The sequence below is a fragment of the Pelophylax lessonae genome, assembly GCF_965119305.1.
Source record: "Pelophylax lessonae genome assembly, chromosome: 2".
Classification (NCBI taxonomy): Eukaryota; Metazoa; Chordata; class Amphibia; order Anura; family Ranidae; genus Pelophylax; species Pelophylax lessonae.
The window spans coordinates 97,645,305-97,767,200 of NC_138769.1; the positions used below are offsets into that span (position 1 = coordinate 97,645,305).

The window sequence follows — 121,896 nt, forward strand, 5'->3', positions numbered from 1 at the left end:
GACAAAGCACAGCGGTGCGAAACATGTCATCACGGCAACCCTGATGCTTTCCAGGCCGGGTCCTGACGCTTGCTGACGCCCATTCCGAGTAGCGGCCTCCGCTGTGGATACCTCTGGTTGGCGGCTCCGTGGCACGTCTACACTGCTTCGGTGCGAGCAGCAACACTATCGGGTGGGAGGAAGCCACACCACCCTACCGGCTGGTCTGGTCTGCTTTTGGCACATAAGATCCTTCTCCCTCCTGCCTGGTTCCCTGTTGTGATCATCTACTCAGTTCCGGCTCACCCAGCGGCTCGGTCATCCTGTGACCCCCGGCAACGCCACAGATCTGGTTTGGAACACATTCTATGTTTTAATCATCACTATATATATTTTTTATAAATAAACTTTTCAAGGTTTTCCATCAAGCCTGCCTGAGTTACATTGTAGACTATGTACCGTGGGATAGCGCTGCTGCCCCTCCCCCCCATTCACTGACTTATGCTGAATCAGCATTAATTAGCAGCAGCACCACACGGTAATTTGACTTTATTCATTCCTGAGAGTGAAAGATATCACAGTTAGCGCCGGAAGTCCCTTTGTTGTTCGATCTGCCTGACCTTGGGACACACTCTACACTGCTATGGGTCCTTCAAAACCAGTGTTGAAGGTGGGGGCCAAGTTGAAACAATTTCAGAAAGAGGATCAAGATGGCTCCATGAACCTCAAGGCCAGGTCAGTCCCTCCTTCGGACCATGCAGAGGCCTCACTGGACACTTCTCCACCTCTGGAAAGAAAGTATTACAAACATTCTAGAGGCAATTTGTAAATGGCAAGCCAATTTAACAACTCAAATTGAAGAGGTGAAGCTGGAAGTCTTGTTGCTGCAACAGGACTTTCAAACCCTGTGGACGAGTAGGCGAAGTGAAGTTTCGGGTCAGTTATCTGGAAGATGTTCCAACAACCTGGAGGTCAACCCAGAAAAGGCACTAGCCCGGAGGCCTTCGCAGAGTCTCTGCTCATACAGTTTTTCAAAACAGATGCGTTCATTCTTCATTGTGATCTCATCGAGTTGCATGATCTCATGGGATCTCACAAAGAGCTCTACTGCCTGGAGCTCCATTATGAAGCTATTGAACGACAAAGAATGTAGCTTATTCTGTGGGAACCTGAAAGGCATACTAACTTACTCAGGTTTGCTTGTTTTCACTACACTGCCTTTTCCATCTTGTGAACCTATGGCGTTTTTATTTTTCTGATGCCGCATCTCTCCTTCAAGGCTCCAACATTACTGCTTCTCCCTACTAAAGCTATCCTATGGCTAACCTATGATACCCTACAAATCCTGGGAGTGGCCACCTGGGCTCCTTGCCTTAGGTATTTTGGAAGCTATCCTTGCTGTCTCTAAGATTGTGACAATGTGGGTACTGTTTGATTTCTTTCAGTTTCCTTAACATTAATTGACTTTCTATGTGCATCCTCTGAGCATTGCCTGCGGCTCTCTGTAACAAAGCAACTGCTCCAGATTGACGTATGTAAGGGTTTACGGTACAAAATCTTTGTAGGTAGTCCACAACGAAAGGTTATAGTGGTTTGTTTCTTTGTCTTTAAATTTACTTTTTCTTTTCTCAGTATGTCTTGCACTAATGCGTGTTATATACAGTATCTCACAAAAGTGAGTACACCATTCACATTTTTGTAACTATTTTATTATACCTTTTCATGTGACAACACTGAAGAGATGGCCGTTTGCTACAATGTAAAGTAGTGAGTGTACAGCTTGTATAACAGTGTGAATTTGCTGTCCCCTCAAAATAACTCAACAAACAGCCATTAATGTCTAAACCGCTGACAACAAAAGTGAGTACACCCCTAAGTAAAAATGTCCATATTTGGCTCAATTAGCCATTTTCCCTCCCCAGATTTATGTGACTCGTTAGTGTTACAAGGTCTCAGGTGTAAATGGGGAGCAGGTGTATTAAATTTGGTGTTATCGCTCTCACTCTCTGGTCACTGGAAGTTCAACATGGCACCTCATGGCAAAGAACTCTCTAAAGATCTGAAAAAAAGAAATGTTGGTCTACATAAAGATGGCCTAGGCTATAGGAAGTTTGCCAAGACACTGAAACTGAGCTGCATCACGGTGGCCAAGACCATACAGCGGTTTAACAGGACAGGTTCCACACAGAACAGGCCTCGCCATGGTCCACCAAAGAAGTTGAGTGCATGTGCTCAGCGTCATATCCAGAGGTTGTCTTTGGGAAATAGACGTTTGAGTGCTGCCAGCATTGCTGCAGATGTGGAAGGGGTGGGGGGGTCAGCCTGTCTTAGAATCCAAAAACGTCAGTGCAGCACTGGATGAGAGATGCAAGGGCCTGTCAGTAGTCCAGAAACTCATTGACCTTTTATATACATACACTAATTACAAGCAAACAGATCACAGGTGAGGTTAACTTTAATAGTCATTTAAACCCCTTTGTGTCAACTTTTGTGCATGTTTTCAGGTCAAAATCAAAACTTTTGATCAGGGTCCTTGGGGTAATTTCTGTTGTCATTATGATTTAAAAAGAGTAAACACAGTTGATTGATAATAAATGGCTTCAACCAAACACTAACCATGAGTGAAAGAAAAGTTTTTGTGCTATCATTCATATTCTCGGAAAAATGGCCAAGAAATCATAAATTGGGCCAGGGTATGTAAACTTATGAGCACAACTGTACATCATCTTTTATATTTGTATTGTATTTTTGTGCATTAAAATTCATTTAATTGTATTTTTCCTAACAATTTGCGTTTGAAAAACAGCTGCACAAATATTGTGTGACATAAAAATATGTCCACCGTTTTATGCTCTAGGGCCTCGTCTAAAAAAAAAAAAAAAAAAAAAAAATCTGTTTGGGGGTTTAAGTAGATTTCTAGCAAAAAAAAATATTATTTTTTTTACAGGAGGAGAGGGATGCCAGAATTGGCCTGGACTGGAAGGGGACAAGCTGACAGTAGGAGAGAGTTTACCTGGCCAGGCTGTTTCTGGTCTTTCATTGTCCAGTCAGAAGTTGAAGCTGAATATACAGTAACTATAAGCCTCGGTTCACATTTATGCGATGCGGGAAGGCTGCGAATCCGCAGCCTGTTCCCACATCGCACACGCACCCCCGGCAGTTCACACTGCCATATGCGATACGCTGGGGGTGTCAATGTAATGTTAACGACACCCCCAGTTTGATCGCATATCGCAGTGCGATTGTGCAGTTCGCACAGGATCGGATCGCACAAGTGTGAACCGCTGTGCGATCCGATCCTGATGCGGCTGCCAAAAAGGGTCCCTGTGCGTATTTGCTGCGGTGCGAATTTAGCCATACAAACTTTATGGCTAAACTCTCACCGCACAGCCGATCGCATGTAATGTCGGAGCAGTGCGCTCCGACATTACATGCGAACCCCGCACACGCACAAGTGTGAACCGGGGCTAATAGTTTGGGAAACCGGTAGTTGTTATCTGTAATTTGCAGGACGGCCCGAGCTGCGCAGGATCACGCGTATATATATATATAGTGTATATATACACGTGATTCTGCACTTCCAGGTATCGGGCACAAGTGCATACCACTGGCGCCTCACTCCTGCTGTTATTTTAAACAGTGGAAGCTGATCCATGGGTCCTATGGATCCGATGTCTGCCGGCATCTTCTGATCATTCTGTTTACAGGCAGAATGTTGATCTACCTATGTAAAAACAAGGCAGATCGCTGTTTTGTCAGTACAGAAGGCATGGGTCCTGTGTCTTTGCAAAGCAGAGACATGGATCTATACCTTCTCTTAGTAAAAGCTCCTCCCACACAGTAAAAAAACACCAGCTAGGCACACAGTTAACCCTTTGATCGCCCCTGATGTTAACCCCTTCCCTGCCAGTGTCATCAGTACAATGATAGTGCATATGTTTAGCACTGATCACTGTATTAGTGTCACTGATCTCCAACAAGTGTCAAAACTGTCCAACTAGTCCGTCGCATTATCGCAGTCCCGCTATAAGCCGATGATTGCCGCCATTACAAGTAAAAAAAATTAAATAAATAAAAATTCTATAAATATATCCTATATTTAGTAGACTCCATAACTTTTGCGCAAACCAATTAATATACACTTATTGGCATTTTTTTTACCAAAAATATGTAGTAAAATACATACTTGCCTAAATTGATGAAGAAATTAGATTTTTTAAATTTTTTATCGGATGTGTTTTATAGCAGAATGTGAGGAAAATATATATTTTTTTTAAAGTTTATCGGTCTTTTTTTGTTTATATCGCAAATAATAAAAACTGCAGAGGTGATCAAATACCACCATAAAAAGCTCTATTTGTGGGGGAAAAGGACAAAGGTTTTATTTGGGTACAGTGTCGCATGACTGCGCAATTGTCAGTTAAAGTAACACAGTGCTGTTTTGCAAAAAATGGCCTGGTCATGAAGGGGCGGGGGGTAAATCTTTCGGGGGTGAGTGGTTAACAAAATGGGCTGCTCAGTCTAAGATGCCCGGGCCTATTTTTTGTCCCAGTCTGGGCCTGCTTGTAAGTAAGAATGTAGTTAGTTGGTATCTGATGCATCTATACCAGTACAGACAATGAAACTGGAGCAGCTTCTCTTTTCTCAAACTATTCCTATCCCTATTGATTTTAATCAATATGATTGGGTGCAAAGCTGCTTCCTCGCCTAGGGCCCCATTCTGCTCTAATCTGTCCCTGATCTTTATCTGACATTTACCTTATATCTCTCATTAGTGTAATTAATACAGTCACATGCCTTAAGGATAAACATTTAAAACCCTCAACTGGAGGTCCTTTGTAATCCTTGTAAATGATAGCTAGCCTCTATACTGGAATTGACATAAAAGTCTATTGCCCATTAAAATTCCGCTGTCCCGATCTTGACTTTACTTTTAAGTAGAGCTTGCTGAGCCCATCCCATCCTCCCTCCACGTTGCTCTGTATTTTATCAGCATTTTATATTTATATGACAGAGTCACTTAAAGAGGTTGTAAACCCCCCCCCCCCCCCCCCCCAAAAAAAAAAAAAAAAAACCCTGTAAGACAAAGGCATAATAAGCTAGTATGCATCGAATACTAGCTCGTTATGAAATACTTACCTTAGAATGAAGCCCCCGCAGTGCTGCCCGCTCAGCAGGGACACAGCCACCGTTCACTGCACAGGGCTCTCAGGGCTCTGAAGGAACAGCACGGGTGGCCGCTCCTTCAGAGCGCATGTGCCGATGACATCATCGGCCGACTTAAAAGTAAATATCTCCTAAACGGTGCAAGTTTAGGAGATATTTACAGTGCCTATAGGTAAGCCTTATTAAAGGCTTACCTAGAGGTACAAGTTATAAGAGAGGGTTTACAACCTTTAATAGCATCAGATTTTAAAGAAATGCAAGATCATAGTTCTCTGCAATGGAAGAATTGTCATACTCTCCAGTGACCCATGTCTTCTACCTTCCTTCCATTTTCACTGAAGCTGTGGTAAGGCTCTTTAGCATTCAACATTTCTGGGAGTGACAGTTGCCAGGAGAAAATAGTGATTATTGCTAGTGGTTTAGCAGCTGATAGTGATAATTGCAGGTAAAACCCGGCATGCTGGTTGTACCCATGTTGGGTGATTGGTCAACCTCAAACATTCAACCTGCCCATAAACGGTTAGAATCTCGGCCGGTTCAGCAGGAACCATGGATTCGAATTGGAACCTTGTATGGCCTGCCTTACAGGTGTGTCAGATAGTGTGCCCCCTGCTGCTTGCGGATGTTTATTCTTGTAATGAAGTAGGGAGCTGGCAGAAAGTACCATAGTGAGTGGCAGGGGACCTGTTATTGGATGTGTTATTGGACACACCCAGAAGATAGCAACAGCACCAGAAATGCAACATTTCACTTGTCATTAAATATACATCTTCTTCTGTTAAAGGCTGGCTATCATTCCCTTGGTTTAAAGCTGAAATTCGGGCACAAAATCCATTATTTAAATATATTTCTCAATAGCCACAAAGGATATACAGCAAGTCTACTTCATGTGATGTGAACGTGCAATGTATATGTAAAGCACTGCGTAAATTGACAGCGCTATATAAGTACCTGAAATAAATAAATAAATAAATGTGCCTTTGCAAACTGTGATTAAACCTTGTCTAGCACCCTCCTAGATAGGGCTAGGTAGGTAAAGCCTAGTTGCTCCTTCTGCTTATCAGGGGAGCCTGATCGTTAGTTAGGCCTGCTCATGTGTTCCATGTGTGATTCATGTGGGCTGTGGGAGTGTCCCCACTGTATCCAATGGAGAGGTACGTTGGACAGTGAAGGAAACCCACACAGGCTTAGATACCGTCCAATGGGTTTGGCACAGGAAGTGGTGCATCATGGGATAGGGTATAAAAGCCAGGAGCACATGAGGCAAGAGGTTTTTGGGTGGGAAGGAGGGTGACGGCTGTCTCTCCTTCTGTAGTTATGGATGGTGATCACAGGCAGTCGGCCTGGTGAACCAGACAGTGTGGCTGAACCCAGAGGTCCGGGAGATGCTGACTAAAGGAGTTGGGGCTGAAGTAAATCTGGAAAAACAGTGTCCTGTTTGGTCCTGAATAACTATTCGGACAAACTTTTAATTTTTCGGAGATTCAGATATGTCCGAATATCCAAATTAAAGTATAAACTAAGTTTACCGAAAAGCTCCAAATAACCAAACGAAATTCGAATTGAAATTCAAATCAAATTTTACATCGAATTCAAACTGTAAACCTATTTCTGAAATTAAATACTGTGTTTGTAATTAGAGTACTATTTGGAAATAATGCTGTTTTTGTTAACCCAACGATAATTTAAAGAGTCATTGTAATCATTTGATAAAGATTTTTCTGATGTTTGTCCACTTTGCCGCATTCGAATAAAAATAAATAAATAACATTTTCGATTCAACTGATTCAAAATTTATCGATTTGAACGTTTCAAATTGAAAAAATCAGTAACTTCAAGGAAAACTCTTAAAAGACATAAAACAAATTCCGAATATGAATTCCAAATAAGAATCCTGAATATGAACTGAATGAATCAACCAAATTTAACTAAACTAAATAACTAGATTAACAAATCTAATCGAAATGAAACAATTTTTTTCGTCATGCACATGTCTAACAATTCACATAACACAGACATGCTATCCCAGGGTCACTTGGCATTCTTTGCCAATCACATAGAGTGGATGTACCATAGGAGTTATGATGTGAAAGCAGCGCAATATACATTATAATCAAGCCATCTTCCCTTCCCATAGTCTCTCTCTCCCAGGGTCATCAGTACTCACTCAGAGTACTCTGACTTGCCAAAGGCTCTATTATTCAGCTTACAACTCCCATACCTCCCAACTTTTAAACTTGAGAATCAGGGATATTTCATGGGGCAACAGAAAGTGGGTGTGGCCTATCATGATAGTAGGAGGGGCTCAAGGGCTGTGGTTAAACAAAACCTGGGCTTCCTTGCACCTGTAAAATATGCTTTGATTGCTGTGCCACAAGCTGGAGTCTCAGGGATACATATAAACCTCAACACAATTATTTAGACAATTACTTCCAATACATCTGGTTTTGTATACACTGAAAATAGACAGAGAGCTTCAAAATGGGGAATTACCTTATTATGATTAAGATTATATGATTATGATTAAGACCTGAGGAACCCTGGGATGCAGCACATAGTAGCAAATGAAGGTCATGGTTAAGTTGCGCCTAACAGTGGGAGTGGCTTAAAGAGGGACTGCTATGAATGCTCCTCAAATTCCTGTAAACTTATCCCAGGACCTCCAAGAGTTAGCACCTACTGCAGAGAACGCATGGCCGAGCCTACAAAGCCTTTTGCAACCTGCCCTTAGCCTCCTCCAACCATAAAGAGACAGGAGACTTCAGCCAGCTCTTCTAGGTCTATCTCACCCTGTCCTTCTTTTTTTTTTTTTTACTTTGTCTTTTATTTGCATATAAAATTTCAATATATAACAGTATTCCACCAATTTGATTTAGATTCACAAATTACATAATAAAATTATGCAAAAAAAAAAAAAAAGAAAAAAGGAAATACAGTAATTCATACACTAAATATCATACATTTTTCCCTTCCCACCCTCCCCCCCCTCCCAGGATTCCTCCCCTTCTTGCCAGCAGTTTCCATTCTACAGTGCCTCCCCATGGTAGATATGCTTAACTATTTAATTTGATATATTTAGTTGATTTTTTAAATTCTATCCATTTCCCCCATTTTCTTTTCATATTTCTTGGGATCTCCTCTTGTGTATTACATACATATTCCATATTATAGTTATTATTTATCTTTTTACACCATTCCTTTATCTTCAGGCTCTCCTTTTCTCTCCACTTTTTTGGTATGGTTCCTTTTGCTATATTCAGCATGGTTGGGACCAGAGTCATATTATATTTTTTTAAAGGTATTGTTGTTTTATGAAATAGGCAGGCCCATGGATCGTCCGGCACTTTTATTTCGGTGATATCTTCAATCAGTTGTCTTACCTCTAGCCAGAAATCTTTTATCTTGGGACAATCCCAAAATAAATGATATATTGTACCTATGTTACCACAATCCCGCCAGCATTTGTCTGTCTTGCCTGGTTGGTATTTATTTATCACTTCTGGGGTGATATACCACCTAAATAGACATTTATAGTTTAATTCTGTAGTACTTACGTCTATGGCTGTGGATCCAACCATCCCTAGTACAGTCCCAAGTTCCTGTCCTTGCAAATGTGTCCCTATTTCTTTCTCCCATTTTACTATATATGGAGGTTTTTCCAGACTGTGCCATTCCGTCAGCATTTTGTAAATCTGAGACACTCCATGCCTTTGCATGGGAGAGTAGCTCAGTTTCTCGATATTGTTAAGATTTTTTTCAGACCTAATCGGCTGTGGTAATGAGCTGACAAAATGTTTCAGCTGGAGATATCTCCAATCGTCTATTTTTATATTATTATTTTCTTGTTTTAATTTCTGAAGTGTTTTTATGTGACCTTTGTGTAAGATATCTTTTAACTGAGTGTTCCCTATCCAATTTCCACCCTGTTCTTCTTCCCCGGGTGGGAAGTATTTAGTGCCATTTAATGCTATCATTGGTGAATTGTATTCCCATTTCAGTTGTTTGTTTATCCCATCCCATATTTTATAGACTACCTTTGTCAGTTCATGTGCTCCCTGTGTTTCCCTATATTTTGGTGGGATCCATATTGTTTTGTGTAGGTGATTATTATTTTGTGTACATTCTATCTCTACCCATCTTTTTTCCCTCCTTTCTGTTTTTGTCCAATCCACCATTCGTGTAATAATTACCGCCTTGTAATACCTTTCTATATCTGGAGTGGCTAATCCTCCTTGTGTTTTGCTTCTTGTAAGGATCTTGTACTGTACTCTGGGTTTTTTCCACTGCCATATATACTTTGTCAGTAAGGTTCTGATTACCCTAAAAAAAGTTGCGGGGATGTTTATTGGCAACAGAGAGAAGGTGTATAAGATTTTTGGCAAGATAAACATCTTAACAACATTGTTTCTTCCGATCCATGAGATTTGACCATTTGATTTCTTTCTTATTTCTGTTTTTATTTCGTTCAATAACGGTATATAATTAGCTTGGTATAATTTTTCAGTTTGAGATGTTAAGTATATCCCTAAGTATTTTAATTTTTCTTTTGTCCACGTATATGGGAAGTATGTTTTTATTATTTGTTCTTCCTGAGTATTTAACCCTATATTCAAAATCTCTGATTTTATTGGATTTATTTTAAAGTTTGACAACTTTCCATAATCTTTTAACTCCTTTTGAATGTTTGGGAGGGTAATCCTTGGATTTGTGACGATGAATAACAAGTCGTCAGCATATGCTGCGACTTTGTGTTCATCTTGGTTTACCATCACTCCTTTTATGTCTACATTTTGTCTAATTTTTGCCAATAATGGTTCCAGGGTTAACACGAACAATAGGGGTGACAGGGGGCATCCCTGTCTCGTCCCATTACTCATTCCAAATTTCTCTGATAGACTTCCGTTTATTTTGATTTTTGCCGTGGGGTTGTTATATAATGCCTCTATCCATTGCCTCATTCTTAACCCAATCCCTAAATTTTTTATGGTTTCTTTCATGAAGTCCCAGTCCACCCTATCAAAAGCCTTTTCGGCATCAATTGATAATAGGATGGAGGGGGTCTCATGTTTTTTTGTTTTTTGTAGAAGAAGCAGAGTGCGTATCACATTATCCTTCCCTTCTCTACCTGGAACGAATCCGGTCTGGTCCGGATGGATCCACGTTTTTAGTAATTCTTTTAATCTCGTTGCCAAGATTTTCGCAAATAATTTTGTGTCTGCGTTTAACAACGCAATTGGCCTGTAACTAGAGCAAAGGGTTTGATCTTTCCCTTCTTTCGGTATGACCGTTATATATGCCATTAGAGATTCTTCTCTTAGTTCTTCCTTCCCTATTTTATTCAGGTATTCTTGCATTTTTGGTATTAATATTTCTTTAAATCTTTTATAATACTTTATTGTGTATCCATCCGGACCCGGACTCCTTCCATTTTGAGTGGTTTTTAATGCTTCTCTTATTTCATTTTCAGTAATTGGAGCTTCGAGAAGTTCCAATTTATCTTCTGGGATTTTGGGCAGGTTTGCTTCCTCAATATATTTTTGGATTTTTATTATTCTTTCCTGTCTTATCTTTGAGGTTTCTTCCTTCCGGACGTTATATAAAGCACTATAAAAGGCATGAAACGCTTTAGCTATTCCTGTGGTTGGATTGACTGTTTCGTTTTTACTGTTTTTAATTTTTTCTATGTAATTTTTTGATTTTTTCTTCCTCAGTAATCTTGCTAGGGATTTCCCTGGCTTATTTCCAAATTTGTATCTGTATCTAGCTATCTTATTGAAATGATTTCTAGATTCTTCTTCCAATAGATCTTTTAATTCGTCTCTTTTAATTATAAGGTTTTTCTCTATTTCTTTTTTAAATTCTTTTTTATGTTTTTGTTCTAGATCGTGTATTTCTCTTATAAGTGTATTGATTTGATTGGACCTCTCTTTCTTTTTTCTTGATGCACTGGATATTAATATTCCTCGAATATACGCTTTGTGTGCTTCCCAGAGTGTAGCGGATGATATTTCTGGCGTGTCATTCTTTTGAAAATATAACTCTAGTTCTTTTTCTAGTCTATTTCCTATTTCTTCCTCTAGAATTAGTTCTTCGTTTAACCTCCATATTCCCATACTTTTGTGGTGGGTCGGTGTCTTAATTGTTAAGGCTAGGGGAGCATGGTCTGACAATGTGGTTGTACCTATTTCTGTAGTTTCTATAAATTCCAATAGGCGATGGTCAATAAAAAAGTAGTCCAGTCTTGAGTACATCGAGTGTACTGAGGAATAGTAAGTATAATCTCTTTTTTTTGGATGTTGAACCCTCCATGCATCCACTAATTGACTCTGGTGTAACTTTACCCTTATTTTCCTTAGTTTTTGTTCTCCCAGCATCCTTACACCCGATGTACTGTCGACACTTGGGTCTATACAAAAATTTATATCTCCTGCCATTATCAGATAGCCTTTTTTAAAGCTCTCTAGGTCATACAGGATTCTCCCTAGATATTCACTTGGTTTTTTGTTTGGGTTATAGATATTGGCTAATGTCAGCTCCATCCCCCTTATTTGTCCCTTAAGAAAAATGTATCGACCATTCGGATCTGTTTTCATTTCTTCTAGGGAGAATTCTATATTTCCAGCTATTCCTATTGCTACTCCTCTTGCACGTTCTATTGGTGAGTCCCCGTAATACCATTTAGGAAAGTGTTTAGAAAAAAGTTTTATATTCGAGTGGAGAGAGATGTGCGTTTCCTGCAGAAAAGCGATATTTGCTGCTTCTCTCCTCAACTCTTCCAATATTTTATACCTTTTTATATGGGAATTTAATCCTCTTACATTGTATGTTATTATTTTTAGTTGTTCATCTTTCATTTTTATTTTTTCTGCTCGGTCCAGCTCCTCCTCGAACACGGAGGCGCTGGATCGATTTAAATTCTGCTGACAGCATACTACCAATGTTGTTGGTCTGGCAAACTTTTAAAATTTCTTTTCCTTTTAGGCAATGGAGAGTTTCCCTGTCCCTTCCCTTCTTCCCATCTCTCTCCCTCCCCCCCCCGCCCCCCCCCCACCTCCATCCCTCTCCGTCTCATATTGATATTCTTTTGATCAGCTTTTGATCTTAGGGTATTTAGTTGTTTCTTTGGGTCATTCTCCCTGATACCCATTTCCTTTGGGGTGGTGCTCTAGTGGGTTAGCACGATATATCTCCTTCCTCAATTGGAAGGACATTCCGGCTTTGGGGGGGCTATCCTACTTCCGTTGTATAGCTTATCTCCCTTCCCCTTCCTCCCCCTCCCTCCTTCCCCCCTCCCCGACCCCCCTTCCCTCAGTCCCCCTACACAGTTCACATCAATATGAGGGTAGGAGAGAGCCCCTCAGCGTATGGCAGGAGAGAGAAAAAAAAAAAAAAAAGGTTCTCTCCCGGTTTGCATTATTTAGACAGTATTTCCACATATTTTATCTTTTGTTTTTTCTAGCTAATGTCCATTGCTGTTCTTCCGTCTGTGAGTTTCTTCCTGGTTCATCTTCCCTGTCACCTTCATACCATCCGGGCAGGTTTGGCTCCTGTATATCAAGTTTTTTGCAAAATTCTTGAGTTTCCTCTGGAAAAGTGAGTTTTGCTGATCGTCCATCTCTTTTTCCTATTAAACTAGCTGGGAAACCCCAGTTATATCTGATTCCTTGTTTTTGCATCTCTTCTGTCAAGGGCTTTAAAATTCTTCTCCTCCTCAATGTTTCCGGTGCCAAATCTGTAAATATCTGTATCTTGTCATTTTCTGTATTTACTGCATTTAGTAATGATTTATTCTTCTTTAGGTTTTCCCATATTTGTGCTTTATCTGTATAGTTTTGAAACCTGATTATCACATCTCTAGGTGATTCTGCTGGAACTCCTGTCGGTTTTCTTATGCGATGGGCTCTTTCAATCAGTAATTGGTCTTCTTCCCCTCTACCTAATACTGGGTTTAAGATTTTTTGAAGTTTTTCTCCTAAATTTTCTTCCTGTGCTGTATCCCTTAATCCTCGGATCCTCAAATTTTTTCGTCTTGCTCTGTTCTCTTGATCCTCTAGTTTATAAGCTAGATCTCTGGCTTTTTTCTTGGTCTCATTTATTTCTTTTCTCATTCCCTGTATTATTTTTGTTTGGTCCTCTTGTTTTTTCTCTAGTTCTTCTACCCGTCCCAGGGCGTGTCCCAGATCCATCTGGACACGTCCTAGGTCGGTCTGGATTTTAACCAATTCGATTTTTAATGATTTTTCCAATCCTGCGAACATTTCTCGCATTTCACCTTTTGTGGGGGCATGTTCTTTTGTTTCTCCCTGCTCTTCCTCTTCTTCCTCATCATTTTCAGTCCTTAGGCTTAACTCTGAGTTTGCTGAACTGATTGGTGATTTGGCTACTTCAGCTTTTTGACTTTTCTCCGCTTTCTTCTTGTCTGTTCCTTGTTGTTTTTCCTGAGATATTTTTTCTGAGGCGTTTTCTTGTGTCATAAATTTCCTTATTGTGTTAGGGCTTGAGGTCACCCTTTCACCCTGTCCTTCTAACCTAAGTAGGTTCTTAGCTGTGCTGACTACATCTGCATAGGTGTGAAGTGTCTGGCTCTCATGCCTTGTCTGTCTAAGGCTCTTCCTCTCCTAGCCTTTAAATATGGGCACTGACTACACCGATTACATTACTACAGGAAGGACTTCTCTAAAAGGGGAGCTTTCACCTTTACCATACTATAATGAGAACAAAGCCATCTAGTGGCCAGTCAGCTAACTGCACCTGCTTACAGGCTGCCTGCAGAAAAATACAGGAGGGGGCGGAGACAAGACCAGTCACCCTGCACAAGGAGAGAGAGCAGCAGTGACTGGTCTTAATTACAGGAAGATGCACAGAGATAAAGTTTCACACGGGATTATATACAGATCTGGAAGAAGCACACAAAGCACACCAAGATTCCAGTAAGAATATACAAGCCTCTTGTATTTAGACAATATTTACTCATCCCGGAGCTCAGTTTTACCATTACTTATCCCATGGGGTTCAGTTTTACCATAGTGACAGAGTCACTTTAAAAAAGACAAAAATATTAGTAAGAAGAATTAAAAAATAATTAAAAAGGAAAAAAACAACAACCTGCATGTTGATGCAACTCCACAGCTGAGTACCCTTATTCTATAGAACATTCCTGATTAACAGACATTAATTGCACACAATCAGCAGCACTATGCACCGAAGCTGTCGTGATTCAGAGCGCTGTGTGTAGGAGAGATTGTTTCAGGGTCTTTATTCCAAATGACAGCGTATATACTTATCCCATAACACAACATGAAGATGTTTGCTGCACAAATAGTGCTGGAGAACCCTACAGACGTAAAAGCTTTCTTTTTTTTCTCTCTATAGAATTGTTTGCCACTATATTTTGCAGTTGGGCTTCACCATTGTTATTACTACTGCGTCACAGTTCTATTTAATTCCATTATGGCCACAGATCCATGGATGCTTCAATGTATTTTAACTCCAAACATGAAATTATTGCATCATTCTGTATTTTTACCAATCGGCGTGTAATGTCACGGACATTAAATATGACATTATAGTGGAACTATTAATAACAGTGTTATTTTGTAGCTAAAAGTATGTTTTTGTCTTGTTTTGTGAGATCCCGTAGGCTTAAAGTGGCACTAAACAATATCTTTATTCCCAAAAATAATCTGTAAACTCGCATTACCTAATAGCAGTGTAATCTATTTTTCATGCAATTGTTTCCTACGTTTCCTCCTAATGTTCTTAGTGGGCTCCCATATTGAATGAAAAACTTCTCCACAAGAGTCTTGGCAACTGTACTAGCTTGCTGATCTCGGGTCGGGAAAGCTTGAGCACATCTAGTAAAATGATCAGTCACAACCAGGACATTACTACGCCCACCCAGGTCAGATTCAAGACACAATCAATGCACACCAACTCCATTGGTCCCTGACTTCTTAGGTGGCCATTGGGGCAGCTTTGCTTGGCAGTGTTTTCCTCTAAATACATTGGATACAGGAATGACAATAGCTATCAATTTCCGTTCTCATGAAGGGCCAATAAAACCGATCCCTGTCCAATCTAAAGGTCCTATATGGCCCTAAATGTCCATGATCATCAACAAAAATTTAAATAGAAAAAGATGGGGCTTTGCGGGCCAGTGGGAGTAGAAGGATCAGACACAAAACCAATTTATAAAACCATATAATATTTTATTAGTTGCGAAGGTAAAAAGGCATGGATTACCATGCACATGTTACAAGAACAGACTAACATGAAGCAATTGTTAAAATCAATCAGAGTGAGTCATTAACAGTATAGAAATACATCCCATAAAGGGACCAAAAACCAAAAAAGCCTGTGTAGGATGGAGGATAGGTCTCAGGGTGGAATGCGGTCAATGTAGGTCCCCAGCAAGCCGACGCGTTTCACTCAAGGCTTCCTTAGGGCCTGAGAGACCATGATAGACCGGTATTTCCTTATTGGTAATGACTCGAGAGGTGACAACGTTGTGGCGATACAGATACTGATAACTGTCACTGTTTCAGTACTAGGAATACAATCTCCATATTATATCTGCATTTATATGTTCATTAAGCGGATTCAAATGTTTAGACCCTCGTCTACCATAGGAGCAAAGCTTTAGATATATGCTAATGGCAATTTTTGGGAGCTTGAATGCCCAATTCCCTTTGATGTACTTGAATTTTTTGAAGATATAGATACTCAGTGTTAGATACAAAGGGTCTACAGAGCTGCACTTCACGTGTCAGCCTATAATCTCCTCTTTCTTTAGGTACACCCAGGGGGATAATAGCTTGAAATATCCTTAACGATATATGGAGGAGGTTGAGAACCTATTTATGGTGCAGAAGTGACTTGAGGCAGGAGGAGATATGTATTACTCATACAGGTAGAAAGGACAATATGTCCCGGACTCCACAGGTCCTATTTATGATGCAGGGGTGACTTCAGGCAGGAAAAAATATCTATTTCATACAGGTAGAAAGGACAATATGTCCAGGACTCCACAGGTCCTCTGTGTTGATCACCGGGACATATTGTCCTTTCTACCTGTATGAGTAATACATATCTCCTCCTGCCTCAAGTCACTTCTGCACCATAAATAGGTTCTCAACCTCCTCCATATATCGTTAAGGATATTTCAAGCTATTATCCCCCTGGGTGGACCTAAAGAAAGAGGAGACTATAGGTTGACACGTGAAGTGCAGCTCTGTAGATCTTTTATATCTAACGCTGAGTATCTATATCTTCAAATAATTCAAGTACAACAAAGGGAATTGGGCATTCAAGCTCCCAAAAATTGCCATCAGCATATATCTAAAGCTTTGCTCCTATGGTAGACGAGTGTCTAAACATTTGAATCCGATTAATGAACATGTAAATGCAGATATAATATGGAGATTGTATTTCTAGTACTGAAGCAGTGACGGTTATCAGTATCTGTATCGCCACAACGTTGTCACCTCTCGAGTCATTACCAATAAGGAAATACCGGTCTGTCATGGTCTCTCAGGCCCTGAGGAAGCCTTGAGCGAAACGCGTCGGCTTGCTGGGGACCTACATTGACCGCATTCCACCCTGAGACCTATCCTCCATCCTACACAGGCTTTTTTGGTTTTGTTCCCTTTATGGGATGTATTTCTATACTGTTAATGACTCACTTTGATTGATTTTAACAATTGCTTCATGTTAGTCTGTTCTTGTAACATGTGCATGGTAATCCATGCCTTTTTACCTTCGCAACTAATAAAATATTATATGGTTTTATAAATTGGTTTTGTGTCTGATCCTTCTACTCCCACTGGTCCGCAAAGCCCCATCTTTTTCTATTTAAATTTTTGTTGGCATTCAATAGGGGTAAGGGCCCAAACTGCACGGCAACCTTTTGTGTCCATGATCATCGTGAAGGGCTGTGAACACAGTCAGTCAATGCTTTTCTGGTAAGAACAACTGTTGGGCTCCCTCAGGTTCTTCAACGAGACACATCCAATACACAAGTCCGTCTTCCAACTTCAGCCGATCCCAATCCTTATGAACCACCTTAGCACCTCCAACCAGACTGCTCAGCAGTATCTTGGGGTCCCCTGCAGTTAAGGCCTTCCTTACCAAAGCACACAGAGGATCCTCCCTCTGATCCTTCCTCAAATCTTCTTTTGTCAAATGAGGAAGTTCCAAGCTTCGTACTTGACTCAGATAGCAATAAGTAGCGTGAACCCCTTCAGGAGTTAAATGTATCCACTCCCGAGTACCACCATTTAAGGCATAAGGTCTTCTGGATAAAGCATCTGCATTCAAATTCCCTTTTTATGGCCAGTACTTCAGACTGAATTGAAAATCGGACAAGGCAGCCTACCCCCGATGCCCAGTAGCATCCAACTTAGCAGTAGACAGCAGATAGGTCAAAGGGTTATTGTCCGTCTTCACCACAAAGTAGGCCCCATAAAAGTAATCTCGCAGCTTGTCTACTACTGCCCACTTAAGGGCCAAGAACTACAGTTTATGTATTGGGTAATTCTTCTCAGAAGGTGTCAGACTGCGACTCACATAAGCCACAGGGCGAAGCTTCCCAGCAGTTTCTTGATATAGCACACCACCAAGACCGTCCCGGCTAGCATCTACATGCAACTCCTATGGCTTGGAAGGATCAGCATATGCCAGAACTGGAGCTTGCGTAAGACTTTCTTTCAGACATTTAAAAGCTTGCTCACACTTCGGGGTCCACTGATCTTAAATGGATTCCCACAATCCTCTGGGCCCCATAGGACGCCGTTCCTTTTGCAGCAACTCCTTCAAGGGTTTTGCTATCTGTGCAAAGTTCTTCACAAATCTCCGGTAATAAGAACAAAACCCAAGGAAGGAATACAGCTCAGTTACGGTTCTTGGCCTAGGCCAAGTGGTGACAGCCTCCAACTTCTGGGGATCAGTGGCCACTCCATTGGCTGAGACCACATGCCCCAAGTAAGTAACTGGCGTTTGATAGAACTGACACTTCTCTAAGGACAGCTTCAATTCTTCTGCATGCAACCTCTGAAAAACTTTCTCAAGTCGAGCTTCATGCTCTTCCAGTGTCTTGCCAAACAGGATAATGTCATCTAAATACACAAGAACCTCAATCAGGTTCTTATCACCTACTATATTCTCTATCAACCTCTGGAAAGTGGCAGGAGCTCCCGCCAGTCCCTGGGGCATACGATCAATTTCGAAGAAACCCAGTGGGCTGATAAAAGCGGTCATCAGGATGCATGGGTATCTGATAATACCCACTCTTCAAATCCAGTACATTGAACCTCTTGGCTCCAGACAAACATTGCAATGCATCTTCAATCTGAGGAGTTGTGTACTGGTCAGGGTCCGGTAGTCACCACAATGGCGGAGGCATATGGGCTTCTAGACTCTCTTATGACCCCGGACTTCTTCAGTTCAGCTAATTGTTCCTGAAGATCTTCCAGGTCACCCAAAGGAATCCGCTGAGCTCTCTCTTGAAAGGGCTTAGCTTCACTCAACCGAATTTGATGTTGAGCACTCTTTGCACAATCCACGTCAAAGTCATTCTTCGAGAAGATCTCATCCCATCTGGCTAACTGTTCCTTTATCCGCTCCCCCCACTTGAAAGGTACAGCAGGGTGTTGGACTCCAGATTTGTCACTTTGGCCTTCCTCCTCATTCTTCTGGACCAAATCCTTCAGTGTCACTGGGGCGGCAACACTCACTCGCCCCAACACCATCCGAGGTCCCGTATCTTCCCCCAAAGGGTCTCCTTCCAGCATCACAAATGGACCTGGCTGGTCCCAGGACAACTTAACAGTAGCCTTCATGCCCGTTCTCTCTCCAGGCTGCAATACCAGCTCCCGAGTATCCTGTCGCCACCGTTTTCCCACCCCTTTGACTGGGGCCTTCTGTTCCTGAATTACCCATTGAAAGGCTTTCCTCAACTGTGGGTGCACTTCTTCAACAGCTGAACCCCTGACGACAATTGGAGTAAGCATTCTTCACACCAGATCAATATTAGTCCCTATCAGTAGTGATGGACGAACATCGGCCGGGGCGGTTCGCGAACACCAGCCGCGAATTTTCTCAAAAGTCCACGAACCACGAGTTCACGGCGGGCCCCATTGATTTTAATGGGAGGCGAAAACCTTTCGGTCATATTTGCAGCCACAAAAGACGTACTAGCTGTGCACAAATAGACCCAGCACATGGACAATGTCATAAGAGAAGTATTGCAATTGAAAAAGTTGCAATAATTTTTTTTTTTTTTTTACAGCAAAAAATATATATTTTATTTTCATAAATCAGCCAGAACTGAAAGCAGCCGGTAAATACATTGTCTAATACATATAGGGTCCATTCACATCGACAGAGCGATTTTGTGTGTGACTGCAGCCGATCTCTAACTGCCCCTAAAGCAACCACAGGATACCTCTCCCTATAGTAAAGAGACTGTAATAGACACTAAAACGACAGTGTTCAGGACACCGGGAGCTATTGCCTGCATACACCATGATGCTTTTATGATGCTTCTTTTTACATACATCCTTGTGAGTACCTTTCTATCGGTTTACTCTTAATAAATCTCAATATACTGCACTTAGAGTGGCGCCTGTGTTCTCCTTTCGATTAATCAACTAACAACTGATCTGCGAGTGTCTATGGGTATAGTAAGGATGTGCCGCTAGCACCAATCATCCCCTTAAGGTGAGTGTGTAAGCAATAAAATTAAAATTGAATAAAGTGCTGCGCAAAATATAACATTCAAAATAATATTTCTAAATCCACAGTGTACAAAATATTATTATCCTTTTAGCATGTGCATGAACTTCCCATCGATTCTAATGAATAATACTGGTGCATTACAATGATGGGAAGTTCATGCACATGCTAAAAGGATAATAATATTTTGTACACTGTGGATTTAGAAATATTATTTTGAATGTTATATTTTGCACAGCACTTTATTCAACTTTAATTACACAGCCATTAATGTCTAAACTGCAGGCAACAAAAGTGTGTACACCTCTAAGTGGAAATGTCCAAATTGGGCCCAAAGTGTCAATATTTTGTGTGGCCACCATTGTTTTCCAGCACTGTCTTAACCCTCTTGGGCATGGAGTTCACCAGAGCTTCACAGGTTGCCACTGAAGTCCTCTTCCACTCCTCTATGACGACATCAGGAAGCTGGTGGATGTTAGAGACCTTGCACTCCTCCACCTTCAGTTTGAGGAAGCCCCACAGATGCTCAATAGAGTTTAGGTCTGGAGACATGCTTGGCCAGTCCATCACCTTTACACTCAGCTTCTTTAGCAAGGCAGTGGTCGTCTTGGAGGTGTGTTTGGGGTCGTTATCATGTTGGAATACTGCCCTGTGGCCCAGTCCCTGAAGGGAGGGGATCATGCTCTGCTTCAGTATGTCACAGTACATGTTGGCATTCATGTTTCCCTCAATGGACTGTAGCTCCCCAGTGCTGACAGCACTCATGCAGCCCCAGACGATGACACTCCCACCACCATGCTTAACTGTAGGAAAGACACACTTGTCTTTGTACTCCTCACCTGGTTGCCGCCACACACGCTTGACACCATCTGAACCAAATACGTTTATCTTGGTCTCATCAGACCACAGGAGATGGTTCCAGTAATCCATGTCCTTTGTCTGCTTGTCTTCAGCAAACTGTTTGCATGCTTTTTTGTGCATCATCTTTAGAAGAGGCTTCCTTCTGGGACGACAGCCATGCAGAGCAATGCATTGATGCAGTGTGCGGCGTATGGTCTGAGCACAGACAGGCTGACCCCCCCACCTCTTCAACCTCTGCAGCAATGCTGACAGCATTCATATGTCTATTTCCCAAAGACAACCTCTGGATATAACGCTGAGCACGTGCACGCAACTTCTTTGGTCAACCATGCCGAGGCCTGTTCTGAATGGAACCTGTCCTGTTAAACCACTCTATGGTCTTGGCCACCGTGCTGCAGTTAAGTTTAAGGGTCCTGGCAATCTTCTTAGAGCCTAGGCCAATGATGGCGAACCTTGGCACCCCAGATGTTTTGGAACTACATTTCCCATGATGCTCATGCACTCTGCAGTGTAGTCGAGCATCATCAGAAATGTAGTTTCAAAACATCTGGGGTGCCAAGGTTCGCCATCACTGGCCTAGGCCATCTTTATGTAGAGCAGCAATTCTTTTTTTTAGATCCTCAGAGAGTTCTTTGCCATGAGGTGCCAAATTTAAACACCAAATTTAACACAACTGCTCCCCAGTCACACCTGAGACCTTGTAACTCTAATGAGTCACATGACACCGGGGAGGGAAAATGGCTAATTGGGCCCAATTTGGACATTTTCACTTAGGGGTGTACTCACTTTTGTTGCCAGCGGTTTAGACATTAATGGCTGTGTGTTGAGTTATTTTGAGGGAACAGCAAATTTACACTGTTATACAAGCTGTACACTCACTACTTTACATTGTAGCAAAGTGTCATTTCTTCAGTCCCGGTTCAGACTTGTGCGATGCGGGAAGGCTGCGAATTTGCAGCCTGTTCCCGCATCGCAAATGCACCCCTGGCAGTTCACACATGCGATACGCAGGGGGTGTCAATGAAATGTTAACGACACCCCCAGTTTGATCGCATATCGCAGTGCGATCTGACAGTTCGCACAGGATCGGATCGCACAAGTGTGAACCACTGTGCGATCCGATCCTGATGCGGCTGGAAAAAAGGGTCCTGTGCGTGTTTGGTGCGGATACAGTGCGAATTCAGCCATACAAAGTGTATGACTGAATTCGCATTCGCACCTCCGATCGCATGTAATGAAGGAGCAGTGCGCTCCGAATTACATGCGATCGGCGCACTCGCAGGAATGTGAACCGGCCCTCAGTGTTGTCACATGAAAAGATATAGTAAAATATTTACAAAAATGTGAGGGGTGTACTCACTTTTGTGAGATACTGTGTATAACACACATTAGTGCAAGACATACTGAGAAAAGAAAAAGTACATTTAAAGACAATGAGCACCGTGAGACACAAAGAAACAAACCACTATAACCTTTTGTGAGATACTGTATATATAATATTTGGGGGTTCTAAGTAATTCTCTAGCAAAAATTACTGATTTTAAATTGTAAGCAACAAGTGTCAGAAACTAAGGTGAGGTGGATGGCGCTGCCAGTAATGAGTGTCTGAGATTGAACACTGACTGAGGGTGTAGTGTAGTACCTGAGCATCTGTCCTGTGGTCATATTATCTCTTATTGGAGTCCAGAGCTGAGAGGAGCCCCCATTATACCCTGAGATATACAACGCTGTTTACCCCTGTAGGGGGACGGAGTTCCGGTGAGTGCGAGCATAATTATAGGGAAGTCACACTTTACCCCTCACCTGCACCCCACGAAGCGGACCACCCTAGGACTCACCGTGTATCTCTGGAATAATACCCCTGGAGCACCAATTGTGGACTCTTCATAATAATTTTTTAGTCACAAATATTGCTCATTTGAGCTTACAGCACTGGTCACTTTATTATAATTCCTTGATCACTAGTTATGCGTTACTAATTAAATATTATCTTTAATCACGTCTTTTTCCCAATTGTGGCACTTTATCATTATTATTGGAGCATCCATTCACTCCATTTGCTTATGATTTTTATTCATTTATTTTTTGGATTTCTAAACCATTCACTCATCCCTTATTAATATTCTAGCTTCACCTGTGCACTTTGTTTATTGTTTCACTTTATTTAAGCCTGTGTTTTGGCAAATATTGTTTTTTGCCAACTATTTATTATCTTCACTCTTGCACTGATATTTGACACATTTTCCACCTAATTTGCACCGTACCACATTTTTTATACTAATGCATTTTATTTATTCATTGTAAGAGTTGTATTGTCTGCATTTTTTTAGGATTTTACTATTTACACACCTGATTCTTTATATATTTATTTGCTTTAAGTATTTATTTTATATCATATATTCTTATATTTATTCACTTATTTATTACTGGCAGCGCCATCTACCTCACCTTTGTTTATTGCCTTTTGTATACCCCTCAGGGGGTTTACTTCCGAGGTGGGCAGCAGCCTGACTTTATATTTTATCCTAAGCGCGGATTTCTACTCCTTCCTTTAAGTGTCAGAAACTGGCTTAGGCATGAAGGGGTTAAAGTAATATCAGGTTGCAACATTACAAAATTGAAAAAAGTGAAAGCAGGGCCGGCCCTACTATTGGTCCCGCTGGGTCCATTGGACCCAGGCAGCACTTGGAGAGGGGCAGCAAATTGACTCCTAAGATTTTCTTTTCCAGCAGTTTTGTGTGTCATCAGTTTGCGGCGCGTTACGGGCGGCATTTCCCCATCTCATACTGCCGCACATAGTGCAAACTGATGAGTATGAGGAGGCAGAGCCTCTCCTCCGGGGAACGTAATTGACGTGATCGTGGTGTGCCCAATGACGTCAGACATCAGCGCACTCCATCTCTCGCAGGGCAGGTTGGATCTTCAGGGCGGTGGGCGTGGCAGACACAGGAGTGACAGGAGGACAGACACCGGGTGTTTGGTCGACCGGTCCGGTGCCGAGTTATGGAAGAAGATAACAGTATGTTGTATAATATTTTCTAAATGTTATATTTATATAAAATAATGGATGTGGGGGGACTTTTGTTGAGCTTTTTTTTTTTTTTTTGGGGAGGGGGGGGGGCAGCAATTTATTCTTGGACACAGGCAGCCCTGAGTGAAAGGGGTTTTTAGAGACTGGAAAAAAAAATCAAACATCTGTAAAAGTGACATTTTTTACGACTTGTGTGCATAAGGCCTTATTCTGTGTTTTATACATTTTGTTAATAAAGGGCTCATGTTTGTGTCATGTTTTGTTACTTAGGTATGGATGAGTGGTGGAGTGGTGGAGTGGTGATCAAGCAGCAAGAGGCAAATTCTTATTCAATACCCTAGTCAAGCTCCGCTGAATATGTCTATGCCATATAAAAGATCAAAATATTCTGAGCACAATAAAGGCACCCTATACCAGAAACAAACACACAAGCATTACTGCCAAGAATGCAAAACAGTGGACTGTAAGAAATATCCATCATATGGTAATAGTCTGATCATAAACACATTAGTCATTCCTGGTCCTAGACTGATTAATAATGGAAGACACGGTGTGATTGTTTCCTGACTGTCTAATTTACACTTAGTGAAAATGATCCTATCCTGTTTCTGCGTCCTGTTTTTCTGTCAGTTTCATTAAAGCCCCGTACACACGTACCGATCGTCGGCCGACGGAACGTCCTACAAATGTTCGCGGCTGGTGTGTTTGTTGTTTGTCTGTTGAAAAGTGCTCCAAACTTGCCCAGGACATTTGTCTTCCGACAGAAAATGACGTCACTACGTTCCACGCACGTTCGCCGCTACAAAAGAGGAAGTGAGTGTTTGGCCGTGACCCTTCTGGGCATCTCGCGCTGATTTCGGTAGCATTTGTTTGGTTGACGACATTTCGCTATTTTCCGAGACATCGTTCGAGAATTTATTATGGCGACCGTGAATTCGTCCGTTGCTGTCGTTAGTGTTGGAGTTTTGGCTCTGAGACGACGTACGAGCAATAGGAAGAAGAAGCGGACCTCCTGGACGAAAAATTGGTTGCTTAACCGTGATCAATTTTCTCATATGTCCTTGCTGAGGGAGCTCCAGGAAAATAATCCTGATGACTTCAGGAATTATTTGAGGATGACGGATCCCATCTTTTACCGTCTTCTTGCCCTGGTGTCCCCCTATATTCTGAAGCAGGATACTTGTATGCGGCTTGCAATTACTCCTGAGCAAAGGTTAATTGCGACGTTGAGGTATCTTGCAACAGGGAGAAGCCTGCAGGATCTGAAGTTCACCACAGGCATCTCCCCCCAAGCTCTTGGAGTCATCATCCCTGAGACCTGCTCTGCCATCATCAAGGTCTTGCAGAAGGACTATATCAAGGTATGTTTGATTTTTTACATTACATTACATGTATTACTAGTTTCACCCGAATTATGATGTTTTTGGATGTACAGCAATTGACACAGGCCATTATTTGTAAACTACCCTCTGTCCGCATGCACATAGTAGTAAAGATGTAGATTATCTTTAACCATTTGTAAAATTACCCACTAACCACCCCACCATTCTCTCCTATGTGTCCCTAAACGCATTGCCTGTTAACAGTATTTTGAATTTGGGTCATTTTATTGCTTTCCCTCAAACAATTATTCCTTGGCCAATGTTTTAGTACCTAGTTAATGATTTATCTAAAATACATCAGTCCATCCATTCCCACCTATGATTCTGTATGTTTATGTAATGATGTTAAAACCTTCACTGACCACAAGCCCTAATTGATGTATAAATGCCCAGTTTTACTTACCCATCCCCCCACCCACATGCTAAATCTCAAAGTCAGCATATACCAAAGCTCAAGTTCAGAGGTCTTCAAACTATGGCCCACCAGTTGTTCACGAACTTCAATTTCCATCATGCCTAGTCATGTCTGTGAATGTCAGAGAATTACAAGGCCTCATGGGATGTGTAGTTCTGCAACAGCTGGAGGGCCGTAGTTTGTAAATCTCAGCTCTAGCTGGTGAGTATAATGGGCCATACACACTAGAAGATTGTCAGAACAATTTATCCTTCCGATTTACCAAAACCAAATAATATGAGGTCCAACAAACACTTTCAAATCCTATGCAATCTGGTAGGCCCTTGCACTACATAGAAAAGTTAAATCTGCACGAAAAAGTCTTCAGAGAATCTTCTAGTGTGTATGGCCCTTTACAATATAAGAACAATAGGAGGTTGAAAAGAAATGTATGTAGATGTTACATCCCCATATCCAAACCTTTGCCTTCCTGTTGTATATTTTTTTAGCAAGTTGCATAAGCATTTAACAGACAACTGTGTGTGTAATTAATAATGTGATGTGCTCAAGCACTAATTTTATTTTTTTTTTTTTTTTTTATTTTTTCCCCACAGTTTCCTTCAAACGCAGAGCAATGGCTGGAGATTTCTGATCAATTTCTGGAGAAGTGGAATTTTCCCAATTGTGGGGGTGCTATTGATGGGAAGCACGTCCGCATTGTCCCCCCTCCGAATTCCGGCACATTTTATTATAATTATAAAGGTTTTTTTAGTATAGTCATGCTAGCCATAGTTAATGCAAACTATGAGTTTATTTTTTTGGATATTGGCAAAAATGGCCGCAATTCGGATGGGGGAGTTATTGATCAGACGGAGTTCGCTCGTCGTCTAAAGAACGGCACTCTGAACCTGCCATCCAGGGAGCAAACTGTTGAGGGTATGAGCTTTGTGTTTATCGCAGATGAGGCTTTTGCGCTTGGGGAGCATCTCATGAAGCCCTACCCTCAGAGGAACCTCACCCCAGACCAAAGGATTTACAACTACCGGTTGTCCAGAGCTCGCAGAGTTGTGGAGAATGCCTTCGGGATAATGGCCAACCGGTTCCGGATATTCCTGACGTCCATAAACCTGGCACTGTACAAAGTGGATAATGTGGTCTTGTGTTGCTGCATTTTGCACAACTTCCTACGCAGGAATGCACAAAATTATGTCTTGCAGCAACTGGATACTGACCCTGCTATGCCAGGTACAAGTGGAGAGGCCCAACCTTCTAACCAAGTGGAGTCCATGACGTCAATGGAAGTTGGACGGTCAGCATTGGCATCACACAGGGCCCGTCAGATCCGCCAGGAATATCTGGACTATTTCGTGGGGAGAGGAGCTGTGTCCTGGCAGCAATCACTGTCACACACCCATTAATCTTGTTAAAGATTGGACACACAAGATAAATGTCAGAGATATATTATTTTTCAACACATTAAACAAAAATTGCAATGATTCTGTATTGTGGATTATAATCATTTGGGCACATATGCCAAACACAATTATTTGGGTTAATCATGTGTTATATATGTGTGACTTTGGAAGGGTTAATACATTCATCAGTGTGTTTCTTGACTGTAGTCTCTCACCAGCTGATCCAAAGTGATGATGGCCATGTGTTATTTTTTAGCCAGTGGTGTAAATACAAGGGCCTTCTGCACCCCACAAAATGTACACAAACCCTGTCACATTGAGAACTAGGTCACACCCAAGGTTCATCTAATGTCACCTTACATTGGTGTTCATTGTCCAGAAGTTGCCCATACTATATATTTCATATAATACATTAGGGTATTAACAAAGTACCTACACCTGTTATGTTGTGTTCATTTATGACATCCTTCTCACTGCCCACCAATGTTAGGATATGTCAGTGTTATGTGAAACTTGATCATTGTTCATCTCAAAGTGTTATATATATAGGTAATGGAAAGTGAACTAGAGCAACGAACAAGCAATACACTATAGATTACACTGATCTCCCTACACTGATTGCTACTGGCAATATCAATGCCATATTGAATCCTAGGACTGCTAGTACCTTGAGTGTTGAGTCACACTTATGCGATGCGGGAAGTCTGCGACTTTGCAGCCTTCCAGCATTGCATAAGGGTGACCCGCCACTTACTTTTTGCACAGGATTGTATTCCACAAGTGTTAAGCACTGTGCGATCCAATCCAGATACATCAGAAATAAAGGGTCATGTGCGACTTGTATGCGTGTTCAGTGCGAATGTAGCCATACAAAGTGTATGTCTCAATTCACACTGCACATCTGATGGCATGTAATATCGTAGCGCACTGCTCCTTTATTACATGCGATCAGATGTTCATGCGAAAATCAGCTATACAGTTTGTATGGCTCAATTCGCACTGCACTCGCACAAAAGTCGCACATGATGCATTTATTCAGCCGCATCGGGATAGGATCGCACAATCGTTCAAACTTGTGTGATCCGATCCTGTGTGAAATGTCAGATCGCACTGTGATATGCGTTAAAACTGGGGGTATCTTTAACATTTCATTGACACCTCCAGCAACTCGCATATGGCAGTGACCAAAATGCTTTCATTAACATGTAAATATGGGAATAGGACAGCCATCATACATTTAGTGCTTCTTTACACAGCTTTAGACCTCGACCCCCCAACTAAAGTCTAATAAAGAATTGAACACACATTGTTGAATGTAAAAACGTTTTAGTATCAAACATTCACAGGGTTAGGGTTAGGGTTAGGGTTAGGGTTAGGGTTAGGGTGTTGTAAAGTGCTTTTCCCAAACTTGGGTACACTCTTTAACATCTGAGTGTAATTAAAATGCCCTAAAACATTCTAAAAAAATTGTAACATCAGGAACATCCCAATACAAACATTAAAAACCTAGTAAAATTGTGGCTTAAAATTTGCCAATCATGTCCACAAAATTGCGCATTTTGATTTGTAATGCCGTTGCAGTCTCCTTTATTTGTTCCAGGTCTGCGCAGCATTGGAGAGCCTCACGGGTCAATTTGGCTAATGTGCAACTATGTAAAACATGGTCTGTAAAAATTAAAAAAAAATGAGTCAATGTGAATCACCTACATGAGGTCATAATAATAGAGAAACATTTGGTGTCCAGGTAATCTTAAATTCCTCTCGAGTTAATACCTACCCTGTTCTTATGCTCTTTTGCCCTAGGCTCTTCTTCTTCCTCCTGTCCTCCTCCGATGCTGTTGCTGATGATTCTGCCGGTCTCCTGAGCTTACTATATATTCATTAGGGGTGTGAACGCATGATGACGTCATTGTGAGGGCATGGTTGTAATGTATATATATTAAGATGCAGAGACCAGAGACGGGCAGAATGCACGGCAACAGCATTGGAGGAGGACAGGAGGAAGAAGAAGAGCCTAGGGCAAAAGAGCAGACAACATAAGAGCAGAAGATTGGACAGCAGAAGAGTGGAGAGGAGAAGATCCAAAGAGCAGAGTGGAGAAGACCGGATGAAGATATTTAAGAACATTTCATAAACGTCTCCTGTCGTTATTCACATACACTTCCATTTATGTGGTTAATGTGTAGGGGTACTATGTACCCCATACCCATTCACATAGTGATTGGGGTCTGGGATCTGGGGGCCACCCTTTGTTAAAGGTTGCTTCCAAAGTCCTAGGAACCCCCTGGCCGCATGACCCCCCAAAACCACCAGACAGGGTTGTGGGGATGAGGCTCTTGTCCTCCTCTACATGGGAGTAAGGTGCTTTTGGGTGTGCGGTGCAGAGGCCCCCTGGCCCAAAGCAACAAAACCCCCCCATGTTGAGGGCATGTGTCCTGCTGTGGTCCAGGGGGTGTTTGGTCCGCTTGCTCGTTCTCTTTCCTGGCCTGACAAGCTGCATGCTTGTATAAGGGTCTGGTAGGGGTTTTGGGGGTAACCCACGCTGTCTTTTTGTTGTGGGCATACCCTCAAACTCAATACCACACACAAAAGGCCTGGTTGTGAACTTGGGGGGACACCCACGGTGGGTTGTTCAATTTTTGGGTGTAGTTCCCCCTCAAAAATCTTCACAACGCAAGTGGCCCCGCAAGTCAGAGCATCCTGATCCGACTTACGGTGCGACTTCCATTCAAATAAAGAGGCTCCCATAGGGAACTAGTGTTGTAAATTGGAGGCTAAAAATAACACTGATAAAAATCATTCTGCAAAAACCTACGTGGGCACACAATTGGCTCTTGGACACTTGGTCCTGGTTCCTCCACAGTTTCTGAAGTGGCTTCCATGCTGCTTGGCAAGTTGCCAGGAGATATTGGTTCAGACCTGGCTGGGGATGCCACATCCTGGCATGACGCAACATCTGCAATGTAAATTTGTAAGGGAATACAAGAATATAAGGTTAAACAATCATTGCAAATACACATATTTCTATGATCCCACTACACAAAAATCTGTGACTACCAACCTTCTTGTTGCTCTGGTGTCTGGTCACTTGTAGGCTCCACCAGAATCACCTCAGGCATAATGTCTTCATCTACATAATACAAAACATTGGCCATATCATAAAAGTCACAAGAGGTACATTTGTTAGGACATGGTGCCCTGCTTGATAGCTCTTTTAGTAACAAATATGAAGACATGTACATGGTTATCTACGAAAAATATGGTACATTAATGTTTGACAGTGCATAGGAACCAATTACCTTTAGTGGAATCTGTGCCACCATCTGGGCCCATGTCCTCCTCTTCTTCCACAACTGCCGATGGAGCTGCCAAACCTCTCCTCCTCCTTTCCCATTGTTTGGCACGGAGTTTACGTTTTTCTCCTATTTAAAGGTTTGAATAATAATCTGTGATTAATAGGAATGTTTGCTGAGAAGATTCGTGCAGGAAAGAACGTTCGTTGCAACACAATACATATATTTTTAACTATGGCTTCCTGACTTTTAATGTCATATACTAAAACATCAACAATAGATCGATCAAATCACGACATGACAACTAAAATGAGTAATCTAACTTTTTACATAGACATTATAATCTAGACATGTTAATACAACATACACCAAATTATAAAAAACATATTGCATGATTAAAAAAAAAAAAAAAATAAAACTTACTTTTTTTCAAAATCCGATGGATTTGGGAAAGCTGATCCTGCTCACGGTGTTTGAGGTCAGACCACCGTTTCCGAATCTGATCTTTCGATCGCTCGACACCGAATTTTTTGACCAAACAGGCCACCACCTTGTCCATGATGCCATCTTTCCTGGCATTGGGCCGATCGTAATTTGCCAACTTTCCATCGTAATCCATTTTTTCTAAAATGGAGACCATCTCCACCATTTCTGGCTTTGACATGGGTGTAGCCCTTGATTTTCGGGTGGCCCAATCACTTCGGCCCCCACTAATTGAGCTCCCAGATTGTTGAGACATGGTTCGTAATTAAACAATGATTATTCCACTGCCTCAGGTGTGAGTGCCGCATGTAGGCCTGATCTTCGGCACGTACACACCCCTGCACAAGCCCGCCACTGGAGGAGGAGTTGACGCCTGCGCTGTATTTAAAGGACGCCAGATCGTTCGGCCGACGATTCGCTAGCGGACATATCGAGAGTTGGAGCACGATCGAGCGGCGAATCACGACTTTTCCACACAAACAAAGGTACGACTCTTTTAATAGAAAGTGTGTGTTTTGGGCCCTATACAGCTTTTATTAGGAATATCTTTATTATGTGCCAAAATACATGCTATTTTAATATGTTTTGTGTTGTTTTGTGTCTTGCAGGCATATACTGTCCTGCAATATGGTGGACAATTTCACCACCCACAACTTTTTAATAAGTTTTATTGATGAGTTCAGGCAACTGCCCTGTTTGTGGCAAGTCAAGTCCGCAGATTATAAAAATCGAAAACTCAGAAAACAGGCCATGGAACATTTGGTGGCCTTCTACAAGCCCGTCTGTCCTGGGGCAAATTTTGATTATATCCGCAAAAAAATAAACAGTATTCGCACTGCCTACAGGCGGGAGTTAAAAAAAATAGAAGATTCCACCCAGTCTGGAGCAGGGGCACGGAATGTATATGTACCACGGCTGTGGTACTATGATAACATGCGGTTCCTGGCAGACACCATGGAATCCAGGCCGTCAATTTCTACACTGCCTTCTACTTCGGCAGAGGGCTCAGTGTCGGTAGATCCAAGCCAGGATGAGGATTTCCTGGAGGAGAGTTTTACTCAGGTATGGCATTTCACAATATATTGTCTGCTAAAATGTAATCATGTAACAAAATTATAAGCTAAACCATAATTGACCCTTTATGTAAACGGGCATAGCAAGGGGTTGGCATGACAGGCAACCGCCAGGGGCGCAGGCCAAGGGGGGTGGGTCACAAAAACATTGGCATTGTTTTATTGTTTATTTTAACAATCCACTCAGCCTGCACACCCCAGAACCCCCAGTTTGCAGGCGGATTCATGCAGGTGTAAAACATTGAGAGCAGCTTCATGCAGGTGTAAAACATTGAGAGCAGCTTCATGCAGGTGTAAAACATTGAGAGCTGCTTCATGCAGGTGTAAAACATTGAGAGCAGCTTCATGCAGGTGTAAAACATTGAGAGCTGCTTCATGCAGGTGTAAAACATTGAGAGCAGCTGAGCCAAAAGACCAGGAGACTGAGACTGCCTCTCACTGCATCCCCAGCACACCTCTGGTCTTACAAACACTGCTGCATCCCCAGCACACCTCTGGTCCTAAGAAACACTGCTGTAGCCTCAGCATTCCTCTGGCTCAACCTTTTTTAATACAAAACTAACAGCTCCTGCAAATGATCCATCCATCCTTGCTTCCATGTCTCTGGTCTCTCACTCTGGGTCAGCAAGGCAGGTGGCTTCCTTATTCATGTTTCCCTGCACTGCTTCACCCTCAATGCCCTACATCAAGTCCTCTGCAAGTTCAGGCCCCTCTCTCTCTGCAACCCCCTCCTCTCTCTCTCACACCCCCTCTTTCTCTCCCTCTCTCTAGCTCTCAACCCTCTCTTTCTTTTTCACACCTGAGACAATGATTGCCCACTAGAGAGCTCTACACTGGGCAAACAAGGGGCAAATTAGAAACTTTTAATGCCCTTTAATTTTTTTTTGGGGGGGTGGGTTACAGTTTTACATTGATCTTGGGGGGGGGGGGGTTGTTGCCAAATACAGCTCCTCAACAAGGGCACTGGAGACCCTAGATATGCCACTGTATGTAAAGTCTGCTATTTGTTCACAATAATATAACAAACATGCATTTTTATATACACTATAACATTCTAATCAATTGTTCATTTCATCAACAGGGAAGTGTCACTGAGGAGGAGCCAGGTTGCAGCCAGGAGCCTGGGGAGCCTGTGGAGCCTGAGGAGCCTGCGGAACTCTTTCCACCACCACCTCCTCCTGCCAAACGGAGGCAAAAGAGGAAGCACGTGGATGACATCACCGACGAGTTTATCCAGGAGGCCACCATAGCCCTACGTCGGAAACCGGAGGCCAATGAGTCCTTCGGGAATATGACTGCCAAAATCCTGGATAAGGTGGACCTCAGGCAGTGTCAGTATGCCAGAAAAATTATTCTGGATGTGCTGCAAAACGCTGAAAACGGCATACTTACTGAGTACAGCCACGCATGCCAGGAGCACCCGTGCCCTCCACCTCCACCTCCACCTCCACAACACCCACCACCTCGCCAAATGCCACATGGCCAGTGGCAATATGGCCAGCAGGATCCAAACCTGCCCTCATGGCAACCTGATTACAGTTACCAGCAACTTTAATTTGTGTAACCCCCTATTATTTATTTTACCCCTGTTTGCCAGTTTCTAGTTTAATTTTGTCCAAATGGAACTTTTTTATGTTTAGTTTATTATACGGAAAGTATTGATGTTTGCTTTGTTTTTTTTTTGCTGAGATCCAAAAAATAAAGAAAATTGAAAATAAAAAATGGCCTATCTGAATTTGTTAACATGTTTAATATTGTGCATAACCTGAAAAATATGTTTTAGACATTAATTCATAAAAGAATAAAGGGTCATATCAATAGTTAGATCTTTGGTGTGAAAATACAAAAATAATGGTGAAGAGTTCAAATTATTTAATTCTAAAATTTGATAGAACAGATAGAATAGACAAACATTATCTTCATCATAACAGAACACATGCCTTTTTATTAGAAAAGTATGGCATTATGAGCAGCATCTTCCTTCTTCTCACATTTATCAAGATGAGCATGTGCTCCGCATTTCACCTATTTCTTGGACTTCCGCGAGCCGAAAGTTCTTTCTGAATAAAATGTTGAGTTTACTAGAGAAAATTCTTCCGGGAACTCATTTGGTTTGATCATGCGTGTTGGGATTTGTAGCTGTGTGTCGGCAGAATTGTGTACTGACAGGCGAACAATCGTCCGTTCTGGTGTCGGCATACAAATATTTTCATGTTTGCAAGAAATACTTTTGTCCGCGGATTGTGCGCAGACATCTGTCGGAGGCACCATACTAACACGCGTACAATCGGCAGATCCTTCGTCCACCGACGTTTGTATGCCGACGATCGGTACGTGTGTACGGGCCTTTACAGTTGATATTAGATGAACACATAGTTACATAGTAGGTGAGGTTGAATAAAGACAATAGTCCATCCAGTTCAACCTGTGTAGGTGTGTGTGACTGTAATCATCTAACATAGCCCTTAATCTCCTGATCCTTGAGATGTACGTCTAAGAGTCTTTTGAAAGCCACCATACTTCCCGCAGAAACCACCTCTTGTGGTAGAAAATTCCACAATCTTGTAGCCCTAACAGTAAAGAACCCCCCACGTTGCCTGAGGTTAAAACGCTTCTCCTCCAATCGCATTGTATGTCCTCGAGTCCTCATGCAATTCCTTCGCATGAACAGCTTTTTTTCTAAGCTGAGATCCCCATTAAGATATTTATAAATTGCTATCATGTCCCCCCTCAGACGTCTCTTCTCCAGGGAAAATAAATCGAGCGATTGCAGACGCTCTTTATAATTAAGGTCCTCCAACCCCCTAATCAGTTTAGTTGCCCTTCTCTGGACTCTCTCTGGCTCCAACACATCCCTCCTGAGGACTGGCGACCAGAACTGGACAGAATACTCCAGATGCGGTCGGACCAGAGTTTTATAAAGTGGAAGGATTATAGTCTTATCTCTGGAATGCATCCCTTTCTTTATGCATGCTAATATTCTGTTGGCACGGAGATAGTAAGAGGATAATTAAAGTTTATCTAAAGCTAAACTTCTTTTTCCATTCTAGATAGAGTTCTGGATGGTTACAATAATGGGGTCAGGGTTTTTTTTTTTTTTGCCATCTGTGTTCTTGTTGATGACTTGTCATCACTTCCTGTCCATGAGACTCCACAGGAAGTGAGAGGAATGAGGATATCTTTCTAATTTAAAGAAAATCACCTATTAGCACTGGTTAGCATACAGTAGGTGTGCGCAGTCTATTGCAATTGGGTGTGCACCCCAAAGCTCAAACACACGTGCCTTTCCCTGCAGACTCAGCTGCACTGGACAGTGAATGAATGGGAAGTGCTCTGTGCTGAGCGGCTTCCTGTTCATTCACAAACTGAAGCATAGTAAACACATAGCTCCCAACTGTCCCTGATTTCGAGAGACTGTCCCTGATTTGGAACAAAGTCCCTCTGTCCCTCATTCCTCCTCATTTGTCCCTCATTTTGGTCTGATCTATATCTTTTTATATATAATGCACTATTTATCTTTCAAAAAGTGTTTCCCAGTGCTAAACCTTTCATCCAATTTCTAAATTGCTGCATTTGTAAATTTAAAAAGCCAAAATAAAGAAATAGTAGTGGTAAAATAAAGTACTTGTGGGTTAAACTAATCATTATTTTTTGTATAATTCTCCTTTAAGGGGGCGTAACTGGGGGGGGGGGTGTCCTATGCCTACCTACTGTTACTAATAGGTGTCCCTCATTCTGTCACGATTACTGGGTCAGGCTCAGAGTCCAGTCGCAGGAAGCAGCAGCACAACCGTGGTCAACAAGCAGGGTCTGGTACACAAGAGATCAGCCGGAGTGAGGGAGCAAGCAGAAGAGTAGTCGTAGTCTTTAGCCGAAGGTCGGTACACAAGCAGTGAAGGGCAAAATGGCAGCAGGCAGAGGCGTAGTCCTGGAACGTAGCTGGGGGTCGGTACACAAGTGGAAGATTCAGGAGGATGAAGCACACAAAGCTAGATCTTGGCAAAGCACAATAATCTGGCATCAGGAAGTTTCCAGATCAGGCTTAAATAGGAAGTACAAAGGAGTGGCCAAAGGTTCAGAGTTCACAGGAGGCTGGGCAAGGAACTAGGCAGGAAACTGGACAAGGTCTAGGTCACCACATAGATCTAGTATGCATAGATATCAGCTGCTGGATAGCTCAGCAAGAAGAAGCACTGTCAGAAGCAACTGAGGACCTGGGTTCGAATCTGGGCCCTGACAGTATGCCCCTCCTTCTAGGATGACCACAGGGCATCTCAGGACCAGGCTTAAGCGGAAACCTTTGATGGAACTCCCGAACCAGTCTAGGAGCATGGACATGCTCAGCAGGTTCCCAAGAATTTTCTTCAGGTCCGTATCCTTCCCATTTCACCAGGTACTGCAACTTGTTCCTGTGGATCCTGGAGTCAATTATTCCTTCTACAATAAATTCCTCTTCACCCTCAACAACCACAGGCAGGGGAGGAGGAAGGACTCTCCCAGGGAAGGAATTTTCATGGAAAGGTTTAAGTAAAGAAACATGAAAAACAGGATGGACTCTCATACTGTCAGGAAGTTTCAAGCGGAAAGTAACTGCATTAACTTGTGCCAAGATTTGAAAAGGTCCTATATACTTTGGCCCCAACTTAACAGATGGTACCTGAGTCCTGAGATTCTTTGTGGATAACCAGACCTTGTCTCCAACACGGAAAGACGGTATTTCTCTTCGACGTCTATCAGATGCTTTCTTGTAAGCCTCCTGTGCCACCTTCAATGTTTCAAGCAATTTTCTTCGAGTTTCCTGTAAAAGAGATAACCTCTCATTAACAGCAGGAATTGGTGTAGCAATAGGGAGGTCAGGAATGCAAACTGGATGGTACCCTGTATTCACATAAAAAGGACTAAGAGATGTGGAGCTGTGCTTAGAATTATTGTAGGAAAATTCTGCTGTTGGCAGATAATCTACCCAATCATCCTGCAAATAGCTAACAAAACAGCGAAGATATTGTTCCAAAGTCTGATTTGTTCTTTCTGTTTGGCCATTGGATTGAGGATGAAATGCAGAGGAAAGATTGACTGTGACACCCAGGGACAGGCAGAAACTTCTCCAGAATTTGGAAGTAAATTGAACCCCCCTATCTGAGACCACATCATCCGGGATTCCATGTAGTTTAAATACTTCCCGGATCATTAATTCAGCAGTTAGTTCTGCATTGGGTACCCCCTTAGTTGGGATGAAGTGAGCCATCTTGGTGAAGCGGTCGACCACTACCAAGATGGTGGTCATTTCCTTCGAAGGAGGGAGTTCAACCACAAAATCCATAGAGATTGATCCCCAAGGCCGTGATGGAATTGGCAGAGGTTGAAGCAGTCCGACAGGGGAAGATCGGGGTGTCTTATGACGTGCACAAGTTGGACAAGAAGCAACATAGTTCTTAACATCTTTCTTGTAACTAGGCCACCAGAATGAACGAGACAACAGTTCAGCAGTTTTAAAGGCCCCAAAATGTCCTGCAAGCTTAGAGTCATGAACCAGTCTGAGGACTTCTAGCCGCGCACTTTGAGGGACATAGAGGCAATGGTTCTGAATCCAAAAGCCATTCCTGAAGGTGAGACTCAGGTCCTTGGGTGGATGTTTAAGGAGGGGATCCGAAGAGTAGCCATCTTTAAGCAAGGTCAAAAATTCTTTGGGATTAGTGGCTCCTAAAAAGTTCTTTTGAGAAAGAATGGTGCAGTCGGAGTTGCTTTCTTGAGGGGATTCAGACAAACTCCGTGACAGGGCATCAGCCTTGCCATTTCTTGAGCCAGGTCTATAAGAAACAATGAAATTTAACCTGGAGAAGAATAAAGACCAGCGTGCTTGTCGGGAGGACAGTCTCTTTACAGAACGGATGAACTCTAAGTTCCGATGATCGGTAAGAACAGTCACTAAATGCTCAGCCCCTTCCAACAGATGCCTCCATTCAGAGAAAGCTTCCTTTATCGCCAGCAGTTCTTTATTACCAATGTCATAGTTCCTTTCAGCAGAGGACATCAACCGGGAAAAGTAAGCACAGGGATGAAGCTGCATCTTTTCACCTGTACGCTGAGAAAGGATAGCTCCAACAGCAGAATCTGAGGCATCAACTTCTACAACAAAGGGCAGTTCAGGGTCAGGATGTACTAGAATTGGTGCAGAGGTAAAGAGTGTCTTTAGTTTACAGAAAGCAGCTTGTGCCTCTGGTCCCCATGTGAAGGGACATCCCTTCTTGGTTAACTGGGTAATTGGTGCAACCACCTTGGAAAAGTCCCTTATAAACTTTCTGTAAAAGTTGGCAAATCCCAGAAATCGTTGAATTTCTTTAACATTCCTAGGGGCAGGCCACTCCACCACTGCTTTAATCTTATCAGGGTCCATGCTCAACCCTTCAGGGGAGATTATGTACCCCAGGAACTGAATCTTGGTCTGTTCAAATTCGCATTTCTCCAATTTGATGTACAGCTGATTCTTCCTCAGGCGGTCGAAAATAATGGATACGTGTTTGCGATGTTCCTGTAGAGAATCTGAAAAGATAAGAATATCATCTAAATAAGCAATCACAAATTGATCCAATAGATCTCGCAGCACATCATTTATAAAGTGTTGAAAGGTTGCTGGAGCATTGCAAAGACCGAAAGGCATGACCAAAGACTCAAAATGTCCATATCTGGTTCTGAATGCAGTCTTCCATTCATCACCCTTACGAATGCGAATGAGGTTATATGCACCCCGTAAAACCAATTTAGTAAAGATCTTTGCAGAACAAAGTCTTTCCAAAAGCTCGGGGATTAGTGGGAGGGGATAGCGATTTTTGATTGTGATTTTATTTAATTCCCTATAATCAACACATGGTCTCAATGTCTTATCCTTCTTTTCAACAAAGAAGAGACCTGCCCCAGCAGGAGAGGTTGAGTGTCTTATGAACCCCTTTGCCAGGTTTTCATCCAACCACTCCCTTAACACCTTTAATTCAGGTTCAGACATAGAATAGAGGCGGCCAAAAAGGAATCTCTGCCCCAGGTAAAAGTTCAATAGGACAGTCATAAGGGCGATGTGGGGGTAGCTGATCAGCATTCTTCTTATCACACACATCATGAAATTTCCTGTATTGAGGTGGCAGGCCTTCATATCCAGGAACCATGTGTTCCTCTACCCGGAGATTCTCGATATGGGAGGAATCAGGTTGACAATGTCCTTTACAGTACTCTGAGGGCAAAGTTAAAACACGTGTTTCCCAATTGACAGAGGGGTTATGAATCGAGAACCAGGGGATACCTAGAATGATAGGAAACTTTGGTGATGAAATTAACTGAAAACATATGGTCTCCTGGTGATCAGGCTCAAAAAACAGACTAAGAGGAGCAGTCTCATGGGTAACTGGCCCGGAGGATAGAGGGGAACCATCAACAGTCTCCATATCTACAGGTAAGGATTTATTCCTTAATTCAATATGATGGTCTTGAGCAAATCCAATATCCATAAAATTTCCCCCCGCTCCAGAGTCCAACATGGCAGAGCAGGAGATGTCATTAGCCCCATCAGAGAGTCGAATGGGAATTATAAAGTGAGTGGGCGGAGCTTGTATAGGATTGCTTTCTTCAAGTATTGGAGAAACTGACTGAGCGATGGAACTAATTTGTTCAATGTCTTTCACATCAGTTGCAGCAACTGTTCTCCTTAGCTTATTTGGACAGTTAATAGCATAATGTCCAGAGTCCCCACAATAAAGGCATAAATTTTCACTCAGACGTCTTTCCTTTTCCTGAATAGTGATACCCCTTTTAACGGAATCAATCTGCATAGGTTCAGGGTTACTGGCATCATGAAAAACCTGAGAACTCTTCCGAGGAGGTTGACTAAAAGAAAAACGCATACCCTCAGTATTTCCCAGTATTCCCAGTCTTTCTTTTCTCCTTTCAGAGAGTCTCTGGTCAATACGGATGCACAATTGGATAAAGTTCTCCAGATCATCAGGGGTATCACCTCTAGCCAGTTCATCCTTTATTTGCTCAGAAAGCCCCTGACGAAATTGGCTTCTTTGTGCTGCTGGATTCCAGGTTGTATCTGCGATCCAGCGCCTGAATTCAGTAGTGTATTCAGCCACGGAGCGTCGTCCTTGACGCAAATTATGCAGTTTGGCCTCAGCAGTAGCACATCGATTTGGATCGTCAAAAACTTGGTCCATAGCTTTAGTAAAGGTGTGGAGGTTATTTAAAATTATGTCATCCTTTTCCACATAGGGAGAGGCCCAAGATAAAGCTTCCTCTGTCAGGAGATTGATAATAAACAGTACCTTCTTTTTTTCAGGAAAAAATGCAGCAGGCTGCATTTGAAAATAAATGCGACACTGATTAAGGAATCCTCTGTAAAGCCTTCGGTCTCCATTGAATTTTTGTGGAAGAGGCATTCGAACACTGGGCTCAGGACTTGCGCCATTTAGGGAACTAAGATCCAACACCTGTTTCTCTAAGTCCTGAATTGCCTCTTGTTGATCTTTCACCACATTTTGCAGTTCTTTAAATTTTGCCTGATAAGTGACACCAAACTCTTGTAATTCAGAAATTTGCTGAGTGACAGTGGCAAGGGTAGCTGCTACTGCGGACTCCATTGTGGCCAGATTATTCTGTCACGATTACTGGGTCAGGCTCAGAGTCCAGTCGCAGGAAGCAGCAGCACAACCGTGGTCAACAAGCAGGGTCTGGTACACAAGAGATCAGCCGGAGTGAGGGAGCAAGCAGAAGAGTAGTCGTAGTCTTTAGCCGAAGGTCGGTACACAAGCAGTGAAGGGCAAAATGGCAGCAGGCAGAGGCGTAGTCCTGGAACGTAGCTGGAGGTCGGTACACAAGTGGAAGATTCAGGAGGATGAAGCACACAAAGCTAGATCTTGGCAAAGCACAATAATCTGGCATCAGGAAGTTTCCAGATCAGGCTTAAATAGGGAGTACAAAGGAGTGGCCAAAGGTTCAGAGTTCACAGGAGGCTGGGCAAGGAACTAGGCAGGAAACTGGACAAGGTCTAGGTCACCACATAGATCTAGTATGCAAAGATATCAGCTGCTGGATAGCTCAGCAAGAAGAAGCACTGTCAGAAGCAACTGAGGACCTGGGTTCGAATCTGGGCCCTGACACATTCCCATCTAAAAAAGTTGGGAGGTATGTAAAGACAGTGTACTATGCTTCAGACATGAGATGAATGGACACAGTGAGCGAGTGTGTTCACTGTGTTCATTTAGGCTACATTCACACCTGAGCGTAGCGTTTTCACACTATTTTTACCGCGTTTTACAGGCGTTTTTTGTGCAGGCGTTTTTAGATTGAAAAGAGACCAATGAAAAACGCCTGTAATCTGCCCAAAAAGAAGCTCATTTACTTTTTTGAGCGTTGGGCGTTTTGCTCACAGCGTCAAAACGCTCAGATGTGAACAGGGGCCATTGAAATGAATAGGATTTGTCTTGTTGGACTTTTTGAGAACTGATCCTAGAGCAGAAAAACTCCCCAAAAACGCCCCAAAATGCCTACATGTGAACGTAGCCTAATGCCCTGTACACACTATCAGATTATCTGAAGACTTTTGTCTTCAGATTTACCTTTTCTATGTAGTGCAAGGGCCTGCCGGATTGCATACAAATTGAAAGTGTTTAGGTTTGACCTCATATTATATGGTTTTGGTAAGTCTGCAGACAAAAGTCTTCAGATAATCTGATAGTGTGTACAGGGCATAAGAAAAGGAAGGGTCGGTAAATTACATATTTAGTAACCCCTTCCCCCGCTATCCATCCTGAAACATCCTCCACAGCAGTCGGGAGGAGAGAAGCCAACAGCGCTGAAGAATGAGATGAATGGACACAGTGAGCGAGTGTGTTCACTGTGTTAATTTAGAAAAGGAAGGGTCGGTAAATTACACATTTAGTAATCCCTTCCCCCGCTTTCCATCCTGAAACATCCTCCACAGCAGTTGGGAGGGGAGGAGAGGAGGGAAGCCAACAGCGCTGAAGAACAAAGGGGCCAACGGGGGGCGGGCAGTAGGGGAAATCAGCACCACACATAGTGATTAGAGTGTGCCCAGACACACCTGGCACACCCCCTGCGAAAACCTATGCCAGTTAGACAGTTTTCGGGAGAACAAGCATCTATATTTGAAGATTTCCCCTCTATTCCTGTTCTCAAAATCTTGGATTTACCCTCATTTTAAATTCTAGTGACACTGGTGATCAGGACAATTAGAGAGAGTGAATCCCCCCAATGGGGACATGGGCAGCAGTAAAAACCTGACAGGGGTTCTATCTCCTCACCACTAATCTAAATCTTAGAAACGTTTTGGCTTGTGCCTTCATTTACACTAGCATAGCACAAAAACACATGTTGTGTTTGGTACCATTCATTGGTATTAAAGTAAGTATAAGAAGTAAACCCTCCTCTGACACTTTTACCTATAGGTAAGCCTATAATAAGGCTTACCTATAGGTACTGTAAATATATCCTAAACATGTACTGTTTAGGAGATATTTACCTTACATGCAGCCAGTGACGTCACTGGCGCATGCGCTCTGAAGGAACGGCCGCTGGTGCCAATTCGCGTGTGCGCGGGAGTGACGTCACCACGGCTCCGGCCAATCAGATGGCCGGATGCCGCGATCCTGGAAGACGGGCGACTGGACATGTCGCCCGTCATATAAGTAAGCGGGCGGCATGGCGGGGGCTCGTTCTAAGGTAAGTATTTCATAATGAGCTAGTATGCGATACATACTAGCTCATTATGTGTTTCTCTTACAGGTTGCAAAAAAAAAAAAGTTGTATGGGTTTACAACCTCTTTAACACCCCAAATGCACCAAGCAGGAACTACACATGCGAGAGTGCACCAAAAAAAAACACAAAAAAGTTTGGTTAAAAAAACACAGGAAGCTCAAAGCTCAGAAAGGTGCATGAGCTTCTATGCTGTGTTTGTTGCATGTATGGCAGCCTATTAAAGTGAATGTATCTTGGTTGGCTCAAAGAATTGGAGCACCACACTGAAATGATAAAATTTTAATGCATCTCGGGGGGTCTCACTTCACCCCCTTCATCAGGACTTAAAGTGGTTGTAAACCTTTGGCTTTTTTTTATAAAAATAACAAACATGCCTATACTTACCTGCTCTGTGTAATAGCTTTGCACAGAGCAGCCCAGATCCTCTTCTTCTGGGATCCCCCCTGCCGGCAGGCCAAGCCCCTCTTCTTCATCAGGTGCCCCCACGGAAAGCCGCTTTACATGGGGGCACCCGTGTGTGCATGCTCCCGAGTCTCGCTGCTGCGTCCATTGACACAGACAGCTGGACTCGGCCCCGCCCCCCCACTCCCGTGTCACAGGATTTGATTGGTAGCAGCTGGAGACAATGGCTCTTGCTCCTATCAATCTGTCCAATGAGGAGAGAGACAGCGGCTGGAGTCGCTGTGCTTGTGCACATCGACTGGATCGGATCGGGCTCAGGTAAGAAAAAGGGGGGAGGGGTGGTGCAGGTGAGGTGGAGAGGAGGAAACTTATTTTAAAGGGTTAAGATCTGCTTTAGGCATTAGGTGATCATTACCATACACTGCCAATTTCTACATACACTCAAACATCCCAACAATTTATTTTTATTTCTAAAGCTGGACACCCTCAGACGATTAGATCAGGCACCCCTACGGCTAGGAATACTCTATAGATCATTTTAAATTTCCCTGCTCCCAGTTCAATATTAGGAAATTATAATCTGAGACTGTAAAATGTGATTCTACAGCACCCTCTGCTGGACAGTTATGTGTTACAGCCAAATGTCTGTCGGAGTCCTGCCATAGCATGGTAATTCCATTATAGATAATTAACCACTTCAGCCCCAGAAGGATTTGCCCCTTTAACCACTTTACCACTAGAGGATTTTGCTGTCTTACGTCTGGGCCACTTTTTGCGATTCGGCACTGTGCGACTTTAACTGACAATTGCGCGGTCGTGCGACGCCATACCCAAACGAAATTTACATCCTTTTTTCCCCACAAACAGAGCTTTCTTTTGGTGATATTTGATCACCTGTGCGATTTTTACTTTTTGCGCTATAAACAAAAAAATAGCGACAATTCTCAGAAAAAAAAAAACAATGTCTCTGTCTCTGCTCATCCACCTGCTCAGTGGGGATCAACGGAGCGATCCCCGGTGAGCTAGCAGAGACCGCCGAGCGGATTCGCCCCATGTAAAAGAAGCCTTATACATTTGACACTGTAGGAACGCTTTATTATAGGATTGCTTAGTCTTTTATTAGGCATTTTTGTTTCTATCCAGATCTGGTTCATAGCACAGGTGGCAAGCAGAAAACTAGCTGCCAGGAGCATGTGAAGAAATGTAAATGCATCTTTATATTACCACCCCATGTGCTACTCAGCATGATACCACTGAGCAGCTCTAAATCAGTGAGGAATTGACAACAAAACTAAAGCCCCGTACACACGTACCGATGGTCGGCTTACAAATGTTCCTCTTTTCTCCCCGGGATGTCGGTGTCTGCTGAAAAGTGCAAAGACAGCACAAGGACAGCACAAGAATTTTGTCCGCCGACTGCAGAAGTGATGTCATGTAATGGTTAACTTTCCCTGTGTTTTCTATTTTCTGAGCATGCCCAGTCTTGCAAATCTGCGGTCTGTCGGCCGAATTGTGTACTGACAGGCGAACAATCGTCCGTTCTGGTGTCGGCATACAAAAATTTTCATGTTTGCAAGAAAGACTTTTGTCCGCGGATTGTGCGCAGACATCTGTCGGAGGCACCATACTAACACGCGTACAATCGGCAGATCCTTCGTCCACCGACGTTTGTATGCCGACGATCGGTACGTGTGTACGGGCCTTAAAGGTGAAGTTTAATATGCTTATGTTTATCCTTCCCTGCCCCCCCCCCCCTCCCCATTTTCATGCTGATGATATTTTCAAACAAAACTTGCCTTGTTTTTTGACACATTGACATCATCCCTGTGGGGTCTCTGTGCTTCTCTATACCAGCCTTTTTCAACCAGGGTGCCCATGCATCCTGGTGTGCCTTGAGGCTTCGTCAGGGGTACCTTGGCAAAATGCCTAAAAATTTATCAAAAACGGCATATATACAAGCCAGCTGATGAATGAAGCCTGCCTTTTAGTTACACAAAGCCACAGGTTTTCTTGGGCACCATTACGACTTTCTGGACACTGGCATCCTAAAAACCAATGATGTCACCAGTTGATAAGGAGGATGTCAGTCGCCTCCACAGTATCCTTGTTTCACCCTCCTCTGCCTCTCTCCCTCAGCACTGGGTCACATTAGCTTACTGATGGAGAGAAATTGAGGGAGAAGAGAAACATTGGAATACTAGTCAGTACCAGTGTGCAAAAGTGTATTTGCTTTGGAAGAAAATAAAATCACCTCTAATGTTGGGTGTCCTACTTGTGTAGATGATGCTGCATTATGTAAAACAATTAGAATCTTTTTTACATTTTAGAATGGGGTTCCTCAAGAGTGCCACTGCCTATAATTTTAAAGGGTGCCTTGACTGACAAAAGGTTGAAAAACACTTCTCTATACAATGCAGGCAGATGATGGCTGGTGGGAGGGGCTGGCAGTGCATAGCTTCCTGAAATAATCACAGCACCCTCCCTCTGTACTCCTCTCAAGTGAAATTAGCGCTGATGTAACCATAGCTCCCAACTGTCCCTGATTTGGACATTTGTCCCTCATTTTGGTCTAATCTATATAGGTGTATATAAAATGCACTATTTACTTTCAGAAAGTGTTTCCCAGTGCAATTCACTTCCAAATTGCTGCATTTGTAAATGTCAAAAGCCAATATAAATAGTGGTAAAAAAAAGCACTTGAGGGTTTAACCAATCTTTTTTTGTACAATTCTCCTTTAACCGCTTGCCGACCGCCACACGACTATTTACGGCGGCGGTCAACCCCGTACAGGCAAAGTGACGTAGGACTACGTGACTAGCCTGTGAGCCTCTAGGGGGCTCCCGCGCTCCCGCTCGTTCAGTAAGAAGTCCGCGCGTCGTGTGACCGGCGGACCCGATGTCTGCCGGTCACTCGCGATCTCCCCGTGGAGAGGGAGAAAGGTAGGCGGCTGATGTAAACAAAGCCGCCTGTCATTCTCCCTGGTGTAACTGCAGAGATTATACGATCCTGCTATATAGGATCGTATGTCTCTGTGCTTACATCACTAGCCACACCCCTTTACAGTTAGAAGCACGCCCCTAGGGACACACTTAACCCCTGCATCACCAATAAAGGTAACCCCTTCCCTGTCAGTGTCATTTTTACAGTAACAGTGCATATGTATAGCACTGATTACTTTAGTAATGTCACTGGTAACCCCAAAAATGTCATTCAAGGGTCCGATCTGTCCGTCGCAATGTCGCAGTCCCGCAAAATAAAAATGGCAGATCGCCGCCATTACTCGTTAAAAAAAAAAAAACACCAAAAATTACAGAAATCTTTCCCTTAGTTAGTAAATGCAATAACTTTTGCGCAAACCAATCAAAATACGCTTATTGCGGGGTTTTTTTTAGCAAACATATGTAGCAGAAAACAAATTGGCCAAAAATGTTAAAAAATTTAGATTTTTACATTTTTTTGGGGGGAATTTCATATAAAAAAATGTGAAAAATATTGTTATTTTTTCAAAATTTACGCTCTTTTTTTGTTTATAGCGCAAAAAGTAAAAATCGCACAGGTGATCAAATACCACCAAAAGAAAGCTCGGTTTGTGGGAAAAAAAGGACGTCGATTTCATTTGGGTACAGCGTCGTACGGCCGCGCAATTGTCTGTTAAAATCACGCAGTGCCGAATCGCAAAATAAGGCCTGGCCAGGAAGGGGGTAAAATCTTCCGGGGCTTAAGTGGTTAAGGGGGCCTGGCAGGGGGTGTGCCCTATGCCGATATACGTTTGCTAATAGTTGTCCCTCATTCCTATCTCAGAAATTTGGGAGGTATGTGTAAGCAGTGGACTGGCTCTTGGAAGGGGTTATGCAAATATAAAAATGCCTTGGTGGGTGGATGTCAGTCTGCAGGAGCGCATGGTCCTAGCTAGACTGTATTTGCATGCAGACCACCCTAGCCACTTTAGCCCCAAGCCCATTTTTGACACACTTTGTTCACAAGTTAAAATCAGTATTTTTTGCTAGAAAACTACTTAGAATCCCCAAACATTATTATATTTTTTTTTAGCAAAGACTCTGGAGAATAAAATGGCCGTCATTACAATATTTTTTGTCACACTGTATTTGCGCAGAGGTCTTTGCCATTTTTTTTTTTTTGTAAAACTACGAAAAATTATATTTCACTACAATTAAAAAAACTAAACAGTAAAGTTAGTAAATTTTTTTGTATATTGTGAAAGATGATGTCACGCCGAGTAAATAGATACCCAACATGTTACGGTTTAAAATTGCACACACCCGCGGAATGGTGACAAACTACGGTCAATAAAAATCTCCAAAGGCGAGGCTTTAAAAATGTTAACGTATTTTAAAAATTTAGAGTGTAGCTTTTTTTTTTCTTAATTATTGCTCTCTCTCCGGCAATCGCGGCAATACCTCACATGTGTGGTTTGAACAGCGATTTAATTTGCGGCGCGACTTCCATTTACGTTTTCTTTCGTGCGTGAGCTCACGGCGACGGGGGCAGCTAAAAATTATTTTTTTTTCCTATTTATTTTATTTTTTCTTAAATTTTAGCACAGGTTTTAAAAAAAAAAAAAATCTGATCACTTTTATTGCTGTCACAAGCAATGTAAACATCCCTTGTGACAGCAATATGCAGTGACCAGTACTCTTTATGGAAGGATCGAGGGTCTAAAAGACCCTAGACCCCTCCACTACACTTCCATGTATTCAAAACGCCAAAAACTGAATTTTTGAATACATTCACTTTTTAAATCCGGCGCCTTTAGCAGCCGAGTAACCCGGACATGACGCCATGGATGCCGCTTCCGGGTTAAGTCATCGGAGACCCGATCGAAGCCGCATCCGGCTTTGATCGGGACTCCAACCAGACAGTGGGACGTGAGACCCGGGTAGAGCTGCGGAAGGCGGCGGGAGGGGGAGCGTCCCTTCCCGCTCGTTGTGGTAATGAATGAATGGCTCGCGAGCCGCATCGGTCATTGCCGCCGGAAAACTGACCGCCGGCTCTAAAAAACAGTACTGGGGTGATGCCTCTAGCTAGAGGCATCACCCCGGTACAACCACTTAAAGTCAGCCGACGTAGGTCTACGTGGCTGGTTGTTTAGTGGCTAGGTAATGCCCACCTGTGATGCTGAGCTTCCATGTAGGGTTGTTACCCATCTGGGATTCACCAGGTCATCCTGGGCTTTGAATCATGTGTTTGATTTTCAGACTGCCTGAAACCCGGACACATTATTCAGACTCGATGGTGGCTTCCCAACCATGGGGATGCCTGGGCACACCCTAATAACCCCTAGCAGTGCAAATTCTCCCTGCTGCCCAGGCCTTCCCCAGCACTACTAGCTTCCCTCCTCTCCTGCCGGCTGCTGAGGGAGATGTTTCAGGATGGAGAGGGGGGAAAGGGGCTGGTAAATATGTGGGCACATTCTTTTATGAACGAACATGGTACCGATCGCTCCTGTGTCCATTCAAAACAGAAGCATAGTAAACTGTGCTTACTATGTTTCCGTTTGTGGATGAACAGAAAGCCGCTCATTTACCATTCTTTCAACGTCCAGTGTGGCTAAGGCTGCAGAGAAATGGACTGGGTAATTTCTGTCCTCTTTCTTTCCCTTTCTCTGTCTCAAAAGTGAAACATTAGACATCTGTTAGGACCCCTGATATTTCAAAGCCCCTATACGGATCTCCTAAAAAAAATTGTAAAAAATAATAAATAAATGATAAAAAAAAACAAATACTACAGACACATCCACCACCCTAGTGAAGGACACCATCCACTGTCCTACTGACATCGTCCATCTATTAATACATTTTAAAATATTTGTTTACATTTATTCATAAGAGTGTGTGTATGTATATATATATATAATTATACACACATATATACTTACTCTATATTGTCAAAAGTATTGGGACAGCTGCCTTTACACGCACATGAACTTTAATAGCATCCCAGTCTTAGTCCGTAGGGTTCAATATTGAGTTGGCCCACTCCTTGCAGCTATTACAGCTTTAACTCTTCTAGGAAGGCTGTCCACAAGGTTAAGGAGTGTGTCTATGGGAGTGTTTAACCATTCTTCCAGAAGGGCATTTGTGAGGTCAGGCACCAATGTTGGACGAGGAGGCCTGGCTTGCAGGCTCTAATTCATCCCAAAGGTGTTCTGTCGGGTTGCGGTGAGGAGTCTGTGCAGGCCAGTCAAGTTCCTCCACCCCAAACTAACTCATCTATGTCTTTATGGACCTTGTTTTGTGCAATAGGCCAAATCATTTGGTGGAGGGAGGATTACAGTGCCTTCTGAAAGTATTCTGCCCCCTTGAACTTTTCAACCTTTTGCCACATTTCAGGCTTCAAACATAAAGATATAAAACTGTAATTTTTTGTGAAGAATCAACAACAAGTGGGACACAATCATGAAGTGGAACGAAATTTATTAGATATTTCAAACTTTTTTAACAAATAAAAAACTGAAAAATTGGGAGTGCAAAATGATTTAGCCCCTTTACTTTCAGTGCAGCAAACTTTCTCCAGAAGTTCAGTGAGGATCTCTGAATGATCCAATGTTGACCTAAATGACTAATGATGATAAATAGAATTCACCTGTGTGTAATCAAGTCTCCATATAAAAGCGCCTGCACTGTGATAGTCTCAGAGGTTCGTTTAAAGCGCAGAGAGCATCATGAGGAACAAGGAACACACCAGGCAGGTCCAAGATACTGTTGTGGAGAAATTTAAAGCTGGATTTGGATACAAAAAGATTTCCAAAGCTTTAAACATCCCAAGGAGCACTGTGCAAGCGATAATCTTGAAATGGAAGGAGTATCAGACCACTGCAAATCTACGAAGACCTGTTCGTCCCTCTAAACTTTCAGCTCATACAAGGAGAAGACTGATCAGAGATGCAGCCAAGAGGCCCATGATCACTCTGGATGAACTGCAGAGATCTACAGCTGAGGTGGGAGACTCTGTCCATAGGACAACAATCAGTCGTATACTGCACAAATCTGGCCTTTATGGAAGAGTGGCAAGAAGAAAGCCATTTCTTAAAGATATCCATAAAAAGTGTCGTTTTAAAGTTTGCCACAAGCCACCTGGGAGACACGCCAAACATGTGGAAGAAGGTGCTCTGGTCAGATGAAACCAAAATCAAACTTTTTGGCAACAATGCAAAACTTTATGTTTGGCGTAAAAGCAACACAGCTCATCACCCTGAACACACCATCCCCACTGTCAAACATGGTGGTGGTAGCATCATGGTTTGGGCCTGCTTTTCTTCAGAAGGTACAGGGAAGATGGTTAAAATTGATGGGAAGATGGATGGAGCCAAATACAGGACCATTCTGGAAGAAAACCTGATGTAGTCTGCAAAAGACCTGAGACTGGGACGGAGATTTGTCTTCCAACAAGACAATGATCCAAAACATAAAGCAAAATCTACAATGGAATGGTTCACAAATAAACATATCCAGGTGTTAGAATGGCCAAGTCAAAGTCCAGACCTGAATCCAATCGAGAATCTGTGGAAAGAACTGAAAACTGTTGTTCACAAACGCTCTCCATCCAACCTCACTGAGCTCGAGCTGTTTTGCAAGGAGGAATGGGCAAACATTTCAGTCTCTTGATGTGCAAAACTGATAGAGACATACCCCAAGCGACTTACAGCTGTAATCGCAGCAAAAGGTAGAGCTACAAAGTATTAACTTAAGGGGGCTGAATAATTTTGCACGCCCAATTTTTCAGTTTTTTATTTATTAGAAAAGTTTGAAATATCCAATAAATTTCGTTCCACTTCATGAATTACAGTTTTATATCTTTATGTTTGAAGCCTGAAATGTGGCAAAAGGTCGAAAAGTTCAAGGGGACCGAATATTTTCACAAGGCACTGTATGTTGTGGGGTTGTTTTTTAGGGTTTGGACTTGGCCCCTGAGCTCTAGTGAAGGAAACATATAAAAAAAATGTTGGACAATTTCATGGTGGGAACAGTTTGGGGGTGGCCCCTACCTGTTCCAACATGATTGCACACCAGTTCACAAAGCAAGGTCCATAAAGAGATGGATGAGCAAGTTTGGGGTGGAGGAACTTGACTGCCTTCACAAAGTCCTGACCTCAACCTGACAGAACACCTTTGGGATGAAATAGAACAGAGACTGCAAGCCAGGCCTTCTCGGCAATAACAGTGCCTGACCTCACAAATGCACTTCTGGAAGAATGGTCAAACATTCCCACAGACACACTCCTAAACCTTGTGGACAGCCTTCCCAGAAGAAATTAAGCTGTTATAGCTTCCATGGGTGGGCCAACTCAATATTGAGCCCTACGGACTAGGACTGGGATGCTATTAAAGTTCATGTGTGTGTAAAGGCAGGTTTCCCAATACTTTTGACAATGTAGTGTATACAGTATGCACACACACACAGGTTTGAGATTTGATCAAATGCACATATTCACCAGCACGCCACGGATCGTCAATTACGTCAAAATTTTTATTGAAGAAAGATCACATTACAGAAGACATAGTGGAACATTTTGGAGCCGTGCAGGACCCCTTTGTCCTTGACGAAGGGGTCCTGGGCAGCCCTAAAACATTGCACTATCTCTTCTGTGATGTGATGATAATTTGTCAATAAAGATTTGGACGTAATTGACGATCCGTAGTGTGCTGGCGAATATGTGCATTTGATCTGCGATGTCTCCAGTTCCAGCTAGTTGCTGCTGCAGCACTTGCTACTCCTAAAGCCTTATCCAGGACAGTGTGCAATGGGAATATTAATACTACTTTGTGATTTGGGTACACACATTAATGTAATAGGCTGTGCACACCTTGTCCCCAAGTAACCGAGTGCATAGGTGCGCGTGCATGAAAGGGGCTGATGCCTGAGCCTCCATCCTCAGATGAGTGAACTAACCATCCACTGTCTGGGACTCCCTTCCTTCTCTCTCCTGCTTCTGAGCAAGTGAATATATTAAGGTAGGGTGGACTCAGATGTAAGGGGTGCTCTGCAGATTCTGATGTAAGGAGGCTTGTTTAAGGGGAATGCTGGAAACTTTGATGTAAGTGGGACTTTGGTAAGCTGAAAACCCCTTACATTGGGGTTCCCCTTTACACCAGAGTCCACAGCATTCCCTCTTAAAAAAAAAAAAATTGACGTGCACCACTAAAGTGTTGGGGAGGGGCTTGAAGAAAAGCTAGCAACCCTACTACCATGATTGAAAGAACTGAACTCCGAATGAAAAGGACAGGCCAGGGACAGTCAGGCTAAGGTAACAAAATGCTAGATGATGTTGGAATGAGGTGGGCTTTTGTGACCTACTGCACACTGTGGGAAGCTCGGAGTGTGCAATGAAATTAGAGTAAACAATTTCAGTACAGGAGAGGAACCTGTACAACTGTGCAAGACTGAAGGTAAGGCTGCAGTTCAGTTTTAGGTTTTCCCTGCTCTGCTCCTGTGTAAGCTGCAATGTCAAACATCATGACACGGTAGAAGGGGAGAGGCTTGATGTGTGAGCGTATCAGGCACACGATTTTGCGTTAAGCAGTGACTTTGACCAAATTTTGCATTATGGTCTTAAAGTCATTCTTTCTATGAAGGATGCACAGTTTGGAGTGCTTTTAAAGCAGCGTATTTATAAGGCTGTATCCCTTATCTTACCAAGGTTCTACAATCAATTATTCATCGTCTGCTTCTTCTCCAACACAGCAGAAGGATTGGAGAGGCAACGAGGCAGCTGTCTGTGACTTTTCCCAGCCAATATGGTCTGGCATGAGACTAGATCACACTGGAGCTTGCTCTACAACACACAGGAAGCTGCCTCATCTCAACACAGTAAACACTTGTCAATAAGAGAGATTAGCAATTGGTGATTAGTGGAAGTGAGCTGCAAATCCTTCGTTATGGAGAACACAATGGACACACAAGTGGAAATGGAAAATGGACACAAAGGGGACACGTCTCGCTTACCAAATCCATTGTCTTTCATCCTGGCTTGTGTAAACTAGACCACCAGCTCTCCACCCAGTGCCCTCCAACCTCCCACAGTACTTCCTTGCTTGCTGCAGAGCCTACAGGTCACATAGTACCCCCAACAGTGTCCCACAGTGTAGGTAGTTCCCAACTAATTGAGAAACAATATAGCGCTTGCTGATATGTGCAGGAACAAGCGGATTAAGTGTATGTAAATCTAAATTTGCATTGCTAAAAACAGTAAAATTGGGCTAACCCCTATACAATACATATATAAATAAATAAATAGTGAATGTGCCAATAATCAAGTCCAAATTCAATATAATGTCAAAGTGCAAAGTGATATATAACAGTTCATAGGTGGCCCGTTTGTAGTTTCTCAAACAAAAAAGGGGCCAGAAAAATGGAAAAAAGTGTTTTTAGCAATGCAAATTTAAATTTACATACACTTAATCCGCTAGTTCCTGCACATATCAGCAAGCGCTATATTGTTTCTCAATTAGTTGGGAACTACCTACACGTATACTTTCCTATTTTATAGCAGCTGCTTAGTCCACACACTATTTCTATTATACCTCTACCCTTAGCACACATCTGGTTAGGTACTCCTAGGCGCGAGAAATATATTCTATCGAATATATACATTTGCCAAAGTGTCCCACAGTGCCCTCTGGTCTCCCACATTAACCCCCAGCAAATCCCGCAGCCTCCTGGAGAGCTCCCCAGCCCCTTCCAGAGACCCAATCCCCCACAGTTTCTCCCAGCTCCCTCATCCCCTACAGCAGCCTTTTTCAACCAGGGTGCCTTCCAGTTTCCTCAAGGGGGCCTTAAATAAATGTCTAAAAATTGCCAAAAAATTGTATACAATCCAGTGGGTGGAACAAGCCTGCCTTTTAGTTACACAAAGCCACATGTTTTCATTGTGCGCCATTTCAACCTTCTAGACACCTATGTCCTAACAACCAATGATGTTATCGGTTGACGAGAAGAACATCAGGCCCCTACACAGCATGCTTGTTTATCCCTCTCTTGCCCCTTTCCATCATTACTGGGGTTATTTTAGTTGAGTCAGGAAGAGAAAATTAGGGAGAAGAGAAACACTAGAATCTTAGTCCATACCAGCATGCAAACCTGTGTTTGCTGTGGGAGAATAAATCACCTCTAAAGTTGGGTATCCTACGTATGTGGATGTTGGTGCAGTACGTAAAAAATATTTGTTCAATTTTTACCATGGGGTTCCTGGACATTTTGCATACTTTTAAAGGGTGCTGTGACTAAAAAAAGGTTGAGAAACACTGCCCTACAGGACCACCGAGTCTGCTGTAGAGTACAATGACCTCCTCCAGAACCCCCAGTGACACCCAGCTGCATGCGGAGTCTTCCAGAATTTTAATTCATGTCTTGTATTCCCATATTGTGTGAGTATAAACTTTTTTGATTTACTGTTTTTTTTTTTTTGGGTACAGAAGGTTTTTGGAAGAACTTACTGGGCACTGGTCTCAATACAGTTGGAAATCACTGCCCTAGACCACCACACCGTATCAGTTATTTTGGGTTCTGTTCCTGGAACACTTAATCCTCAGCCTACAGTTCTGCAGTTAGCAGATTCTCAACTCCACCTTCAATCTCTGTGTAGTCTAAATACACTGAAACCTGATATAGTCAACTTAATAAATTCTAGCCATTAAAGCGGTGTTCCAGCTGGGGGAAAAAAAAAAATTAAAGTCAGCAGCTACAAATACTGTAGCTACCGACTTTTAATATATAGACACTTACCTGTCCAGGGAGCCTGCTATGTCAGCACCCCAGCTGGTTTTCGGATCGGCTGCCGCCGCCATTCATTCTAAGTGGAACCGGCAGTGAAGCCTTTTGGCTTCACAGCCGGTCCCCTACTGTGCATGTGCGAAGCCCGCTGCTCTTTCTAATTGGCCCGGAGGTGGGGGAAGGAGGAGGGGGCCGAACTTCCGAGGGACGATGCTGTGGCGCTGTCTCCCGGAAGTGGGGAAGGGTATCTGTCAAAAACAAGATATCCGTTCCCCTCTCCCCCTGAAAGGTACCAAATGTGGCACCGGAGGAGGGGGACGTAGCAGATTAGCTGAAGTTCCACTTTTGGGTGGAACTCCACTTTAAAGGGTTGATTTACTAAAACTGGGGGGGTACAAAATCTGGTGCAGCTGTGTATGTCAGCTTCTAACTTCAGCTTATTCAATTAAGCTTTAACAATAAAACCTGTGAGCTGATTGGTTTCTATGCAGAGCTGCACCAGATTTTGCACTTTTAATTTTAGTAATTCAACCCCCTTTTCATAAGTCAATTTCTGCTCTGAAGAAATACCTGTTTGTTGCACCATGCCCTTTGCATACTGATTCTGAATGGGAGCGGCTGGTTCATTATAATCACCTGGTGGACTCTCACTGTTTTGATGAGAAAATTTACAGGGACCTGCATCCTTTTAGATATATTTAATCTTTGGGGAGTATCTCACCAAATCTAAAATTCCTATTGCCTAAAATTGTACTTGTTTCCTGTAAACTTGTTGGCCACAATGGCTCTTTAAAGAGTAATTTATCTTTGTTTAGTGTTATGCAATCTCTTTAAACGTGTATATTAAAAGCCTACTCCTCAGGGCCGATTCACTTTGGAACGCCTATGTTTCAGTGCGTTCCAGTTTTGACAGTCTATTCATTCAATGGACTATCAAACATATCATAACATGGAAAAAGCAGTGCAAGCACTAACTTTTCAAATCACGCTGCACCAAACCGCATGATACATTGGTACAATGCGGTTTGGTGGCCACAAACGCACTGCATTTGCGAGATGCGTTTGAGTACTATTAACAATTATTTGATATCAGTCATTCTGTGTCAGGCATTCGTGAACAAATCCAAGAACTTCAGAGGCTAAAGTGTTTATATCATTGTGTTATCCCTAAACCAGCATATCAGTCCAGGAAGTCAATGATTACCCTGGGTGATGCCTAAAAATGTGTCTGCCCTTCTGAAGGGAAAGGAAAATGAAGGCATAGTCAAGGGGAGTACTGTGATTTCTGGAAGTATTAGACCTCATACACACTGGGCATTCAGTCCCGATACATGGTACCCGGGCATTACGCTGCAGGGAGAGGACACAGGTGACCCATGAAGCCTGGTAAACTCTATGAAGGTCTGAAAGCTGCTAAAGCTGGACAGAGCACTTAGCTGTATGAAATTTTAAGGAAGTATGCGCCCAGAGACAAATGACAAAGATGTAGACTTCTTGCATTCTGGATATCTGTCCCTCTGTGAATACTGCCCATATTTGATCACCTGTGGAGGGGACACCTATGCTCTCCACCTGCAGTAAAAGGTCAGGGCCCCATGCACCAGAGCTAACTCCCTGTGTGCATGGGGCCTTAGGCTTACACTTTACTTAGCATGAATGACCTTTGGGCCCTGTTCACACCTGAGCATTTTTCAGCTCATAAAACGCTCATCTCTGAAGTCTCAAAACGCCCAACAAGCAAAATCCCATTCATTTCAATGGCACCTGTGAGTATGAGTGTTTTGTCGCCTGAAGCTCAAAAAAGTACATGAGCTTCTTTTTTAGCAGATTACAAGCTTTTTTTCAATGTCAATCCCTGCCTCCAAACACCTGCCAAAAACCACGAAAAAACGCCCAAAAAAATGATACTCTCAGGTGTGAATTGAGCCTAACATGGAAAAATATGTCCAATGTTAGGTCCATAAAATTTGATAGGGGATTCTGGAACCTGCACTTTCCAAAACAAGTCAACAATGGCATCCCAAGTTTCTGCTGTGACAGGCTACAGAAAGGGAGGTTGGCCTGTGACATAAAGATCTCCTATATAGATCTTTATTTAGATCTCATTTAGAATACTGTGCTCAGCTCTGGAGACCTCACTTTCAAAAAAATATTGAGAAGAACAGTCCAGGGATGGGCAAAAAAATGGGGCATAAAACATGTCAGGAGAGACTTCAAGAGCTTGATATGTACAGTCTGGAGGAAAGAAGGGAAAGGGGAGATATGATTAAAACCTTTAAATACATCAAGGGGGTGAATACGATTTAGGATGCCAGTATTTTCAAGATGAATCCAAGATCAAGAATGGGGACATGACCTCAAACTAGCAGGAGGAAAGTTCATAATCAATCTCAGAAAGTAATATTTTACCAAAAGAGTAGTTGATTCTTGGAATAGACTTCTAGCATAGGTAGAGAGGTAGTAAATAGTAAGTGAATTCAAAAATACTTGGGACAAACATAGATCTATACTCAGACCAAAAAGTAAAATAAAAACCATTTAACAATTTAAAAAAAAGGGCAGACTTGATAGATAACTTGATCTTTATTCTGGCGCCAATCTTCTATTTTTGTATCTTATATATCATATGGGAGAAAGGAGGATATTTATGGTCAGAAAATGCCCTCTCCTACAGAAAGCTTTGCGTAGGTGGTGTGGTGATGCCCCGCCATGTTGTATGGCATGTGCCCCGCCAACATGCCCCGCCATGTTGTATGGCATGTGCCCCGCCATTTTGTAGCATCACTGAATTCATTTTGAGATGTAATCTGCTAAGTTGCTTTAACTTCAGTTAGGACAGATAATATTGCACGTATTTTACAGTTAACACATTTTCTAAATATACACTTATGTTTCCTGTAGATATTGCCACCTCTAGTTCCTCTTTTTATGTTAGTTTGAAAGCAGTATTGCTAAACTTTCTTTTTGTTTTAACCGATAGACTTAGTGGCCACCATATAAGGCCTTAAAAGCATCTAAGACAAACTAACCAATTATAGTCGTACAAGTGACCTACCCTAGACCAACTCTCTTTACTGTGTATCCTGTGTATTTTGTATAAGATCTATTGAAATGTAATAAACGGACGAGAAGTCCTTTGACCCACACGCAGACTACTTGATTTTATTCCAGTGGCAAAGGGCTCTCCCGGAGACTCCGCCCTTACACAGAACCGATTAGACTTGACTTTAGTCAGGGACTATTAAGAGGTGGGATTGAGCCAATCACCTTCACCTCTTCTCCTGCCTCAACTGCTCCATATAAATGTAAGGAAGAATTGTCACATGACTCTTCAGAAAATGACACTTCCAGGAGTATCAATCTTCTGTTCCCCCTCTATACTCACTGGTTCCTCCAGCTAGTTCCTATGTCACTACTGTGTCTTGTATTGGTACATTGGCAATGGCCAATGTGGGCAGAAGAAGTGGCTATTATTTATAATCATCTTTCCTGGGATGTCTTTTATTCATAGTTTAATTATAGCGACTGAACAGCTTTACAAAATCTAGCTGTGCTTTCTCCTGTCTAAAATAAATCAATCACCATTTATAAAACATGTATGTTTTGTCATTCCCTGTTCATTCATAATGTCCCCATCTACTCATTTTATTATTTGTGCATTGAAATGAGATCACTATGTACCCTCTGATTTCCTCTAAACACTGACCTATTCCCAGTGTTTATCTTAGATTTGTATCTATGCAGTGGAGGGAGGGGGTAGAAAGTAAATAACTGTTCAAGAGATTTGCGATCTAAGCAAAAAAAAAAGAGATACAGTATTCTTTCTAGTCACTGCAGGAACTGACGGAGGACCAGGAACATTCACTGGCGCAGAACTGGTGCATAATGTGAGCAGTGGGCGCTGCGCCAAAATGGAAAAGTTAGAAAATAAAACTGACAACTATACAGTGACATACGAATATTACTTTGACTACGTCGATCCAGTCTCGTTTGATGAAAGCCAACTGAAGGTCAACAAGTGTGAGTAGTAGTTTTTTTTTTTTTTTTCCTTCCCTCTGTCCCTCATTGTATCCAAAATCTCTCCTTCTCTCATTGATCCTAGATCTCCCCCCCCCCCACCTGGCCCCAATTCCTTCTGTACCTCATTTGATCCTAGATCTCTCTCCCCCCCCCCCCCCACCTGGCCCCAATTCCTTCTGTACCTCATTTGCTCCCAAATTCCTTTGTCCCTTATCACTTTATTTCAATTATCTAAGTCAATTTTTGGTTCAAACATAACTCTACCCATCATTTAGTCCCAAATCCCTCTTTTCTTCATTTGGTCCTGAATCCCCCTATACCTTATTTATCTTCTAACTGCTTTGTCTCTAATTTTTTCCCAATTTCTTCTGTGACTAATTTGGACCCGAATCCCTCCATTTGGTCCTAAATCTTTCTGTTCCTCATTTTTCCCCAGTTACCTTTATCCCCCAAATTTGACCCTAATTCCCTCTGTCCCCCTTTTGGTCCTAGGTATCTCTCTCCCTTATTTGGCCCAAATTCCTTGTGTCCCTTATTTAGTCCCAAATCCCTCTGTCCAACATTTTGTCCCATTTATCTATGTGATCATTGGTCCCGAATCCCCCTCTCCCATATTGCCTTGTCTCCAATTTTTTCCCAATTCCCACTGTCCCTCATTTCATTCCAAATCCCTGCATTCCTACCTTTGGTACTAAATACCTTCATCCCTTATTTTTCCCAAATTACTTTTCTCCCTAATTTGATCCAAGTTTTCTGTATCCCTCATTTGGTCCTTGGACTCTTTTGCTCTCCCTTATGTGGTCCCAAATCCCTCTGTTCCTCATTTTATCCCAAGTATGTAAGTCAATCATTGCTCCCAAATCTCTCTCTCTCTCTCTTACTTGGTCCCAATGTCACCCTGTTCCTCTTTTTAGTCCTACATCTCTCTTTCCCTCATTTGATTACAATTCCTCCATCCCTTAACTTGTCCTGAATACCTCCATCCCAAATTGCTTTGTCTCCTATCTTTTTCAAATTCCCTCTGTCCTTCACTTCTACCAAAATCCCTCCAGCTTTCATTTGGTACAAAATCCCTCTGTCCATTTTAGTGTCTCTAATCATCCTGTCTCTCATTTTTCCCTAACTAAAGGTAAATCTTTTTTTAGTTTTGGAAAGAGTGGAGACGGATTAGGACCCCTATCAGGTATTTATTGCGGTCTGTGTCCATTTTAAGGAGATTCACCCTCTCCGTCCTATTTACCATTATCTTTGAAAGTGAAAGTAAAAGAAATTACCCACATTTTGGGTTGTCCCCAGAAAAGTAATAAAGTGGAATTCTTCAAATGGGGACACTAGTTCTGGTGACCTGGGGGTCCCCAAGAAATTCCCTAATTTGCAGGGATTTCCTCTCACTTTCTCTTTGGCTATGGGACAGAAAGCGAAGGGAAATCTCCTGTAATGGGACTTAGATGGCAAAAAAATAATCTGACAGGGGTTATAATCCTCCCTTGCTCTATCCAAAAAACAAAAAGGTTTTGTCGATAGTTCACTTTAATTTGTTCCCTATACTCTCTGTTCCTTATTTGGTCCTAGGTATCTCTTTGCTTATTTGGCCCAAATTCCGTTTACACCTTATTTGCTCCCTCTGTCCTTCGTTGTATCTCTATTATCTTTGTCAATTACTTGGTCCCTAATCCCTCTGTTCCTAAAGCTGGCCATACACTACTAGAATTTTGTTCAACATTTTTTGCTTAAGGAACATTAATTTGATATTCTATTTGCTAATAGGATGAAATTGATGTTTGTTTTTGAATTCTAAGGGGCAGGATGGAAATTTTTTCTCAAGCAAATTTTAATAGTGTATGTGGTTTTTGCTTTGGAAATTACATTTATTCTAAAATTGAATATTGAAAGCAAGCTAATTTTGAAGTACCGGTACTTTCAAATGACATTCCAAAAGTCATCGAATGTACAAAGAATTTTTGTCCCTACAAATGTTTTTAGGAATGTTTGTTTCAAAATCTTCTAGTGTATAGCCAACTTTATTTGGTCCTAAACCTGTAGATCCTTCTGTCTCTGAGCCCCACAACATTTTGAAATATATTACAAGGACACTGCCATTAGGAGCTGTGCTAATAACAAATAGTATTTAGAAATAACACTCCAGAGAACAATCCATTACCAAGACCTTGGAGCTGGGAGTGTTTATTACTGGGCCATTGGAGCTCAAAGCAACGTTCCCTAAAAGTACCCCAACACTAATCAAGTCACCTTCAAAAAATCAATCTTGGCTTCATGCACAACGCCATACAGTGTACAGAGCCTATGTAATGACATCACTTGGACCCGTTGCATACAGCCGCCCATTGAGATTCATTAGACGGGGCAGTTGTATTTGGTTGTGCACGAGGGCTTGCACATGCAGGGTCAAGCATCCCTGTCCACAAAGGCGAAGGGGCCCCCCCACCCCCCACATTGCAACTGCGTGGTGAAGAATGCAATTGCAGCACCCAAATCCCAACCAAACTGCCCCCAATTGGTGCATGCAATAAGGGGGTGGGTCCACCGTCTACAGCCATGCCAGCACCCTGCCATGCCCGCAATGTTATGGGGCGCAGTGTAAAGGACACTCCACAGAACCAAAAACCTGAGCCACGCCAAACTGCCACCAAACGTCAGTGTGCAATGAGGGGATGGGGCCATGCAATCCCCCCACTGACCAGAGGCAGCTGGCAGGTAAGGCAAACCAAAACCAGGGAACAGCAGTGCCAGGGAACAGAAGATGGGTATTGTAAAAATCCGAATCCCCAGCAAGTTGCTAGGTATTCGGAAGAGCTATCCTGCTCTTCCCGTTCGCCTCAGTGGATGGGTATACACAGCAGCAGTGGGTCCCGGGGCAGGCTCTGTGTCCTGTACAGCCAAGTGAATGAAGCTTTATTTTTTTTAAAAACCTTTGTTTCTGTGTATAGTTCATCATTTTATATGTACATGGGGGCAGCCATGTTTGCTTGTTTTATACACAGGCTGGGTTTTAGATCCAGAACTCTCACCAATACATTTTCAAGACATATAAGAAAATATCACATGCTTTAAATCTGTCCAGCATCTGCCAAAATCTGATACGTTCGTTTTTGGTGGACTGAGCCTTTAAAAGGGGCAAATGGCAAGCAGGTCCTACCGTTGCCACCCATTAACCAAAAGCTAGTTCTGACTGTGTATTGAGCCAAACATTTGTGTATGTTCCCGTGGCTTTGGTCATGCCAATCCAGACATCTAATACAACATTCAGGACATACTACAACCTTTGGACTTCCAGGACAATAAAAATAAAAGTTTCCATAAAGATGGGTAACCTTACTGATCAAAATATTTCCTCATGACCTTTCTGTATTACTGTGGACTAACAAACACATTTGGTGGGGAAGATCAGTTGACTAAAACTGGTGCACGCAGAATTGGGTACAGCTGTGCATAGTAACCAATCAGCTTCTAAATTCAGCGTGTTCAATTTACCCCTGCCCACCTGCGCTATGACCAAAAGATGGCTACAGTGCGGCTCTCCAGTTCTGGGAGGGTGTCCATGGATGTCCTCCCAGAATCTCAAACTGGAAACAGCTAATCACAGATCGCCAATCACAGCGGCCCTTTACCATGTGATCGGCTGTGTCCAATCACAGCTGGTCACATGTAAACAGACTTGCGGGTATCGACATTCCTTTCCCCACATGCTGTCCCTGTGTCAGGATAGGAGAGGTGATAACCCGCAGGGCTGACAGGACACAGTGAATACATTGTTTACACTTTTTTTCTTTTTTTTAAATCATGTAATTTTTATTAAACATTTTCTTTTATACAAACAACACATAAACATATCCTAATATACACAATACCCCAAAAACCCAAACAACCAAAAAAAAAAAATTGTTTACACTGATAATCAGGGCAGTGCCTGTGCAGATCAGTACAGGTTATCAGTGCCCATCAGAGCAGCATATCGTTGCCTCCTCATCAGTGCCCATCAGTGCAGCATATCAGTGCCTCCTTATCAGTGCCCATCAGTGCAACCTCATCAGTGCAGCATATCAGTGCCCATCAGTGCAACCTTATCAGCGGACATCAGTGAAGAAAAATCATTTTTTGCAAAAAAATTTAACAGACACTTAGAAAAACGTTTTTTTTTTTTGTTTTCAAAATTTTTGGTCTTTTTTCGTTTGTTTAGCAAAAAAGAAAAAACACCAGTGGTGATTAAATACCACCAAAAGAAAGCTCTATCTGTCTCAAACATTTTTTTTTACATTTAGTTTTTGTACAGCGTTGCTTGACTGCGCAATTGTCATTCAAAGTGTGACAGCGCTGAAAGCTGGAAATTGGCCTAGGCAGGAAGGGGTGAAAGTGCCCGGTATTGAAGTGGTAGTGCTTTGGCAATAAAACATAGAAGCTGATTGGTTACTGTGCACAATAACACCAAATTCTGTGTGCTGCCCTTTTAGTATAACTCATCTCAAAGTATCGTGCTGAATCCTGGTTGCATGACATAGATACAGCAAAAAAGCAAAAGCAGCAAGCGCTAATTATACCAGTGCTCTCTACATCACATAGAAACTACATAAAAACATTTACATGGAACATTAGGCTAAAATGCAAACATCTTACAATACATATATATATATATATATATATATATATATATATATATATATATATATATATATATATATATATATACTGTATAAAGCATACAATACATATATATATATATATATATATATATATATATATATATAGTAACATGATTACAAATTCAGTATACTTGATTATTATGATTATTACCAGGAACATAATTATATATATATATATATATATATATATATATATATATATATATATATATATATATATACAAAATGTGACCGAACAAATTGGTAAATCTCAAATTACATAATTAGAGAGGGTGTAAAATATAAAAACAGGAATTTTTCAGTAGCAATTATATATATAGTATTAGCAACAAGGCAACACAAAGAGAGCACAGCGTGTGCAATATACATTGTATAAATGTTTATGACAGCCTAAAAATAATAATATACAAACGGGAATAGTATGTATAATGCATACTGCATAGGTCTATATAGGTAGCAACAATTATGTATGAAGTGCAATGCACAGTGAATGTAGAAAGCAATGGAGACTTTAGACGAAATATACTGCATAACTGATTTACTTGCAGTATTAAACCCAAAAGTAAACATTATATTGCAGCTTACCAGTTCTTAGATGTGATGGCTGCATTTGTTTTCTTTTTTAAGCTTCCTTTTCTTTATGTTTACCTGGTGATCTGACTAGTAAGTCTGTTGTTTTTTAACAAAACAAACTCTGCAAATATAGGGATTTGCACTGAGACAAACCATTTACCACTGACAGGGCTGCTTACAATTACCAGCTTTTGTTTTTGTAAAACGTTTATCACAGAACACAACAGTTTGCTGTAAATGCTTATAAAGTGTTAGCTGGAGTTCAGCTTCAGTTTGTTAATGTATCTAAATCACTAGCACATATAACACTCCCCTTTGCCTAGATTGAAAATTCTGCTTGCCAAACGTGTCCCCTGTGCTCCTTCATCCAGAGTCAGGGCACTCTAATACAGGAGGTGTGGTACTGGACGGATCACCGGGTAAAAAGAGGAGAAAAAAGACCATAAAAAAAGAAAACCAATGCAGCCACCACATCAGATGATTGATGTAAGCTGCAATACATTACGTTTTTGGTTTGGGGATTAAAACCGCTTTAATACAGCATAGAGTGACATGTTCAATTCTGAAAAATGACATATTGAAAGGTATGGCTGACCGTGACATCACTCACATCCATGTGTTTTATGTGTTTGCAGATTCCATTGTTATCGCAGTCTGGGTTGGCCTTGCAGCTTTTTCTGTGTTCCTGTTCCTCTGTTTGCTCTACACATCCAGGACAGACCTTCCCCGATCTAAGTAAGTTGGCACAGTGACTTTTCATATAATAAAGTGCAAGTCCAGTCATCGCTTTATCTGCTTGCCCAAAGCAGGAAGGCTTGTTTTTTTTCCCAGCTCAGATTCCTGCTGGGGAGATTTTCTCTTACTTCCTCTCCCGGTGTTAACAAAAAATGAAGGTCTTCACCTTTTCCATCATGGAGAGATTTTCTCCCATTTCCTGTCCCAGCAAACACTAGTGGGGGCAATAAAAAGGAAGGTTCCCTTCCGCTTTCAATACAAAAGTATTAGAAATAGCACACAAGACATTAAAAATCAGACATTTAATTTTCGTACACATGATGACTGTGATTGGACCTATTGGTTGCAAACCTGCTACCTTTGTGGTGTTCCCTGAAGAGTCAGTCTCTTGTAAACCCTATGGGCTCAATTTACTAAGCTTTAACTGCCGTAACAGTCATTGGAGAGAATTAACAAAGAGTGGTGCAAACATAAGCCTGTGCCACTCTTCTAAACCGGCCTTTCTTAATCTTTTCAACACAGAGGATTCCTTGAAATAACTTTCCAGTATCAGGGAACCCCTGTTAATCGCTTCAATACTGGGCATATTCACCCCCTTCCTGCCGAGGCCAATTTTCAGCTTTCATCGCTCTCACTTTTGAAGGACAATTGGGCGGTCATGCAACACTGTACCCAAACAAAATGTTTGCTATTATTTTTAGACAGATAGAGCTTTCTTTTGGTGGTATTTAATCACCACTTTTTTTTTTTGCTAAACAAATGAAAAAAGACAGAAAATGAGAAAAAATGTTGTTTAATTTTTTGTAAATAAGTACGTTTTCTCCTTCACTGATGTGCACTGATGAGGTGGCATTGTTGGGCACTGATGGGGCCTGATAGGCCGCACTGATGGGAAGCCTTTATGGGCACTGATGGGCGGCACTGATGAGCACTGATAGACAGCACTGATAGGCATCATTGATGGACACTGAAAGGCATCACTGGTGGGCATCATTGGTGGGCAGTAGTGGGCATTGCTGATGGGGCTGCACTAATATTTACTGCACTGATGATCAGTGCAGATCCCCCCTGTCTGGAGAGCCACTTCTAGACTCTCCTCTACTCATGCTCTGTCAGCATGAATAGAGGAATGCCAATAACTGGCAATTCCTAGTTACGCTGTTATCAGCTGGGATTGGGCACAGCTAATCACATGGTAAAGAGCCTACATCATAGGCTCTTTCCCCTGATCAGAGATGCAGTGTGCTGGAGCCACACACCGCATCACTGATCGCTGCACTGCAAGCCCCCGGGGTTGCGAATGAGCAGCTTGTTCTGAAGGTCGTCAAATGATCTCTAGTCAGAACGGGAGAGCCACCACCTGGCCATCAATTTGCTATAGGCTGGGCAGGATGTGGTTAAAAATTACTATATCTGCAAACTAAACTAAGATTTACCAGTTCCAGAGACAACGTCCCACATCATCATTCCAAATTTTTATACGATAAAGAACAAAGGAAGGAAAATACCCCCTACCAGTATGAAAGTGAACTTCAGAGGATTTGGGGTTTTCGCATTGAGATGAGCACACAACAGCCAATCATATGTAAAACAAGTCGATTTTATTGTACTAAAAATAGTTTTAAAGCTCAGTATAAAAGTACATACAAACAAGGAGTAACAAACTGGCTCATTATATGAACAATATGTGAACTCACAACTAGTTAAAGAGGAAACTGAAGGTCCGACATGTTTTGCAGAACACACTTTTGTTCCCACTTCGCTTCCTCAGGGACCCTCAATATTAAATAAGTTGTCACAAAGGCTTACAAGAGAAGAAAAAGGAAGACAAACATATTATACATATGGACTCGTATCAAATATACAAATTATCTACTTCTACTAAGAACATAACTGTGCTCACCAACTCCACCATATAGAAACCCCTAGGCCGTCCAAACATATATGGTACACACCGGGGTTGTATAATGATGACCGTATATCCATCTGGCTTAGCTGGCAGGGGCGGGTATAATGGACACTGGACTGCGCTTGTGACCATCAGAGGAGTTGGGGTGAAGGCCAGGTACTGAGGTAGGGAAGTAATTTAAACTGCATTGCTGGAAGTATATATCTCCGGAACCTTAAATCTAAAGATACTAGTAGATGGTAGAATGTAGGCAGCCAATGAATTCACACCTTCACACCCACCAAAAAAAACACCCCACACACATGCCAGGCGAACTCCCCACATACATCACCACCCTAACCATACACTCCCAAATGGTCTCACATACAGACAGTCACGACAACACTCACATCAAGCAAACACACAATCCCCCCTATCCACACAGACTGGCAAAGTATGAATGTTCACAAACACAACAAATACAAAACCCAGTCAACCTCAACCTACTAAAACCCCAACCACCACCCCCCCCTCCTTTTTCCCTTAACCCTCGCTCCCGACCAAGTGGGACCAACCTCAACAAACTCACCCAATATGGCACAACAACCAACCATACAAGACATCCATTCAACAAAAAACATACATTCCCTCCTCCCCCGCCCCCCCTTCTCCCTTATAACCAAAGGTAACAGACATGCCTAACATAGACCTGACTCATGCTAACCTCCATGGCAACCACACAATATAAAACCCAGCAGAGTCCCAAGGGCAGAACCAACCCATAATGCGGGCAATACTAAACACTAAAATAGGTGATCACTAGTGTTGAGCGAACACGGACTGTATTATTCGTGTTCGTACCGAATAATTGGATTTTTGTTACCCGAACACGGACACGGACACTTTACTGTATATTCGGGTAAAAATCCGTGTTCGGTCGTTTTATTCCCGGGTTTTGCATGCTTTGGCGCGCTTTTCATGGCGGGCTTTCAACAGCCAATCAACAAGCGTTTAACTGGTGTGCCTTAAGCCATCCCAGCCATGCCTACAAATGTATCAGTAGCTGTGATTGGCCGTCTGAAGCACGTGACCAAGTCTTTATAAGTTCGAGGCAGCGCCGCAGCGGCGTCATTCTGCTGCTTAGATCAGGGAGAGAGCACACATCAACGTGCTGGCTGCTGATTTTAGGGACAGACAGGAAAAAAAAACATTTGTGTCCGGATAGAATTGAGGGACAGGTCGGAGTGTTTTAGGCAGGGTGAGTTGTAGGCATGTTAGGGAGAGGCTGCTGCTGATTTTTAGGGAAATTGTGTTCTACAAACTACAATCGATATTGCTGTGTGGGGTGGGGTCTGCACTTAGTCCTGATCTACGATCTCTTATCAATCCTGTTAGGGATAAAGTCTGCTGAATTTTAGGGAAAGTGTGTTCTACAAACTACAATCGATATTGCTGTGTGGGGTGGGGTCTGCACTCTGCACTCAGTCCCGATCTACGATCTCTTATCAATCCTGTTAGGGATAGAGTCTGATGAATTTTAGGGAAAGTGTGTTCTACAAACTACAATCGATATTGCTGTGTGGTGTGGGATAGGAGATAGGCAGGTGTAAGTGATCCACATCCATTTTGCTGTGTGTGGGCTGCAGTGAACACAATCTTTTTGGGGTGCAGTGAACACAATCTTTTTGGGGTGCAGTGAACACAATCTTGGTGCAGTGAACACAATCTTTTTGGGGTGCAGTGAACGAAATCCTTTTGGGGTGCAGTGAACACAATCTTTGTGGGGTGCAGTGAACACAATCTTTTTGGGGTGCAGTGAACAAAATCCTTTTGGGGTGCAGTGAACACAATCTTTTTGGGGTGCAGTGAACACAATCCTTTTGGGGTGCAGTGAACACAATCTTTGTGGGGTGCAGCGAACACAATCTTTTTGGGGTGCAGTGAACACAATCCTTTTGGGGTGCAGTGAACACAATCTTTGTGGGGTGCAGTGAACAAAATCCTTTGTGGGGTGCAGTGAACACAATCTTTGTGGGGTGCAGTGAACACAATCTTTGTGGGGTGCAGTGAACAAAATCCTTTTGGGGTGCAGTGAACACAATCTTTGTGGGGTGCAGTGAACACAATCTTTTTGGGGTGCAGTGAACAAAATCCTTTTGGGGTGCAGTGAACACAATCTTTGTGGGGTGCAGTGAACACAATCTTTGTGGGGTGCAGTGAACACAATCTTTTTTGGGTGCAGTGAACACAATCTTTGTGGGGTGCAGTGAACACAATCTTTTTGGGGTGCAGTGAACAAAATCCTTTTGGGGTGCAGTGAACAAAATCCTTTTGGGGTGCAGTGAACACAATCTTTGTGGGGTGCAGTGAACACAATCTTTGTGGGGTGCAGTGAACAAAATCCTTTTGGGGTGCAGAGAACACAATTTTTGTGGGGTGCAGTGAACACAATCTTTGTGGGGTGCAGTGAACACAATCTTTGTGGGGTGCAGTGAACAAAATCCTTTTGGGGTGCAGTGAACACAATCTTTGTGGGGTGCAGTGAACACAATCTTTTTGGGGTGCAGTGAACAAAATCCTTTTGGGGTGCAGAGAACACAATCTTTGTGGGGTGCAGTGAACACAATCTTTGTGGGGTGCAGTGAACACAATCTTTGTGGGGTACAGTGAACACAATCTCATACTTCTGAAGATTTGAGGGTGCTGCCTGTTCCATACTCCTACTCCTCATCCATCCTTTTAGGGGTACAAACAATAGTAATTGGGGCCTAGCGTGGTTGTGTACGTGTGAGATACATACACTTTTTTTGATCATATTTCCTATTCCGCTATTCAATAAAAAACCTTTGGGGATCAATTAAATTGCGGGATAGTCTGTGTCGGTACGTGTGAGATCAACCTTTCCAAGTTTTTGGGGTTCATCTCATACTTCTGAAGATTTGAGGGTGCTGCCTGTTCCATACTCCTCCTACTCCTCATCCATCCTTTTAGGGGTACAAACAATAGTAATTGGGGCCTAGTGTGGTTGTGTACGTGTGAGATACATACACTTTCTTTGATCATATTTCCTATTCCGCTATTCAATAAAAACCTTTGGGGATCAATTAAATTGCGGGATAGTTTGTGTCGGTACGTGCGAGATCAACCTTTCCAAGTTTTTGGGGTTCATCTCATACTTCTGAAGATTTGAGGGTGCTGCCTGTTCCATACTCCTCCTACTCCTCATTCATCCTTTTAGGGGTACAAACAATAGTAATTGGGGCCTAGTGTGGTTGTGTACGTGTGAGATACATACACTTTTTTTGATCATATTTCCTATTCCGCTATTCAATAAAAACCTTTGGGGATCAATTAAATTGCGGGATAGTCTGTGTCGGTACGTGTGAGATCAACCTTTCCAAGTTTTTGGGGTTCATCTCATACTTCTGAAGATTTGAGGGTGCTGCCTGTTCCATACTCCTCCTACTCCTCATCCATCCTTTTAGGGGTACAAACAATAGTAATTGGGGCCTAGTGTGGTTGTGTATGTGTGAGATACATACACTTTTTTTGATCATATTTCCAATTCCGCTATTCAATAAAAACCTTTGGGGATCAATTAAATTGCGGGATAGTCTGTGTCGGTACGTGTGAGATCAACCTTTCCAAGTTTTTGAGGTTCATCTCATACTTCTGAAGATTTGAGGGTGCTGCCTGTTCTATACTCCTCCTACTCCTCATCCATCCTTTTAGGGGTACAAACAATAGTAATTGGGGCCCAGTGTGGTTGTGTACGTGTGAGATACATACACTTTTTTTGATCATATTTCCTATTCCGCTATTCAATAAAAACCTTTGGGGATCAATTAAATTGCGGGATAGTCTGTGTCGGTACGTGTGAGATCAACCTTTCCAAGTTTTTGAGGTTCATCTCATACTTCTTAAGATTTGAGGGTGCTGCCTGTTCCATACTCCTCCTACTCCTCATCCATCCTTTTAGGGGTACAAACAATAGTAATTGGGGCCTAGTGTGGTTGTGTACGTGTGAGATACATACACTTTTTTTGATCATATTTCCTATTCCGCTATTCAATAAAAACCTTTGGGGATCAATTAAATTGCGGAATAGTCTGTGTCGGTACGTGTGAGATCCACCTTTCCAAGTTTTTGGGGTTCATCTCATACTTCTGAAGATTTGAGGGTGCTGCCTGTTCCATACTCCTCCTACTCCTCATCCTGCATTTAGGGGTACAAACAGTAGTAATTGGGGCCTAGTGTGCTTCTGTACGTGTGAGATACATACACTTTTTTTGATCATATTTCCTATTCCGCTATTCAATAAAAACCTTTGGGGATCAATTAAATTGCGGGATAGTCTGTGTCGGTACGTGTGAGATCAACCTTTCCTAGTTTTTGGGGTTCATCTCATACTTCTGAAGATTTGAAGGTGCTGCCTGTTCCATACTCCTCCTACTCCTCATCCATCCTTTTAGGGGTACAAACAATAGTAATTGGGGCCTAGTGTGGTTGTGTACGTGTGAGATACATACACTTTTTTTGATCATATTTCCTATTCCGCTATTCAATAAAAACCTTTGGGGATCAATTAAATTGCGGGATAGTCAGTGTCGGTACGTGTGAGATACACCTTTCCAATTTTTGGGGCGCATCTCATACTGCCGAGGTTTTGAGGGTGCTTCAGTCTGCCTCCTGCCTGCTCCTCCTACTCCTCTTCCTCATCCTGCCTTTAGGGTACAAAAAATTGTAATCGGCGGGGCCTAGTCTGTGTTTGTACGTGTGAGATACACCGTATGATAAAATTTTTCCTATTCAGCTATTCAATAGACATCCTTTTGGAGTGTAAAAAATTAAATTACGGCATAGTCTGTATCGGTACGTGTGAGATACACCTTTTAAATTTGTTTGGCGCATCTCCTTCCCCCGCCAAGGATTGCAGGGTGCTTCAGTTTGCCTCCTGTTCCCAACTCCTCTTACTCCTCTTCCTCATCCTGCCTTTAGGGTACAAAAAATTGTAATCGGGGCCTAGTCTGTGTTTGTACGTGTGAGATACACCGTATTATAAAATTTTTCCTATTCCGCTATTCAATAGACACCCTTTTGGAGTGTAAAAAATTAAATTACGGCATAGTCTGTATCGGTACGTGTGAGATACACCTTTTAAATTAGTTTGGCACATCTCCTTCCCGCGCCAAGGATTGCAGGGCGCTTCAGTTTGCCTCCTGTTCCCAACTCCTCCTACTCCTCTTCCTCTTCCTCCCTTTAGGGTAGAAAAAAATGTAATCGGGCCTAGTCTGTGTTTGTACGTGTGAGATACACAGTTTTTTATCCTATTCCGCTATTCAATATACACCCTTTTGGTGTAAAAAACATTAAATTGCGGCATAGTTTGCATATTTGACTGTGAGATACACCCGTGCAAAACGCAGATGCCAACTGCTGCGGCGTTCAGCATTGTGGAGACCGACAAGGAGGGCAGGGGTGAAGACTGGGTGGAAGATGATGTGGAGGACGATGAGGTCCTCGACCCCACATGGAATGAACGTCATGCAGGTGACCTGAGTAGTTTGGAGGAAGAGGCGGTGGTCGCACAGAGCCACCAGCACAGCAGAAGAGGGAGCAGGGTGCAGAAGCGGAGCGGCCGTGCCCTACACACTACGCCTGCTACTGCCCAACGCAGCAAGGGAACAAGTGCACCAAAGTCAGCTCAAAGGAGTTCTCTAGCGTGGAAGTTCTTTAGAAAATGTGCTGATGACAGGACACGAGTGGTTTGCACCCTGTGCAATCAGAGCCTGAAGCGAGGCATAAACCTTCTCAACCTGAGCACAACCTGCATGATCAGGCATCTAAGTGCAAAGCACGAGCTGCAGTGGAGTACACACCTTCAAAACCAAGAAACGTCTCTGGCTCATCCTGCTTCCTCTTCTGCTGCAGTCTCGGCCGCTCCAGCCACATCTGTAGTGATACTGGCACCTGCCACCCCGCAAACAGACGATCTGTCAGCAACACCACCACCTGGGTCACCAACAACCATCTCCACAATGTCCCATGGAAGCGTTCAGCTTTCCATCTCTCAAACACTTGAGAGGAAGAGGAAGTACCCCCCTACCCACCCGCGATCCCTGGCCCTGAATGCCAGTATTTCAAAATTATTGGCCTTTGAAATGCTGTCATTCCGTCTGGTGGAGACGCACAGTTTTAAAAACCTTATGTCGGTGGCTGTCCCACAGTACGTCGTGCCCAGCCGCCACTACTTTTCCAGGCAAGCCATCCCTTCCCTGCACAACCAAGTGGGGGAAAAAATCAGGTGTGCACTGCGCAACGCCATCTGTGCCAAGGTCCACCTAACTACCGATACGTGGACCAGTAAGCACGGTCAGGGGCGTTATATCTCCCTAACGGCACACTGGGTAAATGTAGTGGCGGATGGGCCTGAGGCGGATAGCAATTTGGCGCATGTCCTTCCACCACCGAGGATTGCAGGGCGCTTCAGTTTGCCTCCTGTTCCTAACTCCTCCTACTCCGCTTCCTCGTCCTCTACCGCCTCCTCATCCGGACAGCGTAACACCTTCACCACCAACTTCAGCACGGCCAGGGGTAAATGACAGCAGGCAGTTTTACAACTTGCCTGTTTGGGGGACAAACCACACACCGCGCAGGAGTTGTGGAGGAGCATGGAACAGCAGACAAATGAGTGGTTGCTGCCAGTGAGCCTCAAGCCCGGCCTGGTGGTGTGCGATAACGGGCGAAATCTCATAGCAGCTCTGGGCCTAGCCGGTTTGACGCACATCCCTTGCCTGGCACATGTGCTGAATTTGGTGGTGCAGAGGTTCCTTAAAAACTACCCCGATATGTCAGAGCTGCTGCAGAAAGTGTGGGCCGTCTGTGCGCACTTTCGGCGTTCTCACCCTGCTGCTGCTCGCCTGTCAGCGCTGCAGCGTAACTTCGGCCTTCCCGCTCACCGCCTCATATGTGACGTGCCCACAAGGTGGAACTCCACCTTGCACATGCTGCAAAGACTGTGCGAGCAGCAGCAGGCCATAGTGGAGTTTCAGCTGCAGCACGCACGTGTGAGTCGCTCTGCGGAACAGCACCACTTCACCACCAATAACTGGGCCTCCATGCGAGACCTGTGTGCCTTGTTGCGCTGTTTTGAGTACTCCACCAACATGGCCAGTGGCGATGACGCCGTTCTCAGCTTAACTATCCCACTTCTATGCCTCCTTGAAAAAACAATTCGGGCGATGATGGAAGAGGATGTGGCACAGGATGAGGAGGAGGAGGAGGAGGAGGAGGATGAAGAGGTAACATTTCCAAGGCTTTCAGGGCAGTCATTCGCAAGGGGCTCCGAGGGTGGGTTCCTGCACACACAAACGCCAGGGACACAATTGTCCAGCAGGGGCACAGTTCTGGAGGATGAGGAGGATGAGGAGGAGCTGGAGGAGATGGAACCATGTTCATAGCAGGGTGGCACCCAGGCCAGCTCATGGCCATCACTGGTGCGTGGCTGGGGGGATACAGAGGACACGGACGATACACCTCCCACAGAGGACAGCCTTTCGTTGCCTCTGGGCAGCCTGGCACACATGAGCGATTACATGCTGCAGTGTCTCCACAACGACCGCCGAGTTGCCCACATTCTAACTTGTGCTGATTACTGGGTGGCCACGCTGCTGGATCCCCGTTACAAGGACAACGTACCGTCCTTAATTCACTCACTGGAGCGCGATCGCAAGATGCGCGAGTACAAGCGCACGCTGGTAGATGCGATGCTGCTGGCATTCCCATCTGACAGCGGGGCCACAGTGGAAGCACAAGGCAGAGGAGGAGGAGGAGGAGGAGGTCGCCAACGCAACCAGGGCACCGCCAGCACCTCAGAAGGCAGGGTTAGCATGGCCGAAATGTGGAAAAGTTTTGTCAGCATGCCACAACAAACAGCAGCACCAGCAGCTCAGATGGAACGTCTTAGCAGGAGGCAGCATTTTACCAACATGGTGGAGCAATATGTGTGCACACGCCTAGACGTACTGAATGAGGGGTCTGCCCCCTTCAACTTCTGGGTCTCCAAGTTGGGCACATGGCCTGAGCTTGCCCTTTACGCCTTGGAGGTGCCGGCGTGCACTGCAGCCAGTTTATTATCTGAACGGGTATTTAGCACGGCTGGGGGCGTTATAACAGACAAGCGCAGCCGCCTGTCCAGAGACAATGTGGACAAGCTCATGTTCATTAAAATGAACCAGGCATGGATCCCACGGGACTTTTCCGTACCTTGTGCAGAATAGCAATGGATACCGACCTTACCCACCCATTGTTCCATTTTTGCTCTTTCTCACTCTTTTGGGGTGTACCCTCATTTAAAATTTGTGAAAAGAAGCAGTGTTGGCTACCTCGTCCTCCTCCTCAGGGCCAGATTAACGTAGGGGCTATTGGAGCTGCAGCTCCAGGCCCCTACCTTTTATATAGGCCCCGGGTTGGCCATATTCACTGTTACCGCTCTTCTGTCACTTGTAAACACAGAAGTCTGGCTTCTATGCTTGCTTCCCCAGGCAGCACCCTCAGAACCTCCCCACACAGCGCGAAGGCCGGACAAGGAGGGACAGTTGCCGATGCATGGATGTGTTTATGGGCTTCAGAGACAGCATCCCATGTTGAATTAGGCATGCATGGCTGCACCCTTCCTCCTCTGGGTGCATGCCAAGGCACGGCCCTTAAGGCCCTTCAAAATCCTCAGCACCAAGCCCATGATGCTCTTAATCCGGCCCTGGTCCTCCTCCACCGCCGCTTCCACCTACACCGCCCATAGGTGTGCGCAGCCTATTGCATTAGGGTGTGCACCCCAAAGTTTAAATACACATGCATGTGTTTGCCTACATGTACATGGCCCCGATACATTACTCTCCCTGCTGGCAAAGAGAAATGGAGCAGAGCAGGTCCGAGGGAGATCTTTCCCATCTCCTCACTGGCAAACAGAGCGATAATGCTATGTGCCCTAGGTGATTAGGGTGTGCCCAGGTACACCCGGCACACCCTGTGCACACGCCTATGACCCCGCCACATCCACCACCACCTCAACCTCCCTCCTACTCCATATGGGCCTCGTCCTTCAGAGATGAAGAACATTGTTTTATTTTTCTGTTTTTTTTGTTGTTTTAAGTTATTTCCCTATCCACATTTGTTTGCAGAGCACTTGCCATGCTCTTAACTACGTTTTGCTGCCATTTGCAGCACTCTAGCCCTTTCCATTGGTGTTTTAGAGCCATTTTAGTGCCTGAAAGTTCGGGTCCCCATTGACTTCAATGGAGTTCGGTGTCCGGGAAAAGTTTGGCAAAAGTCCGGGACACAGACCCGGACTTTTTTTTAAAGTTCGGCCGAACCCGTCGAACACGGACATCCAGGTGTCCGCTCAACTCTAGTGATCACTAACCCAAGTGTGGGGAACCAGACCCCATCACGTTTCCAACACTACATAATGCCCCCAGGCCCCAGCTAAATGCATCAGGGAACCCCTTCCCTTGCTAGGCAAAGTCTTATCATGACCATATAGTATACTGTGGCAATCAGCCTCCAGTGACTACAGGCACAAAAATGTTACCTCTTGCGTCCAGCCTGGTTGCACATTTGTAGGTAGCCACCTCTGGAGGCCACGTCCGGTGCCTGATCCCACCTTATATAGAGCAGTCTCACCGGATGTGACCACCGCAGGACCTAATTGATGACATGGGAACATGTTTCAGATCTCTGATTGGGGACCTGTACCATCAATATATAATTGACCAAGATTTTTATACATTTCTAATCGTGAAATGGCCTAATATACCCACATTCTATTTCCTTCCGAAAGTGCACAAATGTTTGCACAAACCCCCTGGATGTCCGATTGTCTCGGGTATTGGCTCTCAAACTGAAATGGCTAGCAGATATGTAGATAGTCAGCGTAGACCTCATGTAGTAAGATTACCCACTTACCTTAAAGACACATTGAAACTTCTGAAGGTTGTGGAAGGCTTAACTGTCCCAGAAGGAGCACTATTAGTAGCTATGGATATCGAAGCTTTGTATTCGTGTATACCCCATAATAAAGGAGTGGAAGTTATTTCCACTTTCCTTTGGGAACAGGATCGGTCGAGTTGGCGATTGGCAGATTTTGTGATCAAATTGTTGGACCACATCCTCAAATCCAACATCTTTGTTTTCAATGGGACCACATACCTCCAGGTGCAGGGGGTTGCGATGGGGACATGCTGTGCCCCATCGTATGCCAACCTGTACCTGGGGGGTGGGAAAGGACCCTCTTCTCGGGCGACGCTGCGTTGGTATATCTTCGCCACATTTTATTGTGGCATTGTTTCATCGATGATATGCTGGTCCTCTGGACGGGGACCCCATTTGAACTTACACAATTTATGGTCTTTCTAGCTAACAACCAGTTTATTCTAAAATTTACAATGCAATTTGGCATACGGTGTATTCCCTTTTTGGATATCACTTTATATCGCAAGGAAACTGCTGGAAACACAATATTACACTCTACTAGTGCCTGTTCTAGTCCCTTGGTTCGTAGTATCCCCTATAGCCAATACCTTAGGCTACGGAGGAACTGTGCAGGGAAGAGGATTTTGAATTAGAGGTAAAGGCCCTACGGAACCGTCTAATGGCTCGAGGGTAGAACAAAAATTGTTAATAAAGCATACTAAAAAGCAAAACTGCACCAAAGGGAACAATAAATCTTTGCACCAAAAACTCATAAGACAATGGATACTACTAAAGTGATCACAAGATTCAATGCCCATCAGGAACAGTTTAGAGAAATACTTATTCGCAATTGGCATTTCCTCACCGAGGACAATGTAATTGTCACGTACCTGGTAGGTAGAGCCTGAATCTGCGGAGGAAGGCCTCTCTTACACCTCTGACTCAGAGCCCCTGATAGAGTAAACAGGAGGCCCAGAGTCGCATGAGTGCCAGTGGACGTGCAGGCTGCAGGACTGCTGGTAGCGTAGAGTTCCAGACGGAGGCAGGTGTCCTGGGAGTAGTTGGACCAATGCAGCAACTTGGAAGCCTCAGGGAATACTGGAAGATAAGCAGAGTCAGACAAGCCGGGTCATACACAGAGAAGTCAGATCGGGTACAAGTGGAGAGACTGGAGAATGGTCAAAGAACAGGCTGGGGTCGGTGCAGGCAGAGAACTGGAGTAGTCAGAGGCAAGCCGGGTCAAGATTTCAGGAACAACACAGGTAACAGAAAGCAGGACTGGCACAGAACGCTGTAGGCGAGACAGCACTGATTCTGGGAGCAGATCCAGCTTAAATAGCCCTTTTGGAGCCTAAACTGTCATGAGGTGCGCCGTGCATATTAGCATGCGCACTCAAATTCGCATCCTGGCGCTTCCGCATTCGCTAATTAGCCAATTAGCGCGCGCTAACGCGTTGCCGTTAGCTAAGTGCACTTCTTCCTTGGGATATTCGAGGGGCAGGACCTTGCCTGCGGTTGGCAGCTAGTCTTCTGGCAGGACCTTCCTGACAGTAATTTCGAAATATGGTCACAGTCGTCCAGAGTTGATATACCATAGATCTAAATCCATTAGAGATAGCTTGGTCCACAGCCATTATTTACCTTCAGATGTTTTGGAGGGAGCTATGGGGGGAATAGGCACTTACCGGTGTGGTGGATTTGATCAGTGCCCATGGGTTAAAGGAGATACCCTCCTACTTCCGAGAGTAGGTATCTCCAAATCTAATTTTTTTTCGCAGACTGTCAGACGGAGGGAGTGGTTTATATTGCTAATTGTATTTGTGGATCATTCTACATTGGAAAAACAAAAAGGACATTTGGGGGACAAATACAGGATCACATATATTACATTAATGTGGGGCTCCTCTATACACCCATTGGTAAACATGTAGGTCTGAAGCATAACCATGACCCGAAAGTAATTTCCTTCTTTGTCCTTGAAAAAAATCCCTCAAAATCCCCAAGGGGGTGATTTTGACAACCAAATATTAAAACGAGGCAAAATGGATATACAATTTACAGGCAACTTCCCCGCCGGGGTTAAATACAGCCATGTCCTTTAAGCCATTTCTATAGACACTATGTAATTAGGCATCTTGTCGTAATAAAACTATATTCTGTTATGTATTGACCTTCCTCTCTGACGCAAGCTCCATATACTGTATATAATACTTTCTTTATGTATTCATTATTAAACTAAAAGAATGTTGTCATGGTTACTGAAGTATGGATTGTTTACGATTACTATCCACTATGCCCCTGGACGATATGGGATGCTCATGGGAGCATGATCACTGGGGTTTCTTTGATGGGCACTCAGGTGCCAAGCCAGGATGGGAGGGGAACCTTCCATTTTCCCCTGAGCCATCCTGACCCAGCTGTAGTTCACTCTCCAGCCGGGAGTGGCGCTGTGACGTGGCTCTGGGTGGCTCCGCAATTCATTTGTGTGTGCGGTCCACACTGGGCTATGCGCATGTGAAATAGTATGGCGCCCGGTGGGACTGCGCTGTATAAGTTGACCAGTGGGATCGGGCACTGGATGCGGCTACCTACAAATGTGCATTGAGGCTGGACGCAAGAGGTAACATTTTTCTGCCTGTAGTCACTGCTGCCTGATTGCCACAGTATACTATATGATCATAACAAATCTTTGCCTAGCAAGGGAGGGGGTTCCCTGATGTGTTTAGCTGGGGGTATTATGTAGTGTTGGAGACATGATAGGATCTGGTTCCCCACACTTGGGTTAGTGATTACCTTCTTTGGTGTTTAGTATTGCCCGCATTATGGGTTGGGCCTGCCCTTGGAACTCTGCTGGGTTTTTATACTGTGTGGCCGCCATGGAGGTTAGCATGAGTCAGGGCTATGTTAGGCATGTCTGTTACCTTTTATTATGAGGGGAAGAGTATGTCCTTTGTTGAATGGATATCTTGTATGGTTGGTTGTTGTGCCACATTGGGTGAGTTTGTTGAGGTTGGCCCCACTGGGTCGAGAGCGAGGGTTAAGGGAAAAAGAGGGGTAAGGTAGAAGGTTGGGGTTTTAGTTGGATGAGGTTGACTGGGTTATGTATTTATTGTGTTTGTGAACATTCATATTTTGTCAGTCTGTGTGCGTGGGGGAGGGGGAGGGGGTTGGGAGTTAGCTTGATGCGATGGGAGTGTATGGTTGGGGTGGTGATGTATGTGGGGATTTCGACTAACGTGTGTGTGTGGTTGTTTATGTGGTGGGTGTGACTTCATTGGCTGCCTACGTTCTACCATCTATTACTTTTAGATTTGGGGTTCTGGAGATATATACTTTTAGCGATGCAGTTTAAATTACTTCTCTGCCTACCTGTCCTTCACCCCAACTCTTCTGATTGTCCCAAGAACGGTCCAGTGTCCACTAGACCCGCCCCTGCCAGCTATGCCAGATGGATATACGGTTAGCATTATACAACCCCAGTGTGTACCATACATGTTTGGACGGCCTAGTGGTTTCTGTATGGTGGAGTTGGTGAGCACAGTAATGTTCTTAGTAGAAGTAGAAATTTGTATATGTGATATGAGTTCATACTATGTATGATATGTTTGTCTTCCTTTTTCTTTTCTTGTAAGCCTTTGGGACAACTTATTTATCTTTGAGGTTCCCTGAGGAAGCGAAGTGGGAAAAAATGTGTGTTCTGCAAAACACGTCTGACCTTCAGTTTCCTCTTTAACTAGTTGTGAGTTCACATATTGTTCATATAATGAGCTGGTTTGTTACTTCTCCTTGTTTGTGTACTTTTATACTGAGCTTTTAGAACTATTTTTTTGCACAATAAAATTGACTTGTTTTACATATGATTGGTTGTTGTGTGCTCATCTCAATGCGACAACCCCACATCCTCTAAAGTCCACTTTCATACTGATATGGGTTTTCTCCTTTGTTCTTGATCGCACTATATCTACAACTCATGATACATTAGTGTGATGGTCAGTGGGAAAAATGCTCCTTACATTTGTGGCCATTGGGAAGATTTAATTACCCCCTTACAGATAGCTAAAAAGATCAATAGTGTCAGTAGGATCTTATCTGAGAGGCAGAAATTGCTCAAGGAACCTCTAGCACCTCTGGAGGATCCATAGGTTTGCCTAGATCCCTGGCTTGTTCTAAACCAAGAAAGTGGAGCCTGTTTGTAAATTAGGTGCAATCTGTTCCATTTTCGATGCCATGTCTGTGCCAGAGACACAGCATACAGAGCAGGAGAGCTGAAGCTGCTTGCTCCAACTCCCTCTGCTTGAAGCCCCCTACAGCTGAGATTGAGAGAGTGCAGGAAGGCTGTTAACCCTGCATTTTCTAGGGCGGCAGTGGCAATAACACACAGTCCTAGTGCGATTAAACAACTTGTATTGAAACAATGCAAAGATAGTTCACAAACAACCGGTGGGAAAACAGCCCAGCCAGGAGCACTCATAGTTCCAACAGTGTGTAGGACATAGGTTTTAGCTGAACTGACAGTGTCTGTAGAGAGGTGCAGAATGCAGCCGGGCCGTCTTAAACCCAAGCAGGCGGAGGTCCAGAGAGGTTATGAACCCTATGCTTTCCCTCCTCATCAGGAGCCTCCCCCTACCACTAGTACTGTCCCTGACAGACGGGGTACCTTTCCCTACACTATCAAATCACATCAAGCGAACCAAACCCAGGGGCCAGGGTCTTAAACAGTGGCGGCAAACAGAAAAAATCTAATAGGCATTGCTTTGCGGCAAAAAATTGCATGACTTTGAGGTCACAAAAGTGGGCCTTCAGTAGTCAAAGTATAGTGTGCCCCCTTTCAATGCAGAGTTACTACAGCGTGCCCCCTTTCAATGCAGAGTTACTACAGCGTGCCCCCTTTCAATGCAGAGTTACTACAGCGTGCCCCCATTCAATGCAGAGTTACTACAGCGTGCCCCCATTCAATGCAGAGTTACTACAGCATGCCCCCATCAATGCAGTGACAAGCATGCCCCCCATCAATGCAGTGACCAGCATGCCCCCATCAATTTAGTGACCAGCATGCCCCCCATCAAAGCAGTGACCAGCGTGCCCCCCATCAATGCAGTGACCAGCGTGCCCCCCATCAATATAGTGACCAGCGTGCCCCCATCAATATAGTGACCAGCGTGCCCCCCATCAATGCAGTGACCAGAGTGCCCCCCATCAATATAGTGACCAGTATGCCCCCCATCAATATAGTGACCAGCGTGCCCCCATCAATATAGTGACCAGCATGCCCCCCATCAATGCAGTGACCAGCATGCCCCCCATCAATGCAGTGACCAGCGTGCCGTGTCCCCTTCAATGCAGAGAGACTTACCTGCATTGGCGGCTTCTCCTCAGTCCCCCCGCGTCTCCTTGAGTCCTCCTGCCTCCTCCTCGGCCAATGGCATTCGTTCGCCTTTCGGCCAATAAGGAAGCGGGTCTCGGACCCACTTCCTGATTGACCTGAAGGAGGATCCATGTGACAATAGCGAATTTTCATTTGCTATTGTCACACAATGGGTGGGCTTGGGGCGCACTGCTCTGCGCCCCGGGTCCACCCTCTTCTGAAGCCTATTAGAGCCTCTGGCTCTAATTAGGTGATTAAAAAAATAATAAATTCCATTGAACTCCATGTGGCCGGCGCCCCGCATGCAGATTAGGGGGCCGCATGGATAGGGGGGGCGCCCCTGCGCCCCAGCCGCCACTGGTCTTAAATAGACTCTGCCATACCTATGATGGGCAGCCAACATCCAATCAGATCTCTGCTCCAGTGACTCAGAAAACCATAGAGGAACCATGTTCCTCATGACTTCCTCTCCCTCTTCATTGCCGCTGCAGTTGAGCACCACCTACTGTGGAGACAGCAGACTGCACCTGCCTACATGCAGACTCTGTCCATGTAGGGTGTTCACAGCCCAGGTACAGAGAGACTTGTGAGCTCTCTACCAGGTTACAGCAGACAATTCACAACCCGTAGACTAGGCACAATTGGGCGTGGATCTGCGGCAGTTTTCTAAGTTGAAACCTGCTACAACCCTTTTGCTAGTTGTACAAAGCACTCCCACCAGTTCTTGTTCACTCAGAAATAGAAAATGGCACAGGTGGCATAGAGAGACCTGAAAGAAGGAATCCCCAGAATTCATGAATTGCAAACATTTGGTGTAAAAAGTTGCATAATCACCAGAAAAAAGGAACAGCCTGCAATGCAGTGCATAGTCATTGTCCTTGGTCAACGGAGTCACAAAAGCCCGGAACCTAAATAGGAAGTAAGCTTCCATCTTTAAGTTTTACCTATAGGTAATCCTATAATAAAGCTTACCTATAGGTAGTGTAAATATCTCCTAAACGTGTACTGTTTAGGAGATATTTACTGTACATGCAGCCAGTAGAATCACTGGTGCATGCACTCTAAGTAACTGCCGTGCCATTTCTTCAGAGCCCTGTGCCATGACGGACGGCTCCCGCCCGCATGCGCGGGAGTTTTGTCATCGCAGCTCCGGCCAGTGACAGAGCCCGTGAACCTGGAAGGAAGACCTACAAACTAGTAAAAGATTTATGTAATTTTTATTTTATTTTTTTACTAGTAACGGCGGTGATCAGCGATTTTTAGCGGGTCTGCGACATTGCAGACACCTGTCATTTTTGACACTTTTGAGGTGACCAGTGACATTAATACAGTAATCAGTGCTAAAAATATGCACCATTAAAGAATATGGTTAAAGGAATGAGTAACCCAGCCACCTTTCTATAAAAGGGGGGTACATGTTCCCTATGGCAGTGCCTGGCTTCCCATGACTTTTCTTTGACAATTGCTTGTTTATTAGGCATACAAATGGCCAGAATTGAATAACGTGATTCTCCCCTATAGACTTAAATTGTGTTTGCAGCAACGTTAAGCAGCACGATTGAAAAAAAACCCCAACCCAGACAGATCTGTTCATACCTGGCAGGCACTTGGGTGTATGTGACCTCCTAACAGATGTAATAAGAAGTATATAGCAATCCTGGGTGAATACAGCAGTGATGTGACCTCAAATTCTGAGCATATGCCAGAGAGGCAGCGAGCCCCTCAGCTACAGATGGAAGAGTCATTGAGTCTATCAACTGAATACTGTTGCCATGGTTGCGAGGAAGTTACATTTAAATTCTTTTGAATAAAAAAATAACAAGTGGCTTCAAATAAAAAAAAAAAAAGACAACATCCATGTTGATGTTTAGTGATTACACTTTTACATATCTTTAAAGCATATTTAAACCCCAAAAAACAAAATGTAATATACAATGTAATATACACTGCATAACAACCTACCAATTTTTAGATTAGATTCACAATTTTTTATTTTTTTATTTTTAACTGTTAAACTGACCAATAACACTCTTGCCTCTGCATTGTCCTTTGATGAATGATCCGTGTTGGATTGCTCTTCAGAGGGCATTTGACAGGCAGTGAGGAGGTCTTACTCACCGCTTGTTTAAACCCCTTAAACTCCCCACCAGCAAAAAGATTGCAGGGCACCCCTATTCAGCTTTGTACGAAAGATATATTTTTGACGCACCCAATTCATAGCACTGCAACCTAACTCTCGCCTCCCTCCCCACCACCCCCAGTCCCCGTTGCACTTTCCTCATGTGATCTTGAGCTGTCAGGTCTCCCAAAAGCTACTCTGCCAATCCGGGGGATTTGAAATTCCCGCTGCATCTCTTCTCTCCATCCTGTCCTGCAAGGATGGAACAGACAGATTCTGATTGGTCAGCGTTGTCCATGTGACAGTGCTAACCAATCACATTCTGTCTGGTTGGTACTGGCAGCTCTGGATGGAGAGGAGAGAAAGCGCAGAAATTTCAAATCCATCGGACGGGTGGAGCAGTTTGTGGGAACCTCAACTGTTCAGGATTATGCAGCTCCCTTATGCAGCTAAGAAAAAAGTTCATGTAAACATTCATAAAAAAAATTCATATAAAAATATATATATTTTGTGTTTTAAATATACAGTGGGTATAGAAAAGTATCACTCACTTTAAAATAATCACATTTTGTTGCTTTGCAGCCTGAAATGAAGACAGACACCATTTTTGTTTTATCCAGCTGCATTTACTAGTGCAACTTATAACATCCAAGTAAAAGATATACCTCCAAAATGTCAAAATAACAAAAATCACTGAATTGGAAAGGATCACCCCCTGTGTCAGTAGTTTGTTGAACCACCTTTTGCATTAATTACAGCCTTTAGCCTGTTGAGATATGTATCTACTAACTTTGCAGATCTAGACTTTGTAAAATTTTCAAAACTCTTCTTTGCAGAACTGTTCAAGTTCAGTTAAATTTGATGGTGACAGTTTGTGGACTGCAGTCTTCAAGTCATTCCACAGATTTTCAATGGGGTTTTAGTCTGGCCTCTGACTAGGCTATGCAAGGACATTCGCCTTCTTCTCCTTCAACCACTGCGTGGTCATTGTTGCTGTGTGCTTTGGGTCATTCTAATATTGGAAGGTAAACCTTATTCCCATTGACAACTTTCTGGCAGAGGGAAGCAGATTTTCCTCAAGAATGCGATGATATTTTGCCCCCATCCATTTTCCTTCTATCCTGACAAGTGCTCCAGTCCCTGCTGTAGAGAAACAACCGCATAACAGGATATTACCACCTCCCTTGTATTGGATTTCCGCCAGAGATAAAATTTGGTGTTGAGGTCAAATAATTACATTTTAGTCTCATCTGACCACCTTAAACGCACCTTGAAAATTCTGAGGCCGCATGGAAAAAGGTGTTCTAGTCAGATTTTTTTCTGACATGTTGGTGTTATGTCGTTTGCTTGGATGTTAAGGGCTGCACTAGTAAATACAGCTGGATAAAACAAAAACTGTCAGGTTGCAAATCAACAAAATGTGATTGTTTTAAAGGGGGTGATTATTTTCTATACCCACTGTTTGTGTGTGTGTGTGTATATATATATATACACATATACATGTAGCAGTACTGCCATGGGAGCTGCTGAGTGTGGGTTCCCCTGGGTTACCATTAGCAACAGCAGTACATTTAGGCATGTTTCCAAGTGTGATTACCTCAGACAAGAACCAGTCCGGTTTATTTGGTTTTTAGGGTTTATTGAGAACTTGGATAGGAGAAGGGATGAGTGGGATACTCCAACAACTGAACTATGCACAAAATAGGCAGGGACTATACAGAATTGCTGATTGACGCTGGTTAGTGCTGACTGACGCTAATTAACGCTGACTGACGCTGGTCACAGCTAGGCCGCTTACTTTAGCTTCATCTTTGACTGTGAAAAGTCATTTAAGCTCCCTAAGGTACTCCTTCCTGAGGTAGCTGAATTGTAGTGCAGACTGTACTGCTGAGACACTTCAGGGCCCTTCCTGGCGCCCTCTTTATTTCCTATTCTTCAGGGTTTCACAACTTGGCACCCCCTTTACTGCAACATCCTGGGTTAGCTGATCTCTGATCCCCTCTCTTAGGCTGCATTCACATGTCAGCGTATGATCGCGGGCAGAACCGCCGTGGTACCGCCCGCGATTCGGAGATTTATTGCAAATCGCGGGACGCCTAGCGTTGCCCGTTGATTTGCAATAGCCCCCCAAACGCCGAGCGATGTTGCCGCGATTTACGCCCGCCGAATCGCGGCAACATCGCGCAAACAAAATCGCGGGACGCAATACGCTCCAAAGAAGCTCTTGTACTTTTTTGGAGCGTATTGCGTCCCGCGATTTTGTTTGCGCGATGTTGCCGCGATTCGGCGGGCGTAAATCGCGGCAACATCGCTCGGCGTTTGGGGGGCTATTGCAAATCAACGGGCAACGCTAGGCGTCCCGCGATTTGCAATAAATCTCCGAATCGCGGGCGGAACCGCGGCGGTTCTGCCCGCGATCATACGCTGACATGTGAATGCAGCCTTAGGCAGATTTGAGTACTCACAACAGCTGGTTTTCCAGAAGAATACTGCCCCTCCAATCCACTTGGTCAGCACACTCTGGATCCTCCACAGCAAAACTCATCCCCTGGTCCCTAGGCCGACTGCCTGGACCACCTTCCTCAGCAACAGGGAGGAAAGACAGCCATCACCCTCCTCCTGGGACTTGGCTCCCCTCCGATTTATGTGCAATCCCAGGATGCATTGCAGGAAGGCCCTCCACTGGAACTGACATAAAACAGAGTGCGTCACTGGCTAGGTTTTCTCCACTGTCCGGAAAGCTCCCTCATTGGCTGCAGTGAGGACACTCCCTAAGACCCAGTGAATCACACCTGGAAACATGTGACAGGCTCAACTAACAGATCGGACCCTCCTGATAAGCAGAACAGGGCCATAACTACGCTTTACCTAGCACCTACCTAGGAGGGTGCTACATCTATATATATATATATATATATATACATACATATACACATACATATACACAGTATCTCACAAAAGTGAGTACACCCGTCACATTTTTGTAAATATTCTTTATATCTTTTCATGTGACGACACTGAAGAAATGACACTTTGCTACAATGTAAAGTAGTGAGTGTACAGCTTGTATAACAGTGTAAATTTGCTGTCCCCTCAAAATAACTCAACACACAGCCATTAATGTCTAAACCGCTGGCAACAAAAGTGAGTACACCCTTTAAGTGACAATGTCCAAATTGGGCCCAATTAGCCATTTTCCCTCCCCGGTGTCATGTGACTCGTTAGTGTTACAAGGTCTCAGGTGTAAATGAGGAGCAGGTGTGTTAAATTTGGTGTTATTGCTCTCACTCTCTCATACTGGTCACTGGAAGTTCAACATGGCACCTCATGGCAAAGAACTCTCTGGGGATCTGAAAAAAAGAATTGTTGCTCTACATAAAGATGGCCTAGGTTATAAGAAGATTGCCAAGACTCTGAAACTGAGCTGGAGCACAGTGGCCAAGACCATACAGCGGTTTAACAGGACAGGTTCCACTCAAAACAGGCCTCGCCATGGTCGACCAAAGAAGTTGATGCACGTGATCAGCATCATATCCAGGGGTTTTCTTTGGGAAATCGACGTATGAGTGTTGCCAGCATTGCTGCAGAGGTTGAAGGGGTGGGGGGGTCAGCCTGTCAGTCCTTAGACCATACACTGCACACTGCATCAAATTGGTCTCAATGGCTGTCATCCCAGAAGATGATGCACATCTAAAGATGATGCACAAGAAAGCCTGCAAACAGTTTGCTGAACACTTATAAACTTATTTTGTTCAGATGGTTGCAAGCGTGTGTGGCGGTAACCAGGTGAGGAGTACAAAGACAAGTGTGTCTTGCCTACGGTCAAGCATGTCGATGGGAGTGTCATGGTCTGGGGTTGCATGAGAGCTGCCGGCACTGGGGAGCTACAGTTCACTGAGGGAACCATGAATGCTAACATGTACTGTGACATACTGAAGCAGAGCATGATTCCCTCCCTTCGGAGACTGGGCCGCAGGGCAGTATTCCAACATAACGACCCCAAACAAACCTCCAAGATGACCACAGCCTTGCTAAAGAAGCTGAGGGTAAAGGTGATGGACTGGCCAAGCATTTCTCCAGACCTAAACCCTATTCAGCATCTGTGGGGCACCCTCAAACGGAAGGTGGAGGAGCGCATGGTCTCTAACATCCACCAGCTCTGTGATGTCATCATGGCGGAGTAGAAGAGGACTCCAGTGGCAACCTGTGAAGCTCTGGTGAACTCCATGCCCAAGAGGGTTAAAGCAGTGCTGGAAAATAATGCTGGCCACACAAAATATTGACACCTTGGGCCCAATTTGGACATTTCCACTTAGGGGTGTACTCACTTTTGTTGCCAGCGGTTTAGACATTAATGGCTGTGTGTTGAGTTATTTTGAGGGGACCGCAAATTTACACTGTTATACAAGCTGTACACTCACTACTTTGCATTGTAGCAAAGTGTCATTTCTTCAGTGTTGTCACATGAAAAGATTGAATAAAATATTTACAAAAAAGTGAGGGGTGTACTCACTTTTGTGAGATACTGTATATATATATATATATATATATATATATATAATGTACACACAAACACACAGTTGTGCTCAAAATTTTGCATACCCTTGGTAAATAAGTAAAAGTATGTACCATTTTAAAAGAAAACACGAGGGGGCAGGTAATATACATTTCCTTTCTTCCTTGTGGGATTTATATTAAACTGTAGGTCATAATAAAAGAATGGCAAAATCATAAAACAAAACATGGCAACATGCAAACTAATAAAATGAGTCCTGTTCAAAAGTCTGCACCCCCTTAGTTCTTAATACTGTGCATTGCCTTCTTTAGCATAAATGACAACATGCAGTCTTTTGTAACATTAAACAGAAAAAGTACAGCGCCAAAATATATCAAACATTCAGTGTGAGAAAATCCAATTCAGGTCAATGTTGAAGTCCCACAAAAAAGGATGATATAATGAACCCCAAGAGGCAGAGAACCGAGAAGTCCAAAACCAGAGTGGGATCAAACAAGGGGAGGAAAGGACCACCATGTGCACCAGTAAAGATGTCCGCTTACCAGAACATATTGACCACCGATTAAGGGTGGTCAAAACAGGCGTGTTTCCAAATGATTTTCCAAGGCACAAGAAAAACACTAAACAGCAGTAGCGGTCACTTAGGTATGTGCAGGTAGCGATTCCAAACCTTCAATAGATGCTCAGCTTAGATCGACCATGTACCTCAGAAGATAAAGAGGAGACTCCAATGGCATAGTATAACTCTTTATTAAAAATACTACAAGTAAATTGGCAACTCACAATTCCAAAGGTATGACAGCGCATGGAATATCAGAAGAGCCAGGATGGGTGTGGCTGACGCATTTCGTCACCATAAGGACATTGTCAAAGGCATGCAGCAGCTACACACTCACATTTATATATTCAAATAATTTAATTAATTTTATGCACACTATCTACCATAAGCGCGAGGCTATCTATCTTTGTACATTCTAGTAAGAATATATTTTGGTCTACATTTATGAAGAAATTAGATTTATCTGATATGTTTTATAACAGAAAATGAAAAACATTTTTTTTAGTTTTTTCTAAATATTTGGAATTCTTTCGTTTATATAATAAAAAATGAAAAATCCAGTTGTGATCAAATACCACCAAAAGAAAGCTCTACTTGTGTGAAAAATATATACTTTTTTATCCGGGTACAGTGTTGCATGATGTCGCTAATGCCAGGTAAAGTAGCGCCGTGCTATATAGAAAAAATGCCCTGATGGAATAGTTGGTACATTTTTCTGCAGCTCAAGTGGTTAAAATCAGGAGACTGTGATGGCCACTCCAGAACCTTCACCTTTGTGTGCTGTAACCACTGGAGGGTCAACTTGGCCTTGTGATTGGGATCATTGGCATGCTGGAATGTCCAAGCGTGTCCCATGCGCAGCTTTCCTGCAGAACAATGCAAATTGTCTGCCACTAGTAAGATGCATTCATCTTACTGTCCATTCTCACAAGATTCCCCATGCGTTTAGTGCTCACAAAGCCCCAAAACATCAGTGAGCCACCACCATGCTTCACAGTGGAGAGGGTATTCTTATCGCTGTAGGCCTTGTTGATCCCTCTTCAAACATAGCACTTGTGGTTGTGATCATAAAGTTCTATTTTGGTCTGGTCACTCCAGATTACAGATTGGCAGAAGCTGTGACGTGTCAAAGTGTTGTTGGGCATATTGTAACTGGCTTTTTTGTGGTATGAACGAAGTAATGCAGCTCATTTTTGTTCAAGTATCGTATTGTGCTCCTTGAAACAACCATACCGTCTTTTTCCAGAGCAGCCTGTATTTCTCCCGAGGTTACCTGTGGGTTTTTCTTTATATCCCGAACAATTCTTCTGACAGTTGTGGCCACAATCTTTCTTGGTCTGCTTGACCTTGGCTTTGTATCTAGAGATGCCCGAATTTTCCACTTATTAAGAAGTGATTGAAAAGTACCGACTGACATATTTACAGCTTTAGATATCTTTTTATATCCTTTTCCATGTTTTTTAAAGTTCCATTACCTTGTTACGCAGGTCTTTTGACTACTCCTGCTCCCCATTGGTCAGTATCTAGCCTGCTCAGTGCATCCACATGAGAGCTAACAAACTCTTTGACTATTTATACACAGATACTAATTTCAATTTAAAAAGCCATAGATGTGGGCAACTAACATTTAACTGGCATTTTGACTTGTGTCTGTACCAAGGCCAAACATACCAGGGAATGTAAACCTTTGATCAGGGCCATTTGGATGATTTCTGTTATCATTCTGATTTAAAAAGGAGCCAAACAACTATGTTATAATAAATGGTTTCATTTGATCACTAGCCCTGAATTAAAGTGTTTTGCATGATCAGCGATATTTTCAATATTGATGCCAAAACTTTAAGATTTCTGCCAGGGTATGCAAACATTTGAGCACAAATATATATATCTATACACACATTTTTTTGTGGCAGAGATTAAACAAGGTGTTGGAAAAATTCCTCAGAGATGTTGGTCCTTATTGACATGATAGCATCACACAGTTGCTGCCGATCTGTCAGCTGCACATCCTTGAAGCGAATCTCCCATTCCACCACATCCCAAAGGTGCTCTATTGGATTGAGATCTGGTGACTGTGGAGGCCGTTGGAGTACAGTGACCTCATTGTTATGTTCAAGAAACCAGTGGTGAGATGATTTGAGCTCTATGATGCAATCTTCCTGCTGGAAGGAGCCATCAGAAGATGGGTACACTGTAGTGATAAAGGAATGGACATGGTCAGCAACAATACTCAGGTAGGCCGTGGCGTTTACACAATGCTCAGTTGGCACTAAGGGGACCAAAGTGTGCCAGGAAAATATCCCCCACACCATTACACCACCAGCCTGAACCGTTGATACAAGGCAGGATGGATCCATGCTTTCATGCTGTTTACACCAAATTTTGACCCTACCATCTGAATGTCGCAGCTGAAATTGAGACTCATCAGACTAGGCAACATTTTTCCAATCTGCTATTGTACACTTTTGATGAGCCTGTGTGAATTGTAGCCTCAGTTTCCTGTTCTTAGCTGACAGGAGGGGCACCTGGTGTGGTCTTCTGCTGCTGTAGCCAATCTGCTTCAAGGTGTTGTGCATTCAGAGATGGTATTCTGCATACCTTAGTTGTAACGAGTGCCTTTCTATCATCTGCCCATTCTCCTCTGACAACAACGGAATTTTTGTAAAATCTTACCGTAAAATTCCTTTCTCTGAGTCCTCCGACAGTCGCCGCCCCTTAAATAGTCTTCACCAATGGGTATTGACTTCCGCTCTGCAGGAATAGCTAGGCATAAGACTTGTTAGAAACAAAAGCTTTTAGCATAGACACACCCATGGGAACTGTCCCACTGGTCAATACCCCCCCCCCCTGCATTAAGCCATCCCAACTCAGTTTGGTAGCATAGCAGCAGTAAGTGTACAAGAAAAAAAAAAACAAAAGAGGGGCGGGGGCAGCGACTGTCGGAGGACTCAGAGAAAGGAATTTTACGGTAAGACTTTACAAAAATTCAGTTTTCTCTTACGCCCTCCGACAGTCGCCGCCCCTCAAATAGTCTTCACCAATGGGATGTCCCAAAGCAGTGTAGACATGAGGGGTGGGAGATGCAACCGTAGAAAAGGCAACGCAGTACCCACATCAGAGAAAGGAACCTTACACGCACAGTAAGAGAAACCTTCTGGGCAACAGAAAAAGGTTCAACAGGAGCAACAACCCAGGAAAACAAATTACCCAGGGGATAAACACCCCAACAGCCAGGGACCCACAAAAAAACAAGGGTCCCCTATGGCACTGCCGCACTGAGAACTTTGCAGCCAAAGGAGGCATCAGCTGACGCCAGAACATCAACTTTATAGAATTTGGAAAAGGTGTGCACCGACGACCAAGTCGCAGCCTTGCACACCTGGGTCACTGAGCCCGGATGCTGGTAGGCCCAGGTTGTACTCATTGATCTGGTAGAGTGCGCCTTAACAGGGAAGGGCGGAACCCGTTCCTTCAAAGCATAGGCCTGGACAATCGTCTGTCTGATCCATTTGACAATGGTCGCCGCAGACGCCGCCATGCCCTTCCGAGGTCCCTCAGGAAGGACAAAGAGGGAATCCGATTTCCGAAAAGATTCAGTGGACGACAGGTAAACCCTGATCGCCCTGACAACATCCAAAGAATGCAACGCAACCTCCTTATGATGCTAAGGCTTCGCACAGAGCGAAGGCAAAACAATGTCCTCATTAAGGTGAAAATCAGACACCACCTTAGGGAGAAATGACGAATTAGGTCGCAAGACCACCTTATCTTTATGAACCACCAGGTAAGGAGAGCGTCAAGACAACGCCGCCAACTCCGACACCCTGCGAGCGGAAGTGATCGCCGCTAAAAAGGCAACCTTCTTAGACAGCAGAGGCAACGATATCTCCCGGATGTTTTCAAAGGGAGAACGCTGTAACACGGACAGAACCAAGTTCAAGTCCCATGGAGGCAAAGGCTCCCTCCGGGGAGGGGCCAAATGTCGCACACCTTGAATGAAGGTGCGAATTAAGGAATGAGACGCCACAGGGCGTTGAAAAAGAACAGCCAGTGCAGATACCTGGCCCTTTATCGTGGCCAGCGCCAGACGCTGGTCCACACCAGTCTGGAGGAAAGCCAACACTCTCGTCACAGAGTATGAGCGAGGAGAAAACCCCCTGGACTCACAGCAGGCAAAATAAGCTTTCCAGGTATGGTAATAAATCTTACCGGACGAGGCTTTTCTAGCCTTGATCAAGGTAGGAATGACCTCTGAGGAGAGACCCCTGTCTCTCAGGACCTGGTTTTCAACAGCCAGGCCGTTAAAGCCAGCGACTGTAAAGCAGGATTGAAGATCGGTCCCTGAGACAGTAGATCTTCTCGCATTGGTAGTCGCCAAGGAGGCTCGACTGCTAGTTGAATGATGTCCATGTACCAGGACCGGCGTGGCCAGTCCGGTGCCACTAGAATCACCAAGTTTGGTTCCGAGGCCAGCCTGCGAAGGAACCTGGATAACAAATGAATCGGAGGAAAGGCATACATCAGACGATACTGATGCCAAGGGGCCACCAGCGCATCCGAGGCGTCCGCCCGAGGATCGCGTATTCTTGCCACGAACCTTTCCACCTTGTGGTTTAGCCGAGACGCGAACAGATCCACATCTGGGGATCCTCACCTTGCACACAGCATTCGGAAAACCTCCGGGTATAGGGACCATTCCCCCTGATCCAGGGTCTGGCGGCTCAGATAATCGGCCTGCCAATTCTCCACACCCGGAATGTGAACTGCCGAAATCGCCGGGACATGAGTCTCGGCCCAAGACAGAATGTCAAGTCACCTCCCGGGCCTCCCGGGCACGCCTGGTGCCCCCTTGGTGGTTTATGTAAGCCACCGCGGTTGCATTGTCCGTCTGTACCCGAACGGGATGGCCCCGAAGTCAATTTGACCACTGGAAGAGAAAGAGTTTGATCGCTCTCAATTCCAATATGTTGATCGGAAGGTAGGATTCCTCCTCCGACCAAGTGCCCTGGGCAGACAGGTTGCCCAGTACTCCACCCCAGCCCGACAGGCTGGCATCCGTGGTAATTACTGTCCACAGTAACGTATGGGAGGATTTCCCTTCCGACACCGCCGGGGACTGAAGCCACCACCGAAGATTCCTTCTTGTCCGGCGACTCAATGAGACACTCAGATCCAAGGACTGAGGTAGCCTGTCCCACCTGGCCAGGATCTCCGCTTGGAGAGACCATGTGTCAAACTGAGCAAATGGAATTGCCTCGAAGGCTGATACCATCAGCCCCAGGGACCGCATGCAGGTCCTGAGTGACGAGGATTGGTTGTCCCTGAGGGACCTGATCTTGTCCTGTAGGGTCCGGAGCTTGTCCTCCGGCAGAAACACTTTTGCTTGCGCAGAGTCCAGAACCATTCCCAGATAGGGAAGACGAACCGAAGGAGACAAAGTCGACTTCTGTACGTTGATGGTCCATCCGAACTCCTGGAGTGTCTGTACCGTAGTGGACAGATCACGCAGCAGGCTCTGACTGGCACTCGATCTTAACAGGAGATCGTCCAGATGTCCCAAGACTGAAATGCCCTGTGCCCGCAACAGGCCCAAAACAGGCGCCAGCACTTTGGTAAAGACCCTTGGAGCCGAAGTGAGACGGAAAGTAACGCCACAAACTGATAGTGGTCTTTTCGCTATGGCGAATCGTAGGTACCTCTGATGACCCTCGAAAAATGGGGATGTGCAGGTACACATCCTTCAGGTCTATAGAAACCAGGAATTCCCCTGGACAAAGGGAGGCCACCACCGAGCGGAGGGATTCCATACGGAACTTTCGAACACGCACAAAGCGGTTCAGAGATTTCAAGTCCAGGATAGGACGCACCTTGCCCTCCTTTCTGGGCACAGTGAACAGATTCGAGTAAAACCCCCGAAACCTGTCCCGATGAGGCACCGGAACAATCACCCCCTGGGTCAGGAGGTCCTGCACCGCTTGATGCAGGTCCTGTAGGCGCCCTGGGGTCAAATGAAGATTTGAGGGAAAGAATCTGTCCGCTGGCCGGGAAAGGAATTCAATCTTGTATCCCGATCGAATGATTTCCTGAACCCACCTGTCCAGAATTCGGAGCAGCCAAGGTTGGAGGAAAGCGCGCAAACGTCCCCTCACCCCTGAAACGGGTGAGGGCGTCCCTTCAGGCACAGGCGGATTGACCCACCGCACCGGCATGGCCGAACTTCTGCTTGCCTGCCCAGGGCTTCTTCTGGCCAACTTGGCCCTTGAAAGGTTTGCCCTTGTTTTGTGGCTTAAAGGCACGGAAGGACCGCCGATTGGGTCTAAAGGCGGGACCCCGCTTGCCGCAAAAAGGCTTGTTCTTCGGATTTTGGGGCAGCAGAGTGCTTTTGCCCCCAGTGACTCCTTTCACCAAGGTATCTAAAGCCTCGCCAAAAAGGCGAGACCCTGCATAGGGAAAATCAGACACCGTTTTCCGTGACGTCTGGTCAGCCGACCAGCTCTTCAGCCAGATCAGTCGACGGTTAAGCACCGCAACACTAGACAGGCGTGCAGCCAAAGAGGCCTCATTCAAGGGTACATCGCACAAATACATGACCCCTTGATGAATTTTGTCCACCATGGCCAGTGTAGTAGGTGGGGCAGAATCAGACGCGAGAGTGCGTCTAAGCACCTTAGTCCAATCCGCCACTGCCTGAGCCACCATGACAGAAGCAAAAATAGGTTTGAGCATGGAACCCGCCACCATGTAGGCATGGCGGGCAAGGGACTCCAACCTCCTGTCGGTAGGATCCCGGAACACTGGGGTATCCTCAGCGGGAACCAAAGTAGCCTTGTTTAACACGGCCACCGTGTGATCCACCTGGGGAGCCACACACCAGCGCGAATCCGTAGAAGGCGCAAAGGGGTAAAGCAGTTTAAACCTATTAGGCACTGTAAAAGGGCGTTTCAAACTGCGCCATTGTTCATTCACAGTGTGATGAAACTCAGCGGGGCAGGGAAAAAAACTGCGCCGACTTGCGGGTCCTATGTGTACCAAAAGGGGACACAATGCCCGGAGGAGTGGGCTCATCCTCCAAATGTAGTGTTTCTTTGACAGAAGAAATCAACGCATCCATAGCTGCGCGTTCTTCAGGCAAACCCGGGGGAAAATCATCTACCCCCTCCACCTCCACCTCCGCCTCCCCCTCAGACCCCAGCGGGTCCAGGGACGAGCGAGACCCTGAAAAAGGCATGCCAGCCACAGCAGCCACATCACCATCTGAATCAGAGGAGAAAGATAGTGTAGGCCTTTTCCTAGTAGCTCGTTCAGCCATCAGCACCTCCATTTTTGACACTAAAGTCGCCACCACAGCGGCCAAATTAGGTATAACGGAGGGTTCAGCAGAACTGGGGTCCCCCGCCAAGGCTGGAGGCAATTTGCTGTCCTGAGAGTCCATTGCAAAACAATGACAAAGTACTGGCCCTTTAAAAGCGCTGCGGAATGCGCAGCTCACCGCTATATACACAGTGTACACAGACACCCAAAAGGGACCAAACTGAGCCAGGAAGGATAAAACAGAGAGATATGGAAGAGACAGTCTGCAGAGCCCCACAGAGTGTTACCACACCGATCGCTGCTCCAGAGGAAAAGGAAGTGAGGTCACCAGAGGCTGAACTATATGCTGCAAGGCTAAGGGAAAATGGCTGCCCATAGAAAGTAATGGGAGGCTTCGGCAAGATGGCCGCCGACGTGTGCTCGGAACGATCGTTCTGCCACACACAAGATGGCGCTGGTTGGCGCCAAAACACTACATAGCAAGCTGTTGTAAAGTCCATAGTGAAGCCAGACATACTGCCCACATCCAAAATGGCGGACCGCACAATTTTTAGCCGCAGCGGTCGCCGCACACACAGTCTGCACCTCCCAAACACTGAAAGTAACACAGGAGGGGGGCCCCCAAAACCACAGCGCCAGCAGTGCACTAAAAAAGACCCCCGCAGGGATCGCATCAGGGAGCCCCACAAATGCACAGACATGAGGGGACACACAGCAACACAGGACTGCCACCCCAGACAGAGGCCCCACACAGAAAAGTACTTTCCTGTACCGGATGCCGTGGGGTGCCTCTATTAAACGGAAAGCCTCTGTCCTCAGATGACAGGGAATGCCGTCAGCCAAAACGCAGGACAGCGTTCCAGTGAGGTAGCCACCTCACAGGCTGCATCCCTGCTGCGAGCAGGGATGGGTCGTTCATAGCGCCAGGGCGAACCATAGCCGAACGCTCAATGGCGGGCTGGGGATCCCTCTGACCCTCTGCCCTGGAGAGCCAGGGCGACCAGTCCGATTCCCAGCTCCGCAAAATCCATCTTCATCCGAAGATCCGACTAAAAACTAAAGCCGACAAAATAAACAGCTAGTAAAGCAAAGAAAAAACTGACATTCTTGCAAATAAAAATCATAAGAAAATATTAGAAGGCTGAGACTGTAGCCCCAGCACAGGGAAGCCTATCTACTCCTAACGCTAGGCAGAGACAAACTGAGTTGGGATGGCTTAATGTAGGGGGGTATTGACCAGTGGGACAGCCCCCATGGGTGTGTCTATGCTAAAAGCTTTTGTTTCTAACAAGTCTTATGCATAGCTACTCCTGCGGAGCGGAAGTCAATACCCATTGGTGAAGACTATTTGAGGGGCGGCGACTGTCGGAGGACGTAAGAGAAAAGACATTTTCCTCCACACAACTGCTGCTCACTGGATATCTTCTCTGTTTCGGACCATTCTCTGTAAATCGTAGAGATGGTTGTGTGTGAAAATCCCTGTAGATCAGCAGTTTTTGAAATACTCAGACCAGTCTGTCTGGCACCAACAACCATGCCACATTCAAAGTCACTTAAATCCTCTTTCTTCCCCATTCTGATGCTTGATTTGAACTTCAGCAAGTCATCTTCACCACGTCTAGATGCCTAAATGCATTGAATTGCTGCCATGTGCCATGGCTGATTAGCAATTTGTGTTACCAAGCAATTGAACAGGTGTACCTAATAAAGTGGCCAGGGAGTGTATATATGCACTGTATATACATAAACACACAAATGTTTTGCCTTTCATTACTGAATGAGTTCTTTTACAAGGTAGGAGTTCACCATCTACTTGAAACGTGTGGATTAATCCTCACTTTCTATACCATTTACAATTGAGAATACACATAGTAAGAACATATCTCCCCAGACAGCAATAAAAAAAAAAAATTAGATGGTTTAACCACTTAAGCCCCGGAGGATTTGGTGGCTCAAAGACCAGGGCCTATTTTGCGATTCAGCACTGTGTGATTTAATGGACAATTGCTCGGTCGTGCAATGCTGTACCCAAATTAAATTTACTTCCTTTTTTTCCCCACAAACAGAGCTTTCTTTTGGTGGTATTTGATCACCTGTGCGATTTTTACTTTTTGCGCTATAAACAAAAAAAGAGCGACAATTTTGAAAAAACAACAATATTTTTCTAATTTTTTTATATGAAATTCCCAAAAAAATTTAAAAATCAAAATTTTTTTACCATTTTAGGCCACTTTGTTTTCTGCTACATATTTTTGGTAAAAAAAAAAAAAAATCACAATAAGCTTATTTTGATTGGTTTGCGCAAAAGTTATTGCGTTTACTAACTACAGGAACGATTTAGGTCATTTTAATTTTTTTTTTTTTAACTAGAAATGGCGGCGATCTGCGATTTTTTTTTTTGCGGGACTGCGTCATTGCGGCGGACAGATCGGACCCCTGACTAACATTTTTGACACTTTCGGGGGTACCAGTGACATTACTACAGTAATCAGTGCTATACATATGCATTGTTACTGTAAAAATGACACTGGCAGGGAAGGGGTTAAATTTATTGGTGATCAGTGGGTTAAATGTATCCCTAGGGGCGTGATTCTAACTGTGGGGGGGCGTGGCTTGTGATGTAACCACAGAGACATACAATCCTACATCGCAGGATCGTGTAGTCTCTGAAGTTACACCAGGGAGAATGACAGGCGACTTTGTTTACATCAGCCGCCTGCCTTTCTCCCTCTCCAGCGGGAGATCGTGAGTGGCCGGCGGACATCGGAGCCGCCAGTCACACGCGTGGGGATGCCCGCGAACGAGCGGGGGCGGGAGCGCGCCTCCGGCGGCCCGGGCTCGCCGCTACAGGCTCCTGGGAAAGCGGCGTAGCCCTACGTCGGTTTGCCCAGGAGCAGCTGACCGCCGCAGTAAATAGTCGTGCGGCGGTCCGCAAGTGGTTAAGGCAAATAAGAGCGCCAAAGAAAAAGGTATAAGGGTCCAAGAGTATTTATCGCAGAAGTCTAAAGATAACAAAGAAGACAATCCAACACGTTTCACGGGCTTATGAAAGCCCGTATAAAGGAGCCGATTATTCCACAGATGATCTAAACTCTATTTTCTAATAATCCAACAAAAAAAACGTAATTTTTGTAAAATCTTACCGTAAAATTCCTTTCTCTGAGTCCTCTGACAGTCGTCGCCCACTCACACAGTCTTCCCCAATGGGTATTGACCTTTGCTCCGCAGGAGTAGCTAGGCACAAGACTAGTAACAAAAGCTTTTAGCATAGACACACCCCTAGGGGCTGTCCCACTAGTCAATACCTCCCTGCACCAGCATTTCCAACTCAGTTTGGTAGCATAGCAGTGAGTGCACAAAAACCCCAAAAGAGGGGCGGGGGGCGGCGACTGTCGGAGGACTCAGAGAAAGGAATTTTACAGTAAGATTTTACAAAAATTCAGTTTTCTCTTACGTCCTCCGACAGTCGCCGCCCACTCACACAGTCTTCACCAATGGGACGTCCCAAAGCAGTGTAGACATGAGGGGTGGGAGACGCAGCCGCAGAAGAGCAACACAGTACCCACATCAGAGAAAGGAACCTTACATACAGTAAGAGAACCAGCTGGGCAACAGGAAAAGTGCTCAACAGGAGCAACAACCCAGGAAAACAAGTAACCCAGGGGTAAAACACCCCAACAGCCAAAGACCCAAAAACAAGGGTCCCTATGGCACTGCCGCACTGAGAACTTTACGGCCAAAGGAGGCATCGGCCGACGCCTGAACGTCCACCTTAAACTTGGAGAAGGTGTGCACGGACGACCAAGTTGCCGCCTTACACACCTGGGCCACTGAAGCCTGATGTCAGAAGGCCCAAGACGCACTCAAAGACCTGGTAGAGTGCGCCTTCACAGGGAAGGACGGAACCCTTTCCTTTAAGGCATAGGCCTGCACAATAATTTGTCTGATCCATTTGGCGATGGTCGCAGCCGACGCCGCCATGCCCTTCTGAGGTCCCTCAGGAAGGACAAAGAGGGAATCTGACTTGCGAAAGGATTTAGTGGACGACAGGTAAACCCTGATCGCCCGGACAACATCCAAGGAATGCAAGGCAACCTCCTTAGGATGTTTTGGCTTCGCGCAGAGCGAAGGCAAGATAATGTCTTCATTAAGGTGAAAATCCGAGATCACTTTTGGAAGAAAGGACGGGTTAGGTCGCAAGACCACCTTATCCTTGTGAAGCACCAAATAGGGAGAGCTACAGGACAACGCCGCTAGCTCCGACACCCTGCGAGCCGAAGTGATCGCCACCAAAAAGGCAACCTTTTTGGACAGCAGAGGCAAAGAGATCTCCCTGATCTTTTCAAAGGGAGCGTGCTGTAACACAGACAGAACTAAGTTCAAGTCCCACGGAGGTAAGGGCTCCCTCCGAGGAGGGGCCAAATGATGCACCCCTTGAACAAAGGTGCGAATTAAGGAATTTGACGCCACAGGGCGCTGAAAGAGAACAGCCAATGTAGAAATCTGGCCCTTTATCGTGGCCAGCGCCAAACGCTGATCCACACCAGTTTGGAGGAAAGCCAGCACTCTCGACACCGAGTATGAGCGAGGGGAATACCCCCTGGACTCACACCAGGCAAAGTACGCTTTCCAAGTACGGTAATAAATCTTCCCCGAAGAGGCTTTTCTAGCCTTGATCAGAGTAGGAATGACCTCAGGGGAGAGACCCTTGTCCCTCAGGACCTGGCTTTCAACAGCCAGGCCGTTAAAGCCAGCGACTGTAAAGCAGTCAGGAGGACAGAAGGTCTTCTCGGACCGGCAGGCGCCACGGAGGTTCGACTGCCAGATGAACGAGGTCTGCGTACCAAGACCGGCGAGGCCAGTCTGGTGCCACCAGAATCACCGTGTGCGGTTCCGAGGCCAACCTGCGAAGGAACCTGGACAGCAGCTGAATTGGAGGAAAGGCATATATCAGATGATACTGATGCCAAGGCGCCAACGCGTCCGAGGCGTCCGCCCGAGGATCGCGAGTCCTTGCCACGAACCTTTCCACCTTGTTGTTTAGACGAGACGCGAGCAGGTCCACATCCGGTGAACCCCACCTCGCGCACAACATCTGGAAAACATCCGGGTGTAAGGACCATTCCCCCTGGTCCAGGGTCTGGCGGCTCAGATAATCCGCCTGCCAGTTGTCCACCCCCGGTATGTGTACTGCCGTTATCGACGGGACGTGCGTCTCGGCCCAAGACAGAATGTCGGTCACTTCCCGAGCCGCTCGGGCACTCCTGGTGCCCCCTTGGTGGTTGATGTAAGCCACAGCGGTGGCATTGTCCGTCTGAACCCGAACCGGACGGCCCTGAAGCCGTCCCGACCACTGGAGAAGGCAAAGCTTTATCGCTCTCAATTCCAGAACGTTGATCGTAAGGGAGGATTCCTCCTTCGACCAAGTTTCCTGGGCGGACAGGTTGCCCAGGACACCACCCCAGCCCGACAGGCTGGCATCCGTGGTGACCACCGTCCAGAACAACGGACGAAAAGACTTGCCCCCCGACACCGCCAGGGACTGGAGCCACCACAGAAGACTCCTTCTGGTGCGGCGGCTCAACGAGACCTGCAGATCCAGAGACTGAGGTCGCCCGTCCCACTTGGCAAGAATCTCCGCTTGGAGACCCCGCGTGTGAAACTGAGCAAAGGGGATCGCCTCGAAGGCCGAGACCATCAACCCTAGACACCTCATGCATGTCCTGAGTGACGAGGATCGGTTGTCCCTGAGGGACCTGACTTCGTCCCGAAGCGTCCTGAGCTTGTCCTCAGGCAGGAAGACCTTCGCCTGAACAGAGTCCAGAACCATCCCCAGATAGGGAAGGCGAACCGAAGGGCACAAAGTCGACTTCGGAACGTTTATGGTCCAACCGAACTCCTGGAGCGTCTGCACCGTAGTGGACAGGTCGGTCAACAGGCTCTGGCTGGCACTCGATCTTAACAGGAGATCGTCCAGATATCCCAAGACCGCAATGCCCTGGGCCCGTAACAAGGCCAGAAAAGGCGCCAGAACCTTGGTAAAAACCCGCGGAGCCGAAGCGAGACCGAAAGGTAACGCCACGAACTGGTAGTGTTCCTCCGCAATGGCGAATCGAAGGTACCTCTGGTGGCCCTTGAAAATGGGGATGTGTAGGTACGCATCCTTCAAATCGAGGCCAGAAATTCCCCCGGGCTCAGGGCAGCCACCACTGAGCGCAGGGATTCCATGTGAAACTTCCAAACACGCACAAAGCGGTTCAGAGCTTTCAAGTCCAGGATCGGACGTACCTTGCCCTCCTTTCTGGGCACAGTGAACAGATTGGAGTAAAACCCCCGAAATCTGTCCCAATGAGGCACCGTAACCACCACCCCCTGGGCCCGCAAGTCCCGCACCGCCAGGTGCAGATCCCGCAAACGCTCCGGAGGCAGTTGAAGATTTAAGGGAAAAAATCTGCCCGCTGGCCGAGAAAGGAATTCGATCTTGTAACCTGATTGAACGATTTCCTGAACCCATCTGTCCTGGATGCGGAACAGCCAAGGTTGGAGGAAACCGCGCAAACGTCCCCCCACCCCAGAAACAGGTGAGGGCGTCCCTTCAGGCGGACGCGGAGTGGGTCGCAGAAGCGACTTAGCCGGACTTCTGCTTACCTGCCCACGGCTTCTTCTGGGTGCCTTGGCCTTTGAAGGGCTTGCCCTTGGACTGCGACCTAAAGGCACGAAAGGACCCTTGCGAGGGCCTAAAGGAGGGGTTCCGCTTGCCACGAAAGGACTTGTTCTTGGGATTCTGGGGCAAGAGAGTACTCTTGCCCCCAGTAACTCCTTTTACTAGAGTATCCAAAGCCTCGCCAAAAAAAGGCGAGAGCCAGCGTAGGGAAAATCCGCTACAGTCTTGCAAGAGGATTGGTCGGCCGACCAACTTTTCAGCCAGATCAGTCAACGGTTAAGCACCGCGACACTAGACAGGCGTGCAGCCAAAGGGGCCTCATTCAAGGCCGCATCGCACAAATACATGACCCCCCTCATGGATCTGGTCCACCATGGCCAGCGTAATCGGCGGGGCGGAATCAGCTACCAGGGTGCGTCTGAGCACCTTCGTCCAATCCGCCACCGCCTGGGCTGCCATAACCGAAGCAAAAATAGGCTTGAGCATAGAGCCTGCCACCATATATGCGTGATGGGCAAGAGACTCCAACCTCCTGTCCGTAGGATCCCGGAAAACCAGGGTATCCTCAGTGGGAACCAGGGTAGCCTTGTTCAAAATGGCCACAGCGTGATCCACTTGGGGCGCTACACACCAGCGCTCGTCGGTGGAAGGCGCAAAGGGATAAAGCAGTTTAAACATACTGGGCACTGTAAAGGGCTTCTTTAAAGTGCGCCATTGCTCATTAACAGTGTGATGAAATTCCGCAGGGCAGGGGAAAACCTGCGCTGATTTGCGGGTTCTATGTGTCCCAAAGGAGGACACCCTAGCTGGAGGAGTGGGCTCATCCTCCAGGTGCAGCGTGTCTTTTATAGAAGCTATCAGCTCATCCATGAGTGCAAGCTCTTCAGGCGAGCCAGGGGGAGAAGTATCAACCCCTTCCACCTCCGCCTCAGACCCCAAAAGGTCCAGAGATGAGCGAGACCCTGAAAAGGGCACGCCAGCCACAGCAGCCACATCGCCCTCTGAATCAGAGGAAATGGATAACCTGGCCCTCTTTGCAGAACATTCAGCCATCAGCACCTGCGACACCAAAGATGCCACTACAGTGGCCAAATCAGACCCCTCGGGGGGTGCAGCAGACCCCTGGTCCCCCCACCAGGGCCGCGGGGGAACTTGCTATCCTGGGAATCCATGCCAAAAACAGGCATGGGACAAAAAGGCACTGGCCCTGTAAAGACCACGGCGAGCGCAGCCCACCGTACACTAACTGTATGCACCGACCCCCACAGGGACAGAAAACACTGAGTTAGGAAGGATAGCACAGAGAAAAAACCTGGAGAGAGCACCGCAGACTGCTGCCACCGATCGCTGTCCAGAGAAAGAGGAAGTGATGCACGAGAGGCTGAACTATATAACCTACAAGGCTCAGGGAAAATGGCTGCCCGGCAGGAGTGAATGGAGGCTACAGGAAAATGGCCGCCGACATGTGCTCGGATCGATCGCGCATGTCACCGCCAAAATGGCGCCGACTGGCGCCAAAAGCACACCGCACTGCTCTCTGCATAAGGCCCAGGAAAAGGCTGCAATAGCCCACAGCACAAACAAAAATGGCGGACCGTGCGGCGCGCAGTGTTAGCGGTCGCCGCCACACATGCCTGCCCCACAGCCCCCAAAAGGGATACATCGGAGCGAGAGGGGTCCCCCTGCAGTAACAAATAAAGGCATTCAACCCCCGCAGGGATCACAGTAGGGAGCCCGCACATAACAGGCATGGGGGGAACACACAGCCACAGACTGACACCCCAGACAGATGGTCCCCACACAGAAAGTGCTTACCATACCGGATGGCGTGGGGAGCCATCTCAAAAACGACAAACCGCTGTCCTATATGACAGGGAGTGCCGTAGCCGGGACGCAGGAGACCGCAGCACACGACTGCAGAAGGCGTCCAGTGAGGTAGCCACCTAACATGGCAGCATCCCTGCAGCGAGCAGGGAGGGGTCGTTCATGGCACCAGGGCGAACTGTAGCTGAACGCTCGATGACAGGCTGGGGATCCATCTGACCCTCAGCCCTGGGGATCCAGGGTGGCCAGTCCGATACCCAGCTCCGCATGATGTTTCTTCATCCGAAGATCCCTAACTAAGAGCTGGTAAAATAACAGCTAGTAAAGTAAAGAAAAAACACTTTGAAATAAAATCAAAAAAGGGTAGAAGGCTGAGACTGAAGCCCCAGTACAGGAAAGCCTGACTACTCCTGAGCTAGGCAAAATCAAACTGAGTTGGGAATGCTGGTGCAGGGAGGTATTGACTAGTGGGACAGCCCCTAGGGGTGTGTCTATGCTAAAAGCTTTTGTTACTAACAAGTCTTGTGCCTAGCTACTCCTGCGGAGCAAAGGTCAATTCCCATTGGTGAAGACTGTGTGAGTGGGCGGCGACTGTCGGAGGACGTAAGAGAAAATCAGTTTAAGCCCAGATGAAGGTGGAAGCATTATAGACCCTAAAACGAGTCATGTTATATTTGGGCTTCGGCAACAAAATAAAAAAACATTTTGGCTGACATCAAGCTGATCTCTTTGATGTTCATGTAAAAATTTGTTAAAAAGATGATGTTCTCTCTAAGACACATTACTGTCAAAGCCTAGCAACATAAATGTTCATTTTATGTTGCAATAATAGACATTCATCCTAACCAAAGGAGATTCCTGAAGAAAATCAGCAGCGAATAGAACTATAATATCCTCTTTAATTTGATCCTGCAGCCTTTAAAACCATTTTTCATGCAGATTGATGATACATAAACAGCTGGAGATAAGCAAATAAAATGACACTGTGACTGTCAGTCTTTTCGGGATGTTGCTATTCTCAATCGAGGGACTTTATTTAGAATTCATTATGATGATTTATTGGCTGTGCCTAGCACACAGACAGCAAATACTGAGGTGTCCAACTAACAGAGTGTAATCTGTGAGTTTAACAGGCTGGAGTTGTACTAATTCTGTTCATACATGCTGCTATACTGTGATGGGTGATTATTTTAGGGTCTGTGTTGTTGGGCTTTTGTTCATGTGCTTAGTCTACAACCGCCTTAGCTCCTACTTCACTGAAAACAACCTTCATGATCGCTCACACTCCACAGAAACTGCCCTACTAAAACTCGCTAACAATTTACTAACTACTAAAATCAATGGCCACTACTCCATACTCCTACTTTTAGATCTCTTTGCAGCCTTTGATACTGTTGACCACCCACTCCTCAGCCTTTGATACTGTTGACCACCCACTCCTCAATAAACTCTACTGCCTTGGCTTCCAAGATCCTGCTCTATCCTGGGTCTCCTCCTACCTATCACAGTGCTCCTTCAGTTCTACCTACAACTCTGTCTCCTGTTCTCCATTTACTCTTTCTGTAGGGGTCCCCCCCAAGGCTCTGTTCTGGGATGGCTTCTCTTTATCTACACCTCCTCCCTTGGTTCCTTGAAAACCTCCCACAGCTTCCAATACCATCTCTATGCTAATGACACCCAAATCTATCTCCTCACCTCTCTTCTTCAGTCTCTCGCATTACTTATTGACATATCAGCATGGATGTCACACCACTTCCCGCAAAGTGAGAAGTGGTTATATCGGGGGTGATGCATGCTAGAGGCATCACCCCGGTACCATTTTTTTAAAGCCGACGGTCGGCTTTCTAACAACCAATGCGGCTCGGCCATTATCCCCCCCAACCCTTCCCCATACTCTGCCCGGGTCTCCCGTCCCACCAGGAGACCCGAGTGACCAACCGACATGTCCACCAGCTGGTTGGAGTCTCGAACGGATTTGATCGAGTCTCCGATGAAGTAACCCGGAAACAACATCACAACGTCACTTCCGGTTTACTCAGCTGCCAATGGCCCCGATTTTAAAAAAGTGACAGTATTCAAAAAATGCAGATTTTGGTGTTTTGAATACTTTTAAGTGCAGAGGAGGGGTTTGGGCTCTTTTAGACCTCAGATCCCTCCATAAAGAGTACCTCTCACTGCCTATTACTGTCACAAGGAATGTTTACATTCCTTGTGACAGCAATAAAAACGATAATATATATATATATATATATATATATATATATATATTTTTTTTTTTTAAATGAACAGTGAAAAGAAATTAAAAATAAATAAAAAAAACTGTAAAGCGACCCCCCCCCCCCTCCTGTCTGCTCGTGCAGCAAAGAAAACGCATACATAAGTCACGTCCGCAAATGTAAACGGTGTTCAAACCACGAGCAATACTTCTAGCAAAAGACCTCTGTAACTCTGAATAGGTAACAACCACTTGCTGACTGTCCCACGCAGATTTACTGCAGCAGGGCGGCTCGGCTGTGCATAATCACCTAGATCTACGTGATTTTGTGTATGCGCTCTCTGCGGTGTCTAATCATAGCGGGAGCCAGACCATGGGAGGAGCGGGCACAATCGCCACCGGCCTCCCGCAATCTTCACAGAAACTGACAGAAGAGCCGCCTGCCCATGTAAACAAAGCAGGAGAGTCTTCTGTCACACAGGCAGAGAGAGATCAGGAGTTTCACCTAAGCTTATTTATTTCAGGTTCTTATATAGCGCTGTCAATTTACGCAGCGCTTTACATATACATTACACATTTACATCAGTCCCTGCCCTCAAGGAGCTTACAATCTAAGGTCCCTAACTCACATCCATACATACATAGTAGGGCCAATTTTATACAGGATACAATTAACCTACCAGCATGTCTTTGGAGCTTATACACTGATCTTTCTGTGCCTGTCACTGAGCCCCCCCACCCACAGTTGGTAAGCACAAATAGGCATACATTTAACCCTTTGATCACCCCCAGTATTTACCCCTTCCCTGCCAGTGTCATTTATACAGTAACAGTGCATATTATTTAGCACTGATTACTGTATTATCACTGGTCCCCAAAAAGTGTCAAAAATTTCAGTTGAGGTCCGATCTGCCCACCGCAATGTCACAGTCCCGCTAAAAATCGCAGATCACTGCCATTACTAATAAAAACAAAAAAATAAAGTCCAAAAATCATTCCCGTAGTTTGTAAACGCTATAACTCTTGTGCAAATCAATTAAAATGCGCTTTTTGGGATTTTTTTTACCAAAAATATGTACAGTGCCTTGCAAAAGTATTCACCCCCTTGACTTTTTACCTATTTTGTTACATTACCGCCTTAAGTTCAATGTTTTGTTAATCTGAATTTTATGTGATGGATCAGAACACCATAGTTTACATTGGTGAAGTGAAATGAGAAAAATATATACATAAAACTATTTTTTAGAAAAATAAAAAAATGTGCATATGTATTCACCCCCTTTGTTATGAAGCCCATAAAAAGCTCTGGTGCCACAAATTACCTTCAGAAGTCACATAATTAGTGAAATGATGTCCACCTGTGTGCAATCTAAGTGTCACATGATCAGTCATTACATATACACACCTTTTTTGAAAGGCCCCAGAGGCTGCAACACCTAAGCAAGAGGCACCACCAACCAAACACTGCCATGAAGACCAAGGAACTCTCCAAACAAGTAAGGGACAATGTCGTTGAAAAGTACAAGTCAGGGGTTAGGTTATAAAAAAATATCCAAATCTTTGATGATCCCCCAGGAGCACCATCAAATCTATCATAACCAACATGTCACAGCAGCAAACCTGCCAAGAGACGGCCACCCACCATGTGGGAGACTCCCAAAATGTATGGAGGAAGGTGCTCTGGTCTGAGGAGACTAAAATTTAACTTTGAGGCCATCAAAGAAAAAGCTATGTCTTTCGCAAACCCAACACCTCACATCACCCAGAGAACACCATCCCCACAGTGAAACATGGTGGTAGCAGCATCATGATGTAGGGATGTTTTTCAGCAGCCGGGACTGGGAAACTGGTCAGAGTTGAGGGAAAGATGGATGGTGCTAAATACAGGGATATTCTTGAGCAAAACCTGTACCAACCTGTGCTTAATTTGAGGCTAGGGCGGAGGTTCACCTTCCAGCAGGACAATGACCCCAAACACACTGCTAACGCAACACTTGAGTGGTTTAAACGGAAACATGTAAATGTGTTGGAATGGCCTAGTCAAAGCCCGGACCTCAATCCAATAGAAAATCTGTGGTCAGACTAAAAGATTGCTGTTCACAAGCGCAAATCATCCAACTTGAAGGAGCTGGAGCAGTTTTGCAACGTGAACGGGCAAAAATCCCAGTGGTAAGATGTGGAAAGCTCATAGAGACTTATCCAAAGTGACTCGGAGCTGTGATTGCCGCAAAAGGTGGCTCTACAAACTATTGACTTTAGGGGGGTGAATAGTTATGCATATTGACTTTTTCTGTTATTCTATTTGTTTGCTTCACAAAAAAAAAAAAAAAAAAAAAAAACATCTTCATAATTTTGGGCATGTTCTGTAAATGTAATTATACAAATCCTCAAACGATCCAAGTTAATTCCAGGTTGTGAGGCAACAAAACACAAAAAATGCCAAGGGGGTGAATACCACCAAAAGAAAGCTCTATTTATAGGGAAAAAAAAGGACACCAATTGTTTTTGGGTACAGCATCCCACGACTGCGCAATTGTTAAAGTAACGCAGCGCCGAATCGCAAAAAACGGCCTGGTCATTAAGGGGGCAAAACCTTCTGGAGCTGAAGTGGTTGAAAATTTTTAAAGCGTTGCCTATGGAGATTTTTAAGTATCGTAGTTTGTCGCCATTCCACGAGTGAGATCAATTTTTAACAGTAACATGTTAGGTATCTATTTAATCGGCATGGCATCTTTCACAATATGCAAAAAATTGGCCTATCTTTACTGTTTAGTTTTGTTTAAATTCCGTGAAATGTATTTTTTTCCAAAAAATTGCATTTAAAAGACCGCTGCGCAAATACAGTGTGACAAAAAATATTGCAACAACCGCCATTTTATTTTCCAGATTCTTTGCTGAAAAATCTATTTAAATGATATGAACAAATGTATTCCTCTGCAGGGACTCACATTACATTTGTTCAGGTAGGATTCTAAACACGAGTTAATATTCTTCTGATACATTATCCTGATGGCTGAGAGGGAACATGAATCTCCTTATAATTCATCAACTCTTGAATGGATTCTATAAGAGAATGACAGAGCGAGGTGTATGGAAGGTTTGTTGATTCTCTCCCCCTTTGTTTTTTTGGGTTCTATAATAGGAGGTGTTCTTAGTAGTTCTAGGTTTTATGTATTAGCCGGGGAATGCTCAATGGCTATGTTTTGCACCTATACATCTCAATTTTTCAATAAAAAAAATTATATATATATATAGTTTGGGGGTTCTAAATAATTTTCTAGCAAAAAAATGGGATTGTTGTACTAACTGTAAAATCTATTTCTGTTCACTGACGAACACAGAGCTCTGGCAATCATAACTACTGGGTTATATTGCCTCTCCCAGGAGTAGGACTAGGCAGAACAAAAAACACCCGGCTATGCCAATGGGCCGTCCTCAGCTTGGTATATAACCCCCCTCTCTGCTCTAGGTAATCAGTTTAGTTGCAAGCAGTATTAGAAGTATCAAAACTCCATAGAGGGGTGGGCGCTGTGTCCGTTGATGAACTCAGAGAAATGGATTTTACGGTAAGTATAAAAATCCCATTTTCTCTTTCGTTCATTGACGGACACAGCACTCTATAAATCATAACTACCAGGACATACAAAAGCAGTGCCAACAAGAAAATGAGAGGGGTGGGGAAAATAACCCAAGGCTAACCTGGTCACAGGAGCCCCACATGAAAAAAATGGATTTTTGTAAAATCTTACCGTAAAATCCTTTTCTCTTAAGCTCATTGACAGACGTAGTCCTCGTTGATTAATAACAACTCGGGTTATGCTGCCCTCTACAGGAGTAGGACTAGACAGGAAAGAAAACGTTCTGGCCACACCCTAGGGGCAGTCCCAGAGGGTATATCCTCTCACTTCCTGCTACAGCAAATCAGTTATGTCACAAAGCAGTGTTTAGAGAATTTAACCCAACCCAACTCATAACAGAGGGGCGGGTACTACGTCTGTCAATGAGCTTAAGAGAAAAGGATTTTACGGTAAGATTTTACAAAAATCGCTCATTGAGAGACGTAGTCCTCGTTGATTAATAACAACTCGGGACGTCCCAAAGCAGTACCACAAATGGGGGGTGGGATGACAGAAATCAAAATCCAGAAGGCCCAACCGGAGCCAACCAGAAGCATCAAGGACTCATCGAGCAAAAAGATGAGACCTAAGTGAAACACCCAACAAACCCTTGAGGTAGACCAACAGTCTCTTTATAAAATGTTGTAAAGGTATGAACCGACGATAAAGTCATCGCCTCGAAAACCTGGATCGCTGACGCCTGATGGCGGAAGACCCAGGAGACACTAGGCGCCCGAGTAGAGTGCGCCTTAACAGGGAACGGAGGCTTCCGACCCTTAATAGAATAAGCCTGTACCACCGTCTGACTGATCCATCTAGATACGGTCGCGGCAGACACAGGCAACCCCCTTCAAGGGCTATCCGTGATCACAAAAAGTGAGTCCGTCTTACGAAAACAAGTTCGTAGTAGTCAAGTGTATCCTTCTGAACCCCATCCAAGGAGTGTAATGCAACTCCCAAGGATGGCTAGTCTTAGGACACGGGGAAGGTAACACAATATTTTTATTCAGATGAAAACTCTGAAAACCACTTTAGGAAGGAAGGATGGATTCGGAAGAAGAACCACCTTATCCCTATGAACCACCAGAAATGGGGAACGACAAGATAATGCGGCCAGTTCTGACACCCTGCGTGCAGAAGTAATGGCCACCAAGAAGGCCACCTTCTGGGATAATGTAAGCAAGGGAATCTCCCTAATATCTTCAAAGAGAAGTTTCTGAAGAACTGACAACACTAAATTAAGATCCCAGGCGGTAAGGGTGTACGCACTGGCGGAGCCAGATGTCGCACCCCTTGGATGAAATTCCGCACCAAGGAATGATTAGCCAAAGGTTTCTGAAAGAAGATTGCTAACGCTGAAACCTGACCCTTGATAGTGCTCAAGGACAATTTCTGCTCAACCCCTTGTTGCAGAAAGACCAAGATTCGGATCACCGAATAGGTATGTGGGGGAAATCCAAGAGATTCACACCACGCAAATATAAGACTTCCATGTGCTGGAAGTCGCTTTCCTTGCTTTAACTAGAGGTAGGAATAACTGAAGCTGACACTCCCTTGTCCTTCAGTACCTGGGTCTCAATGGCCAGCGATTGTAAAGCAAGATGGAAGATCGGTCCCTGAGACCGCAAATCCTCCCTGAGAGGAAGTCTCCAAGGAGCGTCCGCGACTAGCCTCACCAAGTCGGCGTACCAGGCTCGAGGAGGTCAGTCCGGAATTTCCAGAATAACTGGAATTCCCTCCACCTCTATCCTGCGAAGAAGTTCCCGCAGTCGATTGGATCCGAATCGGGCTGCTCTAGAGCTGCTCGGTCCAGTAAATCAGACAAAATCTGATCGCTCTCAGTTCCGATACCCTATTGGTAACCTGGATACTATCGGAAGGAATGACTTCCCCTGGTTGAGCATCAGAGGCTCCCTGGTCCGCTCGCCCAACCGGATCCGATTGTCCAGGAAATCGGAATTCTGATTCCATAAGAAAAGAATCTCTTTCAGGAGAATTCGGGTATGAGACTGGGTATACGGTACTGCCTCTAAGAAGGCCACCATCCGTCCCAGCCAATTGACGGACAGCAACATCCGAATCGTTGACTGAACCTTCTGGAGTTTCTCTGCAAGGAGAAAACCTCTTGCCCAGGATGTATCCAACCTTAGGCCCAGATAGTTCAGTCTCCTGGTGGGAACCAGGGATGTGGGAAAGCGAAGAAAAACGCTGATGTCCTGCGATGATGGGGATATAAAGATAGGCATCCTAAATGTCTATGGACGCCAGGAATCCCCCTGATGCAGGGAGGCCACCACTGCTCGGATGGACTCTATTTTTCCCCAAGTCCAGAAATTGGACGCACCTTGCCCTCTTTCCTGGGCATTGTGAACAGGTTCGAATAGAACCCCTGAAACCGTTAAATGTTAGCAGGGAAGAATCGCACCGGTGGAAGTGATCGAAACTCGATCCTGTATCCTGAGCGTATGACCTCGCGAACCCCTTAGTCAGGGGTTCCGGCAAGCCATGGATCCGGAAACCGGTGAAGACGTCCCCCCACTCCAGAGATGGGTAGGGGCGCATCAGGCTGTATTTTTCAGGCTTGGCTGAGCCGGACTTTTTGTTTAGCCGACCAGCGCCCTTTGAAACCCTCTGAAGGGGCTTTGGAGGGTTTCGCCTTATCGCCCGCCCTCGCGGAACGAACAACTCCTTATGAGCAGAAAGGGAAGGTCCTCGTTGGCTACGAGGTCCTCTTTAACCTAACAGTCTGTGGCAAGACAGCAGGTGGTACCGTCTATCCTTTAACCGCTTGCCGCCCGCCCGCCGTCATATGACGGCGGAGCGGTGCGACCATTATCCTGGGCCGCCGTCATATGACGGCGGCACTTTAAACAGGGCAGGCGCGCGATCGCGTGCGCGCCGCCCTGCACTGCCGGTGTCGGGGTGTCCCCGGGACACCCCCCGTCACCGGCAGGGGGGAAACAGCCAATGGGCGTGGCTGTTTCCCACGTGATCGGCTGTGTTCCAATGACACAGCCGATCACAATGAAGGCGCCCACAAGATGACCGCGCATGCGCGGTCATGTCGGTGGCACTGTGTTCCGTAGGAACACAGCTGTCACCGGCGGTAGTAAACAGTCACTGACAGTGACTGTTTACTATGTGATCGGCTGTGAATCCATTCACAGCCGATCACAAAATGTAAACAAAGAGCAGTAACTCAGTGTTACTAGCTCTTCTCTCCTCATACAGTTTTCAGTATGAGGGGAGAAGAGCTAGAAATAGTGAGTTACTGCTCTGTACACATGTCACAAAGTAAAAATCACACTAATAAAGGTCCCCACACAGTCCTCAGCCCCCCCCCCAATGTCACCTGTCACCCAACAGTCACCTCATCAGTGCCCAGAAATTGACACCCATAACGTTCACATGTGAGCGTAGCGATCGCAGGCAGAATCACAGCGATTCTGCCCGCGATCCGGAAATCATTGCAAATCGCGGGACGCCTGTGCGTTGCCCCTGATTTGCAATAGCACCCCAAACGCTGTGCGATGTTGCCGCCATTTCCACCTGCCGAATCGCGGTAACATCGCGCAAACATCGCATGACGCCCAAAAAAGGTACAAGAGTTTCTTTGGGGCGTCATGCGTTGTTTGCGCGATGTTACCGCGATTCGGCAGACGGAAATCGCAGCAACATCGCACAGCATTTGGGGTGCTATTGCAACTCACGGGCAACGCACAGGCATCCAGCGATTTGCAATGATTTCTGGATCACGGGCAGAATCGCAGTGATTCTGACCGTGATCGCTACGCTCACTTGTGAACATAGCCTAAAGTTCACCGGTCACCAGAGACTGCCATCAGTACCGCCGTGCACCATCGCCCGTCACCTGTCACCCATCAGTGACCATCGCCCGTCACCCCATCAATCACCGTCACCTGTCACCCCATCAGTCATCGTCACCTTTCACCCCATCAGTCATCGTCACCTGTCACCCCATCAGTCATCGTCACTTGACACCCCATCAGTCATCGTCACTTGACACCCCATCAGTGATCGTCACTTGTCACCCCATCAATCATCGTCACATGTCACCCCGTCAGTGATTGTCATCTGTCACCCCATCAATCATCGTCACCTGTCACCCCATCAATCATCGTCACCTGTCACCTCATCAATCATCATCACCTGTCACCTCATCAATCATCATCACCTGTCACCCCATCAGTCATCGTCACCTGTCACCCCATCAGTCATCGTCACCTGTCACCCCATCAGTCATTGTCACCTGTCACCCCATCAGTCATCGTCACCTGTCACCCCGTCAGTCATCGTCACCTGTTTGCCATATACATGCAATCACTTACTGACCGCCTAACGACTATATGCGTCGGCCATTAAAAGCTAAATACTGGGGTTATGGCAGCAGATAGCCCCCATAACCCCGGTATTTTTTGAAACGGCGGGCGGTCGGCTTTCAGATAAGGGTGGTCCCAGTGGCGGATTCGCCGCGGAATTACCCTTACGGTGCAGGGGAAGAGGTGCCCCCCCCCCTCCTGCCACGTCCCAGACGTTTTCCCAGCTTACCGGACCCGCCGGCAGCGGGGAAAACTATCCGGTCCCGGATCCTCAGAGACAGGAAGTCGAGTGAGGGCAAAATGGCCCTCATTCAACTCTATGGTCTTGGAGGACCGGAGCTACGTCAAAAGACGTTGCCTAGCAACCGGTTTAAAGGGCCGCTTTTTTTTTTTGCTTTTTTTTTTTCCTCTTTCAACAATTTTTTTTTTTTTTTTTCTTTTTTAGTGTAGTTGTGAGGTGTGAGGTCTTTTTGACCCCTGATCTCACAATAAAGAGGACCTGTCATGCCTATTTCTATTACAAGGGATGTTTACATTCCTTGTAATAGGAATAAAAATGATCAAAACATTTTTTTTTTTAAACTGTGTAAAAATAAAAAAATAATAAATAAAATAAATAGGAAAAAAAAAAAAAAAAAATTAAAGCGCCCTGTCCCCGTTAGCTCGCGCGCAGAAGCAAACGCATACGCAAGTCCCGCCCACATATGTAAACGGTGTTAAAACCATACATGTGAGGTATCGCCGCGATCGTTAGAGCGAGTGCAATAATTTGAGCCCTAGACCTCCTCTGTAACTCTAAGCTAGTAACCTGCAGAAATTTTTAAAATGTTGCCTATGGGGATTTTTAAGTACCAATGTTTGGCACCATTCTGTGAGCATGCGCAATTTTGAAGCATGACATGTTGGGTATCTAATTACTCGGCGTAACATTATCTTTCACATTATGGAAAAAAATTGGGCTAAATTTACTGTTTTCTTATTTTTTAGTTCAAAAAAGTGAATTTTTTTCAAAAAAAATCGCATTTGGAAGACTGCTGCGCAAATATGGTGTGATAAAAAATATTGCAACGATCTCCATTTTATTGTCTAGGGTCTCTGCTAAAAAAAAATATATAATGTTTGGGGGTTCAAAGTAGTTTTCTAGCAAAAAAAATGATTTTAGCTTGTAAACACCAAGTGTCAAAAATAGGCCCAGTCTTAAAGTGGATAAATGGACAACTTTGTGTAAAGCGCTACTTGGATGTGAGGCCTATGTATGTGGCCAGGCTGTAAAAAAGTGTTACACATGTGGTATCGCCATACTCAGGAGGAATAGCAGAATGTATTTTGGGGTGCAAGTTTTGCTATGTACATGCGATGTGTTAGAAATATTGCATAAATGGACAGCTTTGTGTAAAAAAAATGTGTTTTCATTTTCTTTCCACATTTTCCAAAACTTGTGGAAAAAAATGACATATTCAAAAGACTCATTATGCCTCAAAAATTATACGTTGGGCTGTTTGCTTTCCAAAATTGGGTCATTTTATGGGGGTTTCCATTGTCCTGGTGCTCCAGGGCCTTCAAAAGTGCGATAGGTTGTCAGGAAATGATATGTGTAATTTGTGCTCCTAGAATGCCGGACGCTGCTACTTGGATGTTAGGCCTCTGTATGTGGCCAGGCTGTGAAAAAGTCTCACACATGTGGTATCGCCATACTCAGGAGGAGTAGTAGAATGTGTTTTGGGGTGTAGTTGCAAGTATACATGTGCTGTGTGAGAGAAATAACCTGTTAATACGGCAATTTGTAAAAAAAAAAAAAATAAAAAAAAACTAAATCTTCATTTTGCAAAGCATTGTGGGAAAAAATTACAACTTCAAAAAACTCATCATGCCCCTTATCAAATACCTTGGAATGTCTACTTTCCAAAAAGGGGTCATTTGGGGGGTATTTGTACTTTCCTGACCTTTTATTGTCTCAAGAAATGAGATAGGCCTTCAGTACATCAGGTGTGATCAAGTGTGATCAATTTTCAATGATTCGCACCATAGCTTGTGGACTCTATAACTTTCACAAAGACCAAATAATATACACTTATTTGGGTTTTTTTTACCAAAGATAAGTAGCAGTATAAATTTTGGCCAAAATTTGTGAAGAAAAATTACTAATTTGCAAAATTTTATGACAGAAACAAAGAAAAATGTGTTTTTTCACGATATTTTCAGTCTTTTTTTATTTATAGCACAAAAAATAAAAAACCCAGTATTGATCAAATACCATCAAAAGAAAGCTCTATTTGTGTGAAAAAAAGGACACAATTTTTGTATGGGTACAGTGTTGCATTACTGAGTAATTCTCAGTCAAAGTGTGAGAGCGCTGAAAGCTGAAAATCGGTCTGGGCAGGAAGGGGGTGAAAGTGCACTGTAGGCAAGTGGTTAAAGAGGGATTCCTCAAACGGATAGCGCCTAGCCATGCGTTAGGAAATAACAGGGGTTCGTTTCAAAATGACCCCATTTGGGTAAAGGAAAATCGATCGCCCTTTTGGTAGGCTAACAAGTACCAAAAAGGAATTTCAGTCTCAGCTACCTCTGCCGGTATAACCTCAAGACCAAAGGTTTCCCGGACGGACACAACTAGTGCATCCACCACTCTTGTGCTATGGCGGAGGCAGAAACGTTCACCTCACTGCTGAGGAGACATTACCTGAGACAACAGCCCCATAAGAGGGACCTGCAGCTGCATTGACCAGCTCCGAATCCGTATCTGAAGTATCAGATAAACAATAGGGGTAGGCGGGGGTCGCTTCTTGACCCCCGTCCCTGACAGGCCACCTCCTCCCGGGATACCAAAGACTCCAAAACTGCCGATAATGCATTAAAAACAAGTGGGGTACTGGAGGGTCCTGCGGCCACCTTGAGGAGATCAGGTGGGGATACCTATGCGGCAGGGTCAATGATTATACAAGACACTTGCCAGCGACAAAAAATGACAAAGTAAAAAACTTTTTTTTTTTTTTTTTGTGTCCCCCCAGTCGCAACAGCGCCCCTCAGTGTTACCTGCCTTTTTGGACCCCACAGAGAGAGACCCCAAGGCTCATCCCTGATGCACAGAAGTTTTCATCAGCTTGCTCAGTGCTGTCCTGTTACAGACAGGAAGTCTTTGGCCCTATTTCCTGGGTAAAGGAGGCGGCTCTGCCCCTTAACACGCCTACCGGCGCCTCCCCCTGACTCCATGAGGTGTTTGGTCACCTCAAACATGGCCGCCCCCATGTTGGAGACACGAGGCTACGCCAATATGGCAGCCTCGTGTGCTCTGCAAGAAAATGGCGGCGGCCTGTTAGGATAGCGGCGGCTTAGCAGCGGCCTGCGGGATGCTGTATACGGCCTAGCGGCCTGTGGGAGTGCATCGGCCCCCCAAACTTCACCCTGGATGGTGATCAGCCCGGACGGCGGTACCGGACTCTGGTGGGCCGCATGCGGTCCGTGCCTGCCCTTGCTGGAGGAATGCGATCTGGACTGCAGTTATACATGCATAGACATCGCCCTGTGAACACCTCTGACAGGTAGGATACCTTATGCTACCACAGTAATATTCTAGTACTGCCACTGACTTCAGTCATCTTTACAGTTTTGAAATGACATTAGATTGTCAGCTCCCAAACCAAGCCTCCTGGTTACTTGTTCACAAAAATCACACTCAAATAGGGGGATCTGTGACACGTTATAGGATAGAGGGGAGACCCATCCTTACCATTTCAGAGAGGGGCCCGTGTTCACCACAAAACCCGTCAGGGGGAAAAGGGGGAACATACTACTCACCATACCGGAACCAGGCGGGCGCCAACTCCTGACAGTACCCCTCTCCACCGAGGTAGGAGGGCTGTCGACCAATACGGACGCCGTGACTCATGGTCATTGGCGTTTCAGCGAGACGTTTAACTCGCAGGGTCAGTCCCCGTCTAGTGGGACTATGTCGCGGCCGACCCAGCGCGGAGCTATGGCCTGCACGCGCTCGTAGGCTGAACTGGGGTGACCACTGGATCTCAACATCCAGCCCGTCGCCCAGTTCCAGCTTTCTTGCTTGAAGATCTCACAGGAACACTGGAGAAAAAAAGCTGTCTAAAAATCTTCTAAGAAAAAAATCCTGCCAGGACCGAAGATCCCAGCAAGGTATCTAGGTCCTTACTCCTAACTAGACAGAAAAAACTGATTTGCTGTAGCAGGAAGTGAGAGGATATACCCTCAGGGACTGCCCCTAGGGTGTGGCCAGAACGTTTTCTTTCCTGTCTAGTCCTACTCCTGTAGAGGGCAGCATAACCCGAGTTGTTATTAATCAACGAGGACTACGTCTGTCAATGAGCGACAGAGAAATAAAGGTTTAAAGAAAAAACACACCTTAAAGCGGAGTTCCGGGCACAAAAACAAGATTTATTTTTGTGCCCCTCCGCTAGGTATGCCTCACCTGAAAAGGAATTGGGTAGTTATTTTTTTTTGTTTACTTACCTTGCAATTGAAGATACTCACCTCAGTGTACTTCCTCCCTCGGAGCCGCGGCTCACCCCGTCACTTCCTGCCTCGCTATGATTCCTGGGAGCTGAACGTCACAGCTCCCAGGAATCAATGCGACGGCACCGGCCCCGCTCGTCATTTCCGGGCGACGCCGCATTCCCCTGCTAAACAGCTTCTGGGCATGCCCAGAAGCTGTGGAGGAATGCGGCGTCGCGCCGGAAGTGACGAGAGGGGCCGGTGCGGCGCATTCTGGGACAAGAAGACAAGGAAGAAGACACAGAAGAGGACCGCGCCGGCTTCAGCTGCCCACAACAGAGATGGAAACGCTGTGGAAGAAATTTTATAAGTAAGTATTTCTTCTAAAAGGTAAGTGCGAACCGGGACAGATCAGAGGCTAGCCATTGTGGAATGTACTAGCCCTGACTGTCCCGGGGGTATGTTCATTAAAAAATGACATCTGTGCCCGGAACTCCGCTTTAAGAGGGAACAGCCCCTCTTATACAGCAGCCTGCAAAACTTTGCGGCCAAAAGTCCTTTCAGCACAAAGTCCAATCGTTGTCAAAAGCTTGTAGACTTCACCCCCGTAATATCTCTAAAATTTGCCACTTTTTAACTAATGAAACAACCAAGCTACTCATTCTCGCCTTGACTATTGCAACTCCCTTCTCATAGGCCTACCTCTCCATAGGCTAGCTCCTCTTCAGGCTATCATGAATGCTGCTGCCAGACTCCTCTACATTACCAACCATTCAGTGTCTGCTCCCCTTCTCTGCCAATCCCTTCATTGGCTTCCGACTATGTGGTGAATTAAATTCAAAATACTAACTACAACATACAAAGCCCTTCACAACTCTGCCCGAGCTACATCACCAATCTTGTCTCCGAATATCACTCGAATCTTCCTCTCCATTCTGCTCAAGACCTCTTGCTCTCAAGCTCCCTTGTCTCCTCCTCTCATGTTCGTCTCCAGGACTTCTCCCAACCTCTGGAACTCTCTTCCTCTATGGCCGGCCTTAGGCCTCTACTCAGGCCTACCACCTAGCGATCCAGCGTTATTGGTTGATATGGTTTTGGCAGCCACCTGCGCTATGGAAATGCTTGGACACTGTGTAACTTGGCTGCCTGTATCCTAGTAATCACCAGAAGACTGATCCAATTAAGCCCCAGTGAGGAAAAACAGGGGACTGAACCTGGAAACTTGGTGAAGGGTAGGCCAGATCGGTGTGTCTGGGGGTCAGGGTAACTTAAAGTGCAACTTTACTCAGAAAAATTAAGTCCTGCTAGATCACTTTAGGCTGGCCCTTTTTGCTGGTATAGCTATGTAAAACATTAAAAATAAGTGCCTATACTGTGTAAAATCCAGTAATACACTGTCTCACCCTGTTCTGCACATGCTCAGTTGCTCTTTACTTTTTGGCACTGTGTCGAAAATGTAGCAGTGGATCTGCTGACAGTCTAAAGATTTACTGCTGCTCAGCTCTAGGCTTCAGCAAAAAGGCAGCCTCCAGCAAGAAGAAACAGGACCAATACTAGAGGCAATTTACAGCACACACTAATTTTGGTTGTATAATTATTAATGTGAAATGTATGTTCCCGCAAGGCAAGCTATGTGATGCCCCCTTGCATGGTCTGGGGCAAGTGCATAGAACCTGCAGATAAGCACCATCCATCAACTTTCATTTGTTATTAATTGCTAGCTGTGTGGTCAGAGGCGGGCCAATCATGCAGCTAACCTTATAAACATAAATGAAACTTCCTGAATGTCAAAGCTTATGTACTTGGTTATGAGCCCCTGTTACATATAACACTGACTTTTTTCTGTTTGAACAGATCTACATCAAGGAGGAAGCGTCTGCAAAGTACAAATGAGCACCTGGAAGACCCAGAAGAAAAAGCTGCACAATTAATGTGTAACCAGCAAAAACCCTCCCATTAATTGGCCAAAAAATAAAACTTGCTTCTAAAAGAATGACCCAAAGTCCCAACTTCATTTATTGTGGACATCACCTGACATTCTCCAGCTTCTTTTGGCCTAAGGCCCACACTATGGGAGATGAATGCACACTATACATTGGTCTGAAATGTGTGTGGGCTTTGGTGGACTTGTGACATGTCTGTATAAAAGCCGGTTCACACTGAGGCGACGCGACTTCGGGGGGCGACCTGTGAAGTCGCGTGCACCGCGACTTCGGCGCAACTTGAAGGGACTTCACATAATGGAAGTCTATGCAAGTCGCTCCGAGGTCGCCCCAAAGTAGTACAGGACCCTTTTTCTAAGTCGGAGCAACTTGTGTTGCTCCTATTAGAACGGGTCCTGTGCTAGTCAATGGACCGCG

The 121,896-nt window shown here is 44.7% G+C and overlaps 1 protein-coding gene across 1 annotated transcript; it reads left to right on the forward strand.

Annotated features, from left to right (window-relative positions):
* Positions 1 to 58,489: 58,489 nt before the first annotated feature.
* MRAP (melanocortin 2 receptor accessory protein) lies at positions 58,490 to 121,532 on the forward strand. The gene is made up of 3 exons (XM_082246931.1): positions 58,490 to 58,722; positions 64,589 to 64,688; positions 121,391 to 121,532. The coding sequence occupies exons 1-3, from the start codon at positions 58,614 to 58,616 to the stop codon at positions 121,494 to 121,496; spliced, it is 315 nt and encodes a 104-aa protein (XP_082103057.1). The 5' UTR covers positions 58,490 to 58,613; the 3' UTR covers positions 121,497 to 121,532.
* Positions 121,533 to 121,896: the final 364 nt, after the last annotated feature.

Coding starts and splice junctions, on each gene's coding strand:
- MRAP (XM_082246931.1), top strand. CDS start 58,614: ATGGAAAAGTTAGAAAATAAAACTGACAACTATACAGTGACATACGAA. Junction 58,723..64,588: donor CCAACTGAAGGTCAACAAGT/GTGAGTAGTAGT, acceptor ATGTGTTTGCAG/ATTCCATTGTTATCGCAGTC. Junction 64,689..121,390: donor ACAGACCTTCCCCGATCTAA/GTAAGTTGGCAC, acceptor CTGTTTGAACAG/ATCTACATCAAGGAGGAAGC.